The 144,179-nt window shown below is 35.2% G+C and overlaps 8 protein-coding genes across 11 annotated transcripts in view; 5 read left to right on the top strand and 3 right to left on the bottom strand.

The window, feature by feature from the left end:
* Nucleotides 1-32,615, top strand: part of LOC131953009 (neurogenic locus Notch protein) — a gene marked incomplete at its 5' end in the record, with an annotated part of 64,215 nt that extends 31,600 nt beyond the window's left edge. The window contains 33 exon segments of the mRNA XM_059315982.1: nucleotides 8,164-8,286; nucleotides 8,863-9,096; nucleotides 10,254-10,409; nucleotides 10,933-11,121; nucleotides 19,612-19,734; nucleotides 20,134-20,247; nucleotides 20,455-20,688; nucleotides 21,061-21,174; nucleotides 21,285-21,480; nucleotides 21,795-21,940; nucleotides 22,280-22,513; nucleotides 22,727-22,882; nucleotides 23,050-23,278; nucleotides 23,444-23,645; nucleotides 23,768-23,921; nucleotides 24,253-24,455; nucleotides 24,776-24,964; nucleotides 25,136-25,295; nucleotides 25,458-25,558; nucleotides 25,726-25,930; nucleotides 26,226-26,392; nucleotides 26,527-26,637; nucleotides 26,804-26,990; nucleotides 27,142-27,406; nucleotides 27,560-27,708; nucleotides 27,965-28,181; nucleotides 28,404-28,521; nucleotides 28,649-28,790; nucleotides 29,038-29,217; nucleotides 29,465-29,616; nucleotides 29,853-30,000; nucleotides 30,335-30,432; nucleotides 30,873-32,615. Of these exon segments, the coding sequence (XP_059171965.1) occupies nucleotides 8,164-8,286; nucleotides 8,863-9,096; nucleotides 10,254-10,409; nucleotides 10,933-11,121; nucleotides 19,612-19,734; nucleotides 20,134-20,247; nucleotides 20,455-20,688; nucleotides 21,061-21,174; nucleotides 21,285-21,480; nucleotides 21,795-21,940; nucleotides 22,280-22,513; nucleotides 22,727-22,882; nucleotides 23,050-23,278; nucleotides 23,444-23,645; nucleotides 23,768-23,921; nucleotides 24,253-24,455; nucleotides 24,776-24,964; nucleotides 25,136-25,295; nucleotides 25,458-25,558; nucleotides 25,726-25,930; nucleotides 26,226-26,392; nucleotides 26,527-26,637; nucleotides 26,804-26,990; nucleotides 27,142-27,406; nucleotides 27,560-27,708; nucleotides 27,965-28,181; nucleotides 28,404-28,521; nucleotides 28,649-28,790; nucleotides 29,038-29,217; nucleotides 29,465-29,616; nucleotides 29,853-30,000; nucleotides 30,335-30,432; nucleotides 30,873-32,249 (6,773 nt within the window).
* Nucleotides 32,616-55,969: 23,354 nt separating this feature from the next.
* Nucleotides 55,970-68,527, bottom strand: LOC131953014 (sec1 family domain-containing protein 2-like). Of its 2 annotated transcripts, XM_059315993.1 has the most exons (16): nucleotides 68,371-68,527; nucleotides 65,549-65,748; nucleotides 64,972-65,190; nucleotides 63,643-63,789; nucleotides 62,978-63,052; nucleotides 62,545-62,676; nucleotides 61,992-62,164; nucleotides 61,265-61,367; nucleotides 60,775-60,902; nucleotides 60,241-60,465; nucleotides 58,999-59,095; nucleotides 58,713-58,776; nucleotides 58,349-58,451; nucleotides 57,365-57,520; nucleotides 56,944-57,076; nucleotides 55,970-56,530 (listed from the first exon to the last, which is right to left on the bottom strand). In XM_059315993.1, the coding sequence occupies exons 2-16, from the start codon at nucleotides 65,723-65,725 to the stop codon at nucleotides 56,444-56,446; spliced, it is 2,019 nt and encodes a 672-aa protein (XP_059171976.1). In that variant the 5' UTR covers nucleotides 65,726-65,748; nucleotides 68,371-68,527; the 3' UTR covers nucleotides 55,970-56,443. The 2 variants fall into 2 exon arrangements, with proteins under 2 accessions (XP_059171976.1, XP_059171977.1); XM_059315994.1 differs by lacking the exons at nucleotides 64,972-65,190; nucleotides 65,549-65,748; nucleotides 68,371-68,527 and adding an exon at nucleotides 64,417-64,444.
* LOC131953016 (uncharacterized) lies at nucleotides 63,767-83,039 on the top strand. Its single transcript, XM_059315995.1, has 15 exons — nucleotides 63,767-63,858; nucleotides 69,203-69,339; nucleotides 70,160-70,334; nucleotides 70,498-70,615; nucleotides 72,271-72,465; nucleotides 73,413-73,600; nucleotides 73,872-74,045; nucleotides 74,863-75,137; nucleotides 77,143-77,279; nucleotides 78,205-78,366; nucleotides 78,696-78,822; nucleotides 79,107-79,372; nucleotides 79,503-79,723; nucleotides 80,978-81,074; nucleotides 81,857-83,039. The coding sequence occupies exons 2-15, from the start codon at nucleotides 69,204-69,206 to the stop codon at nucleotides 82,262-82,264; spliced, it is 2,679 nt and encodes an 892-aa protein (XP_059171978.1). The 5' UTR covers nucleotides 63,767-63,858; nucleotide 69,203; the 3' UTR covers nucleotides 82,265-83,039.
* Nucleotides 83,040-86,720: 3,681 nt separating this feature from the next.
* Nucleotides 86,721-104,837, top strand: LOC131953019 (uncharacterized). The gene is made up of 27 exons (XM_059315999.1): nucleotides 86,721-87,055; nucleotides 88,251-88,306; nucleotides 88,575-88,742; nucleotides 89,172-89,270; nucleotides 89,758-89,851; nucleotides 90,255-90,330; nucleotides 90,921-91,103; nucleotides 91,260-91,322; nucleotides 91,593-91,668; nucleotides 91,884-92,048; nucleotides 92,843-92,910; nucleotides 93,481-93,566; nucleotides 93,800-93,903; nucleotides 94,751-94,842; nucleotides 94,979-95,073; nucleotides 95,524-95,636; nucleotides 95,925-96,075; nucleotides 96,833-96,995; nucleotides 97,237-97,333; nucleotides 97,622-97,720; nucleotides 97,935-98,052; nucleotides 98,159-98,238; nucleotides 98,564-100,597; nucleotides 101,404-101,507; nucleotides 101,710-101,838; nucleotides 102,657-102,865; nucleotides 103,661-104,837. The coding sequence occupies exons 1-27, from the start codon at nucleotides 86,881-86,883 to the stop codon at nucleotides 104,032-104,034; spliced, it is 5,271 nt and encodes a 1,756-aa protein (XP_059171982.1). The 5' UTR covers nucleotides 86,721-86,880; the 3' UTR covers nucleotides 104,035-104,837.
* Nucleotides 104,838-105,791: 954 nt separating this feature from the next.
* LOC131953018 (uncharacterized) lies at nucleotides 105,792-111,842 on the bottom strand. The gene is made up of 7 exons (XM_059315997.1): nucleotides 111,644-111,842; nucleotides 109,424-109,543; nucleotides 108,307-108,417; nucleotides 107,646-107,798; nucleotides 107,285-107,493; nucleotides 106,451-106,609; nucleotides 105,792-106,010 (listed from the first exon to the last, which is right to left on the bottom strand). The coding sequence occupies exons 1-7, from the start codon at nucleotides 111,840-111,842 to the stop codon at nucleotides 105,837-105,839; spliced, it is 1,125 nt and encodes a 374-aa protein (XP_059171980.1). The 3' UTR covers nucleotides 105,792-105,836.
* A 12,441-nt stretch (nucleotides 111,843-124,283) lies between these two features.
* LOC131953021 (tubulin beta-4 chain) lies at nucleotides 124,284-130,250 on the top strand. The gene is made up of 8 exons (XM_059316003.1): nucleotides 124,284-124,461; nucleotides 127,142-127,250; nucleotides 127,526-127,753; nucleotides 127,932-128,059; nucleotides 128,174-128,496; nucleotides 128,683-128,923; nucleotides 129,086-129,158; nucleotides 129,339-130,250. Exons 1-8 carry the CDS (start codon nucleotides 124,405-124,407, stop codon nucleotides 129,521-129,523), a joined length of 1,344 nt encoding a protein of 447 aa, XP_059171986.1. The 5' UTR covers nucleotides 124,284-124,404; the 3' UTR covers nucleotides 129,524-130,250.
* Nucleotides 130,251-130,281: 31 nt separating this feature from the next.
* On the bottom strand, nucleotides 130,282-132,010 carry LOC131953022 (uncharacterized). The gene is made up of 4 exons (XM_059316004.1): nucleotides 131,784-132,010; nucleotides 131,157-131,223; nucleotides 130,699-130,896; nucleotides 130,282-130,421 (listed from the first exon to the last, which is right to left on the bottom strand). Exons 1-4 carry the CDS (start codon nucleotides 131,820-131,822, stop codon nucleotides 130,387-130,389), a joined length of 339 nt encoding a protein of 112 aa, XP_059171987.1. The 5' UTR covers nucleotides 131,823-132,010; the 3' UTR covers nucleotides 130,282-130,386.
* A 33-nt stretch (nucleotides 132,011-132,043) lies between these two features.
* LOC131953020 (glycerophosphocholine phosphodiesterase GPCPD1) lies at nucleotides 132,044-143,425 on the top strand. 3 transcript variants are annotated; one of them, XM_059316001.1, is made up of 17 exons: nucleotides 132,044-132,123; nucleotides 134,196-134,490; nucleotides 135,061-135,248; nucleotides 135,513-135,563; nucleotides 135,842-135,990; nucleotides 136,588-136,668; nucleotides 137,470-137,580; nucleotides 138,079-138,232; nucleotides 138,557-138,695; nucleotides 138,929-138,986; nucleotides 139,090-139,182; nucleotides 139,609-139,717; nucleotides 139,819-139,940; nucleotides 140,102-140,232; nucleotides 140,795-140,930; nucleotides 141,230-141,390; nucleotides 141,601-143,425. In XM_059316001.1, exons 2-17 carry the CDS (start codon nucleotides 134,348-134,350, stop codon nucleotides 141,857-141,859), a joined length of 2,085 nt encoding a protein of 694 aa, XP_059171984.1. In that variant the 5' UTR covers nucleotides 132,044-132,123; nucleotides 134,196-134,347; the 3' UTR covers nucleotides 141,860-143,425. The 3 variants fall into 3 exon arrangements, with proteins under 3 accessions (XP_059171984.1, XP_059171985.1, XP_059171983.1); XM_059316002.1 differs by lacking the exon at nucleotides 132,044-132,123 and adding an exon at nucleotides 132,407-132,495; XM_059316000.1 differs by lacking the exon at nucleotides 132,044-132,123 and adding an exon at nucleotides 133,733-134,030.
* The last annotated feature ends 754 nt before the right edge of the window (nucleotides 143,426-144,179 follow it).

Genomic DNA, 144,179 nt, shown 5'->3' with positions numbered 1-144,179 from the left:
GAAGAGTCTCGAGTTCGAACCCCCTGGCACGCGAGGCTCGATAGCTGTTGACAGTAACCCATCTAGCAGAGAAAACTACAAAATCAACAACTGCTGTCTTGTAATCTGTTCTTGGATGGACAAAGGTTACGGAAGCAAATAAAATAAAAATAAAATCAGGCTGTAATTTGAAGTCAACTGTCTAAATGGCGATAACTTGATGCATAGCACTTCATTATGTTGGAGAAAATTTCTTTCATCTTAACAATTAAAAACGAAGAAGATAAAGAAAACACGGTAGCTAACTAATTTGCTCATGCAGTTAAAACAATTTTTTTGTCAGAAGATCTTCATCAAACACACAAAAAGTTACATCAGTCATATGGCTAAATGTTATGATACATGCGCACCGGTGCTAGAGGGTGCGGAATGCACGAGATGATACGTCTGCAAGCTGCGATAAGATGTCCAGAAAACACAGGACAATGTCCTGTTTGTTAAAAAGTGTCCTCCACCATCAACTTCTGCCCGGCGTGGCGCGAACGTGCGTACAGCCAGTCCTGTCAGTCAAAAGATTGCCGTCTGTTTATTTTTCTTTTCGCCTGCTCGCCATCACAATTTGGCGCGCGTCCGTCCGTCACAAGCAGACGTGAGCGGACAAACTCTTAAAAAAACTTTATCCACTCAGATTTTTACTTTTCTTTTACTTTTGGCTTAGCAGCAAGCTGTTTTGGTAATTTAGACTGCTTTTGGCCTTCGTCGAAAAATAGTAGTTTTTAAAGTTTTCGTTTGATAAAACATAATGTTTCGTAATTTAGAAATACCATTCTAATAAAAGTTAACTAGGGGATCTATAAAAAATTTTTTTTAAAGAAATCAACGTGATGTTTCGTAATTTGAAAAAAAAAGGTTTCTGATTAAATGCAACATAATTAGTTTCTTTGGGAGAAGATTATGAAGATTGTGTCTAATTGTCCTAGAAAAAAATGAGAAAATAATAAAAGAAAAAAAATAAACGGAATTTATATTTTAAAATCGAATGTTAACATTTGTTTTTTATCCTATTTTATTCGAAATCAATGTGATTCTAAGGAGAATTGCAGTATATTTTCCTTATATATAGTAGGCCTGATTCTCCATAATTTCTGACCTTTTTTTTAAGAACATTCATTTTGCTTATAAAATTGACCGGGAAAATATAATGTAGTCTTTATTCAAGGTCCCAGATTTTTAAAGAGCAAATGTTTGTCTCTGGTGCATGTTGAGGTTGGGCTACCGGCACGTGCAGTAGCCAGGTGTCGCTACTACCTTCAACGGTGCCATCAAAGCTACCGTAGCACCGTATGTTTATCTACCACCAGATGGCGTAGGTGTTCATTAGAGGCGCCAGCGCGGGGTACCACAGCCCCATCTGTCCGCTGTGACTAGTCCGCCACCAACAAGTACCCACGCTGGTATTCCGGTGATGGTTTTTTAAAGTCCGCCGCACCGGGAGAGTGTGGAAGTGAACGTAGCTCATAAATCGGGAAAACCCGACTTGAGCATGTGGTGCGCATGTGATGAGTAGGATAAATCACATGTTTTAATCTGTTTCTTTAAAAGTAAAACATACTTTCCAGACATGACTTTCGACGGAGTAGTTAAAGTAAGAAACCACATGTTACTATAGGCGCGTGTTATGGATAGTGGGGGGGGGGGTTATAGCACAATGTAGCATATACATTCTAGCATGTATATATATATTATATTATAGCTTATATATATATATATATATATATATATATATATATATATATATATATATATATATATATATATATATATATATATATATATATATATATATATATATATATATATATATTGTAAGTATGGCGAAGTTTTTTTTTTTAATAGAAGGCTTCATTATAAGGATTCGAACTCGGGACTTTTTAAAGTTTTTATTCTACGTTTTTTTAATACAACTGTGAAAAAAAAAAAGACAGTGTTAAATTTAATGTTAGATTTTCCCATATCACACGCACGCGTCTGCTTGCAATTCTTTTAAAATTAATAAACACGAAAAACAGGAAGACAAAGTGCTAGTGTTGGGACATGCGCACTGCGCACCCTACCACGACAATAGTCGAATGTTGGAGCAGTTATCCCCCGTGTTGGTTCAGACACTGCAAGCAAGCCAGATCTCAAACAGAGGCTCGCGATGATGAAAATACATTCATACTCTCGTGTTTGCTGACAAAATCCTGGCGCATGAGCCCGGCTCCGCTCTCGTCTGCTGGCTCTTGGAGCACGTTCTGACATGTGGCTCAATGAGCCGGAGATTTAGGGCCTGCATGAGTTATGTTTTCCTTGTTCTTCTCACACCCTTGCGGAGTTTTTACAACTGAAATTGGTGCTTGTTCGAATTTAGATATCAACTCTCATTCATTGTCATTGTGCTATAAATAGCACCAACCTCGTTCATGAAAAAAATATAGATTATTATACAACTTATAAAATATCATTACGATCAGGACACATTATCTGTACAATAATAAAAGTACTATTATTTCATCAATTTCGCCGAAATCGACACAAAAGTTGACTAATATATTATTTATTGATCATTATATATTGTCTCAACAAATGTTTACTAGAAAACATTATTCTAAAATGGCAATTAAAAAAAATCCTTAGTAGGCCTAATAAGTTTCAAGTAAGGCCTCGGCAATGTATTTTAGGGTAATTTTAAATGTGAAAGTAAAGATCCCTTTCGAACTTTTGAAGGTCAATTAGGCAAGCGAGGTGGAGTTCACCTGTTTATATTTGTGGACTAATTATCATTATTTCCCTAATTGGGACTGGAATAAAAATACCATAAATGCCTCCAGCCATCTAACAATTGCTCTACATGAACTTTATTTAAAAAAAAATTCTCATCACAAATCAAGTAAATAATATTGAAGAAAAAAGGGAAAAAAGTATATTACTGTAAGCAGTTGAACACACAGACCCTACACCCCCCCCCCCTCCGTCATTTCCCGTAGCCCGCGGTCACACCACAGATTAAAGTTTGACATTTGAAAAAGTGCTAAACTCCCTCGGTCCGGGCGGTCAGCACACAAGGGATCTACATTCGCGTTTAATCGAAGCGACCTTTGGCTCATTGTGCCACACGGCAACCACTTTTCCCCCAAGAGCGCCATCTTTATCTAGCTGATCAGGTCAGCAAAAACTGACGTCAATAGCTTTAATTTGGCTTAATTCGCGATGTGTGCCTTATATATATATATATATATATATATATATATATATATATATATATATATATATATATATATATATATATATATATATATATATATATATATATATATATATATATATATATATATATATATATATATATGTAATGACTCTGTAATACATATCAAACTAAATAATCACTTGGCTATTATATTTTAGATGGTGTTTGTGAATTACATGTTTCCGTGGGATTTAGTTAACCCTCTCCTCACACGTCGCTACCAGTGGTAATGAAGCCACGGTGTTAAACAAATGTTTACACACCCGAAAAAAAATCGCCAAAATATAATCAGAGACGGCACCGTACCATTTGATGAAATAAGCCGCGCAGCTTTGTGGACTAACCCGAAATACCAGGCTAACAAGATGTGATAAAGATTAGTTTAATCTAGTGATTGGTGGGGAACAAAAGGGAGACAACTCCAAACAAATCCACCCGTCGTCTAATTATGTCCCTTGTCAATGGCCGCGCGTTTGTTTTCCCACAAGAGTTGTCGTTTCGATTAAAAGCAGAGTGACACCGACCTCTGGCTGTGTGACATGACCTACTGGGTGTGTGGGCCCACACATTGTGTGTGACCTGCTCAGTGTGTGGCCCACACATTGTGTGTGACCTGCTCAGTGTGTGGCCCACACATTGTGTGTGACCTGCTCAGTGTGTGGCCCACACATTGTGTATGACCTGCTCAGTGTGTGACCCACACATTGTAACTGCTCACTGTATGACCTGCTCAGTGTGTGGCCCATACATTGTAACTGCTCACTGTATGACCTGCTCAGTGTGTGGCCCATACATTGTATATAACCTGCTCAGTGTGTGGCCCACACATTGTGTGTGACCTGCTCAGTGTGTGGCCCACACATTGTGTATGACCTGCTCAGTGTGTGGCCCACACATTGTGTGTGACCTGCTCAGTGTGTGGCCCACACATTGTGTATGACCTGCTCAGTGTGTGACCCACACATTGTAACTGCTCACTGTATGACCTGCTCAGTGTGTGGCCCATACATTGTAACTGCTCACTGTATGACCTGCTCAGTGTGTGGCCCATACATTGTATATAACCTGCTCACTCATGTGTGTGACCTGCTCACCGTGTGGGACCTACTCATTGTATATGACCTTCTTACTGAGTGTGTGGCCCACACATTGTAAATGACCTACTCACTGAGTGTGTGTGACCTGTTCATTGTGTGTGACCTACTCATTACATAACCTGCTCAGTGTAAATGGACCTGATCAAAGCACGACCTTCTCAGTCTAGCCTTCTCACTTTGACCAATCGTCTCTCCTGTTATGTTTAATATCTATACATCTCAAGTACACAACATACACAACAATAGCTTTCATTGGTTGGGTTACAAACTATGATATTAGTATTATTAGTCTATGGTGCAGTAAGGTTCTTGAATTTTATCGGCGTTGATTAATTCACTACTTTAAACCACTGTTTTATCTACATCTCAGCCTAGTAATTACCACGAAAGCATCACTATGGTTTTTACATCATTATGCTCGTGTAAAAAAAAAAAAATAACCCGGTCTAAAAATAGCCTGTCACAGTTTCTACCAGTCACGTGATCCGATATGAAAGTTCTTGTCACAAGAATGTCCACACAGAGACCTTGTTGTTGGTTTTGGCCATGTTTGCACACCGGCAGGTCACATTTTCTACCCCCATCCCCCCCCCCCCCCCCACCCTCTTCCATGTCCCTCCCAGAGTGAGGAGAGGAGGGGTGTTTCCTTCCTCCCAAATTCCCAACCGAGAGGTTTTTTTGTTTACTTAGCAGGATGAGAATATCCTCATATGACTTAACAATATCGCCTCGAGTTCCCTCCCCTAGCCGCTGGTTCGTGAAGGGGAGGTAAACATGCTTTTAAAAAAAAAACTTGCGGTGACCGGAAGTGGTGCTTAGATTAAAAACCAGGACCCAGGAACCGTTGCTTGACTTGAAGGTCATGTTTGTATTAACGCTGGTATGAAATGAGACGCCTGGCTCGACTCTAGTACAAATGGTTTTTAACAATACGTGATCAGAGTTGCTAAAGTTTTACTGTAATGACGTCCCTTTGATTAATGACACATTACTGATTTTAAGTCACTAATTTATTTTTTAAATTGTATTATTATTATTATTATTATTATTATTATTATTATTATTATTATTATTATTATTATTATTATTGTTTACCTTTTTTTATTCAAAATTTTTATTTCTAATTTATTTTGTTCAAAATTATTGCAATTATTGGTTATTTTCAACGTTAAAGTAAAAAAAAATTAATCTCGCTCTCACCATCTCTTGGAATATATTCTTTAAAAAAAAATTCATAAAAAACGTTTTAATAACAAGCTTTTATGTAATGATGCACTAAAAAGTAGAAAATAAATTATAGACTACTATTTAAATAACTATAAAGAAAAGCGTGGGTCACTTTAGTATCTATTGGATACCTTTACTAATGTTAAGGAAGACACCCACGCTTTTCTTTATAGTTATTTAAATAGTAGTCTATAATTTATTTTCTACTTTTTAGTGCATCATTACATAAAAGCTTGTTATTAAAACGTTTTTTATGAATTTTTTTTTCAGTACTTTACATGTTTTATTTACAATAGAGTTACATGACTAAAAACCATTGCGCGCCTACTGAACATCACGTTCAGTAGGCGCACAATGGTTTTTGAACGCAGCCATTACGTGATGGCGCAGCTATTGAAGGTGATGACGCGTGTGGTGTGGTTGGCTAGACATGCCTACTAATTCGGTCCAAATTTTAATTAATTCATAAAAAATTAATTAGGCATCCAATTAAGTCAAATTTAGTTTCAGATTGCATTGTCTTCATGTCTTGACCCACGTGCCAAGTGTGAATCGTATCGGTCAAGTAGAACTGTCCGAATTTTCACTCCTGCGTTTCCGTCTAGACTGACGACTGACGACTGTCGACAGAGGAAGTGAGTTAAATAAAAGCTTGTAAAAAAATGTGTACATTGTAAGGAGGTCAACGTAAAGAAACAAAGAAACATACGTCAGCAAAAACCTCTCTAACTTTTTAAAAAACCCTATATTGATACCCCCCTCCCTTGATAACCCCCATCCCCTTCCCTCCATTCACACACACCCCCTACCTTACACCCTCCATTGATACCCCCCTCCCCCCCCCCCCTTCCTTACACCCTCCATACGATATCACAATCTACCAGAACTCGATGAACTCTGAAGAGGTCACGTGGTCTTTTTATTTTTCCATTGAATAATTGGCCCAAAGAATTTAACATAACTTAAACAATATTTTTCCTCTATTATCCACCGAGCTTCACCCCTCCTCCCCCCACCACCACCCTTACCGTACCTCCAGTGTTCTAAGGTCCGTTATTATATGAAAGCATATTTTTAAAATATCATAATTCAAGTGTTATAGTATGCCTGTATTGTCACTCTATCCCCCTCCCCACACACGCCACCGACTTCTTGAGTTATCCTGTATTGCAAGATCCGTTGTACGTTTTCAACAAAGGCTGTTCTTTGTTATGTATAGGCTATATTAAACATGCTTTTCAAAACTCTACTAACATCCTCCCCCCCCCCCTGTATACCCACTTTCTGTGGTATCACATGGGTCTGTATACTAATTTTTTTTTTACAGTTGCACTAATGATTAGCACCTAATTACGAGGGTGGTTAATTAACACATCGCTACAATTAGTTTAAAATATGTAATAACTACTGGCTGAATAATATTTGATAAAACTTTCCACGGCTGATACTGTTCTTATTTGACACTGGTCTGCTCTTATTTGACACTGGTCTGCTTATATTTGAGACTACCCTGCTCTTATTTGACACTGGCCTGCTCTTATTTGACACTGGTCTGCTCTTATTTGACACTGGCCTGCTCTTATCTGACACTGGCCTGCTCTTATATGACACTGGCCTGCTCTTATTTGACACTAGCCTGCTCTTATTTAGAACAGTCCTGATTGTATATAGGTCAGTCCTATCCCTATTTAGTGCATTCCCGCTCTTGTTTTATTTCAATCCTGCTCTATTCCGGGCAGAACTAAGGACCCCCCCCCCCCCTGATCACCAAAACAACTTAATGTACAGTCCCCAGGCGACCGCTTTACACAACACATTTCATTCAAGGCAAATACAAGTCGTGTTTAACACAAGTCAAATACAAGTCGTGTATAACACAAGGCAAATACAAGTCGTGTTTAACACAAGTCAAATACAAGTCGTGTATAACACAAGTCAAATACAAGTCGTGTATAACACAAGTCAAATACAAGTCGTGTATAACACAAGTCAAATACAAGTCGTGTTTAACACAAGTCAAATACAAGTCATGTAAAACACAAGTCAAATACAAGTCATGTAAAACACAAGACAAATACAAGTCATGTAAAACACAAGTAAATACAAGTCGTGTTTAACACAAGTCAAATACAAGTCATGTAAAACACAAGTTAAATACAAGTCGTGTACAACACAAGTCAAATACAAGTCATGTATAACGCAAGTCAAATACAAGTCGTGTTTAACACAAGTCAAATACAAGTCGTGTATAACACAAGTCAAATACAAGTCGTGTAAAACACAAGTTAAATACAAGTCGTGTATAACACAAGTCAAATACAAGTCGTGTAAAACACAAGTTAAATACAAGTCGTGTATAACACAAAAACAACTCAAATTATTTTGTTTGTTTGTTCTCTTTATCCCTGATATTAAATTAAAAATAACATTCACCCAATTAAACCAACTCATCAACGAGCAACCGTGTCAATTAAAAACAAAAATTCTATAACATTGTTTTAATCGTTACCTTTGTGAATTTAAAAAAAAAAGTGTAACTAAAACTATAACAATTTTTTTTTATCGTTCAAACAGGATTCAGGGGCCGTAACTGTGAAGTGAACATTGACGACTGCCAGCATAACCGCTGCAACAATGGATCAACGTGTGTCGACAAAATCAACGGCTATGAATGTGTCTGCCCCAGTTCGTACACAGGTACGGAGATTTGTGTTCGATATAGGAGCCTTGCGAGGCGGCCAGGCTAATTATGCCAGGAGAATAGTCAAGTTTATTTACTTTTGGTTTAAAAAAGAAAACATGAATATTATATTTAATGTGGTTATTCACGTTGCAATGGGGGGGGGGGGGGGGGGAATAAAAAGAGAAGGGTAAAGAATAATGTTATTTATAGAACAGCTATTTTCGAATTAGGGTGTAAAAAATGAACTTAAAATATGTATATATATATATATATATGTATTAAGAGTGTATATGTAATGTAAATAACATTGAAGTAACGTTTGTTATAAAGTGACTCCGTTTATTATACGTTTCGAGTTTTTAATCAGTTTGAACTCCCATCAACATTGCAAAATACACGGTATTCTAGCTCGTAAAAGGCATTAAATGTTGATTACTCTATAACAAGTTAGATCACTTCTACTTTGTCAGCAATGACTTTTCTTTACCTTGATATTATTATTTATTTATTTTTTTAATTTTAACCCTTTAAAACCTGGATATTATAACTTTTTTTTTACTTTAACCCTTTAAAATCTGGATTCCCCTCAGGGCGCTACTGTGACGAGGACATCGACGAGTGCGCACTCAACCCGCGCATGTGCCTGAACGGCGGCACCTGCATGAACAGCCCGGGCACCTACATGTGCGTGTGCGTCAACGGCTGGGCGGGGGTGCACTGCGGGCACAACGAGGACGATTGCTACAACAACCCCTGCTACAATGGCGGCACCTGCCACGACAGGGTCGGATACTTCGAGTGTGAATGTCCGCTGGGCAAGACCGGTAAGGGCAAATACTCAGTTCAAATCTGGGGTTATCTCGCTAGGTCTGACAACTCTTCCATCAACCCCAATATGAAATTTACTGAAAAGATTATCCTTTAGCATAAGGGTACCTCGCATTTTATTTTTTAGCAGAAAATACCAAAAAAAAAAAAAAAAAAAAAAAACGCAGTTTTTAATTTTTGAAATTGTCACAGCCTGGACAATGCTGGGTATTGTAGAAAGTAACCTAAAAATATATCCAATACGTAATCTTATAAATTTAATTCTAAACAATTAAATTGTCCACTTTAATATTCCTTAACAGCTATTCTGTTTTTAGGTTCCTAAGCTAAATCTGTTAAAACCTAGTACTAGATATTCTAACCCTTTATCTATTTCTAAGTCTTCCAATACACCTGAAACTCGATCTACTTCCTTAAACGTTATTTTCCTGAAGGGATACGAAGCCATCTTGATGTAGCATATATAAGCTGCCACTCTGTTTTTAACTTTAAAAAAAATACTCCGGGCAGCAGTGGGTACTTCATCTAGTAACCCTATATAGCCTTGTAAGTCTTCTTGTGTATCTAAAGCTAATTTCCCGAAAGTTAAGCTTTTCAAGAGCCGCGATATCACCTTAGCCATAGCTCGGTCAGCAATGGGTACTTCCGCTAGTAATCCTATATATTTTGTAAGTCTTCTCATGAATCTAAAGCTAATTGCCCGACCGTTAATCTCCTATAGAGCTAAGATGTAGCTCGGTCAGCTAGTAACCCTATACAACCTTGTAAGTCTTCTAATGAATCTAAAGCTAATTTATTGAACGTTACTACCTGCAAGGGCTACGATATCAACATAGCAATATCCCGGGCGACGAAGGGTACTTACAGCTAGTAATCCTATATATAATCCTATATATTTTGTAAGTCTTCTCATGAATCTAAATTCCCCGACCATTACTCCCCGATAGGGCTACGATATAGCTCGGTCAGCTAGTAACCCTATACAACCTTGTAAGGCTTCTCATGAATCTAAAGCTAATTTCCCGACCGTTACTCTACCCACTAGGGCTACGATGTCACCTTAGCCATAGCTCGGTCAGCTAGTAACCCTATACAACCTTGTAAGTCTTCCAATGCATCTAAAGCTAATTCCCCGACCGTTACTCCTCCAAAGGGCTTCGATGTCACCTGGAGGACGCCTGTCAGAGCAACCCCTGCCACTCGGGCGCCAACTGTGAGACCTCGCCCATCGACGGGGAGCCGATCTGTGACTGCAAGAAGGGCTGGAGGGGGCTGGACTGCTCGCTTGACGTGGATGAATGCAAGGAGAGTGAGTACTCATTGTGGCACGTTTTATGTATTACAAGGTACACTAGGGCATTGTGTACATGGTCCCATTCACTGTTCACATTACCAGTTACAAGGAATCATCTCCATTAATTCCTTCAATGAAAATAAGAGGAAAATAAGTGGACATTCTGGAGATTATGTAATTTACGAGTTTAGTTTTGACCTGGACTAATTCATCCACATGTGCGCTAATCCATCCACGTGTGGACTAATACATGCACATGTGGACTAATACATCCATATGTGGACTAATACATCCATCAAGCACACTCAATTGAAATTACGAGTTTAGTCTTTACATGGACTAATTCATCCACACAGCGGACTAATACAAAAATCTAGCACACTCAACTGATTCTTTCATACACTGATAGGTATTTAGGTATTTAGCATACATGTATGATTGCGCACACAACACATATGATTGAGCACACACCACATATGATGTATACACGTATATACCACCATATCATTACTGTAACAATATGTGCCTGACCCCACAGCCGAGGACAGCCCGTGTGAGCATGGAGGGACCTGCATCAACACGAACGGATCCTTTCACTGCCAATGCCCCATGGGATTTACAGGAAGCTTCTGCGAGAGGAACATCAACGAGTGTAACAGCAACCCGTGCCAGAACGACGGGACCTGTTTGGATGAAACTGGGAAATACAGCTGTCTCTGTATGCCAGGTAAGAGTTGAGATGTGTTGTAAAAGCAGTTGACAGTTTAGTGTTGAAATGTTTAAATGCATATAGGCCAGGTAACAGTTGTAAAGTGTGGTCAAAATGAATAATTGTTAGAAAAAAGGTGTTAAAATGTGGTTATTGCCTGATTTTATTTGAAAGGAATAACTTCTTCAGCATATACCTTTTTAAATGTGTTCTTAAATGGATTTTACAATGACCCGGCTAAATTTTTCCTTGTGTTTTTAACTCGTTATTTAGTAAGATTTGGTTCCCTCGTTATTTGAACTAATTCTAGTAACATACATATTTATTCAAACATATTTAAACTACAAAATGTGATGAGCAAATGTAGCCCTAGCGTCAGATTACATTTTAAAATTGCTTTATCTTTGTTGTTGTCCTAATATAAACACAAAACAAATGTACAGCTCCTAATTACCATACAGATGAGCAAAAGTAGCCTTAGCGTCGGATTACATTTTAAAAATTGCTTTATCTTTGCTGTTGTCCTAATATAAACACAAAACAAATGTACAGCTCTTAATTACCATCTACACAGCGAAATTCTTCTTTAATTGCCGGCTAATGGGGTTTTCCCAAGCAAGGAGAGTAACCCAGTCACTTAAGTTGTCGTCTCCTTGCACGGATCCCATCCTTAATGTTGCATTAAAATCGCGAAGAGGGAAAAAAAACCCACTGGTTTTAATTGCGTCGGCTGTCCCTGTCAGCAAGCAGAATCATTGAGGATATCATGTACGGGAGTCCCGGGCCCACACTAGCCCCTACCCCCCCCCCCCTCCCTACGTCCTGGCTCTTTAGCCTAGCGCCTCACCCACTCCCCTGACATAGCGCCCCACGCTTGTGCATGATACCTCCCCTGGCCAGTCTACCCCTTTCCCTGGGGCCAGGCAACCCCCAGCCTAGCACCCCCACCTTTATCTCCCACCCCTGGCCAGGCTACCCTACCCCCCCCCCCCCCAGCCTAGCACCCCACTCTTGTCTGACACTCCCACTGGCACCCCCTCTACCCTGGTCTGACTCCCCTAACTGCGTCTATCTGACCTGACAGCGTGTGTGAGTCGGGCCGTGTTATCTTTTACATGTGTCCTTGAGTTTAACTCTTTCGGGTTAAAATCTCTCACACACGTCCCTCTTTGGAGTTAGTTAATTTGTTGTACCCCAACCAAAGTTGTAACTCTACCAGGATCACTTGCCCCCTCCCCCATCCCTGTTACCATCCCCTCCCCCCTTCGTTGAAATGTTGTTTTTCTCTTTCTGGATAATCTCACAAATTTAACCCCCAACTCACCACACTCAACATGTGATTGGTTTGAGAACGTATGAGCTTGTGTCTAAACGTCTAGGTCTTTCTAGAACTCAAGGGGTTAAATGATCCGAGAGGTGGCCTCGTTAGGGAGGTCATGCTGTCAAGCGTGCCTGAGAGTTCCACGTGAGTGCCTGGCCTCAGGATGCTTCATCGATCTAAGAGAATGGGGAGGGGGGGGGTGTTTTTAGGGGGGGGGGGGGGGGCTTCAAAACGAGCAGTTTTCTATAGACTTCGTTGACGACCTTTTAACATTTATACTCATTAAATCCCTCTCCTCTACCTCTCCATTATTACCTCCCCTGTTTTCATCCAATTTTTCCTCTCCCTATTCTATCATTACCTCCCCTGTTACAAAGGCCCGCAATCTTTCCGTTCCCACCATCTGCAACAAAGAGTAAATCTTACATTTAAAAAAAAAAAAAAACAACCTCACGAGTGGGGCATAAAAAAAAACGATAGGCGGGTTTTTTTTTTTTTTAACCCTCCAAACGTCCAGTGCTCGTCTGAATAAATGATCATACATGACGGTACGGTTGAGATAGGTACTCTCAGGTACCGGTAGGTGAGTTGTGGGTGGAAAAAAACTACCGTACAGGTAAGTCTGACATATCACGGCAGCTCCACCCGTACCCCACCTCCGATACATCACCTTTACTCCATACCTCCCACTCCCAACTCCCCTCTTCCATTTCCTACACTCCACAGCACCCCCCCCCTTCACTTCTATACTCCCCATCACGATCACCAACTTCACACCTCCTCCCTTATTTCACACCCTTTTCTTCTATTCTACACCTACCCCACCCATACGTGAATAGATCTTTATTTTAAAAATATATATATGTATAAAATTCAAATAAAGTAATATCTATAAACAGGTAGATATGTGTGTATAGGAGGGGGGGAGTGATCCTGCACTGAAATGCTACAAAGTGCATTAAATAGTGGTTTGTTCGTAACATTTTCTGTGGGAAAATCCTGTCCTTTATCTATTATAGAAAAAGATATTCTATAACCAGGTTAGCTTAGTAATTGCTCTTGATGGCTGATCGACTGATACAATATATAAACGGAATTGTTCCCTGTAGTGTTATGTCCACACTATGTAGCTTGTAACATAAGCCTAACTTGTGCGGTAGTATAGTACTTACTACAGTGGTACTGAAATTACTGAGAGTACTTACCCAGGAGCTATTTCGCCCAAATATGTGACATTAAGAAGCTGATAAATGTTGACACTGTTACGGTTGAATGATTTTTATGTGTGCACATTACCTATGTGTGCAGTCTGATATTTAAAGGGGATGGAGTTTGGGGGGGGGGGGTATTGCGTTTTAAATGTTTATAGACTGACTGGATGCGGTTGAGTGAAGGGGTAATGTGGTACGTGAGATCATATGGGTAGATTTACACGGTTTAGTGGCTGACTCATCCGAGGGTGTTGGAGATAGGTGCATGATGTGGGTGATGGTGGTGGTCAGTGTGGTGGTCAGTGAAGTGTGGTGGTCATTGTGGGGTGTGGTGGTCGGTGTGGTGGTCAGTGAAGTGTGTGGTGGTCATTGTGGTGTTTTGGTTGTTAGTGTGGTCTGTTGTTATGGGGCGCTCTGTGTGGTGGCGACTGTGGTGTGTAGAGTTGTGTGTGGTTGTTAAAGTATGGTGGGTATGTAGTGGTCAGTATGGTGTGTGTGGAAGGGGGGGTCAGTTGGTATGGTGTGGTGTGTGGGGGTTGGTGTTCATGTAGTGGTCAGCGTTGTATATGTTGGTTAGAGTGGTATGTAGGTGATCTGTGGGTATGTTGTAGGTGTGTGGTGGTCAGTTGGTGTACGCTCGGTGTGTGTACACTAATAGGTGCTCTGGAATTGTGTACATGAGTGTAGTGCCATTCGATATCAAAGAAGTCTCTAACTAAACTGAGATGTGTACATGGATGTGTACACGTCTGTCGTGTAGCCGTGTACAGGCAGTCTGAGATGTGTACATGAACGTCAAGATGTGTGTACATGTAACCTGAGATGTGTACATAACATGCCTTGGGATCTGTACACGGTATCTGTACAACAAGACTAAACCACCTCCAACAGTAAACAAGATACAAGAATACACACGTAATGGGAGGAGGAGAAAAAAAACACGAGCGTTAGAGTGAGGAGGGAGGGAGGGAGGGGTATGGCATAACTCTCTTTTAATAATCACTGCTCGGGCTAGCACCTGTTTAGAGAGTAGACCCATGCTCCACTAGGCTCTGTAAAAAGTTCCCAGTTTCCCACAGTCGCCTGACGCCCTCTGGCGCTCGTGTGTAAGGGCGGAGATACATCAAGTGGGAGGGGGTATGGTGGGGGGGAGGGGGGGAGAGAAAGGAGGTGAGTCCTCCCGACTCACCTTTTTTTTTAAACCCTCGCTAACTTATGACCTCTTTATCATTGTTGTGTGTTATGTAATAACACGCTGTTTATTTTTTTTTTCGTTTTAAGTGATTAAAGTTTTAAAGTTTCTGTCGCTATATCTTAACAGATATTAAAGCGAGTTTATGCCTAGCTTTCAAATTCTACCCAGGTTGCCGTCTACACAGACATAATAACATTCTTAAGTTTACTTCGTGTTTCGTTTTTTTTTTCTGGCTGTAGTTGTTAAATCCCCCATTAAAACCCATCGAAGCGGAACAGAATTTTGTATTGAATTCGTATCGAGGAAGGAAAGGGTGACAACATAGATGTAAAGTTGGGGAAAGTTTAAAATTATTTACATTTTTAAAGTGTTGTGGGGGGGGGGGGGGAGAAAATATATCGTTATTTTTAAAAACATATTTTTTAAATATTTATACATCATGAAAAAAAAATACCATGATTACACGAATATGTTGGGTGAAGTCGATTGTTTACATAAAAGGCTCTTGCGCACTAATGTTACACCGTACTGCACCGTTCAGAACATGCGAGGTGCGCAAAGCCCGAGAACGCCTGGACGGTTAGTATCCATGAACTGACTACGCGCGCATCTGGCTATGAGTCACCTGCTTGTATAGGTATTTGTCTGACCTGGGACCGGTTACTTCCCCTGGCCATAGAGCTCTCTTTTTTTTAGTATTATTATTACGGTTTTGGTGCCAAGCTTAGGTAAAGTTACTTGAAATGGTTTTTTTTTTTTTAAATTGCTGCTTTAAAGGTAGATGAATTTTTATCGATGTGCAATGAGTTGCTCATACTTTGAAATTCGTCTTCGAAAGTTTTTTATCTGTCTACATGGAATGGTTAGTTTTTGAAAACTATTCAAATAACATTGGCCCTAAAACTATAACATTTTTTTTTTGCTTATTACATTTTTTTAACATTGAAATATGTGTGTAAATAAATTTGTATGCAAACAAAGATATATGCACTAGTTTTGACTAAATATACCAAATGAGAAGTAGTGATTTTTACATTGATTTTTCATCTTTATTCATCTTTATTTGTAGAGTGAGGGGGGGAGGGCGAGAGTTCGATTGGATTTTGTAGGGGGTGGATAATATGTTGTGGGGGAGGGTGGATTAGGCGTTATGCATACATTCCGAGCCAACCAAATTGTTGAAATTTTAATTTAGAGTGTGAGTAAAAAAAAAAGTCACAAAGATGGCTGGGCATGCGCAATCAACATCATGACCAGTACTCCCAGACGGCCCACCTGCCGTGTCCTCTGTCAAGTGCACAACGCGGCACCCCACGTCTCAACCCCCCCCCCCCCCTCCCCTCCTTTTATTCGATGCACACATCAGGTACACACGGCATGCTGCGATGTGTTGTGCTTTTTTATTTTTAGTTTAAAAATAAAGTGCACACGTTTAAAATAATTGGTATATTTTTTTTTACCTGGAATTTTTGAAACGACACTTAGGCTATTCCAACAGTTACATCAACTCCCCTGTACATTTTTAAATTCTTTCAGCTTCTACTCTTTCCAATACCGAGCCTCTAAAATGCTGTTTTTTTATTATCTCCCCTGTGTTGAGCTGCTTCCCCTATTTTATAATTGCTTTGTAACCACCGATTAAGATTTAAACCCCGTACTTTCATATTTAAAAAAAAATAACTGCAGTCCTTACCATGGGAATTCTCAAATAACCCAAATGATGCAGATCCCGAAATTCTTTCTATTTATACACTGCATTCACGTACAGAAAGAATGGGATAAAAGAAAAAAGCGGAGAATAGAGTTTAACGAAACTATTTAAGCTTTATTCATCTCAGTAGGTTTCCATTGGGCGAAGATATTTATTTAATTATAGGGCAGATCCAGAGTAACGAGTGAATGTACGTATTACGAAAAGGATTTTTTTTAAAGTTAAGTTTATTCATTTTAATAACTGTTTGGGTTGTGTGTGTTCCCATGGCTGGTTGGTGTGGGAAGCGTCATTTTGAACATGGCGGAAGGGAAAGTAGGATGACATTATGGAGATAGTACGAGAGGGGGGGGGGTCAACTAATGGTATATTGAGTTACATTGCTTGTTTATTTTAATAGCCTGTGTAAAATGTGTATAATGGCCGATTTTATTTTGTAAGATTTTTTAAAATGTCACAATGGTGGAGCTTATAATCGAAAACATACGTCATGGATATATAGGCCCAGTGTAGATCTAATATTTTCTTACGTATGGTGTAAATAGTCCGACGAATGCATGCAAAGTATGCACATTGGCTACATACAAATTTCACAAACTGTCGTCGTGGCTACACACAAACTGTCATGGCTACTCATTGTCATCATGGTTAAACGCAAACGGTCATGGCTTTACAACCTGCCCTCAGGACACCAGGCACTTAGTTCGTTCCTACAAGTATTATGGGGAGGGATGGGTTCAACGTTGAAAGCGCAAGAATAAATGGCAAGACACCATTTGTAGTCAGCTGTATTTATTTATACCTAAAATGTTACACGATTCGTCTTTTGCTGTTAATAATAAATTATTAATAATAATTATTATTTTTTTTTAGTAAAAATAATAAAACAATAATGGGCGGCCACCTGTTACTGCTTATCGAGTGCTTTCCCTTTGCCGAAATTGTATACAAGTGTTTCCGGTGTAATGCGCATTTATGGCCCATTAAAAGATAGCAACAACAAAACAGTCAATCGAAATACACAAATCACCTGTAACTGCACACGCTACAAGTTAGGCTTCGTCCAGTCTTCACCGAGGTCATAACCGTGGCAGATGGTCATTCGGGCACCGTCAATTCAACGCGAAGGCGGGTCACTGCTGGTCAGCTTCCTCCGCCCTGTAATCAAAATGTCATCTTGCTTTCTAGGGCGATCGGAGAGCCGCGTCACCTCAGTAGGCAGGACCTCGCCCTTCTTCTTTATGGAAAGGAATGTTTGGACGACGTCAAAATATGGAAATTTTTTGAAAAGCTACTCGCGTATTTGGATTCTAGAATCTAAATCTGCCCGTTACTTAACAAATCTAAATTATACAGTAGTGAGATTACTTTGCATTTTTAATTCATACTCCAACCCCTTAAAAAAATTACCTTTAAACTGTGATGTTGTCGCATTAAAAAGTTATTATGATTTTGGAATGTTGCCGTCTGCTAACTAATCTACGTGCATGACACACGTTACAGCAGACGTGGGAAAGACGTAATTATGAGATGGGCATAAGTGGACCACTCGGACCAACATGTTCCCCCTCTCAAACAATAACTAGTCTATCCAAGTGATCTAATCGACAGCGGTATCCTGTTTCAGTTAGATCAGATTACCACAAACCACGCATCGGATCCCACGACTTGCGGGCTACCAACAGAGCCAGATAATATAAAATATCTACAGCAGGAGACGTGGGGGGAGGGGGGGATAGGCTGATTCTTTTTCTTTTAATGTTATTTCTAAATTATAAATATTAATATAGGTATAATCTTTGTAACACTTTACAGCAGTGTCATACAACCAAATATCAACACATTATCTTTATGCCCACCACCCAAACATAATTTACAAATCTATTTTATTAGGCCCTAATAGAAAATAGTTTCTTCTTATACTAATTAATACTATAATTAACCCTCTATCTAACCATCCCACTTTACCTTTAATTAACCAAAAGATTATTTATGTTTTCAATTCTGTTTTGCGTTACATTTTAATATAATAAGAAAATCAAGTACTTTGTGGAGTTGTATAGTAATTATAAGTGGTATCCTATTAGATAAGATCAATATGTTAGTAGTAATTTTGGCCGGACTAAACTGACAGTAAAATTCTGGATGACAACAGGAAATAAGGATGGCATCCACTTAAAACTATCTAATGAAGGCAAGCTCAGGTCCAATCCGACTCACTTGTTTTTAAAAAAAACACTTAATATATTGTTCGGATAATGACAATGTTTTGTTAACTGACCAGTCAAAAATCCAAATAAGAAACAAATCTGTTGCTTTTTTTTTCTAGATGACGCATGTTTTATTAGCAACTAAGCGTGCAAAAAAGTTAGCCTACCATTTTAAGTTAAACTTAACTAAACTATCCTCAGTTGTAACTCATCCATCGGTGAATCTTGTCTTACAAAAAATTATTTAGATATAATGTGACCTTTGAACTATAGAGCCTTGCCTTCAATTGTTGTAATGTAGAGGATTAACATCAAGTTGTATGAGGAAGTTCTTGGATTTCTGAAATGTTTTGGTTGTGGTTTACATGTTTTTTCTTTGGACTATGTGAGTTGTGTGTTATAAATCTAGGCTAAGCTTTACTATAAAAATCGTCATTGCTGTTTCTGTAAAGAAATAAATCTATTTATTATGGACTGCTTATGTTCAAAGATGTATTTGAAATTTATGTGAGCTAACAGTCAATGCAAACAGACAGTACAAACACTAACGCCATCTAATACCCACCAAAATGTCCATTTTCACCAGAACAACACGCCCCACCAAAAACCCACTTTTCACACTTTCCATTTTCCACCAATAAGCTATTTGCCACCAGTAGCTCTTTTAACAAACAAAAGAAACAAAATCTTTTCACTGATATAAAACGAAAACCATCCAACATGCATCCTGTTAGAGTCACATTGTTTTGGGTCACTTTTTTTAACCTAATAAATTTTTACCTAAGTCACCTTTAAGCTAACCGGTACATCTAACCTAACCTCCACGCTTAACCTAACTGGTACATCATCTTCCCTCGCAGGCTACACCGGCACCAACTGTGAGACAGAGGTAGACGAGTGCAACACAAAGACAGGCAACCCTTGCTTCAATGGAGGAGTGTGTCAGGACCACATCAACAGATACAGTTGTACCTGTCCAGCAGGTTAGTCTATTCACACATTTTTGTTTTAATCTTGATTAGAACATCTTGAAGTGGGCAAGTCTATTCATACATTTTTTTAATCCTGGGTAAAATGTCTATTTACATATTTTGTTTTTTACATTATTAGTTAATCTTGAATTTGAATAATCTATTAGCAGAATTTGTTTTTTAACAAATTAGAACAACTTGAATTAGTAAAGTCTATTCACGCATTTTGTATTTAAATAAATCTGTATATATTTAATTTTGTAAAATCTATTTGCACGTTTTGTTTCTCAACATCAGAACATTTTGAATTGGGAATTTCTAGTATGCTCCTTCCTATACTACCAGAAAAACCTCATAGTTTTAAAACCTGAACTTGCATACCTACATAAAATACTGCTTATGTTATCTCAGGTTTTGAAGGACCACGTTGTGAGGTAGACATCAATGAATGTGACAGCTCTCCTTGTCGTAATGGTGGCACATGTGTTGACAGCATCAACAGCTACAAGTGTATGTGCAAGATAGGTAAATCTCTTTTTCTTTACCAAATTAGTTTAATTACCTATAATTAAATTAGAGTATTTAAAAATTTATCTTTCTGTGTTCATTTAAAAAAAATAATTATTTTTACAAATATTTTAAAGTATTTTCAACATAAATTCTGAAAATAGATTTTAGCTTAGAAATTGTTGCGAAAAATTTTTTATTTAACAACTGTTTGGTTTGTTACAGGCTACAGTGGTATCAACTGCACTGTAAACAAGAATGACTGTGAAGGTGTCAACTGTCGCCATGGTGACTGTGTTGATGGCTTGGACACATACACCTGTGTGTGTAAACCTGGCTACACAGGTGGCCTCTGTGATGTGGCCATCAATGAGTGCGCATCCAATCCCTGCAAGTATGGCGGCACCTGCATGGACCTGGAAAATGGATACGAATGCAGGTGTCTTTTGGGAACCTCAGGTAATTTTTGCTAAGTGTTACCTACGTTGTCACTGTCACTCCACATTTTAGAAGTCATTTATGCATGTTGTGAGTAATCTTGAAGAGTCTAAATAAAGTATTTATTATTTCTGATATGTTAGAAGCTTCAAAAACTTAAATACCTCTAAATGTGACTTGGAAGTATTTTGGTGTGATGAAAATGGTTTTTATTATATTTCAAAAGACAATTAAAGTTTTTAAACTATCTTACTTTAATATTTTTCATTATTTTAAATTGCTTTATGGAACATTGAAATGTAAGAAATACAAAGAATTTTGTGAATAGGCCTCTATACATCTGTTTTGATTTTGTTTTTAATATAACTTGTATTTTTACTTGCGATGACCTAGGTCATGACTGCAGCATCAATTTCGACGACTGTGCCTCAAATCCCTGCAGAAACGGAGCCTCATGCCAGGATGGCATTGATAGTTTTAGTTGCCTCTGTAAGGCAGGATTCACAGGTATGCAAAGGCTTTCACCTGGTCACTTTCATAGAAATATATATTTCTTTATCAAAATATTCAACCAAACTTAATTTCATATTTAATGTTTGTGAATTTTTGTCTCCCAGGTCCTATATGTAGTATTGACATTGACGACTGTAAATCAAATCCTTGTCAAAATGGTGGTGTTTGCACAGACCTTGAAAATGATTTTAAATGCACCTGCCCACCTGGATATAAGGACAAAATCTGCGTCTCAACTACAAATTCCTGTGAATCTAATCCTTGCACAAACGGAGGCCGATGTATCAATGGCTTCAACAGGTCAAAATTTATTTCAATTTATATTAAACAGTATGTTTGATTGAAAAATATATTTAAAAATAATTACTTATATGTATTTTATTTACATTTTTATATTTTTAGTTGTGGAAGAATGTTATAATTGTATGAAAATAACATGATGTTATGTTTTAGTGGTGACATAAAAACTATTTAAAATAATTTTGTATCTGTAGGTTTGGTGGTGAAAAAACCATTAAAAATAATTTTGTACCTATAGGTTTGGTGGTAAAATAAAATCTATTAAAAGTAATTTTGTATCTGTAGGTTTTTTAAAAATAATTTTGTATCTGCAGGTTTGATTGTGAGTGTCCCCAAGGCTACACTGGCAATCGGTGCCAGAACCAGATAAATGAGTGCCTGTCAAACCCATGTCAGCATGAAGGCATCTGCCAGGATTTCCTCAACTATTACACATGCACATGTAAAGAAGGCTTCACAGGTACTCCACCTTTATTCCAGGATATAGTTTAATTAGTTAAAAATAGTTGTACTAGCATTTTTTTTATATTAGTGCATAGATATTTTTTTTTAATTTACTATACCTTTCTCTAATTTTAAAATTTGCCATAAGTTTTTTTTTCAATCTTTTAAATTTTTAAAATTATATTCCTACAGTTTTAGTTATTCAATTTTTTTTCCTCTGCATATTTTCCATTTTTTCCTCAAAATGGATCAATGTTTTCACAAATTACTAAGTCAGATGAATATCACAGTAAAGTTTACTAAAATAGCAACCCAGAGCTACATTAGACTAATTAAAAAATTGTTCTGCCAACAGGCAAGAACTGTGAGACCAACATCAACGAGTGTGCCAGCAACCCATGCCAGAATGGCTACTGCATTGATCTGGTCAATGACTACCAGTGCCACTGCAATGCCCCCTACTCTGGGAGAAACTGTGAGCTCAAGATGGACCCATGTAGCAGTAACCCATGCCAGAACAATGCCCAGTGTATGCCCCAGAACAGCTTTCAGTCATTGTATAAGTGCATATGCCCCAATGGATATACAGGTCAGTAGACTAATCTGTATCAAATTCAAACAAAAATTTTAATTGAAAAACAAAAATTTATTATTGATAAATTCTAATTTGTTTTTTTTTTTTCTGCATTTCTTTGAGATTTATTCTCTATTAAATTATTCATGTTTTTTTTTTATTCAGAAATTTTATTTTTCCATTTTAAACTTCTTTTTCATAGCGTTATAAAATACCCCCTTTTTTCAGGAAACTTGTGTCAACAGGATATTGATGAATGTTCTCACTCCAACCCATGCCGCAATGGTGGAACTTGTGGCAACACTCTAGGCTCCTACAGCTGTTCCTGTGCGCCTGGCTATGAGGGACGCCAGTGTGAAATCAACCATGATGACTGTGAACCAAGTAATGAGTCTAAATTTACCTAAAGCCTTTCATAAATTAAATTTTAACATCTTTTTTTTTCTATTGGAGTTTAAAATCACAAGTTTTTTTTAAATAATTTTACCTGAATTCATATTCATTTATAAAAAAATATAACCTTTTTTGCACATTTTTTATTTGTTCCTCAGATCCTTGCTTCAACGGAGGCACATGTCTAGATGGAGTGAATACCTACACATGTAACTGTGTCAGTGGTTTTGGTGGCAAGCACTGCCAGAATGACATTGATGAGTGCGCCTCTAACCCATGCGTCAACAATGGCACATGCAGAGATTATGTGGACTCTTATACTTGCACCTGTAAGCCAGGTTTCAGTGGAGTCCACTGCCAAATTAATGACAATGATTGTACAAGAAGGTAATTAATTCAACTTACTATATTAGGGTATGGAATATAAAAAATAATTAAACTTAAATTTATTTTTTTTAAATAAATTCAGTTGTCTAAATGAAATTTTAAAAAGAAATTTAGGAAAAACAATAAAAAAATTAGATATCATTACAAAAATTTTTTTTTTTCCAGCTCATGTTTGAATCAGGGTACATGCATTGATTTAGTCAGTGGCTACAATTGTTTATGTGCTCCTGGATACACCGGCAGCAATTGCCAGAACCACATCAACCCTTGCGACTCCAACCCATGTATCAACGGGGCCTCGTGTTTTAACCAAGGGAGCAGCTACCACTGTGTTTGTCCTTATGGGTTCACAGGTGCTAGGTGTGAGGTCAGTATTTTAGGGGGTTTTTTGTGGGTTTTTGTTTTTAAAATAATAAATCTCAATAGCATTTTTCAAATAATAATAATTTCTGCCGGATTAAAATTTTAAATTAATTTTTGTTTTTGTAGAGCTTCACTGACTGGTGCAGCCAAACGCCCTGTCAGAACAACGGTACCTGCAATCAGTATGCCAACAACTTCCAGTGTGATTGCCGTGCAGGATGGACGGGCAAGCTGTGTGACGTCCAGTTTGTCAACTGTGAGACCGCAGCCAAAATTAAAGGTCAGAAAATTAAAACTTCATTATGTACACGTTGTTTTGTTTTGTTTTTTGCATTAAAAGTATAGCTTAATTATAATTTAGGGTACTATTCTGTTACAATGCAATTTATTTTTTACTTATTGTATTTAAGCAAGTATTAGGCCTGAATTAGACTTTTAGATCGAACGAGTATTTTGTCTATTCAACAAAAAAATACCTAAATGAAATAAAAACCTAAATCAGAGTATATGTTACAATAGTTTTCTGTATCTGCATTTTATATTGTAGTAATACTTTATTTTATCTTTCTTTATATATTGCAAATAAATATAGAATACTTGTATATCAACAGGTGTGAAGGTGTCAGATCTCTGCCAAAATGGTGGCACTTGCAGCAACACCTCCAACTCACACACCTGCACATGCAGGAAGGGATACGAGGGGTCCTACTGTGAGACTGACACCAACGAGTGTCTGTCAGCCCCATGTCAGAACGGTGCCACATGCACTGACCAGATTGGCAAATATTCCTGCCAGTGCGAGAGAGGTTTCCAGGTCAGTAAAGACATATTTTTTTTTTTGCAATAGACATTTTTTTTTTAATTATAACACTGCTATTGCACAGTTAAAAAACTTTCTGCAATAGGCAACTAAATTTTTTACTTCAACACAGTGCTATTGTAGTCACAGCTATTTTATATTATCCCTTAAAATTGTTCTTGAAATATTTTTCTATATATTTAACTCTACCCTCAAATTTTTACCCCTTTATCGTTTAATACTCTACATTATTGTCTTTCATACCACTTTAAAAACCAAATTTTGAAGTATAACCTACACTTTTGGTAACAATGTGTATTTTGCTATCCCTCTAGGGCCAAAACTGTGAACTGAATGTGGACGACTGCGCCAACCAGCCTTGTTCCAATGGTGGCATCTGTCATGATCTTATCAACAACTTCCAATGCTCCTGCCCACCAGGAACTGCAGGGTACCTGTGTGAAGTTAATGACAATGACTGTGTGATAGGATTATGCCATAACGGAGGGACATGTGTTGATAAGGTTTGTTGCTTCTATTGTCGAAATTTTCATGATGTTTAATTTATAGTGAAGTAATTTTTAAAATAAAAGCTTGAATGCTGTGTATAATTATGTTTGCCTAATTAATCTACAATTAATTAAAATAATGTAATACCATTTGGTTAAGAAGTTTAATCGGTAATTCCTGTTTAGGTTGGTGGCTATGAGTGTGTGTGTCCACCCGGATTTGTGGGAAATCGCTGTGAGGGAGATGTCAATGAATGCCTGTCCAACCCGTGTGACCCGTATGGGACCCAAGACTGCATCCAACTCAACAACAGCTACAGGTGTGACTGCAAAGCAGGCTGGATAGGTAAAAAAAAAATTTAACTTTTAACCTATTTTTAACTACATTAACATCCCATTATTTTTGTGTGACTGAGAAGAGTATTTATAAAGCTTGTGTTTGAATGTTTACGTAGAAAATTGTACTTGTTGAAAAATGTAATTTTAAAACTGTTGTGTGTTTTAACAGGTCGTACATGCAACATGAGAGTAATGTGTGACAAAAGCCCTTGTGAAAATGGAGGGATTTGCAGGGATTCCAACTTTGGGGCTATTTGCACCTGCAAAGGGGTAAGAAACAAATGTTTTTAACTTGCCAAAATGTCATAATAATAAATGTAACACTATTAAAATTATTACTTAACTTTCAATAATAGTTATTTTTAAAAAATTCTTTTTGAAACAGACACTTTCTTAGTGTAACATTTGATTTGAACAAACTTTTCTTCTAATTGAAGGGTTATTCTGGAGAGTTCTGTCAAATCAAGCCATCAGACTGTGATCCAAATCCATGCAAGAACAACGGCAAGTGTGCTGTTACAGCCTCTGGTTACACGTGCACTTGTCAGACTGGCACCATGGGAGTCAACTGTGAGAAAGACAATTATGATGCCTGCCAGGCTAAGCCTTGTAGAAACGGAGGCACTTGTCAGGATAATATCGGTTAGATATTTTTTAATAAAATTCTTGATTCATTTTCTAATTATATACAAGCCTTGTAGAAATAGGGGCACTTGTAAAAAGATATTATCAGTTAGATATTTTCAATTTCAATTCTTAAATAATTTTTTAATTATATACAAATCTTTAGAAATAGAGTAATTTGTCAAGATACCATCGGTTATACATTTTTTTAATGAAATTCGTATTTGAATAAAGTTTTCAAGCAAATAATTTAATTTGACTATCATTGTGTCAAAAATAAGCCTCATTTTAATATTTTTTTACAACCATACAGATGGGTATGAATGTTATTGCCCCCGAACATGGAATGGCCTCAAGTGTGATAAGTATGATCAGAACTTCCCTGGTGGTGTTGGGACTACTGCCCCTCCCATGGACACTTTATCCAAAATTTGTGTTGACAACAACTGCAAAGACAAGGCAAACAATGGAGTTTGTGATGTAAGCAAACTAATTCAGTTGAGCATTTACATATAAACTGTTCCTTTTGCTAGTTAAAATTGATTTCTTTTTATTTTTGAGAACTTTTGTAGATGAAGTGAATTCTTAAAAAAATAATTCCATTTTTTTTCCAGCTTGAATGTAACACTTTTGACTGTGGTTACGACAACACTGAATGCTCTTACGGCACTAAGCCATTTGAAAACTGTACTCAGAAAACAGCAAGCGGCAGATATTGTTATCAAGTAAGTTGTTTTTAATTTTCAGTGAAATCCTCTCTTATTTTTTAAAATAAAATTTTAAGAAATAAATTTCTAATAATTTGTTTAATAATTAGTTATTCACACACTAATATTTTTCCAGGAGTTAGTAAATTTTTATTTTTATTTACACACTTAATTTTTTTCCCAGGTGTTCAAGAATGGTAACTGTGATCCTGAATGCGCTAACGAGCAGTGCTTGTATGATGGGTTTGACTGCAAGCCAATTGCAGGATGCCTGCATGAGAAATATTGTAAGGAGAGGTACAAGAACAACATCTGTGATGAAGGCTGCAATACTGAAGAATGCAACTGGGATGGTCTTGACTGTGACAAAGGTTGGTCATGGTCTTACTAATAACCAGAACTCATGTTTATTGTTCAAAAACGTTTTCTTTTCAGATGTTATTATTATTGAGTACTACTTTTTGAAATTAAAAAACTTGATTTAAATTATTCAGTTTGAAAAAAAACTTTTTCTGTTTGCAGGTGTTGAGCAGCTTGTCCATGGTACGTTGTACATCATTGTGCTCATCAAACCTGAAGAGTTCTCTGATATCAAGCAGGACTTCCTACTCAAACTCAGCCTCCTCTTGCGTGCCATGGTCAAAATAAAAAAGAGCAGCTCAGGTGTGGAAATGATTTTTCCCTGGTCTGAAGAAATGCCTGAAGTCCAAAATCAAAGACGTAAAAGATGGACATCCTCTGTTCTGGACTTTAATGGCTTCAGAAATAAAAGATCAGTAATAACTGGGTAAGATATAAAAAAATTTTTTAGGAGAAATAAAAAAAAAAAATAAAAATAAGTATTACATTTTTTCTTGAATTTTTTTGTATGTGACAACATTGTGTTTGTTCATTTTTATGACATTAGGGTTTCTCATAATGCATTCCTTTTTTCTATCAGCACAAAGATATTCCTGGAAATAGACAACAGAGCTTGCACCAAGTTTGAAAACATGGGATGCTTCAACAGCACCGAGATCATTGCTCAGTTCATAGCAGAGAATGTACGATGCTGCGTAGACATGGGTGTAGCTATTCAGCAGATTGGCAGTGAGTTGACCTTTTAAACTTTTAAATAATTTTGTCTTAGTATAAATTATAATATATCCTTTTCTCCTCTGCATAAAAAAAAGTTCAGTTCTGCATAAAAAAAGTTCAGTTCTGCATAAAAAAAGTTTTTGTCTCAGTATAAATTATAATATATCCTTGTCTCCTACTGCATGAAAAAAGTTCAGTTCTGCATAAAAAAAGTTCAGATCTGCATAAAAAAAGTTCAGTTCTGCATAAAATGTACTTTTTATTTCAGCTCAAACTGACCAACAAGTGGATGGTAGCTCAAATACAAACATTATAATTGCCATCGTTTTGGTTGCTGTTGGAGTCGCAGTTCTCGTCATTATCATTTTTGGTGTGGTCAAAAGGAAGCGTATAGTTCGTGGAACCACTTGGTTTCCTCATGGGTTCCACACCACAGATGTCAAGCCTGGACGCAACAGGAAAGGTCCAGATGGGGAAGAGATGCAGTAAGTTCTCCGTGGATTTTATTACATTTTTTATCAGTATTTTCTAAATATCTGTTTCCTAGTTTAGATTTAGTTCTTAATTTTTAATTAGTGCAAAATAAAGAATTAATATTAACATATAATGAAAACTCTAGAAAAAAAATCAGATTTGAATATAACAAGGTTTAAGATAATTTTAAGTAGATTATACTCATTGTTCTAATATTTGATTTCTTGTTTCAGTGATAAACTTGATAAAGATAAAATTGATGCCAATGACAACCACACCTCCCCACCCCCAAGCATTGAGTACTGGACTGATGATATTGATGATGATCGACCACAGGTTAAGAGACCAAGGGTAAGGACTCACTGTCTATGTATCCCAAAACTTAACCTCTAAACTCTGAACCCTCATTCTCTGAATCCAGCTTCCAAAACATTTAATGAACACATTAAAACATAAATTTCAAAAATTTATTTTTTAGATTGAATATGGAGTCACTTCAGACACACGTCAATGGACAGTGAAACACCTGGATGCTGCCAATGTTTCTCGCTTTGCCCTGACCTTGACCCCACCTCAAGGAGAAGAACCTCCCCAACCAGATGTCAATGTCAGAGGCCCAGGTAAGAAACCTGTCTTGTTATTTAAATCCAGATATTGTAATTTAAGTAAAAACTCTACAAAATACATCCTTTGTTACCATTTGTTAGATATAGTATATTTTTTTTATACTTTAGTCAAGCATCTAAAGTATACTCAACAAAAAAAAACGTTTTCATTTATACTGTAGTAGTTTGTTTATATTTAAGTACAGTACGGAATCTAAATTTGAAAAGTAATACTCAACAAAATTTGTTTATATTTGCACAGATGGCTACACACCTCTCATGTTGGCCTCTATACGAGGTGGAGGACTAGGTGACGATGATGAAAGCAACTCCGGCTCAGTGTCCACTGAAGGTGGAGACAGCGACAACAACACCTCTGTTGATGTCATTTCCAGTCTTCTCCTCCAAGGGGCGGCTATTAATGCCCAAACAGACCGAACAGGTAAACTATTTTTTTATTTTTTAACCACGTGTATTGAATTAACCTCAGTATTTTTTTTTATTGTGACACATTCACTTTTATGTATATGTTAATCTTTGCTACATTATTAACCTCATTATTTTTGTTGTAAAATATATACTTTTTAAGCATCAAAGAGTTATTGCCCAATATTTTAACAGCAGTATTTTCATCGAGATACATTCAGTTTCAAGCAGCTGTGAGTTATTCAAACATGGTTGTCTTTCAGGTGAGACTTCACTTCACCTGGCAGCACGTTATGCCAGAGCTGATGCGGCTAAAGTCCTCCTGGATGCTGGAGCTGACCCTAATGCAGAAGACAACACAGGTAGAACACCCCTTCACACGGCGGTTGCTGCTGATGCTCAAGGTGTTTTCCAGGTGAATACATTATCATCAGTATTTCTATATTACTGGTCTATTATTTTTGTTTTGTTATGTTTTTATTTTTCTTCACAAATTTTTTTAAAAAGGAAACATTCAAGGCATCCATACTTTTTATAGCTTCACAAAATTTAAAGTGTCTTGTCTTTTTATGTAGAGTTAACTAAATTGAAATTACACTTTTAAGTGCACCTGTATTGGTTTATAAAAAAAATTGTTTTGGAATATTTCAGATTCTACTAAGAAATAGATCGACCAATTTAAATGCTCGCATGCAGTGCGGAACAACCCCTCTGATCCTTGCTTGTAGATTAGCCATAGAAGACACAGTAGAGGAATTAATTGCAGCAGATGCTGATATTGAGGCTGTGGACAATCAAGGTATAAACCCACAAAATCTAAACTTTTTTTTTCCTTCCACCTTGTTGGTACAATAAGGGGCGGTGTGGCTGAGCGGTAGAGCGCTAAATTGGTAAACCGAAAGATTCGAGGTTGGGCCCTGCGTACACCCAGCTTTGATGAGTACCTTAAGGGTAACTAAAGTGGTTGGACATGGTGCTGACCACATTATCCCCTTGTATGCCGAGAAAATTGAACTCTACTACACCTGCCCCCTGTGTCTTGAACAGGAACAGGAAAAGATGATGTCAGTACAACAATAAAATAACCTCTTCTTTTATCAGTGACTAATCATTGCAATAATGTTCTTCTTTAGGTCGTACTGCACTACACTGGGCAGCAGCTGTCAACAATGTTGATGCTGTCATGATTTTACTGAAGAATAATGCCAATAGGGATGTTCAGGATGCCAAGGTTTGTTTCTTGTTTTTTTTTTTTTTGTATCATTTTACATTTATTTTAGTTAAATTTAATAGGGTATGATTTGATTTTCATTAGTTATTATTTACATTTTTTTTAAAATAAATTTCCATTTGTTTTAGTTCCTAAATTTTTAATATAGTTGGGTATGATTTAATTTTCTTTAATTATAAATTAAAATATCTATCAATTAACGTTTGATGAATTTTTAGTTTAATTTAGTAAGATTATTCAATTTTCATTAATTGTTATCAAAAATTTTTATCGATTTACACTTGCTTTAATTTTTAGCTTAATTTAGTAGGGTATGATTTAGTTTTCATTAATTGACGACTTTAAATTTTCATCAATTTACATTTATTTTAATTTTCAATTTGATTTAGAAGGTATAATTTAATTCCATTAATTACTATTTCATTACATGTGTACTTTAGGAGGAAACCCCACTATTTCTGGCATCAAGAGAGGGAGGGCATGAGACCGTCAAAGTCCTGTTGGACCATTTCGCCAACCGCGACATGACAGACCACATGGACAGGCTACCTCGAGACATTGCCCTAGAGCGTCGTCACATGGACATCGTAGAGCTGCTGGACAACTACAAACTTGGCCCTAACGCCATCAACCACATGCAGGGGGGCATGACCTCCCCCAACAACCACCCAGGTGGGGGCTACATCCACCCAACCAAACAAACTAAATCCAAAAGCAGGAAGAAAAACACAGCAGTCAAATACCCCAACTCAATCTCCCCGCCCAGCGGGGGAGTCGGGGTGCCCATCACAAATGGGAAAACCCCCAAGCCAAGGAAGAAAAAGGGTGATGGGGAGAGCGCAGCAAATAAAAAGAACCAGCAGCAGCAGCTTTCTTCATCGTCATCCCCATCATCAATCCAAACACAGGCGAGGCATCAGTCCAATAGCGAATCATCCCCCATGAGTACTATCTCCCCCGCCAGTGTTTCATTGGAGTCGCACCTCTCCCCCCCTGGGTACGAGACGTCTCCGTACGACCACTCCACCCTAGTGTTGCCTAGTGACATTGGCAGGCATGCTATGGATGACTTCCAGGCAATGGCTGGCCACTACAACTCCCAGAATCTACTAGACCAAGGCGTCTTGGACTCTCTAATCAATAACTGGAACCTGCCTCCATACAAGCAGCAGATGCCACAGCAACACATGCAGCAAAACACCTGTGGCACTACCATACAGAACGGGCATCTAAGCTCGTCTGGCGGCGGCAACTCCCCCGGCCTACAAAACGGGGCCGTTGTTGGCAAGAATGCTGAGGTCATTGGGTCAGTCGGTCACTTACCGAGACCAACAGTCAAGTCTAGCAAGTCGTCTAAAAATCTACCCATGTCTCCGACGCACATGCAGGCGATGCAGCAGCATGCCCAGCAGAGGGCCTCGCACGTGAGCCCCCACCACAGGGCGGACTACCCCACGTCATTCCACCCAGATGGGATTAAACAGCAGCCTGCGCAACAGACTGTATTCTCCACAGGTCTCCAGCAGCACAAGATGGCCCACCAACAGCTACAGCAGCAGACGCTCCAGCAGGTCCCCCAGCAGACGGCAGGGTACGCTCTGACTTTTGAACAGTACCCCACCCCACCTTCCCACAACAGCCAGCACATCACAGACTCCCCTCCACACCAGCACAATCTAAGCTCATTCCGACCGGACCATCTTCTAACACCGTCACCAGACTCCCCTGGACACTGGTCAAGCTCATCGCCCCACTCTGCTCATTCGGACTGGTCTGAGGGCATCACCAGCCCAGTAACGGGACATTTCTATGTTTAGTAGACCTGGAGAATTGTTTCCATCACACCTTTTAAGTGTTTCGTTTTTGTTTCAAGGTGTCATGGATTTGCCTGTGGTTGTATTAACTGAACTAAAAGTGCTGCATCTGAGGCTAACAATTATGACTGCAACAAATCTGTGTTAGTGACACAATGTGTATATTGATAGTTTTCATTCATTGCGTTTCACAACTTGAATTAATACAAGCTAAAGAAGTATTTACAGTGGTATCTATCAACACAAGGTATACGTTATTTTATATTCCTTCATATGTTAAATACATAAAGGTAAAAAAAAAATGTTAAGTTAAAGCTTACTTCATCATTGAAATGATTTGTTTTTTCTTCTTTCAATCATAGAGGTAATTTTTTTCCTACCTGCATACTAATTTTTTTTTTCCAAATTTGTATAAAAAAAATCATCTGCAATATATATATTGAATGTTGTAAATATTTTTTAATAAAAGGACCAAATTGCATGTTGCTTAAAAGAAGAACAACCTCCCTACTACTTAAGATCATCAAATATTGTCTTGCATGCATTCTTATTTTCATGTCAAAATGTATACCAGCCGAGGAAAACCCACAGTTAAAATATTAAAATATCTATTTGAAAGTTTTTCGTTGTAAGGGCTAGTCTTTGTCACAAAGTTAAGTATCACAAAGTATGATAGTTTACAAAGGGTGATAATTTAAAAGTGGTTACATTAACGTGTCTAAAATCACTTATTAAATATTATTTTGATGGTTCATTACACAGTTATTCCCCCAACCTGTTTCTCCCTCCAATACTAGTGGATCTGATAAGTTGTTGAACTTTATAATGTGTAGAATAGATGAGAAAACAGTATACAAATATTTGTCTCAAAAGCTTAATATAATATTTTTTAAAGATTTTTGTTTACTTTGTTGGTAAGTTGCAGTGAAAGGAAACTTTTTCGTTCAAAGGAAACCTGTCCTTTGGTGAAAACTCCTTCAATGAAAACTTATCCTTCGATGGAAATTTGTTTCTTATTGATAACTTGTTAAATTTGCTTCTCAAAGGAAATTTTTCCCCAATGGAAAATTATTCTTTGACGGGGAAACTCCCTCAATAGAAACTTTTTCATCGAAGAAACTTGTTTTAGTTTTGTGAGCATGTGTTACCTGATTCTTCTATCAGGTATGCAGGTGGCCTTCTTGTCAGGTGTCTTACCTGCTGTTTCAGAACAGCTGTTTACCTGCTGTTTCAGGACAGCTGTTTACCTGCTGTCAGATCCTGCCTGACAGACCAGGTTTTCAGTAGCTATTCCTCCTGCAGTGATACTCATGTTATTTTTTTTTTGTTTCTTTTATGTTAATGATGTCCGCTGTTTTTTGTTATTTTATTTTAATTTTTTTGGCATTAAAAATCTTTAAATTGTAACAAGTAATGGGCTCATTTGTAAGGAGTACCACATAACGAGTCTGTTTCAGTGAGACAGATGATTACTTGTGATGACTTTACTAACAGTGTGATTGGTTAACTTGAGAGGTAACCTAGGAGACAGCTACTTTAAAAAAAATCTGGGGGGAAGGGGACATCACTGTTGTTTTTAAAATCCTGCTAAAATATTTACTAAACATTAAATTAACCATTATCAGTTTTATGTTTAAGTTGTAAAAAAACCTGTATTAAATAAAAAATGCTGGTCATTTAAAGGTTAAACAAGGTATCTAATCATGTGGTTATAAATCCACTATGACCTCCCCTTTCCTCAAACTGTACCCTCTAGTTTTCCACTGAAGAAATGTGTTACTACTATCAGATCAAAAATATTTTTTGCAGAATTTAGAATTTTCTCCCTCCACTTCTACAAATATTGTTTATGATTGTAATGTACAAATTAAATTTAGGATTAAAATTATTCAGACGTGTTCAAAATTTTTGGAATCGAAACATTTGTTTCTGTGTTTATTTCATCTTTCTTTTGTCTTTTTTTAAACCAGTATAATTGTCTTTCCTTCTCTTTTTAATTCCAAATTTAGTGGCCATACAAAGTATTCATTTTTAATTTAATCTCTTACATTTTATTTTCTTCCTCAAACACAACACCTTGGAGTATAACCGTTATGTTTTTACTTTCAAAATTTAACAGTTTCGGAAAGTAAAATATTTTTAAATTTTGCATCAGGATTTGAATTGTTAACATTTTTGCAACTGTATAAATAGTTCTAATTTTTAATCTTTAAATGGAGTTTAAGAGATCTGTATCATTCCTAACATGAGCTAGAATTACAGTATTCTATTTTGTTTTACCTGACATTCATATTACTAAATGCCTTAGTATCCTCAAACATATAGTAATCATTAATTATTATCATTTGAAAGTACATTACTTTGTTATTTGAATTCATTTTGACATACATGTATAATATTGTATAGCTAAAATTGCAGTCTGTTCTTTAGCACAAATTTATAATGTTGGTCAATTTAATATGTACGATGTTTTCTTTTTTTAACAAAATATTCTTTGTTGTATTTCCAATTAGGCCAATAGTTACGGATAGCTTACTTAACGCTTGAGAGTGGTACAATAAGAATTAAGCTTAAAGCAGGTGTAATAGAAAACTAATTTTGTGAAAGATTTGTGAAACATTGTTTTTACAGTTTTAATCTCCATGAAAAGATGAATGTACAAAAATTTTGATAAACAGAAATGGCACTCACAAGTTTAAAGTTTGTGGTTGCTATGGTTGCTCGTGCATATTTGTTTATAATTGTACTTAAAATTAGTAATTTATTTTTATTTATTAGTCTGTGTTTAGTTCATGTCTTGGTTTTTTTTTTTACATATTTTTTCTTTCTGTTTTCTGTGACATTAGAAAGAAACCATTAACCAGATTTAGACTTTTATTTACATCTATTTCTGTATTGTTTATTTTACATTAAAGTTAAATAGCATACCAATTCAATTGTACTTAAAATTAAGAATAGTTTCACCTTTTTAATTTCAGTTTTTTTTCTGGCTATATTATTTGTTTTTTATATTTAATTTAATTTGGGTTAAAAATGCAAATTATATTTTTACTAGAAAAAAATGTATAACTACTTAAAAACTTCTTTAAAATCCAAAATGCTATGCTGTAATATTCTATCTATTTTGAAGTTACTTTTTTCTTTCATTGTTGCCAGGATGCCCTGATAAATACATATTTGCTGTAAATCACATCCAATTTTTTGTTTTGTTTCAACATAAATGTATGACAAACTGCACTGCCTTATCTTGTAGTATAGAAACTATTACATCACAGAGATCAAATGTGTTGTTTGTTTGGTTTTGTTAAAAAAAAAATAAAACAATAAACACCACTTTTCATCCTGTGATCCACCTTGTACATAACTCCTACATTTCTCTATAAGGTCGCAATCTGATTTTTGAATGTGTAACTTTATCCTCATGTTCCATTATGCAAATATTTCATCCTTTTGCTATGTCCATGACGCCTGTTAACCATCAAATTTAAAAAGTTTTCTAATTAACTGTGTAATTAAATTGATTCCCTTTTAAGGAATTTGTCAGTTTCTTTTGTTTAGTTTACATGAAAAATTTTTGTTTGTCAGTTATAAGTGCTGTTACAAAGTGCAGCATTGTTATAAAATGTCAATGTATTAAGATTAGTAAAAATAGTTTTATATAAACAATTCTTTGTTTTGTTCTTCTTTATTATGATATATATGTACAAAAAAATTAATAAAATGTAGATTTTACTTTAAAATTTTGAAAGTGAGTTATTTATCAATTTTATTTTTCGTTTTGTCTATTGATTGAAAATATTCTATCATATGGCATTGTTTAAGCCTATAAGTAGCACACATGTTAAAGTCATATATTAAATCAAAAGTCATGTTGTGAAAAATTCAAATAACACAGAGTAGAAAAGGAAAAAATATTACAAGGCCCACTAGGTGTTTTTTTACAATTGTTAAAAAATGAATCCTGAACAAGTTACTTATATGCAGCTGAGTTGTTGAAAATGTAATGCACCACGCTATAGGGCTGGTAAGTAGGTCACCAACCAGTTATATGGCTCATGCATGTATGGTTTTATTGAGCCGTAGAACTGGTTGGTGACCTACTTACCAGCCCTATATCTATGTGGGTAAGAAGGTACGTTACGGGACCTGATGTAGCATACCTTGCTGCCCACCTAATTCTTTCATGTGCTCTACTGTAGACCAAGAGACACAACATGTCTACTGACTAGTTTTTAAGCAATGAAATCAAAGGAAAATATCATTAAATTAAATAATTAACACTTAGTTTAGCCTACCGACTTCTATACATACATACCTAAAGGCCGGGTAATAAAATAAAAAACAGCCTAACAATGTACCGGTTATCTCCCCTCCTCATGTTTCCATTCCTAGCTTCGTCTAGTGATCTAAAGACCTATATGTTTGTAACTAAAGATCTAACTATTATACGACGTCAGATCTAATTAGTATTAGACATCAGATTCAAATTCAATGTGTCTATATATGAAGTTAAAGGTGAGTTGTCGAAGTCTTGTCATTACTTGTTAGTCCTGTTGTAATGTCTATATCATTTTAAAGGTCAGTTATCAATGTCTTGTTAGTCCTGTTGTAGATCAAGTTAAAAGTTATTTGTGATGGTGGAGCCAACGGGTCAACAACATCCAAGATGTTGCCGTTTATCGTGATGTTGGGTGCAGCTGCTTCTTGAGCCGTAATGTTAGTCTTCTTTATTTTAACTGTTCGGCCTTAATTATTGCAGGATTCGGAGAAGCAGTCCATGAAATATTGGAGTTACTCTATTTAGTCTCTGATTAAGTCTCTGATTTTTGCTTTACGGCTAACGCCTAGCTCACTGAATTGATAAGGGGAAGTAACTTAATATTTACCAAGGCGCTATCTTTTTTAGGGTTATTTCCCTTGTACTGTCGTTTTAAGAATAAGAATAATATTTTTAATTAGTAAGACAATGTTGATTGGATCATAATTTGTTGGCCGTGAAGTTAAAACTGGTTTAATTAGTAACAAAAGAAGCCAGAAGGTAGTCTATGTAGATTCTAGAATCAAAATGGGTCTGCTGTTACGAGCAGAATCGATGTTCATTAGCGCATAACGGTGTTCGAAAGTAATGTTGGCATTAACAGATATTTTTAATGGAATGGAATGGAATGGAATGGAATGGAATGGAATGGAATGGAATGGAATGGAATGGAATAGAAAAGAATGGAATAGAATAGAATAGAATAGAATAGAATAGAATAGAATAGAATAGAATAGAATGGAATGGAATGGAATGGAATGGAATGGAATGGAATGGAATGGAATGGAATGGAATGGAATGGAATGGAATGGAATGGAATGGAATGGAATGGAATGGAATGGAATGGAATGGAATGGAATGGAATGGAATGGAATGGAATGGAATGGAATGGAATGGAATGGAATGGAATGGAATGGAATGGAATGGAATAGAATGGAATAGAATGGAATAGAATAGAATAGAATAGAATAGAATAGAATAGAATAGAATAGAATAGAATAGAATAGAATAGAATAGAATAGAATAGAATAGAATAGAATAGTTTTGCAATTTTATCCGTATGCCTGTGTGTGTATGTGTGTGTGTCTTTGAAACACAGTTTTACGACTCGATAATTGATAACGCATAAAACGCCAAAATTTTTATATATCTGCATTTATAATTTTGCCCGATTAAAATAAGTCCTCTATACTCCGGATGTGATGAAGGACTGAGGTTGTAAAACGGTGAAAACTGTCAAAATTTCATGTGGTTTTTGTGCACGATTACAATACTTTCTCTATTTTCTGTGTAAGAGAAAGTAAAAAGGAAAAAAAACCAAAGGGCAGGGTTGGCAACCTGCAGCTCTTTTGATGCCAAGATGCGGCTCTTCAGCTCCATGCACAAATATCAATAATTATTTTATTTTCAAAACTCATAAAAATATTGTTCTGCAACACACGGTAATGAACGATACAATAATAAATATAAACAATAAACACTCGCTATCCTTTTAGAATATTTAGTTACTCCCTATTTCAATGTAGCCCTGCTTCCTTGTTTTCTAAAACCGAGTTATTTAAATGTAAACAATGCCTGTGCTTGGATCATAATCATCAGGGCAGGTTCACCTACACTACCATCCAGAACACTGCGGGGCGTGCTATATGAAAGCCTTGAGTGTAAGTTATTCACTCACTGTAACATCACCGTTAATCACTCACCGCCTAAGTGTCAGGGACGGAAAGTGGCGCTCTCGTGAACCCCGTTACACTATCCCAAAGACGCCGTGTACGGTCACTAGCTCGGTTTAATTATCGAATGCCGCATTATCAATATTGTAGGGTGCTCCTTAAAACTAACGTAGGCGCGTAATGTTCGGGGGGTAGCAGAGACTACGGAGGACGCATCTGATTCAATTTAGTAAGCGACTATAGCAACTAATTTTATCCATAGCCTATCCTACTGTTTAAAATGAACATAAGCACCATGGTGCTCATGGTTCAGCCCGGGGCGCCAAATCACCCCCCCCCCTGCTGGAGCGCCGGAGGGCGCGCCTGATTAGATTAATTCAACAATTATTGTTGCCCATCGTCTTTACTGTATAGCCTTTTTTTTAACTAACTTATGCGCCATAGTGCATGTGAACCTGGGGCGCTTCGGGTCGCGCAATCGACGAGGCGCCAGCGGTTGCGCCTGTTAAAGCTTTACCGCCGAATATAGTAGTATCCCTTACCCGCTATGCGGGACGCCCGTTAAGGATGCCAAGTGCTAGCATAGCCGCTCTGGAACTCTGGGCGCTAAACCGTGCATTGACGAAAATCGCACCCTCTCGGGCGCCGCTCATAAGAAATCTTTTTTTCCGCAGAAATCTTCTCGGGAGTATTCTCATCTACTCTCCAGAGTTCCATGGCACTCGGGTGAACGGTGTCAAACCCTTACACAAAAATTTTTAAAATTGATTTTTTCCTGATTTTTGAACGGTGTCAATCCGTAATTGACTTTTATGTTTATATACCCTATTTAGAGAAGAATTGAAGCGCGTCCTACCGGAGCGCCACCCCTGTGAATGTGACTTTTTTTCCGCAGATACCTCCCCAGGCGTGTTCTCAGCAACTTCCTTAAGTTTCATGGCGATCGGATGAAAGGTGTAGTAATGATTAACAGGCAAACAGACTCAACATACATACATACATATATATATATATATATGTATATATATATATATATATATATATATATATATATATATATATATATATATATATATATATATATATATATATATATATATATATATATATATATATATATATATACATATAGATACATTTATATATATATATATATATATATATATATATATATATATATATATATATATATATATATATATATATATATATATATATATATATATATATATATATATATATATATATATATATGTATGTATATATATATATATGTATATATATATATATATGATGTATATGTATGTATGTATGTATATATATATGTTATGTATGTATGTATATATATATATATATATATATATATATATATATATATATATATATATATATATATATATATATATATATATATATATATATATATATATATATATATATATATAATTGTGTGTGTGTAAGTGACTTTAAAACCTGGGAAATTTTGTAAATTGTAACTTTTGGCTCCTCCTTCTTAAAAGGTTGCCGACATCTGCAAAGGGGGGCCGGTGGGGGGGGTGAGAATTAAATTTACTTTCTCTATACTTTGTACGGGAAAGCAATAGGAAAAAAAATTCATAAAAAACGTTTTAATAACAAGCTTTTATGCACTAAAAAGTAGAAAATAAATTATAGACTACTATTTAAATAACTATAAAGAAAAGCGTGGGTAACTTTAGTATCTATTGGATACCTTTACTAATGTTAAGGAAGACACCCACGTTTTTCTTTATAGTTATTTAAATAGTAGTCTATAATTTATTTTCTACTTTTTAGTGCATTGTTACATAAAAGCTTGTTATTAAAACGTTTTTTTATGAATTTTTTAGCGCAATTTCCATTCTGGAGAATTGCGTTTATTAACTCGTCATTTCTGGGAATGGATGGATGAATGTATGGATGTGTGTCCGGGCTTTAAGTCGTATCTCCTCCTCAACGAAGCAATATCGATGACTAGTTACAAAAGCAATTATGTTAAGCAAGTTACGAGGATGAACATAGGCTATAAAAATTCCGGGTTTCTTTCATGGATTTCCCGAAAAAGCCAAAAAACCTCGAGAAAACGCAGTTTTTTGCCCATATCTCGGCAACCAGACCACTTAGCGACTTGAAACATGTACCAATCGATTCCTGCCATAATTTAGAAAAATATTGCCGAAGAAAGTTTTCAAAAATATCCTTTCGTTCGGTCACAAAAAAATTTTTGAATTAATTAAAATTTGGACCGAATTAGTAGGCATGTTTTTCCAACCACACCACACGCGTCATCACGTTCAATAGCTGCGCCATCACGTTCAATGGCTGCGACATCACGTTTGGTAGCTAGGCGCGCAATGGTTTTTAGTCATGTTACTCTATTGTAAATAAAACATGTAAAATACTGGAATTTTTTTTAAATAAAAAACGTTTTAATAACTAACCAATGGTTTTACTAACCCTGCTCTTGATATACGCTACGACAGAGCTATTTTTAGATAACATAAGGAAATTGCGCTAAAATTGTCACTAGACTTTTTTTAATTACTTGTTTTCAGTACTTTACATGTTTTATTTACAATAGAGTTACCTGACTAAAAACCATTGCGCGCCTACTGAACATCACGTTCAGTAGGCGCGCAATGGTTTTTGAACGCAGCCATTACGTGATGGCGCAGCTATTGAAGGTGATGACGCGTGTGGTGTGGTTGGCTAGATATGCCTACTAATTCGGTCCAAATTTTAATTAATTCATTAAAAATCAATTAGGCATCCAATTAAGTAAAATATAGTTTCAGATTGCATTGTCTTCATGTCTTGACCCACGTGCCAAATGTGAATCGTATCGGTCAAGTAGAAGTTTCCGAATTTTCACTCCTGCGTTTCTGTCTAGACCAGGGGTCGGCAACCTGCGGCTCGCGAGCCGCATGCGGCTCTTTTGATATCAAGATGCGGCTCTCCAGCTCCTTGCACAAATACTAATGATCTTAATAAAAAAAAAAATATTTGAAATAAAAAAAATGCTTGTGGCTCTTTAAAACCAGGGAAATTTTGAAAATTGTAACTTTTGGCTCTTCCGCTTCAAAAGGTTGCCGACCCCTGGTCTAGACTTACGACTGGCGACTGACGACAGACAGAGGAAGTGAGTTAAATAAAAGCTTGTAATAAAAACAAAAGAGACTCAAAAATCTCTCGGTCTTATTGAAATAAGTTTAATAAGCTTTCCAATATCAATACATTTCGTATTTAATAAGATATTACTTTTCTTTTTCAACTATAAACTATTTATAATTTTAGAAGAACAAACAAATTAGACAAACAAGCTATTTTATTCCAATTGTATTATTAATGTTTTGAAAAAGAAATCAAACAGTTTATTTGTTGTTGTTATTGTTTAATTTTTTTTGTTATTTAAAATAATTTTAAAACATTGTGGGTTTTTTCCCCTAGTTGGTATCTCTTTACTTACTCGGATACAAATTATTGTGTACGAGCCGCCCCTCGGCGTAACATACGCCGCTATTTAGTTGTTTTTTTTTTTACTTTTCAGTAATTCATAATTTTTTATTCGACACTATTCGACATTATATATATATATATATATATATATATATATATATATATATATATATATACATATATATATATATATATATATATATATATATATATATAGAGAGAGAGAGAGAGAGAGAGAGAGAGAGAGATAAATATATATATATATATATATATATATATATATATATATATATATATATATATATATATATATATATATATATATATATATATATATATATATATATATATATATATGTGTGTGTGTGTGTGTGTGTGTGTGTGTATGTGTGTGTGTAAAGCCACGTTTTACACCTTCCTGGGTCGGAAAACCCCTGTTTTCAATCTTGTCTGTATGTCTGTCTGTACCGTTTCAGTTAGACGAAATTTCAAATAAAAGTATTAGATCTATTTGTAATTTTCTATCAACTTTTGAGCAATTACCGGTAAGCGAAAGTAGTACTTAACTATTTGCGGTTTCTCATAAACCGATAACTTGGGGGGGGGGGGGGGGGGAGGGCAGTTGGTCAAAGTCGGGAAAATAAAAGTAGTGCAATATTTATCGATTGTAGCTTTTATCACAGTTCGGTGATTGTAAAGACGTTTGATTGTGATTTTTCTTCTGTGTCTATAGATGGTACTGTGAGAAGATTCGCCTGCAGAATGTAAAACTCCCTTATAAAACACTGTGTCTATAGATGGCACTGTGAGAAGATTGGCCTGCAGAATGTAAAACTCATGACTTATAAAACACAGTGTTTATAGATGGCACTGTGAGAAGATTGGCCTGCAGAATGTAAAACTCACTTATAAAACACAGTGTCTATAGCTGGCACTGTGAGAAGATTCGCCTGCAGAATGTAAAACTCATGACTTATAAAACACAGTGTCTATAGATGGCACTGTGGGAAGATTCGCCTGCAGAATGTAAAACTCCCTTCTAAAACACTGTGTCTATAGATGGCACTGTGAGAAGATTCGCCTGCAGAATGTAAAACTCATGACTTATAAAACACAGTGTCTATAGATGGCACTGTGAGAAGATTCGCCTGCAGAATGTAAAACTCATGACTTATAAAACACAGTGTCTATAGATGGCACTGTGGGAAGATTCGCCTGCAGAATGTAAAACTCCCTTCTAAAACACTGTGTCTATAGATGGCACTGTGAGAAGATTCGCCTGCAGAATGTAAAACTCACTTCTAAAACACTGTGTCTATAGATGGCACTGTGAGAAGATTCGCCTGCAGAATGTAAAACTCATGACTTATAAAACACAGTGTCTATAGATGGCACTGTGAGAAGATTGGCCTGCAGAATGTAAAACTCACTTATAAAACACAGTGTCTATAGCTGGCACTGTGAGAAGATTCGCCTGCAGAATGTAAAACTCATGACTTATAAAACACAGTGTTTATAGATGGCACTGTGATAAGATTGGCCTGCAGAATGTAAAACTCATATCTAAAACACAGTTCTTTGAGAACCCCATGTTCTGTTCCCAGCTGGTAGAAGGCGCCCCCCCCCCCCCCCCCCCAATGTTCGTCACAACAGAAAGACGCTTTGTGTATCACCGCGTTCTCCGTCAACTTTTGTTGCACGGATGTGTAGGTTATCTCCAAGTTTCGCTTTTGAGAATTCAGCATCTGATACTATTTAGAATCTTGGCACTTCGAGTTTGCAAACTAGCTTGAGATGCTGACAGAGTTTATTCCCCCGCAGAAAGTCTACCATCGCCACCCCCTCCCCCCCCCCCCCCCCCGAACGAAATATAATTTATATAAAATATATTTATTTTCATCAGTCTCACCCCCCCCCCCCCCGGAGAAAAAAGTCTGAAAGAAGCACTGGCTGCTGACCTTTTGTTCCTGATTTCTTGTTTATTATGACATAGTCTGCTTCGACTTCGAATCCGGGTTTAAGTCAGTGGAAACGTCCCTGAGTCCACCCAGCTCTGATGGGTACCTAACTCACGTTAGGAAAAGTAATGGCGGCTGGGCATAGTGCTGACCACTTTATCCCTTCATAAGCCGAGGTCAAGAAACATATTATAATTAACTCTACTTCATATGTCCAATGGATTGGCTAGGTCTAAATAGGACTAATTTTTTATGACATAGTCTATACGTAATTTTCTCTGAGTACCCATGTAGGTATTACCTACCCCTCTTTGATGAAAACTTACGCAACTGTGCTTGATTAAACGGAAATCAAAAGTTGACTTCGGCTGGGTTTGAAGGAAGGGAAATGGTAAAATGGGGACGTACGCACGGAAGACTGTAAGGATTAACAAAAGTTTTTTTTTTAATCACAGCACCTACCCCGCACCCCACTCAACGGATGACTTTGGCTTTGGCTGTTTGACTATCTTCTTCCATTCAGATTTATATCTGCTCTCTTTACTCGGAGCTGTCTGAGGTCCTCCATTATCTTCTATCCGTCTGGCCTTTCCTACTTTTTACAAGCTTTTATTTAACTCACTTACTCTGTCTGTCTAGATCGAAATGGCCGAGGGAAATTGCAGGCACTTCTAACTGACAGATACGGTTTGCAATTGGTACGTGGGTCAAGACATGAAGACAATGCATCGTGACATTCAATTTGACTTAATTGGTCGCCTTAGTATTAATCATTTTGATTTGCTGTGTCGAATATAATATTCTACCGAAACGTTTGTAATTATTAGCATAACAAAAAACCCCTCTCCCCTCCCTCCCCCCCTCCCCCACGCCCCGAGGAGCGAACAATCCGTGATTAGGCAACTTTGAAATAAATAAAGGAATTTAAAATTTAAAATGTTACATACGCTGCTCAAATCTCATTTTAAACTGTGTCGTCGTGGATTGAACACTAGTTTTATGATATCGAGTTTTTAAATAGAGTATAGTCAATGAATGCCTGCTTATAAAAAATAGATTACACATTTCCGATAAACTTTTTAGCCCTTCTCCTGAAAAATTCCTGATTTAGACCAAACTAAAAAGTACTTACATGCATCTCTATACACACACAGGGTACGATGTTGTTCGGGGAAATTAAAAAAAATAAATAAACGTGTCTTCGTATTCCTACTTCGTGTAGACCTTCCACCAGTAAAGTTGAGGGTAAGAAATAGATCCAGTATACGTTTGACAGCCAGTCTCTTTCAAGAATCTCTTCGGCCCCCGCCTCCCTAAGTACGTCTACCACTCCCACCCATTGAACGAAATAGAAATTTATATTTAAAAATAGGGCCTATATATTTTTACTAGTGTCCGCCTGTCCGTTCCCCCCCCCCCTAAAAAGTTTCAAGTGCTACAACAAGAGCTAGTTTGCTTTAAATTAGAAACCTAATATTATGTTCTGGGGTCGTTGTATAGCGACACCCACCTCGCCAATGTAAGTCCAGCAATCAGTGACGGTCACACTTACACTTTGAATACTTTGATTTTTTTTTCTTTTACGCCAGCAATTCGTCTGTCTCGTCTAGACCAACTATGACGTAATGTGTCGTAGTGGCAGCAGTAGTATCCGCGCGTGACGTCACGTGGGATATCGGTCAAGCCCCGCCGGCAAGACGACCCAGACGCGTTAATTGTTTGACAGCTTTCTCTGCCTCGTTATTTGGTCGTCTGCTGATGGTGGATTGGCTGGAGGGGGGGGGGGGGGGGGAAGAATCGATGACTTTGGCCCTGCGTGGACAATGGCTAATCACAGCAGTGATTACACGGTCAACCAATCATATGGGTTGGCTCCACCCACCCTGGACTATTTAGACTTTCTGATGTCGGTTGCTGTTTCAGACCGTGTTGGGGTTTTTTTTATAGTGAGCATCAGTGGCATTTTCTCTGTACCGTATGTAGTAAACAGTGAAAGTGAAAGTATCTTTCTAAAGGGACAGTACAAGTGTTGAGGAAATTTGTGTCGAGCTATTTTAACAAAAAAAAATTTAAAATTTGATTTCTAAACTAGGGACCTACTTGGAAGAGAAAAAAAAACATGTGAGTATAATATTAATTATTGTGTTGTTGTTGATTTAATTATGATGTTACACAAGAATGTAGTTAAAAATTGTGCTGGGGTTAATGTTTGTGGTGGGTTGGGGGTCATAAAAAAGTACCATGTTAAATTAAACATATAATTAATGTGGTAGCTATTTTAACTAAAAAAGATAATTAATGAGATGCTACTGTTAAAAAGATAATTAATGGGAAGCCAAATTTAACTTCAAAAGATAATTGATATGGTGCTAAAGTTAACTTTAAAAGATAATTAATGTGTTGACACTATTAATTTAAAAATATAATTAATGTAATGCGACTGTTAAACAGATAATTAATTGTGGTACCAATGTTAAACTAAAAAAAGATAATTAATGAGGTGCCACTGTTAAATTTACATATAATTAATATGGTGCTACTGTTTAATTCAAAAGATTATTAATATGGTGACACTGTTAATTAAAAAAGATATTTAATGTAGTGCCACTGTGAAATTAAAAAGATAATTAATTTGGTGCCACTGTGAAATTAAAAAGATAATTAATTTGGTGCCACTGTGAAATTAAAAAGATAATTATGTGATGACACTGTTAAAAGGGTAATTAATATGGTACTAATGTTAAATTAAGATGATAATTAATGTGGTGCCTTAAAAGATACTAATTATTGCCTCCACTTACCATCACCAGAAACTGCCGGACGCCGTATGTCAGACATGTTGACAGACGGAGACTACATGACCAGCTCGTCCTGCACAGAGCCACAGCCGTCTGACACGACAGATGTTGGATACAACACCAGTTCACACGCTGCTGGTATGTGTTAGCACGTCAACTTCTGTGGTATCTGTATGTACACTTTATGTACAATTTATGTACACTTTATGTACAATTCATGTACACTTTATGTACCCTTGTATGTACCCTTGTATGTACATTGTACGTACACTTGTATGTACACTTTACGTACACTTGTATGTAAGATTCAACACTTCTACTGTGTAAAACATATGTGTTTGGTGATGTCAGCTATGGATGTCAACTAAAGAGGATAGCTTTGTGTGTTTATTTGTTTGCTTAAAAAGATAAACGTTCTTCTTCTTCGTTCTTAATTGTAAAGTTAAAAGTTATTTCCTTCAACACAATTAAGTATTACATGTGAACTTGTTATGCGCAATATAGGCCGTTGACTCTGATTTCTGCCTGCTTTTCTTTCTTGATTTGCTTCCATAGTCTTTGTCGAACCAAGAACAAACTATAAGGCAGCAGATGTTTGACTTAGGAGTTTTCTCTCCTAGATGGGTCCCCAGAAATCGAGCCTCATCTGCCCGGGGTTCGAACTCCGCTTGAGCAGCCCATGAGCTTCACTAACCCGACCCACGTCGACCCTTAAAACGTTCTAAAACCACCTTCCTTGCAAAAACGTATCTCGTACATTAATTACTAACACAAATCGTCATACAATTATAACATAAAACTAATTAATAAAACCATATGATGTGTATTCTAACTAGTTCTTTTTTTAATTACCAAGTAACTCAATAAAACGCATGTTAGTTCTATAAAACCGTCCTAAGTTTTGTTTGTTTTAAAGCGAAGTTTTTAGTTTAAAGTTATTTTCAGCTAATTCAAAAAAAAAATAACTGTGTGTGTCGGGCAAGTACACAGTTTACACATTTGGCTTTCAGGCTTTCCTTAAGATCCAAACTTTGATTGACAGCTTACTATTTCACCTATGTGTGTTCAATGTATAAATACCCATTTTATGTCAAGCATAGAACACTGTATATATTGTATGTCATGTATGTCATGTCCACTCCACGGCCCAAGACTCCATCATATGTCATGTATGTCATGTATCTCATGTATGTCATGTCCACTCCACGGCCCAAGACTCCATCATATGTCATGTATGTCATGACCACTCCACAGCCAAGACTCCATCATATGCTGTGTATGTCATGTATGTCATGTATGTCATGTCCACCCCACAGCTCAAGACTCCATCATATGTTGTGAGTGCTCACGGCCAATCTGTGACGAGTTCATCCTCCAAGTTCAAGGTCAAATGTTTCACTCCCGCTGCCTGAACTGCCACGTCTGCAAGGCCAGTCTGGAGTACACGTGCTACAGGGTCAACTCCCATTTTTACTGTCAGGGGGATTTCTTCAGGTAGTTTAGCTATTGTCAGGGGGATTTCTTCAGGTAGGTTAGCTATTGTCAGGGGGATTTCTTCAGGTAGTTTAGCTATTGTCAGGGGTATTTCTTCAGGTAGGTTAGCTATTGTCAGGGGGATTTCTTCAGGTAGGTTAGCTATTGTCAGGGGGATTCTTCAGGTAGGTTAGCTATTGTCAGGGGGATTTCTTCAGGTAGTTTAGCTATTGTCAGGGGGATTTCTTCAGGTAGTTTAGCTATTGTCAGGGGGATTTCATAAGGTAGGTTAGCTATTGTCAGGGGGATTTCATAAGGTAGGTTAGCTATTGTCAGGGGGATTTCTTCAGGTAGTTTAGCTATTGTCAGGGGGATTTCTTCAGGTAGTTTAGCTATTGTCAGGGGGATTTCTTCAGGTAGTTTAGCTATTGTCAGGGGGATTTCTTCAGGTAGTTTAGCTATTGTCAGGGGGATTTCTTCAGGTAGTTTAGCTATTGTCAGGGGGATTTCATAAGGTAGGTTAGCTATTGTCAGGGGGATTTCTTCAGGTAGTTTAGCTATTGTCAGGGGGATTTCATAAGGTAGGTTAGCTATTGTCAGGGGGATTTCATAAGGTAGGTTAGCTATTGTCAGGGGGATTTCTTCAGGTAGTTTAGCTATTGTCAGGGGGATTTCTTCAGGTAGTTTAGCTATTGTCAGGGGGATTTCTTCAGGTAGGTTAGCTTATGTCAGGGGGATTTCTTCAGGTAGGTTAGCTATTGTCAGGGGGATTTCTTCAGGTAGGTTAGCTATTGTCAGGGGGATTTCTTCAGGTAGGTTAGCTATTGTCAGGGGGATTTCTTCAGGCAGGTTAGCTATTGTCAGGGGCATTTATTCAGGTAGGTTAGCTATTGTCAGGGGCATTTCTTCAGGTAGGTTAGCTATTGTCAGGGGGATTTCTTCAGGCAGGTTAGCTATTGTCAGGGGGATTTCTTCAGGTAGGTTCTAGAAGAGGACCTTCAGCAATTGTCCAGGGACATTTTAGGGAGGGCCTCCTGTAAAAATGGCTAGTGTACTTAATCCTTTGTAGCCACTTAAAAGCAGCTACACCTCTCCATCAGACTCTTTTTGGATATTTCTCTTTAGCCGAGCCCTTGCTTCTCCTTCCACAGTCCTTCTTCACAAAAAACCCCTGGGGTATACTTTGAGAATTCTTCTCAAATTTACCTCACGTTTGTCTAATTAGCATGAGTCAGTATTAACTGTACATCTTTCCATCTGAATAGGACTTGCATTTTCTTCTTTTCTATAACTATTAATTAAGGATGATTCTCCATGCGCGGAAATGAAAGATGGTAAAATATGTATCCGAAATTGTTTTGAAATTGAACTATTTGTGGCTTTTACTTTAATATCTTATATATAGATGTAAATTAGTTGTCCCGATTTGCATTACATCTTATGATTACCTCGGAAATGTTTATTCATTTTCAGTCTCTTCGGGACCAAATGTTCAGCGTGTGACGGAAGTATCGACCCAACAGAAGCCGTGCGTCGTGCGCATGACAACATCTACCACGTCCATTGCTTCCGGTGTCACCAGTGCAGGGGTGAACTGTGTACGGGGGATGAGTTTTACCTGAGTTTAGACGCTCACCTTTACTGTAAGGCAGATTACATGGCGTTAAAGTCACAGGAGCACGGTCAAGGTAAAAAAAACTTGCTATATTTAGATCTGTTTAATGGCGCCCAGATCCGGTTAAAAAAATTAGTTTACGCACTTTGATTTAAATATAGACTATATAATTTAAATTTATATTTTCTTTGTTTATTTTGAAATTCATTTAAATTGTGTTATTTCCTTAACTATTATGATGGGATTAAGTTCTCTTGTCTATATATATATATATATATATATATATATATATATATATATATATATATATATATATATATATATATATATATATATATATATATGTACTTATATGTATATAGTGAAGGAAAAAGGCAAGCATCCAGTTTTAGTGGCGCTAATACAGCGGCGTATAAAGGGGTTTAAGGAGTTACCCCCTCCCATGCACCCCAAAATGACAGCTGTCTTAGAATAAGCTGTCAATATTACTGACATGTCAGTTGTCTGACAAAGTTGTTTGTCTTGTGACAAGAGAACTTGCCCTGACTTCTGGCGTCAAGCTAAGGAACGTTCGGTCACTCTTGGAGTAAAGGGTAGATAACCTCCATTTGTGTTGGTCTCGCTTGGCCGGTGTTTTTAACAAAACACGGTCATTAGGATTTCACTTCTGACTTGCCAGGTTGAGTAACGTGTGTACACATGTCATTAAAGCTGGCAAACAGCGGACCGTTGCGTGGGAATAAAAATAACAAGGGGGCGGAGTGGCCTAGCGGTAGGGCGCTAGACTGCTAACCCGAAAGTTTCGAGTTCGAATACGGTTTCCATCATTAACCCCTCGTATGCCAAGTTCAATTAAACAAATGAACTCTACATCATCTGCCCCATGTGTCTTGGGCACAAACGGGAAAAGATGATGATGTAAATAACAAGAGGTGGTGGCAGTCGCCTTTCTAGAGGGCGCTAGGGTGCTATCTCGATTTACCCTACCGATGAAGCACGTAACGAACTAATAGAAGACTCTAGAAACTCTTACGGTCAAGATCTTTTAAAGAACGTATGAGTTATTCATATCACGGGACTCAAGGTGAGTCCATCTACACTATCTCTTCACACGCCGAGTTCACAGAAACAGGTGAACTCTACTTCATCTACCCCGTGGATCGTCAGGTCCGAAAGCGTAAAATATACTTTATATTCTCTGTACATATAATCCACCTCACATAAATCGTATTTAGACTACAACAAAAGCCGACATCACTTTGTCTTCAATTAAAACTCAACTGTTTAAAACACGTTGAGAGAAAAATTGTACATGCCCCTGAGAGGACTTGATCCTAAAGCCGAAGCCCAAATATCTCCCTACATAGTGAGAAATGGCAATAGATATAGTGATATATTGAATACTGGCAAACTCATTAATATTAGTTTTAATTTTAAGCAAATTTATGGTTAGCTAGGGAAATATATTCATTTTGAAAAATGTAGGCCTAAAAAATAATCAAAATTTTTGCTGATTTAAGCCTATAATATTGTATAATATAGCTTAATTAAATGCACTGTTCTTAATGTTGCGTAATGTATGTTTGTATAGCTATGGGCGGATCTCTAGAGGGAGATTCTAGCTCACTTTATAGCCATGCCCTTTAAGATATGCTTATATGTCAACTCAACGAACCCCTCCCTACGTTAAAAAATAATTAAACAACTTAATAATTTCTTTAGTAATAACAGTAAGTCAATTAGTTGTCTAAACTGCTTAATTAACTTAACAATACTTCGTAAAAAACGTGAACATAAACAGTATTTCTTCCAGACTTTTTTCTCCGGGGGGGGGGGGGGGGCACGTGAAATTATCGGGGGGGGGGGGCGGTCACTGTTAAAAATAAATATTTTATATATAAATTAATTACATTTCGTTCGGGGGGGGGGGGGGGCAGGCGGGGGCGGTAGTCTTTCTTTGGGGGGGGGGGGGCTTTATGGAATAAAAATTTATAATACGTATACTTAAAAATAACACTTAAAGCAAAATCAAAAAGATAAATGAAAGTTGATTGAATGCACTTAACGGGCTAGTTTAAACTTCAGTAACGGAGATCTCTTTAATGTTGACACTGTTCGAAGGTCGTGTTGACCTAATGTAAGACCACGAAGGTGGAGGGAATTGACCGCCAGCTGCCACATTGCGTGGGAAATGTTGACCACTCGGGGTACAGACCGAGGAATTGTAATTCGATGACCGCTCACCTGACCGCGAGGCCCGTGGAAGCAATTGGGCCGTCTGCTGGGCAGACGCGAAGAATTTCTTTTGTGGTCAATCATTTGGTTTAGGGAATAGGCGCGAGAATTAGTTTCTGGTTGACAAATTAAGCCATTGGATTAGCGAGACGGGAAAACGGTAAAGTAGCGAATGGTAAAATGCAACCGAAATTTGCTGATGCAGATTGGAAAGATTTTATAAGGGAATTCGTCAGTTTACAAGTTATATTGGTTTCTTTTATTTAGCTGGTATAACATAACTATGTTATACCAGTTTTTTATGGAGATTGTGCTGAAGTTTTAGGACATTTGGTTGTGGTGACGATTTAGGACATTTGGGTTGTGGTGACAATTTTGGACATGGGTTGTGGTGAGGTGTTAGGACATTTGGTTGTGGTGAGGTTTTAGGACATTTGGTTGTGGTGAGGTTTTAGGACATTTGGTTGTGGTGAGGTTTTAGGACATTTGGTTGTGGGGACGATTTAGGACATTTTGGGTGTGGTGACGATTTAGGACATTTGGTTGTGGTGACGATTTAGGACATTTGGGTTGTGGTGACAATTTTGGACATGGGTTGTGGTGAGGTGTTAGGACATTTGGTTGTGGTGAGGTTTTAGGACATTTGGGTCGTGGTGAGGTTTTAGGACATTTGGGTCGTGGTGAGGTTTTAGGACATTTGGGTCGCGGTGAGGTTTTAGGACGTTTGGGTCGTGGTGACGATTTAGGAATCACCTGTCTGGGAGTTGTGGGGAGAGAATCTCAACCACTTTCCACGATCATCCCCCTGTCTCAGTTTCTTACCTCCCCTTGTCAGACTATCAGCTTCTCACTTCTCTGCCCTTGCGAGTCTGGTCATGCTTATTTTTTTCAATTCCCCCTGATCAGGTGGACAGGTTCTAATCCAGGTTTTTTACTATCTACCCCCTCCCCCTCCCCCAGCCCTGTATCTAACCCCCTCCCCTCCTCCCTCACCCCAGCCCTCTATGAAGGCAAAGACCATAAAGCGCAGCTACACACTGTCTCATTGGGAAACTCATAACACGGGATTAGCGGAAAATCCCGGACCGTTTTCCCAATTAGGTTGACCGCGAGCTCAATTGACCCGGCCCCTCGCGTCGGAATAATTAAACCATTAGGTGGGTTACGCCGTTACCTTTCAAGTGTCTTGTCATAGATAGGCTAGACTATGGGCGGTGGTGTGGAGGTGGGGGAGGGGCAACAACACAAATTCTGTTATCTGATCAAGGACATGCCAAGACCGTAAGTGGAGAAACGAATGTCGTGTTTTCTTAAATATTCACGTTGATACCAGCAGACGATAGATGGTGGTTATCACGTGACGTGACTTATACGTACTTGATATTCGCGTTAAGGGGTCATCCATTTAAGACGTCCACAAATATTTTTGAATTTTGGACCCCCCCCCCCTCACAAAAATCCACTTAATTCCCCTATAACAGTAAAAGTCAATTTTTTCGCCCCCCCCCCCCCCCCCTCCGTGTGGATGTCATAAATGGATGACCCCTAAGAATAGGTTACTAAATTTTGTTTAGTCAGGGAAGTCAGGGAAAGGGGTTGACAGGATATAGGGTGAAACACAATTTATACAAACATTTAGTCGTTTTTCGTTTTAAACAGGTATAATGTAGGGTAGTTAACATCGGACTTAAGGAAATGATTTGTCGATTTGCCACACCTGTGTATTCGTATTGCTAGTGGTGCCTATAAAGATACTTAAATCCCAAGTCTAACCTTACTGTCAATGTGAAGCTTAATGAAGCGTAACCTTAAAAGAAACTCCAAGTTGCCCCCTGCCCCCCCCCCCCCTCCCCAACTAACTCCAAAAGTAGAAATTTTTTCGTGATGGTGTCACCCCTTTGGATGATGTCTACCGGTGCAGTCCGTCCGCCCCTTACCCTGTCTCCTCTCCCCCCCCCCCCCCCCCCCCCAATTGCGACACTACTTTAGCAAAAAGTGGCAATATTTCATTCCATTATTTAACTTGGTATTAAGTTGAATAAACCAATCAGCTAAACATACGCTACTGTTTTAAAATTAAAGTCAAACAAAAGGGAGCGTCTGCTCCCTTCGCTCCCCCACTGTCTACGCCACTGATAACAGCCTATTCTAAAGTAACTTTTTTTTTTCGTTTTCCAGATCTACCATCTGATGTATTGGAAGCTAACGAAACATTGGATAAACTGTTATCGAACCCAGAGCACTTATTGAAAGAATGTTACAGACAGGGAGAGAGCCCGCCGAATGATGTTGTAGAGAAAATTGCCCACGAGATGGGAGTTTCGCCGCCGGATCTTCGCCTCTGGTTTAAACAACAAAAGTCGAAGCAGAATAGGGGAGGCTACTCTGAAAATACAGAAGATGGAAATTTAACGATTAGAGTTAACTCCCCTATTGGTGGTTATCCTCTACCAATAGTGAATCCTGGTGGGTAAAAAAAAAATTATTCTAGCTTCAGATTATAATTTAATTTTAAAATTATTTTTGGCATTTTTCAAACTTATTGATGGGACTAAGATGCAACTTACTTAACAAAAATTTGGCACGAAATAGCCTAAAACTAAAACTTACCCAATAGACTAGTGTGGTTGAATATAGGACGTCGTTGACCAGACTATCGATTCATATGTCGAAGTTACAGATACTGAGTAGCTTGATTTATATTCTGTCTATTGTGCATTTTCGGTTTGGTGTCATCCCACTCCCTAAGTAATGAATTATTTTAACTGGATTTTAAAAATTCTTTAATATTTTTTTGACGGTAAATTTAACGATTTTTTTTTAATTTTGATATCTCTCTCAAAATGTTGTCACCCAGTGCGTAACGCAACCCCCCCCCCCCCCCCACCTTTGGCCATTAAGGCACTACACTTTTAAATTTAGATTTTTTTTCCTGGTTTTCTACAGCACTCTCACCGGAAAAGCCATCTGGGCACCTCCCAGCATCCGTCCACCAGTTCATTAACCAGCTGCTGACCAACAACCCCCTGCCACCCCAGACATGTGATATCAAAGCCTGGGGGGAGCTGTGGTCAAACGATTTCATACCCCCCAACGTCAACCTTCAGCCAGACCACATCAAAGATGGCGAGGTGGTTCACGAACTGTATCATCAACAGTGAAGGGAAGCAACTCACACAGAGAAACTTTAATTAATTTACCTCCCTTGGTAAATACAGACCCATTACAAAATAAAAGTGTTTCTGACTTGGGATGCCATTTATGGGTGAAGAACTGGGTTAGTGCACTAGCTGCAAATAGAGGAATTGGATTAGTAGTGCGTATTATGTGAAAGTATCACTTAGGGAAAGGAATATTATCAGTATATTTTAAAAAATGATGGTTGACCATTGCATAATAGTCTACATCATTAGCACGTTTTTGTATGGCTTCATGTATCATGGCTTGATATGGACTTGCTCAAGAGAAGTGTTTGTAAAGAAGGTTGCTGTATAAGTTATTCTATGATCAACTTGAAGCAAATCTTTGGGAAATGAACCTACAGCAGTTTCCATGCTGGTTATGTCAGGAATGAAAACTTAGCTGTTCATTGAGTCATTCAGATTGAAGCTTAGTATGCCCTCTTTATAAGGATGATTTGTCCCATCCCACTATATCCTACTTGGATAAAACTTATTAAAAAATGTGTACATATTTGTAATTTATCTTGTAAATATTTTGAAAATTGTACATTTTGTTCTCCATTTTGCAATTGTTTCATCCATGTTTTAAATTAAGTGAATACATTACAATAACTGGCTTTTATCTTGCTATTTGCCTATCAGATTATATATATAAATTTGCTGTTAAGACCTTGAGAAGAAACTTTTTGCCTTCTATCAATTGGGGTCCAGTTAGTACATTTCTGATTGATAAACAAGCCATTAGTAATATTAATTTCAAAAATAAGTTTAATGCAAGATGAAATATTTTAATTGATGTAATTTTAAAGCCTACTTGAAAAAAAAGTAACAGGAACAATAACCCAACATATTTTATATTTTAAAAACATTCAGGAGTTGTCTGCACTTGTCTTCCTTACAATTACTTACAAAAACAGTTTTTCTTACCTACACCAGTTCCCACAACCACACATTAATCAAACACCATAATTCATAAGCCATGCTAATGCAACAACCATCCAACACATCAGTTAGAAACTGAGTTGTAACAACCATTTAAAATCAATGACACTAAGTTAAGTAATTTAGCAACAAGTAATATCACAAGTCAAATGCTAATGAAAAATGTTATTATCTGTCCAGCTTCAAGTAAAATATATTTAAATATACATAATATCTATATCACACATATTAGTTATCTCAATTTAAATTTGTTACACACAAAAATAACAATAATTTCACATTAAACTAAGAAAGAGAAAAAAAAAATGAGCTAGGAATTAAAGTTGATATTATCTGCAACAAACAGGGATTCTAGAGTAGTGTCTTTATTTGACAGTCTAGTGGCGCCTACAAGAACCTGAAAAATATATGAACAAATTGGAACAACAGACCCTAATATTTCAGTTATTCTTGATAATTTTAATATATGAATCTGCACTGTTTCAGTAATTATCAAGCATATCTAAATTCCTGTATAATAAAAATGTACACATATTTCTAATACACTAACTGTATAGTAAAAATGTACACATATCCCTACTACACTAACTGTATAGTAAAAGTGTACATATATTTCTACTACATTAACTGTATAGTAAAAATGTACACATATTCCTACTACACTAACTAATTAGTAAAAATGTACATATTCCTACTACACTAACTAATTAGTAAAAATGTACACATATTTCTACAACACTAACCGTATAGTAAAAATGTACACATATTCCTACCACACTAAGTGCAAATAACCATGTATCTATCCCATACCTCAAACTGTGGTTTCGCCTTGTCCACCACCTCTTTGATCTGCTTCACCTCCCCTGCTGTGACACCCCCAATGAAGAACAGCAACAGTAGAGGTGTGTCCCCAGGTCGGGGCTTACCTGAGCCTTTAAAAAATCTGGAGAAGATCATTTTTGAATTAAAACACTTTCACAGTTAGGTGGTATCCAATAACATGAAATTTGTATATAAACCCATAGGAATAATGGATTATTTTCATTCATGAACAAAATGTTACAACCTACCCAAAACCCTGACTTCAGAAGATTTTTACACTACAACCTACCCAAACCCTGACTTTAGTAGATCTTTACACTACAACCAACCCAAAGCCTGACTTCAGTAGATCTTTACACTACAACCTACCCAAAGCCTGACTTCAGTAGATCTTTACACTACAACCTACCCAAACCCTGACTTCAGTAGATCCTTCAGCCCTCCAGATTTGCACTCAATATCTGACAGATCAGGCTTGCTGGGGTCCACGATCTTCTCCAAAATTTGACGTGCCAAAGACTTGACACTGGTGGGTGTCATATCATCCCCTGGGTCCAACACTGATCTAAAATAGCAAAAAAAATATTTGTTGCATGACAAGTTCAATGGAACGTCCCTATTCTACCCAGCTCTGATGTGTAACTAACTCACGTTAAAAAAATTTAAGCAGCTGGGCATAGTTCCGACCACATTATCCCTTCCTATGCCAAGGTCAAGAAACATATGAACCTTACTTCATCTGCCCAATGGATCGCAAGGTCTAAAGAGGAATTGTTTTTTTTTAAGTTTACAATTACCTAACCTCAAATTGTATAAGTGAGCCAAATTTGAGATGTCTATCACTAGCCCAGGTTGCAGGTTATATGTTTGTAAAAATAAATTCATGAACCCAAACCGCGGAATCCATATTGGTTAGATCAAACATTTTCAGAAAAACATTAATTTTAATAGCTATTTTCATTTTTTTAAATGTATGGAGTAGCACTTGTTTTGGTTCTTGAAACTAGAAACTCCTCTAAAAGAAATATGTCAAAAAACTGATCATTAGATTAAAAGTCCCAGACCATTTTCCAAATTTACTTAAAGCAATTTCCTTAAAGAAAAAAGAAGATGGTGTTGGATGGGCCATGTACTGAGATTGAAGTCAAATGAGACTCCAGCAATGGCGCTAAACAGGACTACACACTGGAAAAAGAAACAAGGGAGGCCTAGAGAGATGTGGAGACACACAACTGACAAACAAACTGGCAAGAACCGGAAACAAAAACTTTCGGAGAATGGCCACAGGTGTGTTGGGTTTTGACGGGAAAAGACAGATAAAACTAGATCAAACAGTATGGATCTTGATAAGATTAGAACATTACTATATAATATCTCTGTAAAAAAAAAATACCTAAATTGTTGTAAGTCGCTCCTTGCAGTTGCAACTGCATCCAGTTTTTCCCAAAGCCTCTCTATAAGATCAGCTAAAATGCTGGAGTTTACTGTGTCTCCAACTGGATAAAATACAAGTAACAAAAATGAAAAAAAAATACTGGAATATGTTCAGAATAATGTTTCAGTATAGACATATTTGCTGCTTATTAAGCCTTTTAAATAAAATTTTTGAGGTAATGTATCAGTTATTTAGACTATTTAAAAGTGAGATTATTCAAAGGTAGTTTTTTATTTTTTATTTCATGAGTTACACAATTTATTTATGGTTAGGTGATTTCCTTAAAAATAGAGTATAAAAATATTTATATAAAGTAAGTTACCAATCTGTCTAACCAGTGGAGGCAGATTATCTGTGTCATCTAATATCCATTTAACAAACTGTTCCTGTTTAGATAAACAAAAAGATTCTTTATTTTAAAAATCACAGTGAAAACAACAATGGCTGTGTAAATAAAAGTTCTCATTTATTATTTATTTAATCAATTACAATGTCAATCTTTTGTAAATCATTCCATTTCTTAAATTAGAAATTAATTTTATAAAATTTTATATTTTTCATCATCACACAACAGAGAAATTAATTGAACGACTGACACAAAAACTTACCCTCAATGTTTTTTCCTCCTCTTCATCCCCACATTCCCCATCAGATACAGCGTACATGTAGGTGATCAAACACAAGACATCATCTAGTGTCAAGTTTCTGTGGACATCAAGCTGTTAGTTAAGGTTTAACAAAATGTGTGGGTGAATATTGTCAAAGTAGAGGCATAAATTGAAATGGAGTGACTCATTTAAAAACAGAATAGGTATAAATCTTACTGTAATCTTGAAAGTATAGGTACAGTTATAAAACATGGATGTGATTCTAAAAGTATAGGTATGATTCTAAAGATAGTCAAATCAAATTTTAAAAGATATATACATTTTTATTTGTATAACAATATATGTGTATTAAAATGTACGAGCCGGCCCGCTGCATAACATACGCCGCTATTTAGTTGTTTCTAATTTTCAATAATTCATAATTTGTGAATTCGACAGTACCAACGCTGACACTGAAAATATTTCTTTAAAACACTATAAGTAGCTTGTTAAGGACCATAACCCCCCCCCCTTCCTTCCCCCCCCCCCCTACGTTTAAAATCGTTGGCTCTGCTTGTAAACATTTAGAGTGAACACAGCTCACTAAAACCATGTAGGGGTGGGGAGGTAGGGAGAGCGTTTGCAGCTTGTTTTCTAACGGCTCGAAGAAGAGAATTATATATATAGATAGCTATCTATATATATAATTCTCTTCTTCGAGCCGTTAGAAAACAAGCTGCAAACGCTCTCCCTACCTCCCCACCCCTACATGGTTTTAGTGAGCTGTGTTCACTCTAAATGTTTACAAGCAGAGCCAACGATTTTAAACGTAGGGGGGGGGGGGGGGAGAGGAGGGGGGGGGGGGGTTATGGTCCTTAACGAGCTACTTATAGTGTTTTAAAGAAATATTTTCAGTGTCAGCGTTGGTACTGTCGAATTCACAAATTATGAATTATTGAAAATTAGAAACAACTAAATAGCGGCGTATGTTATGCCGCGGGCCGGCTCGTAGTTCTTAAAGAATAAGTAAAGTATTAAAAGTATTGGTATATAGAATAATAAAGGTTCAATAACAAAAGAAGAGATATTGTTTCAGAAGCATAAATTAAGCAGAATTTCAACTTTAAAATTACAAGGCAAATTTATATGAAGTAAACAAAATCTTTGTATAATTTTTACATGTGTGAAAGTATAAAACAGAAATTGAGCTTTGCCTAATGTTTAAATTTTATTTAATACAAGTTTTTCAAGTATAAAAATCACCTTTCATTAGCTGGTTTAGTCATTTCCTTCAAGATCAGCTTAGATAACAAGGCTATTGCACTGGGTGTTGTATCATCCACATAGTCTGCGATGGTTTGGGTCAGGTTTTTTTCTATCAGTACAGCTGTGTCGTTTTTACTAGAAGATGGATGCTTCAGAGCTTGGCTGGTTGCCATGGAAACTTGAAGCAAATCCAGGTGCTTCATGATGAGTGGATATTTACCTCTGAATGACAAAAGTAAATTAAACAATAAAACACTTTACTTAAGTTAAACTAAACAGAGTTGATGTTTTGCAATATACTATAATTAACTAAGATATACTCATAAAAAAAAAGAATAAAGCCAAACCACAGTTTCATTTCTCATTAAACAAAATGTTAAAACAGGTTTTAATTTTACTTCTTAATTATAAATATTTATTTATAAATAATGTAGTATATAAAACACATTTTTGATAGCTATCATTTAATTTTTTTAAAACTCGGTTAATATTTTACTAACATCCGTAAAAACAAAAGTGGACACAACTCACTTAAACAGAGAGGCTGTAGATTCTAATTGATCTGCAGTGACCCTGCCTGGCCTGCCAGATAAATTTATTGGAAGTTTTTCAGCAGAAGCTGCCTCAACAAGCTTGCGGTTCACATCTAATATCGCCTCCTGTTATTGAAAAATTGTTCTGGCTAATTACAATATTTACATGGCAATATAAGAAGTAGTTTTAAAGACTAGAAAAACTTGTCTTATAGACTAGTGTAAGTGTGTATGATGTACTGTGTTAAGCATGTATTGTGTGCAGCATTATGGTGTGTAGTGTTAAGTGTGTGTATGATGTGCAGTGTTAAGTGTGCAGTGTTAAGTGTATATGGTGTGTAGTGTTAAGTGTGTATGGTGTGCAGTGTTAAGTGTGTATGGTGTGCAGTGTTAAGTGTGTATGGTGTGCAGTATTAAGTGTATATGGTGTGCAGTGTTAAGTGTATATGGTGTGCAGTGGTGTGTAGGTTGTGCAATGCTCTACTTACCTTGAGCTTCTTGTGAACAAGTGGCAAGAGGTGAGTGGGTTGACTAGAGCAAGAGGTGGGGGACAAACTTCCAGGGAGGATAACTCTAGCGAACTGGTTCGTGCTACACAAAAGACAAAATGTTCATCTATTTATTTATCATACGAAATATTAACAATAAAAATGGCTGTTACTACATAAAAGACAAAATGTTCATCTATTTATTTATCATACGAAATATTAACAATAAAAATGGCTGTTACTACATAAAAGACAAAATGTTCATCTATTTATTTTAAATTTATCATACGAAATATTAACAATAAAAATGGCTGTTACTACATAAAAGACAAAAATTTTCATCTATTTTTTTATATGAAATATTTGCTGGAAAATGGTAGTTGTTAGGTATAAGACAATACAATCTATTAAGATAAAACATTGATTTATTCAGTTTTTAAATGACATTAAATTGTTGAGCTAAGTGAAGGCTACAGTTTATCTGAAGATCTAAAAATCACATCATTATCAAACAGAATATCTCATCTAACCCTCTGGATTGAGGGAGGACCTAAATGAACTACATAAAGAAGCCCTGAGTTATTTTCTTATAAATAAAGGCAAATTTCATTCTCATCCACTTTTTTCTAGCCTAATTATATAACATTCACCTGATGACCTTAGTGCGGGAATGCAAGTCAAGTAGACTCTAAGTAAGTAATGCACGTCAACTAGTCTCTGTACCTACCAGATGACATTGGTGAGGGAATGCACGTCAACTAGTCTGTCTGTCTGGTGCCCAGGTAGCGCAGGTAGAGTGTTGAGCAGCTTGTCCAGCAGTGTGTCCAGCTGGTGAGTGACGCAGGTCGCCAGGTCCAGGCTACGGTCTATCAGCACAAGGGACGCCCTGTTCTGGACAGTCTGAGGGAAGGACATTAAGGATCCGAATTGTAATTGTTATAATCTTGTATGTTAGAAGAAAACAAAAGTCAAAACTGTTTAAAACAATTTTAAACCATGATATATAACTTAAGTCAGACTGAGTTTGATGTTTTAGCCAACCAAACTAAAAGTGTTTAGCTGACCTAAGTGTTTTAGCTGACCTAAGTGGTTTAGTTGACCTACGTGTTTTAGCTGACCTAAGTGTTTTAGCTGACCTAACTGAAAGTGTTTTAGTTGACCTAAGTGTTTTAGCTGACCTAAGTGTTTTAGCTGACCCAACTGAAAGTGTTTTAAATTACCTAAGTGTTTTAGCTGACCAAAGTGTTTTAGCTGACCTATCAAAAAATGTTCTGACTAACCTTTCTCCGAGCTCTCGCAGGAGGATAAACATCCAACTCTGTAGCAACAAGTCTGCTTGTATTGCCAATAAAATAGACATCTTCCCTTACATCTATACACTGGAGGAGAGCATGGAGTCCACTTGCTAAAGACTGAAACAAGAAAATGACGCTACACCAAATGTTATTCTTAAATTAACTTAAAATCTCCATATGAACAGGATAAATTACTGATACACAAAGCACCTTCTTTAAAATAGTTTCAATTATCAGAATTATCTAGACTACTAGGAGGAAGTCCTGGAATACCATATGTTTCTTTTAAACAATTTAAAATAAATATCATATATATATATATATATATATATATATATATATATATATATATATATATATATATATATATATATATATATATATATATATACATATATATCCTTAAGCACACAACTACCTTTAATTCAAACTGCAGTTTCTCCGGTAAATGATGCATCTCAACATCTTTCAATTCCTCTAGAGGTTTAGAATCCTGCATGAAAAATTTTTTATATGATTAAACTAGAATAATAGTTTTGTATAAATAGATGAGACTTTTTATTTGACTCATCATATTTTAGTTTGTATTTAAATACATGTCTAAAATACTTTCAACCAGGTTTTTTTACAACCTTTTATATTGTTTTGACAAGGTTGCCAACGAGTAATAATGTTTATGTTTAATGTGCTGCACATAAACATCATGGGACATGGTGGTCAGACAGTAGAGCGCATGACTGCTACACCAAAAGTCTCTATTCCCAGACTTGAGTCCATAGAATGTCCCTGAATCCAACGCAGCTAAAAATGAACTGACCACACTTTCCCTTCAAATGCCAATGTTATAAAAACATTAACTCTACTTCATCAGGCTTATTGATTTCCAGGTCTGAAATTTTAACATTATTTAAGCTAACATTTCTTTAACTTTAATAATATTATTCCTTGGATATATATTAATTTATACCTACCGACAAAGTTATTTTTTTTTTAGTTTTATTATAAAAGTTATTTATATCGAGCAAATATCTTTTTTGAAAATGTTTTATGATAGCTGTCAGATGAATAAAGTATGTGACTAACTTTAGTAGCACTCCTGTACTGATAAGCTATCTGATTCAGATCTGTAGACAATAGGGGGAAGAGGTGGGAGAAGGCAGGGGAGATAAACAAACCCGGACACACTTCAGCACCAAATAAGGGAATATGAGTTATCTCAGCTGTATAATTCTGAGGATTGGAAAAGTTATTATTTAGTCAGACAAACAAAATTATTTAAACAACACCAGCAACAGTAAAGTAAGAGGTGATTTTTTTCTAAGTGTTTTAGTTTACCTTTTTCTTTTGTTAATTAAAACTTCACTACTTAAAGAATTAACATGAATACCAAATAGGGTCAATGTGGTTGTATGGTAGAGATTTCGACTACTAAACCAAAAGTCTAGAGTTCGAATCCCAAGTTCATGTCTTTAGAATGTCTCTGAGTCCACCCCACTCTGGTGGGTACCTAACTCATGTTAGAGAAAGTAAAAAAATAGTGCTTCCCACGATGTGACACTATCTCTTCATATATGTAGGTCATTGAAACAGATGAACTCTACTTCATCTGCCCCATGTGTCTTGGGCACAAACAGGAAAAGATAATGATGATGATAAATTAAAAATTAACAACATAAGAATTAACATAAAACTTAACTAGTCAAACAACAATTACCACATTTCCCATCCATTCAAGTACTTGTTCTTCCATAAAAATGAACATAAAACTTAAATAACTAGTGAAACAACAATACCATATTCCTCATCCATTCAAGAACTTGTTCTTCCTTAAGAATTAGCTAGTCAAACAACAATTACCATATTCCCCATCCATTCAAGAACTTGTTCTTCCATAAAAATGAACATAAAACTTAAATAACTAGTGAAACAACCATACCGTATTCCCCATCCATTCAAGAACTTGTTCTTCCATAAGAATTAACATAATAACTTAAACGAGCCGACCCGCTGCGTATCATACGCCGCTATTTAGTTGTTTTTTTTTCTACTTTTCAGTAATTTATAATTTGTGAATTCGACAGTACCAATGCTGCCATTGAAAATATTTGCTTAAAAACACTACCCCCCCCCCCCCCATGTGAAAGCAGCCTCCTCTTAATTACCTCCTCTAAGTTTAAAATCGTTTCAAACTAAATTATCTGCCCCTAATAGCCGTCACCAAACCCGTCTCTGTGATTGTAAAATGTAAACAGAGTGAACACCGCTCACCAGATCATGTGGGGGTGGGGTGGGGGTGGTAGTGATAGTGATAGAGAGGAAGAGAGGGGACTGCAAAGGCGCGCTTGCAGCTTGTTTTCTAACTGATCCCAGAAGAGAATTATATATATAGATAGCTAGTCAAACAACAATTACCATATTCCCCATCCATTCAAGAACTTGTTCCTCCAGCTCCTCCAGGGCCTTATCACTGCTTGATTGAGCTGAGGTATACAGCTGTGGACTAACTGTTGTCATGACGATAACATACTGAAAGTGGCTCTGTGTGACCACATCTCTAATGATGTCTAGTGTGACTCCTGATAATGGGGAACTTGTCATAAAAACTCCTTTCTTCTGAGACCCTTGTGCACTCTTTTGTGATAAAAAATAAAGCAATGACTATTCAAAGTAGTAGATAGACTAAATTATTTTTTAAAAATATAATTTAAAATTGTGTAAATATTATCATGAACTTACAAAATAATAATTAAAATTAAAGTAAAACACTAAATACAGGTAAAAAAACATATTGCCAATATTATAGTGTTTAACTTAAGCCTAGTTTATGAATACAATCCAGAAAAAGTTCTCTGCAAAACAATACCTTAGTGCACTTTATTACAAATTACATTAATTGTTATAACTCTAGTAGCAATTGAATATTATATTATGTACACCACTGACAGTGGAACAACAGATTATACAATACATAATAATAAGAAAAAAATACCTCAAAGGAAGAAAATTCTCGCACATCAACGGCACCTGAAGAAAGTAAAATATCCACACCACCACTCCAGTGAAGTAGCTCCGCCATGCTGGAGTCCATATACACAACACCATGGTTGACCTTTAACCTCACTTCATTCCACCATTCACTGGTTAATTCCCACACAGACTTCTGCATTTTTATACCAGTATCCACGACATCTAATTTTGTTTTTTAGAAAACAAAGATTTATTCATTTGGTAAAAACATAAATGTAATTTTGAATTAGCCAGACTTGAACAAGCTTAATCTAGTTCTGGCCTTAGAAGGGATTATGATAATGTATTGTGATCTGCAAGTTATACAATGAGTCAAAGGGTCGACTTGAAATATGGTCCAAAATCCCATTGATACAGAGTGGGAAAAAAAAACAAAGAGAAAATATTTATCCGACTGATTTAATATTGTTAATAATAGTCTAGTAATTAACTATTAGAGATCTATATATAATGAGGAGATTATCAATCTACTTGATCTATAATGTGTCACCAAACTGTAAAATAACATAACAATCAATTAACTTTAACTTTGTTAGGGTGTCGCATGGGATTTTCAACTTCATTATTGTTTAAGAAGACTTAAACTTAAACAAAAACTGCATATAAAAGTAACGGATGATTTTATATTAGAAACCGATGTCTGATAATAATAGACTCTTCCAAAAATAGGTGTGTTAGGTTGTTAGTAGTATTGTGATCTCGACTGGTTTTATGGTTAGAAATTAGGGTTAGGCGTATTGTACTAGATTGTAGGAAAAAAAGTCACAGGAAAAAAAAAACACAGGGAAAAAAAACACAAAAAAAAGTCACAGGAAAAAAAGTCACGGGAAAAAATTCACAAATATATATTTGCATGTAATGTGTTAATACTTTTATGTATTAAATATTCAGAGAGTGTAAATTAACTTAGGATTAATTAAATGTAATGTAATGTGTGTAGCTTGTATACGCATGGTAATTTTTATAATTCATCTAAAAATATTTAGTATCAAGTATGTAGATTGTAATTATGTTAAACATAATATTAATAGCATTTAATAGAATTAAGGCCGATGCTAGCCGGAATAAGATACGCATGCGCAATGGAGAGATACTACGATTTGCCATTGCGGCGATGTTTTTGATGGTACTGCGCATGCGTGTGTTTACAACCGCAGAACCCTAACACCAACCCTAATCCTATCCCTAACCCTAGCCCTAATCCTATCCCTAACCCTAGCACTAGCCCTAATCCTATCCCTAACCCTCATTCTATGATTCTAGCCCTAACCCTAGGTCACTGCGCATGCGCAGAGCTATCTTTTGCTGACTAAGTGGAGACGTTGGGGAGAAAAAGCTTCTTCCGAGTAGTCACTTCGTAGAATTAATGTTCCAACGTCCTCGGTTTTCATCGTGTTTTTTTAAAATACTAACATTAAATTACAGTGAAATGGTAAGTTCATCTGACTTGCTGCTCAACTCATCGAAACAATAGTTATGATTAGTTCAACCACCTTTACAGCCCACATTTATCAAACTCATTACATAACAAAGCATGAGATCAAAACAGAAAGCAGACAAGGTTCAAAGGCTGATATTGACACAAAATGCCAACCTAATTTATTATTAAAATAGCAAGCCATGTTGTGTGTAATAGACAGTGTACAGTGTAATGTAATGAAATGTGTATTTTAGTTAGATCTAGTATCATCTAGATCTAGATCTGCCTACTGGCCTACTATAACTTATAACTATCAAACAATATTTTATAATATCATCTAGATTTCTAAATCTAACTAACAAACTACCAACTTCAACTACCAAAAAAATTGGTAGGTAGTGACTAGTAGTACTAGTAGTGTAGTAATACCTAAGATCTAGATCTAGATCTAGTAGTAATAGTATTATATTATATATAGTACTACAGTACTAGATCTAGGTAGTAGGTATCCGTCCCGTCCAGTAACCTAGCCTAACAGTCACCCCTTTTTACTTTCTCGTATATACGAAGTATAGAGAAAGTCTTGTAATCGTGCAAATAAAAAAAATCGAGATTTTTACAAATCTCGACGTTTTACATCTCACTGATATGGAAAAACATAATTTTGCAATCTTGTCCGTATGTCTGTGTGTCTGTCTGTGTGTCTGTCTGTGTGTGTGTGTGTAAACACGATTACTTGAGTACCGTTACAGCTAGGTTGATGAAATTTCATATATAAGTAAAAAAAAAAAAAGTATTTTATCAAAATCGTAGATCCGTATCAACTTTTGAGCGATTTCCGATAACCAGAAGTGGTACTTTTCCTACTTTGAAATTTTCAAAAGCCTATAACTTGAGTACTATTTCAGATAGATAAACGAAATTTCACATGTAAGTAAAAGATCTAATTCTCTACCTTCTGTTAAATTTTGAGTCATTTCTGTTGAAAGGAAGTAGACTAGTAAATTACGCTACTTCCGATTTCTCAAAAAACTAATGTAAATTTTTAAAGTGCTAATAATATCGCGCACTATTATGCACTTTTTTTATTTAGCGTTCACTTGGTGTGCAATTCTTTTGTCTACGAGATTTTATTCTATTTTTAAAACTTTAAGTTTTAAGTATTTAAAATGGATTAAAAATCATGTCTATAGCCCGAGTTTCCATCCCCTGTTATTTTATATAAAAATATTCGAGAAAGCTTAGGGGAGATCACTCCCGGTTTATTATTTTAAAGAAGATTCTCTACGACACTGGTAAAAAAATTCCCCCAAAATAACTTACCAATACTGACACCACGGCAATAGTCACGCAATAGGTCTTACTTTTAGTGAATTAGTCTTAGGAAGTAAAATCTATAGACTCTACTTTTATTACATCTAGAATCTAGATTTAGATATCGAGTCCAAGTCTAGTCTAGATCTCTAGAGTAGAAGTCTAGATCTACTTAGTAGGATTTTGTCAACGTAGTACTAGATCTCTAGATCTAGATCTAGTTCTAGATCTACTGAACTAGAAATATATTTGAGTGGCTTCCCTTGAAAAACCATGGAAGGGAGATAAATATTATTAAATAACCATTTGTAGATAAATAAAAAAAAACAGTGGCCTAACAACAACAGAATATAGAATTCTACTATATACTATATAGGCTATAGTGAAGTATAGTGAATAGCAATGATGGCAATAAAATGAATAAATACTGATTTTTAAGAAAAAGTTATTGATCTAGATCTGAATGAAAATTGCTGTTAAAAACTATATCTAGATCTAGATCCAGGCACTATTAATAATATTATTTTATGTTTTAAGGCAGTTACTACAGGTAATGCTGTGTCCAGAATCCAGCTCCAATCAAAAAAAGTATTGAAGAGAAGTGTTCAAAAAGGCACTTATTGTTGGGGTGGTTAGAAACACCTCTCCCCCCCCTTTTCCATAGACCCCCCCCCCCCCCCCCCCCCAGAATTATTTGTTTCACTGTAAATTAAAACTTTTGGTGATGACATCATTTTTACAAATCTAAAATTTCTAAAATGACAATTTGATGTTATCCATTATGGAGTAGATTCATTTTTTTAAACTTTTTTCTTTTAGACTACTAAAATAATTGTTCTTTTATTTATAACTTTATTAAAACATAGATCTAAATGTTTTCAGGATGGCGCTAACTGAGAAAGATAAAATAGTGTTGTCAACTCCTTTTGGAACAAGAGAAATACAAGTTCTCATAGGAGACATCACTAAATTAAGTGTAGAAGAGAAAGTTGACCTTGTATTTACTTCTGCATTTTGTTGTAAGTTAAATTTTTTTCTTCAAAGGTTAATTTTCAAAATGTTTTTAAAATAGATGTGTTTACAACAAAGTCCAAAATGTTGTGTTACTCAGGAGCACAAAAGTCAAATTTAAATTTTAAAATTAATATTCTTGATTTAAGTTTTGAACACAATGCTATCAATTAAATTGTGTATACATATTTATTACATAAATAATATATATATGAAGTGTCTTATATTTTACTGTCAGGAATACAATCTATATATATAATTCTCTTCTGGGATCAGTTAGAAAACAAGCTGCAAGCGCCTCCTTGCAGTCCCCTCTCTTTCTCTCTATCACTATTACTACCACCCCCACCCCACCCCCACATTATCTGGTGAGCGGTGTTCACTCTAAATGTTTACAAAGCTAAATGTTTACAAATCGTAGAGCCCTAGAGCCGGGTTTCTATTAGGTGCAGATAATTTAGTTCGATTTTAAACTTACAGGAGGTAACTAAGAAATAACTAAGAGGAGGCTGCTTTCACGGGGGAGGGGGGGGGTGTAGGGTCGGGGTTAGGGGAAAGGGGGGGGGGGGGGTTAGTGTTTAGTGTTTTAAAGCAAATATTTTCAGTGTCAGCATTGGTACTGTTGAATTCACAAATTATGAATTACTGAAAAGTAGAAAATAAAACAACTAAATAGCGGCGTATGATACGCTGCGGGTCGGCTCGTAATATTAAAATCCTCTATATACATTCTGAATCAGAATATTTTTATTAATAGGTAAAATATATTATTGTCTTTCTGCAGAGTATTTTTTTTTAATTAATTTTTAATGTTCTGTATTTTTATAGGTGACTATAATCCAGTTCCAGGAACACTAATTGGAAGCTTAAAACAGAATCTTAACATTTCAGTGAAACATCTCGCCTCATCTAAGGAACTAGATTTACGAACACATTTCTCATGCTGGGTTTCACAAAAACTGGAGTCATATTTACCCTTTAATCGCTTGGCCTGCTTTGAATAGTTGGTTACTTTTTCAATTCTCTTTAACTAAATTATATCAAGAATCACAGGTTTTTTTTTAAAATTTAATGCTGACAAAAACATTCTCATAATGTTTTTTGTATATTTTTTTTTGTAATTTTCAATCCAAATTTTATTGTTGTAATCATTTTTTGATCCATAGTGACAGAGGTTCTGGCAAGCTAACAGAACAGCTTTCCCAAATGTTTCGGGCCATGATGCCTATCTTCAACAGTAAAGAGTCCAGTGTGATAACTCCCCTTTTGGCTACAGGAAATCAGGTGACTTATTCAAGACAGTTATGAATTTTACAGCAATAATGTATTGATATTATAAACTACGAGCTGATCTGCGACATAGTATATGCCGCCATCTAGTTGTTTTATTTTCTGCTTATCAGCAATTCATAATGTGTGAATTCAACACTACCCCCTCCCGCCCTCCCCCTCCCTCCCCCTCCCTCCCCCTCCTGCCCAGTGAAAGCAGCCGTTTACAGACAAAGAAAAGATCAATCAGAAATTGTTACTTCCCCTTTGTTTCAAATAGTTTAATACTAAATTATCTGCCCCTAATAGCCATCACTAACCCGGCTCTACGATTGTAAACATTCGGGGTGAACCACAGCTCACCTGACAGATGGGGATGAGGGTGGTGGCTAAGCTGCGTGGTGTTTTCTATGGTCTCCATGAAGAGAATTATATATATAGATTAACAATACCAAGTACAATGTAGAGGATGCTCCACAAGGAATGAAGATGAAACTATTAACAATTTATTTCATTTAATTATAATACGCAAATAAAAAAATAGGAATTATTTAATGTAAAATTTATTATAATAACCAGTACAAAGTTTATATATGATAAGTTTTATAAAAAAATGTTAAAACTGTATAGATGGCCCACCAGATGTTGCCAATGATCTAATCAGGTCCTGGATCTAGGATTCACCTTGTCTAGGACTGGTGTGTGTGTTCTGATCGGACCCATGGTTGATTATATGCCTAGATGCCTATGTCCTAACCATGGACTAGTAGCATTCAGGCCTGTAAGCATTTTTTTTAAAAAGAAAAATATGTAAACCCGCACAACCAGAGGCAGTGCGACCATACACATAATGTTAGCCTTTGGTTGGGTTTAAATAGCCCTGGTTAGCTGTGTAGTACATGATGCCATTCTCACCGATACATCCACAGTCAAATTTAACATTGTTCACCACAAAGGGAGATAATAGATAGGGAAAGATGGGACTAGGGTTAATCAGACATGGAACCATGTTTTACCATGCACAATGTCATCACACATTTAAACATACCTCATTTAAACATTTGCAAATATGGCAGTTTTAACATGCTTTTTACAGTGCTGAGAGAAGTCAATTTTTATGATTTAAAAATATTTCAATTGTTTAAGTAGTATGAAAATCTCCAAACATGACATTTTGATTATTATTGACTAGCCTTACATACATAATTGTTAATTGTATATCTGATATAGCATGTATTATTATTAACTCTTAGGTTTAGTACTAGGTTTTAATTATTTAAATTATCTTTAATATAATTCTAACTACACAAACATGTGGGTCCGATTAAATGTGAAATTCTGTAAATAGTCACCTAAAATATATATATATATATATATATATATATATATATATATATATATATATATATATATATATATATATATATATATATATATATATATATATATATATATATACACTTATTACTTATGAATAGTAATCTTTTGGGTCCATCAGCTGTATGGAGAGAGTTGACCTGATGCATGGGCAACATCTGGCCTTTCTCAACTTGCTGCCTAGGACTTTGCTTGGACTTCCATGGCATTAGCCTATAAATTCACATCAGCAGTATAATGCAATATTTAACAATCTACTCTCTTGTTTTGATTGAAATATTTATATATTACAGGCCCAGTCTTATACAACAGTAATGGCAGGAATGGTGAATGCTGCATGTGAATGGATCAGGGCTGGGCTACCTCTCCAGTGTTTGAAGATAGTTTTGTACTCAACCAATCCGCTAAAGCTGTCAGAACGAGATGCAAATTGCTTGAAGCTTTTCAGTGAGCTGAAGCTTAAGTGGAATGAATTGGAGAATATGACGGTAATTAACCCTACCATATAGCTGTACTGAATTTTCTGTCATTTCCAAATTTACCCTCTATAATGCTGTACTTCCTTTTTTTTATCATCTGAAAAAATGTAAAATTCTATTCTGGAAAATAAAATTAATCCAATCATGGATTTTTTTTTCTCTTCAATGAGTTCATGTGTAAGGGAAATTTGAGTGCATCAAGTACAGTAGCAAAGGATATTAGTGTTATTTTGAAGAGAGAGAATCTGCACCAATAACTTCTATTAATAATTTTTTACTCATATTTAATTCTTAGTAGATTAGTAATTTAAAGCATGATATGGAATGTCATAGTGGAAAAGAAGGAGTCCCTGGCAGGGGGTAATATATCATGGGGGGGGGGGGGTAGATTCTTATTTAGCACCTTCATCTTCCTTTGGGCCAGTGCTTTTATAGCCTTGCCTTATTTCCTCAGATGTGTAGCACATCAGGCTTTATCAAAGCAAGTTCTCTGGTCCCTAAGTTGATATTTTGTCATGCTTGCTGAGATCTTTGATGGCAGGTACATGATCAGTTGGTGATGGGTTTTATAGAAAACATACAGCAGTCTTCATTTCACTGTACCCAACCATGTAGCTTTTGTTCTTTCAGCTTGTAAAAACTAGATTTACTCAATTGCACTAGGATTATTCACTGCTTTCTTTTGAATCCTTTTGTTATTCTGATGAATCATTGAAACATCATTTGTTGTTTTTTTTTAGTAACTTCATTTTATCATACCGATTTGTATGATTTATAATTTAAAGTTTAAAAATATCAGCATTTTTGTTAATATTAGTTTTAATGCCTTATAAAAGCTGAAATTAATTTTTATTCTAGAGGCCAGTATTACTAAGTCAAGGCTAAGGTTAAAGTTAGGATAAAATAAAAGCTTCAATATGCCTTACCTGCAATCAATAAGTGACATATTTTTTCAGGAAATGGACAGTAAGTTGTGTGATGTTTGTTTATCTTATGCACCTGAAGACGAACATCTCGCCAAGAATGTTGAAAAAAATCTGCTGAAGCACAGCTCAGATATTAGCATCCATTCCGACATCTTTGAGTTCAACCACAATGATGTTTGGCAGAGGCAGATCTACAATGTTATGAAAAGTTCTAAAAAGCAAGTACTTTATGTAAATTTTGTTAAATGCTACCTTAAAATTATAAGCTATACATTTACCTAATGTTTTGAGATTACTGTCTTGTAATATTTCATCTGGTATATTTTATTATACTTATTTTGTTTTGCTACCAGTCGTAATTTTCAGATTTCAATAAATTTAACGAAACAGTGTATTTGTTTTACATACAAGCAAAGCTAAAAATAATTACCACAGCTGATTTAAAACAAAATATAATTTGTTGTTCAAAATTATCTTATTTGTTGCCAGAATTATTGTGATATTAACTCCAGCCTACATCGCATCAAAAGAATGTCTAGAGCAATTTAACATTGCCCTCTGCTGCAATAGGCTGAGAAAAGAGGAACTTGTTTTACCTTTCTACATGCAAACTATATCATCCATTCCAAGCTACATGAGCATTGTGCAGTACTTAGACTGTAGGTGCGTATACATGTTTTCTACATTCTAGTCTCCGAAAGCACACTAAATTTATAAATTAAATTCTTCCTGTTATTTAATGTCATTTGACATACATTTCTTTCACATTTTATCGCCAATAAGCATATTTTAATTAAAGCATTTTTTTATTTTAAAAAATTAATTATTCAGTTTCAAGCCAAGCACCATTTCTGTTCTATTCTGTGTCAATTTAACAAGTGGCAGATTTTTCAATTAAATCCTTTTTTTTAAATTAGTTGTTCTTTTTATAATTTATGGTCTTAAAGATTTTAAAATTTTAAGCCAAATTATATTTTTAAAGTTGTACCAATATCTGCCAAATAAATCACCATGAAGAATATTTATAAACTGGTCTGAAAACAAAATACTTGTGAATATAGAGAAGACATCACTGAATGGTAGAGCTTTTGATTGCTTATTCAAAAGCTTCAATTTGTACATGAGAGGCATTAGCAACTGGACATAGTGCTGTCCACACAATTCTCTTCATATGCCAGTGTAAAAATGAAATAGATGAACTCTACTTTATCTGCCCAATGATTGACTTTGTTAACTTAAAAAACATCACCAGATAGTAATTGTGGCTATTTTACTAATCATGGTTGTTTTCCTGAGCTTAGCCCTAATTCTAGCCTTAATCATATTCCTAACAGAGATACTAGCAGAACTAAGAAACGAAGTAAATGCATTTTGTATTTTCATGTTGTAACCAGACAGAATAAATGTTAAAATTTCAACGGGCTTTATTACAATAGCCTATTTTACTTGTTTATTTTTAAACCTTTTTTTTTACCCTCAGATGTCTCAAACCAGGAGAGAATGTTGAACAAGTTTTAAACAAAGCCTGTGCTGATGTGATAGACTCAGTGAAGCATCAGCACATTGACACTGGCGTAGATTCCAATATTGATGACACAGACAAAGCTAAGCTAGCCAAGAACAAGAATATTGTTTACGATATTTTCATTTCCTACTCGCATCGGCATGTTAAAGAGCCCAAAGAATTGGCTCAAATATTACAAAAGAAAAATCCTGAATTGAATATATTTTTTGATGTGAATGAATTGAAAGCAGGTGGGCAAATTTACTTTTAATGCCTTTAGCTTTTCTTGGTCAATGTTATTCATTTTATTAGATATATATGTTACGGTCAAAGCCCGAAGTCGGCCAATGCTAGGATTGGCCGGCCAATCCGCGCATTGGCCAATATCGCCTCCCATAGGTCGGCCAATGTCCGAAACTTTGCTTGTTTTCGGCATTTGGCCGGCCAATCCACAGACTGGCCATGATGGACCGGCCAAAGTCTGAAATAGCTCTTGATTTCGGCCTTTGGCCGGCCAGTCCGCGGACTGGCCATGGTGGACCGGCCAAAGTCTTAATTAGAAGATCATCTGGCTAGGGACGACCGGCCAAAGTCCGAATTAGAAGATCATGAGCAGATTTTGGTGTTTTTTTTAATGCCGTAAGGATCTTGAAATTAAGTCTTTATCGATTATTAATTAAAGTAAATGACAGAAACATTTTTTATTGTACTATAGTCTCAATCAATCAATATCATCATTTGTTACAACAAGTTGAACTTTTATGGCATTTAGAATTACATAGCAGCTTATTATTTTTACACTTGCAGCGATTTGTTGTGCACTTAGTTGTGCAATTGCAGTGAGTGTAGCCTTGGCCCCCAGTCAATGATTGTGAAGATGCAATGGTTCGTAGTGATTTTTCCTCAGTGCCAACTGACGACAATAAGAGCAGTTTTTCGTGAAGAATTGAAAACTCACTTCTAGCATACAGTTGTTTTAGAACACCATGTTCAGTTCCTAATTTGTAGAAACCGCCCTCGACGCTCATGACAACTGCAATCACGCTTCGGGGATCACCGTGACCTCTGTCAACATCTGGAAAACGGATGCGTACATTGTCACCCACTTCACCATCTTTAAATTTTGTATTTGATGTTTTAAGCATCTTAGCACCTTGAGTTTGCAAGCCAGTATGAGCTGCTGATCTGTGTTCCATGATGTCTTTTTTGTTGTGACACAATCAGCAGGTAATGTTCCCTACGTACCCTTCGTCTGCTTCATTGGGTATTCCACAAATAGCATGGACATCGTTGCCACAGGATCCAAAAGAATGAGCTGCACTACAATGTTTTTCACAAACTATACAGAATCTGTTGGCCACATAATTGTCACGCAACTGGTCTGGACGTTCCGCCACGGCAGTAGATGTGTTAGCTGAGGATGTCGTTGCATTTATGGCAACCTCCATTTCTTGTTCAATGTTCTCAAGATCTTCCTCAGTATATATTTTATCGAGAGCCCATATATGGAAACTACACATGGATTTACATTTTTTTCTTTTGACAGCCATCTGCTAAAGTCTGTCTCATGGTCTGACGGCCCTTTTGATCAATGTCGCCTTGCATATAGAATGCTATATAAACAAGAGCTAAACAATACGTTACTCTCAATGAAACGCACCCAGAATAATGAAAATGCGATCACAACTTAGTCTAGATAGAACATTGGCCAGGACATACCGGCCAGTGCGCACATTGGCCGGCCAATGTACGCAATACGATCTTAGTGCTAAGTTCTTCGGGCTTTGGCCAAGAGAGCCGGCCAATGCGCGGATTGGCCAATCCTAGCATTGGCCGCACTTCGGGCTTTGACCGTAACATATATATATATAAAAAACAAATGTCATGTTTTACAAGACAATACAGGCAATGCTGGTTAAACAGTCAAATAAATAAGAAAAAGGTTTATTCAAAATTAAAAATAAAAACAAATGATGTTTATATTTTTGGTTTTTCAGAAGAAAAGTAACAAAAAAAACAAATCAAAATTTCTTAATAAATTGGGTACAATTTTTCATTAGCTAAAACATTTATATTTTTTATATTATATTTGCATGTAAATAGTAAGGTTCACATTGAACATCAAAATATGTGAGTTTTTTTTAAGAAACAAATGTTGTTTCACACGTGGACAATAAGGCTTATATTAAATATCAAAACACATGAGTTTAGCAGAGAAAAAAAGGTTGGTTTACTGTTTCTATTTATAACCACCAGGCAATCTGTGGCAGGAAGCCCTGTATGAAGCTGTGGACAAGTCTCATTGTGTGGTCACATTTTTATCTTCACCCTACATACAGTCTTCTACATGCAATGAAGAGTTCAACATAGCTCTGGCCAGACAATTAGCAAGGGTATGTTAACATTACAGCTGTTGGTACGACTTTTTTATCTTCTCCTTACACACAATGAAGAGTTCACTTTGGCCAGACAGTTTGCAAGGGTATGTTAACATTACAGCTGTTGGTACCACTTTTTTTATCTTCTCCTTGCACACAATGAAGAGTTCATCATAACTCTGGCCAGACTGTTTGCAAGGGTATGTTAACATTACAGCTGTTGGTACCACTTTTTTTATCTTCTCCTTGCACACAATGAAGAGTTCATCATAGCTCTGGCCAGACTGTTTGCAAGGGTATGTTAACATTACAGCTGTTGGTACCACTTTTTTATCTTCTCCTTACACACAATGAAGAGTTTACATAACTTTTGCCAGACAGTTTGCAGTAAGAGTAATACTTCAGCTGCATTTATTGTAAAATTATTTGCCTCATTAAGAGCTACATTGCTCCAAGGGAGTTGTTGTAGAGCTTCAGAAACTATTGTTTGACTTTCATTATTTGCCTATTTAGGATAGGTGCTATCCATTATAAAGAGTAGTTTATCATCAGAATGTAAGCTACACTTCAAATACTTGAAACTGATCACTGTCATGCTGGTTTTTCCTTTCAACTAAAATGTCTGAATAGCTTTGACCTATACCATTTTAGAACAAAAAATATTCCAAAATAATATTAACTTTTTATCTTTGCAGGAATCTTTATCTAGTGCTTGTCCTAACTGAAAAATTAAAGACAATCCGTAGAAAAGGATTTACATCATATTTTTAAAAACAAAAAATATTCCAATTTATTATTAGTTTATTTTTGCAGGAATGTTTATCTAGTGCTTGTCCTCAGTGAAGAATTAAAATCGATCCCTAGAAGAAGATTTACATCAAATTTTTTTAAATGAAAAAAAATATTCTAAAATATTTTTAAAAACTTTTTATCTTTTCAGGACTCTGTATATCTGGTGCCTGTCCTCAGTGAAGAATTAAAGACAATCCCCAGAAGATTCACCTCACTGCCGTGTATTAGTGTAACACAGGAAAATGGCAACCTTGACCTTCTGGCAGATGAACTTGTTCACCTGGCCTTGAAAGCTAAAGAGAAGCCACGTGTAAATTTATTTTTTTCTTGCATAAGCCACGTGTTAAATTTTGAACATGTTTGTTCAGCTAGAAAAGTTGGTGTCAGGCTGAATCATTTTTTTATAAGGATTTTAATTGCTGCTTTCTTAACCGCTTGCCTTTTGTTTTACAATTTTTTCTATTAACTTTCTTAGCACTCAGAAAACTAATATCAGAAATTTTAAAAATGTTCTAGTAACTTAAGTTGAAAAGTATAGAATTACTATTTAAAACAACAGAGTAGATTTTTTATAAAAATGCCTAAATAAGTAACCACGTTGTCCTATGAATAAAAGTTTTGACATTTTATTTATTTTAGAGCCCAGATGTAAAAATATTGAAGAATAAACTGCAAGTCAGACGAGGAATGGAGTTTAAAGAGAAATTTCAGTTAGATGGAGGCCATGTTGTCAGAAAAGTTATGGCAGCCAAGGACAGCTTAAAAGGTTTGAAACATTAAAGGATGTTTAGCTAATGCTGTAGAGTTTTGTTGTTTTTTTTTACAACACTCTAAATTATAGTTCTCAAATTATTTGAAAATTTTTGTCAGATATTTGATTTTCATTGTGGAGTTCATTACTTAAGTACAAATAGAGCTGATATTTTATTTTCTAATTAAAGCTTACTATTTTACTAATCATAGCTTACTATTTTACTAATTAGAGCTTACTTAATTACTGATTAAAGATTACTAGTCTAACGACAACATTATTTTGGTTATATTTTATAGGAGAGGTTGTATTCAGCTATGAAACAGGTCACTTAAATCTGGCAGCAATAACAGCTGCTATCATGAAGAAAGAATGCCCAGGATTGGTCTGTCACCTGCAGTCTACCAACCAATCAGAGCGAAGAATGCATTTAGACACAGCTGATTTAGTTGTCTTTTTTATCTCAGACCAGTTTATAACTTCCCATCTTTTAGTTGAAGAGTTACACACAGTGTTATGCAGACAAAAGACTGTGAAAGACAGAACTATAATATATCTTATACAGGTTAGTCTTTGAATTTTATACTTAGCATTTCCTAGAATTAAAATTTAAAAGAGAGATTATCAACAGTATTTAAGGGTCATTGTATTTTTTTGTAATGTTTCAATACCATGCCCTTTTATTTTATTTTCAGTGTGATCACAAGGCTCCTGTCCCATTCTACTTTCACATGCTGCCTTTCTCTGTGAGCCTTGATGACATCATGTGGCGCCAGTTAGAACGAGCAAGCAGCAACAAGAATCCTCAGTATAAAGTTGACATTGATGGGATGGCTGGCACATATCGTTGTCTGGCCTCTCAAAATCTGGCACTGACGGCTGCTGCGCATGATGCAGTTTATGTACTGGCACAAAGGTAACTTACACAATAGAAGTAAAAATAGAAGTCTTTTTTTCACGCCAAGTGTTTCTTAACCCTGAAAGCGCACCAAGCCACTATCGTGGCTTTGCTGTTACATAACTTATAACACGTAAGGCCAAGTGGCGCACGCTTAAAGGGTTAATTTACTGAGTGCTGTTTGGGAAGTTCTTGCAAGTATTTCTTGCTTTGTTCCCTCATAAGATACGATGGCGCTAAGGTACTTGAATGCGTGAACTTCCTTCAATCTTTGGCCATTATGCCATTTGGGTTGTTGGTTATGATCATTGTCTTGTCGACATTGATTTCCATGCCATATGTTGTTGATATTCTGTCCAATGGGTGTGCTAATTCAATCACTAGCCTTCACTACCTGCTATGGCATCTCTGTCATCAGCATAGGTTTGTAATAATCTGTCTGCTGATGCTGACTGAGCCAATTTGGTCTTCTAAGGCATCAGTCCAGATCCTTTCTAGGTAGATATTGAAAAGGATGAGAGAGAGCAAGCAGCCTAGCCTGACGCCTATTGTTGTTCTATAGAAATGTTGAAAACTACTCTACTGGTTGCTCTCTCGTGGAAAATTGTAAATAATTTTTTGGAGGTTTGCGCATGTTGTACCATGGTTACTTGTATTAAATTAAAGCAGTTTCTATGACCCTGTAGATCTGTGACTTCCTGCTAATGAAAGGATTTTGTGGTCAGCACAAGTCACAGCTACATAAGCTTCCATAAACTATGAGCTGGGTACCCATCAGTGTGGGATGGCGTGGCCTAGCGGTAGAGCCCTAGACTGCTAAACCTAAAGTCTCAAGTTTGAATATGGGTTCGAGTCAGTAAAATGTCCCTGAGTTCACTCAGCTCTGATGGGTACCGAACTCACATAAGGGAAAGTAAAGGTGGCTGGGCATAGGGCTGACCACACTGTCCCTTCATATGCAGAGTGAATCAGGTGAACTCTACTTCACTTGACCCATGGACTGTCAGGTTTTAAAAGGAAACTTTACATTACTCAGTGAACTGGATTAGTTTTGTGATATTTTTTTCAGCGTTGGTTTGAGGTCTACTCTAAAAATATTTCCCACTAAGTTTTAATGTGTTTCTTACCTTACAACTTGAGCAAAAAAAAAATTTTATCTCAGAAAAAAACTGATATAATAAAAAAATATGCATGTGAAACAATGAAGTATAAATTTGTTCTATTTAAAATTACAGGGCTATTGTGTTAATTGAATTATTTTAAACTTTCTAGTGGTGTAGATGCAGCTCTTCCATGTAGTTTGGACAACATAGTTAAACTGGACAATGATATTTCTGGGTTACAAGATGACCAGCTAGTGGTACACGAGGTTCGTCAGTGTTGAGAAAACAAGTTTTATGATTGTTAATCCTTTTTTTTATAAATTATAAGAGTTTACCTAATTACATTTTTATTTTACTCAATATGAATATTATTTTATAAAGTTTTCATTTATTTGAAAAAAAATTATATTTATTCTAAAAATAATTTTTAAAAAAAAATAAAGTTTAAAGTCTAAAAATAGTTTTGTAACATTTAAAATAATAGTGATTTATTATTTAAATAATGAGATTGCATGGTTGAATGGTATTGCATATAACTGTTAACCTGAAGTCTGAGTTACAACCTGGTGTCAAGTCCATAGAACATTCATGAGTCCACCCAGCTTCCATGGGTATCTAACTCACGTTAAGTAAAGTAAAATGGTGCTAACCACATTATCCCTTTATATGCAATGGTCACTTGTCACAAGAACAGACATATTAGTCAAAAACATTACAGTTACCATGGAAATAAAGTAAGTAAAATGCCCTTTCAGATGAGATGGTCTATTATAAAGCTCACTTGTAACACTGACTTAGGAATATGAAGCAATTGAGTGTTCACTAGTATGCTCAATTTTCTTAAGTTTCCCCAACTTGAGTTATTCACTCTTCAGAGCTGGATGGACTCTCAGAGACATTAAAAAATTATCTCAAATTTTCTCGTGAAGTCATTGAGTGCTCTCCCCTTAACCACACTTTCACAAATAAACTGTGTTATAAACTACATTTTCTGGTGCAACAATTCTACAGTGTATTTTGTGTATTTCATTTATGCTCCTGCTTTCAGATTGCCGTCAAGCTTACCCCCCAGTATCATGTGACCAGAATAGAAAACCCTCTGCTAGACACAAAACAAAATGGAGACTCAGCAGCCACTCCTCTAAACACAAGAGATAACAAGAAGGATAACTCTTCACAACACCTGAAAAATAATAGGACTAAACAGGAAACAGATCTGCAACCACATGATGCCATTGGAAAAGATTTCCCTGAGAACCAAGGAACTGTTATTTTAGGTGTATTTACAAAAGATGAAACAAATAATCAATCAGTAAATAAAAAAGCTGAAACAAATACTAAATTAGTAGACATAAATACCAAAGACGAAACAACTAGGTCTACTAAAACATACACTACTGCAGAACCAAAGTCACAAAGTGAGAAAAAATCAACAAAGTTTTGCTCTGTTCTGTAACCATACAAATAGATATTCAACTTTGTTCTTTAATCCTCAGGAACTTTAATCAACAAAGTTTTGCTCTGTTCTGAAATCATAAAAATAGATATTCAACTTTGTTCTTTAATGCTCAGGAACTTTGTTGCCCTGTAATCCTCAGGATATTTTTTCTGTTCTTTAATTCCATAAAATAGATTTAGATTTATATGCTAGAAAACACATTTTGTGGTAATTTTATGTTTATTTAAGATTTTTGAAAAAAGTAACAAAATTCACTTGTACTACAGAAGAAGTGTTTCAGGTGTTGAAAAGTAAAATAGGTAGGCCTAATAGTAATAGTAATAACAGCTGCTCATTGATATTAGCTATTTTACACTAGAAATTCTGAGCTATCCAGCAAAAAATTCAATTAAATCATTTCATTTATGCTTTAGCACGATCACAAAGTACCTATTAGACCTCAAACCCTTTATCTTAGGTCAATTTAGTCATATCTCTGACTAAACACAACAAGATAAAGGGGAAAAAATGTGGGGTTTTTTTCATTATGAAGCCACATGCAAGTTACATTTTATAAAAATAAATGTTATAAAATAAAAACATTTGCATATCATATATAGGCTACTCAATTATACTGTTAATATGATAAAATTATTTATAACCTGTTTTGGTTTTTACTTATGCCAAATTCCTGGATATTTAACTGTGTTTATTAACTTTATTAACTTTTAAACTTATTATATTGTCTTTCAATTGTTTTCTATTTACTACAGATAATGTACTATAAAAGGATAGGACCCAGAGGCGTAGCGACCCTTCCCGGCGCCCGGGGACATACTTTCAATTTGGCGCCCCCTTGGGAGCAAACTTTCGATTTGCACCCCCCCCCTCGAACTTTTCATTTGCACCCCCCCCCCCTCAAACTTCCGATTTGCACCCCCCCTCGAACTTTTCATTTGCACCCCCCCCCCCCCCCCTCAAACTTTCAATTTTGCGCCCCCCCCTAAGGTCGGCGCCCGGGGACATATGTCCCCCCCCCCCCCCCGCCCCCCCCCTCGCTACGCTACTGATAGGACCTGTAAAAAGTTAATGATAATCTTGCTGTATGGGGCTATTTTTATTTTTACATTCCATTAACAAAATGTTTTTTATTTTAGTATGTAGGTCTTATAATGTCGTTCTTTATTTTCCAGTCTGTTGACAAAAAATTTACTTTTTATTATACATACTGTAATATATAAATATATGACATTTAAAAAGAGAATTTTGATATATTCATGTTGCATTAGATCAATTTTATTGTTTTTCACACATTTCATTTTCTATGGATTTTTCCCTTTTTTTTCTACTAGTTTCACCCAATGTTGATTTTTCTGTGATATAAAAATGTTTTAAACTTTTTTTTAATCTACATATCATTTTGTGTATATCATCATCATCTTTTCCAATTTGTGTCCAACTGGCAGGTGAAGTAGAATTCATCTGTTTCAATTACCTCTGCGGCAGTGGCGTAGCGAGGTCGGGTGTCACCCGGTGCGGGACTTAATGGTGTCACCCCCCAGAGGCGTAGCGACCCTTCCCGGGAACAAACTTTCGAATTTTCGATTTGCACCCCCCTCCCTCAAACTTTCGATTTGCACCCCCCCCCCCCTCAAACTTTCGATTTGCACCCTCCCTCCCCCCCCCCTCAAGTTTTTCTCTATATATTAACCTATTTTTTGCCTTGGTATCACCCCCCTAAATGGTGTCACCCGGTATGGTCCGCACCCCCGCCCCCCCCCTCGCTATGCCCCTGCTCTGCGGACAAGGGTGTAGTGTGACCAGCACTGTGTCCAGCTGCATTAATTTCCCTAACGTGAGTCAGGTACCCATCACAGTTTGGACAGCCTACAGACTCAAGGAAGTGTTAATATATTTTTTTTCAATCTGGTTGATCTTATCTCAATAAAAGTATTTTTTTAATATATGTATATATTATATTTTTTTTTGTAGCAGTTATTTCTTATGTACAAGTCATGACACTTTTAATAAATAAAGATAAACCATAAACTGTCATCCAAAACTTGTATCGTCATAGTTTTTTTAATTAAACAGCAGGAACAGGTGCCTGATTTACCCATTTGTTTTAAATAAACTCATTTGAAAAATGAATATTGAGAAAAGAACATAGGAGTCATCCATCACTGATGTCACACGGCAAAACGGTCCCGTCAAAACAACCCCGACAATCTGCCCCGACATAAGAGCCCCGTCAAATAAACCCTGTCAAAAGGGCCAGCGACATATGGACCCCGACATACAGGCTCCCGTCATTTAATTTCTCTACAAAACGGCCCCCGTCATTATGACACCAGACAAATAGGCTCCCATCATTTTGGCTCACAACAAATAGGCTCCTGTCAATTTGGCTCCCGACTAAAGGACCACTGACAATATGGTTTCTGTAGTCTCCCGGCAAAACAATCTCATTTAATATGATACCAGCCAGTGGGCCCCCTTCATCAATATTCTTTAGAGTTAGCTCGTTTTTAAGCAACAGATCTTTATTGTTGTAAGTTAAACATTATCAAAATTTTAGAATTGGTGGAATTTAGCTGTTAAGGGCTTGATTTGTTTGTGAATTGATGTTGGTTCATAAAAAACTATTTCATTCAGGCATTTAAAAGACGTTATAGTGGTAGTGAGGGTAGGAGAAAATGGTTACTTTTATGCCAATAGTGGTCATACGATTCATTTGTCTGGAGCCAATATTTCGGGAGTCATTTTGTCGGAAGCCAATACGTCGAGAGCCCAATTTTCGGAAGCTAATATGTCGGGAGCCATTTGTCGGTAGCCAATAAGTTGTGAGCCCATTTTTCATAAGCCCATTTGTCGGGAGCCAATATGTCCTGAGCCTATCTGTTTGGAGCCAATATGTCGGGAGTCCATTTGTCGGGAGCCGATATGTAGCGAGACAAGACAATTTGACGGGAGCCAATAAGTCGGGGCCCTTTTGACGGGGCTTTTTTTGACTGGGTCGTTTTGTCGGGGGGTCGATTTGACGGGGTCTTATTAACGGGGCCGATTTGTCCCAGGCCGTTTTGACAGTGCACCCACACTTTCTAGTGGGGGGGGGGGTGGGTTTGGATGTTGGATGGTTGTGATGATGTATGACAAAGGGGTTGGGCTCAGAAAGTTGCACTTTTAATTTTTTTTTAATTGCTGGTTTTTTATAATAGTAGTTATTGGTGTTGGTGAAAGTCCCCCCCCTCCCCCCCCCCCCCCCCACTAGTTGAAAAGGTTATTTGGTGTTTTTTATCGGTCACTATCCTGTAACAGTTTTTATTTTGATGCTAGACTGCCTGGTGTAGAATTTAGAAAACAGTTAAATCAATGTACAAAGTCTTGTGGCCATTAATTTTCTTAACTTTGACTGGCTGTAATTCTACCTGCAAATTTCCTGGCCTAAAACTATCAGAAATTAGGTATTATGGCAATGGACAAATCAGTAGCGTAGCCAGGATTGTCTCATGGGGGGGGGGGGGGTCAAATTTTTACCCGGGGACAAACTTTCGATTTGCACCCCACCCCCCTCAAACTTTTGATTTGCACCCCCCCTCAAACTTTCGATTAGCACCCCCCCTCAAACTTTTGATTTACACCCCCCTCATACTATATATATATACCGAGGGGTCTATGGGGTGGGTTATGACCCCCCCCTAACCCCCCCCCCCCTTCCTACGCCACTGGGACAAATCAACTAGCAGCTGAAGAAGAGATCCTCCAGAGAAAATGGAAATGGATTAGCCACACACTCAGGAAGCCTGTATCCAGCATAACAAGACAGGCCCTCACCTGGAATCCACAGGGCAGGAGGAGGAGAGGCAGACCAAGAAAGATCTGGAAACGTGACCTGGAAGAAGACACCAAGAAGATTAGATACACCTGGGGACAGTTGAAGAGACTAGCCCAGGACAGAGATGCCTGGAAAGCTCTTGTCAGTTGCCTATGTCCCAGGAGGGGCGAACCTAACCTAACCTTTTGGTGCCCCTGACAATGTGATGTCAATTAAGTGAGGGGCGGTCTGATTTTCTGTCATAATGGTAGGGGGTGTAAACCCCCGACAAAATAGTGTGACATTTTTAAAAGTAGGCAACCATTTTCTTATTCTAGTCATTTCCCTAAAGGAATATCTACAGAGCATTGCTTTCCTTTGTAATAAGGTATTTTGCACACTTTACATGTTTATTCTAGAGCATAATAAAAAAATTTTTTTATAAATTCTTTGTATCTAATAGAGTAACTTATTCTATTTTAGAACATAATAATATAATAACAATGAACATAATAATTTGTTAATAAAGTATTATAAAATAAGAAAGAAAATAAGGTAAAAGATGTAGCTAGAATTAACTAAAATGCAAAAAAATGCTCTGGCAGCCGGTGTAAGAAAGGTAACTCTTATAATGTAATTTAGGCTAGATCTTCTATATTTCGTTTCTGAAACGAACCAAGTGAGAAGTCGATGAAAAGGCTGTCTTATTTTTGCGAGTCTGCTGTACGCAGATCCAAGTCTAGATTACAAAATAACATCCCTACTTTTTTGTATATTTTTTGTGTAAGATGCTGCAATTGAAATAAACTAAATTATTAAAATGGATCAAAGTAATTATATTGTCAATGATGAAAGAAGCAAACTTCTTGAAGATGAAGAAAAACTTCGAGAAGAGCTTCATCTTTACTGGGATTATGACTCTGAAGAAGAAGAAGCAGAAGAAGCAGGGGAACAGTTGTTGATTGATTTAGAAAACGATGCATCTGATCGAACACGTAAGTTGTTTTGTCTTCATGAAAGCACTTAAGACATGGGCCTAATGGAATGCTTACTGTAAACTCAAAACTGTAATCAAGTCATCAGTAAAAAAAAAAAGGGTAATCTATCGTTTTGGGTACGTAAAATCGCCCGCGGCTATTTATGTACGAAAACGTTACCTCATTGTCAAGGTTTTAATAGAATTATATTGTCATATGTTTGTGTCAAATATTATAGATAAATGAATAATAAACCTAAATCAATGGCTAAATATATCGATATAGGCCAGAAATTAACTTTAAACAGCAGTGTCTGAGAGCAAGATTTGCTATATAAACAGCAGCCATTTGTAAAATAGAGTGGCTTCCCCCTGAATCTGGCGCTAAAAGCTTATGAAAATAAAACTTAGACAAGATGGCTGCTGTAGTAAATGAGCATGGTTGCATCTGTTGGAAACATCGCTAGTCTTCATTAATTACGGAAAAGTTTTAATTCAATTGTTTAAAAACAGGTACTTAAATGAATCAAGGAAACATTTTTGAATTTTTTAAAACATAAATCCTCCTCAAAATGTGAAATAATTATTAAAATTTAAGGAGTCACCTGTTTTTCACATTACAAATCGCGGGCGATTTTACGTACCCAAAACGATAGATTACCAAAAAAAGTATTCAGTTACTCATATCAGGATAGTAGTGAGTTTGTAGTAGACGTTTAGTAGCAGTTTAGTGTCAGTACTGTAGTTTGTGTAATCTCAGTATAGCTGCATAAATTATCCGGGTAATGTTTGTTGAGTTTTGTAAACATTCGTTACTGCAATACATTGTTTATTTGACTGTTGAAATTTTAATGTAAATGTAGTCGAGTGTTACCGCACCTTGGTATATAAAATATAAATTATTAAAGGTGTTAATTTACTCAAAATCTTGTCATATTTGTTAAAAAATTTGTTTCATGTTTGCTTATTTTCCAATCAGGGCTTAACAATGAAGTCATCTGTGTATGGAAAACATTTGTGTTGTGTCATTAGTAGTAAAGTAATATCAGCATGGAGGCTAGTTCAATGCTGACATGTATTTTACTACTTACAATGTAACACCTCTTTTTTGGACGTCTGTTGTTGAGCTCTGTAATGAAAAATACTCCAGTACTAACTAGTGATTATACTATTAATTTAAATTTGAAAAGTGTCAATTTTTGCTCCCTATTTAGTTACTGCTAGATCAGTGTCTTCAAGCTATGCGTCACAGAGCTATAGTAACACAGCGGTGAGTATATGTGTGGCGGTAGCATTAGTTTGATTTAGTAAAGGTTATAAGTTAGTTGTTTTTTTTAATTACTTAGAAACAGTAATAATATATTATTATAACAGGAAAGAAAAACATTGATTTTGTAATTGAATAATTAATTATTGGTCTTTATCATCAATTATATTCCTTGATCTTATTGATCAATTGCTGATATAAGCTGTCTCTAATTAGAATTAGTTAATTTCATTAATTGTTTAAAATACTGTATTGCACTGAATTGATCCAGGATGATGATGAATCAAAGCCAGTTTTTGGTCTCCCGCCACATGTAAATTATGCTGAAGGAGAGTCATGTCCACAAAAAACTCTGCTTTTAAATAAAGCTCTGCAAGAACAGCTTATCCGTTACATTGAAAACATTGAAGAGGCCTTAGAAAGAAATAAAGAAAAATTGGTAAGCAGAAAGAAATATTATTTTTAATTAACTCGCTAAAACTTGTAAAAATCACTATAGTATCCACCAAAACACGATTTGGAATTTGTGTATTTTGATATAATAAAATTCCTGTTAAATTTTTTTTTGTCAGATGATTAAAAATGCTTGTGGTATTCAAAGAGTAACACTTCTGTTGCCATACAATTATATGTTTTTACCAATGAACTTCATTTTTCTTTAACTCTTAAAAATCATGGTCATAATTTCTGGGATGTGTAGCAATAAAAAATAAATGTCTTGTGTAATTCAATTATTTTCTGGGTTTTTAAAAAAATAAAATTAACAATTCTGTTATTAAAAGGAAGTATTGTACCTCATTTTAGCCAATTTTTTCTTTTGTCTGTGTAGTTTGTGCTGTAGTTTATTTTTTAAGAACTCTATTTACAGGAACAACTAGATGCAGATACCTCTGATACTTCAAAGACAGCTGCCAAAGGAACTTCCTTTTCAACTTTCAGAGCTCCGTACTTTAGAGACCTTGTGTCAGTAAGTAAAATTACTTATCAAATAAGGGATTTTAACTTGATTGCTATTCTAATAAGTTAACAATTACTCCTTATAAATGGTCAGTGTGGTCGGCTTGGAAACCAAAAAGACCAGAGTTTGAACCCCCGGGCAGGTGAGGCTCGATATCTGGAGACAGCAACCAATCTAGGAGAGAAAACTTCTAAATTAAACAACTATTAACTTGTAGTTATTTCTTGGATGGACAAAGCCAATGGAAGCAAATCCAGAAAGAAAAGAAGGCTAAAATCAGAGTCAACAGGTTGACTTGTAATACTTAATTGTGTTGGAGGAAATCCCGTCCATCATTATAATTAAGATCAAAGAAGAAGAAGCTCCTTATTAAAATCCAAACTTATTTTTTATCGTGAACCAGCAAACTTTACTGAAATTTTTCCCAAACTATAATCCATCATTTAGGCTATTTACTGTCATAAAAACTTTCTTACAATACTGATTTGTATTTAAGTACCCTCCTGCTAATGAAGATGTCATTGAAAAGAAACAGAACATGGGTTATGATACAGCATTGATTGAAGCTTTGAGAGACACCAGGCCACTATGTAAGTTCTTGTTGTAGTGGTTTATTTAAAGACTTGAATCCTTACAACACTATTTTATTATTTTAATTCTTTCTTTCCAATATTTTTATAACATCTTTTAGAAACTAGTGCTTAGAGACAGTCTTCACAGAGTTTTAGTCTCAATACCTACCTGCAGCAGTTATTTTTTAATTTGATCATACTTTGGAGATTTTGTCATTTATATAATTCTGGAATATAATTAAATGACATTTGAAATTATCATCAGTTGAATGTAAAGTGTTTAAAGTTAAAGCCATTCTTGAATGTATAATGTTGGTGTTTAAGGCTTAAATTATCCTTCATTTGATTATATGTTTACACACAATATTTTCTCGTTATAATAGCTCAAAATAAATATTCTGAACTATCAAATTTTTTCTAGTCAGAAAAACATCTGTCCTTCGTAAAGCTGTCATTGAAAATTGTCGTGAACTTCTGCTAAAACCTCTAATGTTAAGGTAACTACATTTGTTTTTTTACTAATATTGTATCATTAATTAAACATTTGTTTTTTAAATCTTTCATTTTGTAAGTCTCAAATAAAAAATATTAATACTGATTAAAAGCTTGAAAATCTACCTCATGTTTACTCTAAATTTAATACACTTAAAAACACTAAAATTAAATGAGATAAACTATACTACAATCAAACGGAAATAAGGTAAATCCAAACTAAAAGAGGATGTTATATTTCTAAGCGAATGCCAGTTTTTTTATATTAGGCTTTCAGAGATGTAACATAATACACAGGGGTGTCTGCACTGGGTGACACCATTTAGAGGGTGACATCAATAGAAAAATTGTAAAATTTACTTCACAAAGTTTTTTCTAGCTCAAATAATAAAAGCCTACTTAAAGGGGTGACACAAATAATAAAATCCAACATTGTGGATGGGGGTGGGTTGACACCCTAAGTGATCGCACTGCACCTATGACACCCAAACTAGTGAAGCCACTGGTTTATAATACATTATAATTTTTTATCTAAGTCTTACATTTTAATACTTTCCTTTTTTTAAAATTTGCTATTTATTTAATCATTGTTCAGAATGGAAGCAACAATAACAAAACGTGATAGCTGCACTTCAAAGCTGGAGGACATAAGGAGAGAGATGGCAATAGAAAAATCAAATGAGAACAGTATGTCTGAATCAGGGGAAGTCACTCTAAAGATGTTGAAAAAAATACATGCAAAGATTAGACAACTGGAGGAGTCTGCACAAGAAAAAGAGTAAGTTTATGAACTGTATTGTTTTATTAGTTTTTATTAGTTATCTAATGTTATTGTTTATTACACTGAGAGCATAGATTTTGTATTAAATATTTGAAATACTGTAAACATATTCAGAATAAATTTAATGTAAATGATTTGCTTATTTACTCTTAGAAAAGAATTGAAAGAATGTCAAGAAGAAATCATTCGGCTGGAGCAAGACATGAAAGAAAGACAGTAAGTAGATTTTTGATCATATTTGTTTATATGTTGTCTTAAAAGTTCTTGGGTATCCATAGTACCTAATGCTGAGGTTAAGTCTTTAGTTGTTTTATTGACTTACGTATTCTAGACGGACTTATTTCACGGAAATTCTTGGATACTTTTTTGTTGTTGTGCCGTTGTTTAATTATATTTTTTCTAAATTGCTATTTTTTTTTTAAAAAAGGTATCGTTTTATAAGATTTTTTTATCATACGAATAATATCATTGATTTACAAATTCTAGGAATATTTCTGAGGATGAAGTGCTGCTCAATGTAGATTCTGAAAAGATAGACTGGATGAAAATTTCTAAACAGAATGTAAGTGAAAATAGCTTACAGTTGAATTTTTATATCTTTAGGTAATGTATAATGTATATTATGTCAAAAGAAGTGAGATATTTTTTGTGTGAATAATTAAAACATACTTTGTATTATTATATGATATCCATTTTCTAACAATAGTTAATGCCATTACTTAATCAAATGGTGTAAATTTTGTAAGATAACCAACGAAATACTGTTTCTAAATATAGTTTGGTGCTGATACCACTTGGATCAACTGTCAGAAGGCCTGGGATCACCAGCTAAGCTCAAAGGTCAACAGGTTGCCATGGAAAAGAGATGAGGAAGCAAGGCTTAAAAAACTTGTCGCGAAATCTAAAGGCGGAGATTGGGATAAAATAGCTTCAGATCTTGGGGTAATGTACTGCCATGTTTATGCATAAATTTTCTGTTTTAATTAATTTTTTTGTTATTTCTTCAACATTTATCTAAAAAGTGCAATGTATAAATGTTTTTTAAAACAAGGTATGATATAGAAAATTGGAAATTAAATGCATAGTTAGTAACTGTTGTATGCTTATCTTTGGTTTCTTACAAACATACAGTTATATTGAAGTTGATGGCCTGTAATTACTTAACCTATCAGCCCGTAATAAAATAAACTATAAGCCTGTAATAAAATAACTATAAGTTAAGTATCGTTTTAGATCTGACATAAGGGCATCAAAAGTAGGGTTCATCTATAGTATATTTGGCCATTCCATAAAGAGATTGTCTCATTATCTCACACAATCTATAATGAGTCAGGTAACCATTCAGGCTTGGGTGGCCTAAAGACTTAGAGCAAGAGCATGAGAGATGCCAATGACATGCTTGACCACGCTGTGATAAGAAAAAAAATAACCCTTTCCCAACTTTGTGGTCCATGGAGCAGATGAAATAATTTGCCTATTTCTGTGACCTCTGAAATATGAGTGGTTGTTGTGACCAGCACTATGCCCGTCCACCTTTACTTTCCCTAATGTGAGTCAGGTACTCATCAGATCTTGTTGGACCAGGATATGAACTCAAGACATTTGGATTAGCAGCTGTGAGCTGTACTGTATGACCATGCTGTCCCATTCACTGATTAAAGATGTTTTTAACTCCATAATTTGATGACACATCAGTGTACACAAGTTGTAGTCTTAAAAATGTTCTCTCTTTACAGACGGATAGAACACCATTCCAATGCTTTAATCACTATCAGTCTAATTTGAACCCTCAGCTAAAATCAAGGTGAGTTTTCAGGTTATAAAATTTGTCTTTATTAGTTGACCTTGAATAGGAGTAAACGAAAAGGGCGTTACCGGGGACAACTAAGGCTAATTATACACATTGAGGAAGTCCTTTCATAATTATGTAGGGTGTTACAACTAAAACTATAGTTTTCTTGAACTGAGTCTACATCTCCTTGCATGTCCATGTTTAGTTTGTGATATTATATTGTTTGTGCATGGATATTTAGAGAAATATGTGTTAGTAATAATAGTAAAATGACCCGGATAGCAATTTTTTAAATTACTGTTTGGTTCAATAGTGCCTGACATTACAAATTAGCATAAATTTTTTTTCCAAATTTAAAAACAACAATATACCTTAAATTCAGTGTCATCATGATGAGAGAAAATCTGCTCAAATAATTTAGGGGTTAAATGTAAATTTATTAAGTTATTTATACAGTGTGGAGGTGTACTTTTTCTGCATATAAAAGTATTTTGTAAAAAGATTTGTATGTGAATGTTTGTGTTGTGTGTGCAACAGTTTGATTTTGAGAGCACATAATTGATTGATGTTGTGTACCTTTAGACCGTGGACTGAGGAAGAAGATGCCAAACTTCTCACTGTTTGTAACCACGTTAAAGACGTCCTTGGATTCTTCAGTTGGCGTCAAGGTCTGTTTATTTTTTCCAGAATAAATTTCGTAAAAAATTTCATTTTTTGCTCTTACTTTGAAAGAGTTGTCAAATAACTGATAATGATTTAAAATTGTCAATATACTCATTTTCTTAACAATAAAAAAATATATAAAAAAAAATTTCTGCTTATTCCAAATGAATACCACAAGATTGAGTTGATGATCTTCATCTTTTGATCTTTACATTTTTATTTTATGTTTGCTTATCAGCTGCATCTTTAATGGATTCAAGAAGTCCTAAAGAGTGCAGCTACAGGTACATTAAGATTGACCCTAAACAGAATCATGGACGCTGGACTCAGGAAGAGGATGGTGTAAGTAGTTTCAGCTGTGGTTCAATGTAAGAATGTAATGAGCTCCAGAGGATGGTGTAAGTAGTTTCAGCTGTGGTTCAATGTAAGAATGTAATGAGCTCCAGAGGATGGTGTAAGTAGTTTCAGCTGTGGTTCAATGTAAGAATGTAATGAGCTCCAGAGGATGGTGTAAGTAGTTTCAGCTGTGGTTCAATGTAAGAATGTAATGAGCTCCAGAGGATGGTGTAAGTAGTTTCAGCTGTGGTTCAATGTAAGAATGTAATGAGCTCCAGAGGATGGTGTAAGTAGTTTCAGCTGTGGTTCAATGTAAGAATGTAATGTGTAAGTAGTTTCAGCTGTGGTTCAATCTAAGAATGTAATGAGCTCCAGAGGATGGTGTAAGTAGTTTCAGATGTGGTTCAATGTAAGAATGAGTGCCGGCCAAAGTGGCTTTTAACCGGTGGTTTATGGCAAGGTTTTTTTAACCTAAGCAAAATCATGGGTAGTGGACTTATAAAAAAACATGTCAACCCTGTTTTGTTTAGTGTAAGAATGTATTGTAAATGGAGAAGGCCAAAATGGCAATCACTGTGTAGTTTCAGTGGTATTATGAAAACAAAGTTGCAGATGATTTGAATAGGGAATGTTATTAAATTTCACTTGGTTATTCAAAATGTTCTTGCTATGATATTTTAGAGATGTTATTTTATCCTATTAGTTTTTAAATAACTGCCTTAGATGTAAACAGTCACTATAACATTGCTAGAAAAATCGGTAGCTGAAACAGCTCTACTTGTATATCTAACAGTATATATCTCTAAATCAGGGCAACATTCTTAAAAATCTACGTTAACATTTCTTTTTCCAGAAACTTCTCGCAGGTTTGGAAGTGTTTGGACCATCTTGGTCTAGAATCGCAAAATTTATTGGAACTCGCAACATGCTGCAGTGTAGAGATAGGTAATACTGCTTTAATTCAACATGAGATTTCCTATACTTGTACAAATTCTTAATTTTTTAATTTCACCCCTGCAATAGCTATCCCTTTTTTTAACAAAATATTTCTTTTTAAAAAGACTATTGATTGTTATTTTAGGTATATCAATTGTCTAGCTCCAAACATCAATTTTAGTAACTTTACATATGACGAGGATGCAAAACTCCTGCGTTTGCACAAAGAGCATGGCTCAGGTATTTTATTGTTTCTACTAAAGATGTTTTATATCTACATGAATGCTTTTTTAAAAATTCTTTGTTTTTAAATCTTAAGAAATAGCTGGTTTAAAATCTACAGCTGTGTCAGTAAAAAAAAAGTAATGTAGCAATATGAATATATTTCACTATATTAACACAAAAGTCAGGTGTAAGAATCTCTTAGTATGATCCAGTATTTTATTTGTTTGTCAATACCAATATTTTAATTTGTTTTAAAATTGTGTGCTAAAAAGTGTACAAAAATTAAATTTTTTAAATCACTCAGCATATGAATATATTTCACTATATTAACACAAAAGTCAGATGTAAGAATCTCTTAGTACGATCCAGTATTTTTTTTTGTTGTTTGTCAATACCAATATTTTAATTTGTTTTAAAATTATGTGCTAAAAAGTATACAAAAATTATATTTTTTAAATCACCCAGCATGGTGCAAGATGGCTCCCCATTTCCAGGGACGGACAGACAGCATGCTGCTCAGCAGGTATCGCACCCTGCAAAAATGGAAAAGCCAAACGCAGTGGTTTGATAATCTTTCAGTGCGTAACTTTCCCACTCGATTTGTCATTTTTTTTTTGTATTGTCATTGGCTTTTTATGAAATTTAAAACATTAATGTTTTTATTTACGTTATTGCACATTTTTTATCTAAAGTTTACCATTTCAAATGGATAATAACCATCTAACTTGAATTTGATTGTTCAAACTAGAAATATTAATACATAATTACTGTTTCAGTAGTTAAATTATGGTTTTAAAAATGAAATCGGTATTCACATTCATCTTTTAATTAAAGTAGCATTAATTCATTTTGTTTTGTCTTTTTAGACCCAAGCTAAAATGTTGCTTTTAGGGAAATCCCTTTCTGTGGCAGAAAGGAAGCAACAAGAATTGAAGGCCAAGGAATACTTGTCCATGCAGCTAGGAGTTAGCTCAGAGGATTATAAAAGACAGGAGCAGGATAGAAGGAATCGTGTTGGTTAGTGTTCAGCTTGATTTCAGATTCTATCTTTCTTCGTGTAAAGGTCGGTTGATTTCCCAGAAAAATATGCCATTGGAAAACTGCGCAAACTGAAAAATGCGCAAATGCAAAATAGTTATATTAATACTTTTAATTTTGTCATATATCGTGGAAATATGTTTTATTATGCTACATGGTACAAGTAGTTATTCTTTGTCAATGTCTATAAATGCTCGATTTTTGGGAAAAAATGCCCATGCGCCCTATTTTTGTGCGCTTTTAGTTGCGCGGCTTTAGGTCACCAGATTTCATAAATGAGTGTAAACCTGTATTTGTTTTTTGTTTTGATAACAAAAATCAAACTTTTAAATAAAGATACTTGATGATATGAGTTAGATTCAGGTGATACTGTATTGTCTGCATTATCTAGAGAATTTTGATCTCATTATCAATCATTTTGAACATGTAAACAACCATTTTAATGCAATTACTAATCTTTTGAGGTTGTTATCAATCTTTCTTTTATGTCATTATGTTTTTTTGATACTGTTAGGAATAATTTTTTAAGCATTTGTAAATATTATGATCTCACCCATCATTATGAAAGTGCTATAAATTATTTTGATAATGTTACCAAACATTTTGATAATTAACTATCAATTAGAAGATTTACCAAACATATGGTCTCAATCATTACAATCCTGTTACAAATCATTTGGCAGTTATAAATCTTTTTTTTTCTGTTTAGCATAATTTCGGTTTCAAATATCTCCAGATCCTGAATTCATCCCCCCTCGGCCACCATTCCAGCTGAATTGTTTTAATGCAAGCAGATGTACCAAGCCCAAGGGTTTAGCTCACTGGGCAAAGAAAATCACTTTTCACAGAATGCTGACAGAGAACCTGTACAAGCTGTTAGCCAAAGATAATCAAAAAAAGTTTGTTTTGTTTATTTACCCTTGAAAGTTTTTAGAAATATAGGAAAAGAAAATGTGTTAGCTTTTTAATGCAAGTATTTTCACTAGCCTTGACAAAACTATAATTTAATCACCAACTCTTTTATGTGATGTTATTAAAGAATAATTTTTTACACACATACGCCCCTTTCCAATGGAAAATTGTCCATAATCATAATGATTGCAACGTAATTTTTGTTTTACTGACATTGTTTTTTGCTAGTGGAAAGATGACACCGGAGACAACACAAAAACTAATGCAACTGGCTGTCAACGAAACAGTTGAAGAAAACAAGCAAGACATTTACCCATCCAATGTGGTAATTATCTCATAAAATTCATTTTTTTACTTTATTTACCAAATACAAGTAACTTTTTACAAGTTTGTAGATTTTTATATTAATGTTTTGGCTTGTTTACTTTTGTAATTGGATTTTTTTTTAATAGTTGGTTGAAACATTTTAACTAGAAATCCTTTTCGGTAGTATAAATTGTATAACTTTAAGTAAAAAGCTATAATGAATTGAATCTCCATATCATTGATTGTATAACGTCACTTAAGAAATAAAAGTGAAAAAAAAAGTAATATTTTTGTATATTTTCTCCAGGTTTTATCAAAGCGTGTTGAAACGGCCTTAAATAAAGCATTTTTAAAAGATAAACATTTCAATGTTCAAGAACTCCTCTCTTCAGCATATTTCAAAGAAGTAAGTTTAAGTGATCATTCTTAATTTTTTACATTGAAAGAGATTAAATACCTTTTATTCAGCCTGAGGCAGAAGCAGTTCGATACAGTAGTTATCTCTCCTAGAAGAGTTACATTCCCTGGTTATCAAAAATATCCTATTATCATAAAAATATTAGTTTATTGTCAAACTGGAGTCCTAGTCTTTTATTAATGGTTTTTTTTTTTGGTTCAAGGATCTTGAAAAGAAAAGAGTACAAGTGCAAACTGCCGCGGTGGAAAATGAAATTAAAAGTATCATTTTTGTTAACGACAAAAAGAGAGCAAGGTTTGGACGTATACGCAGGCTATTCAGTAAGCGATAATTATGTCTCTGTCGTTCATGATGGTAATTATCCTGAAAATATCATTAAGTGCTTAAGTTTTGTCAACATTTGTGTTTAAATTTATCTTCCAACAGAAGCTGATAAGAGATCTGCACCGACAATTGAAAAAGAAGCAAGTGAGCTGAACATTTCTGTGCCGCTAATGCTTATGAAGGTAGTAACCCATTGATTTATTTGTGTTGGGTTAATAGCAAGAAATATTGTGTGGCTGTGTATTTCATCTGAAACACTATCAGAACTGTAAATTAATTAATACATTTTTTATGCCTCAAAGCATACAGATCATCTACTTATGATATTCATACAGATGGCATAAGGGTTCTAACTCAAAATTATTTTTTTAGATGTTATAAATAGATTATTCCTTAAAAATGTTTTTAAAATGTTGCATTTTAAATAAACTGCTGATTTAGATTAGCTTTCCTTGCCAGATAAATATGTAAAAATAAGAACCAACTTATTTTTTTTTTTTTTTGCAGAGCCTTGGCGTTGATATTGTAAACATGTATCACTCAGTCCACCTACAGGCTATTGAATGCCAAGAACAGCTGTTAAAATTTCCAGCGTATGAGGATGATGCTGAGTTTCAGAAGAAAGAGAAAGAAGTTGATGCTTATATCCAAAGAGAGTCTGAAAAAACTGAAGTGTTTGAGGAGGATAGAGTAAAAAACATTGCTGATTTGAAGAGACGCCGGCTGCTGTTGAGTCTGGCTTTTAAGAAAAGATATATGGAGAACAAGCGTGTTCTGCAAAATAAGCTGAGAGTCTTACAACAAAATGAGGATCGGCTGAAGACACTAATTGATGGTAAAAAAGATGATTTGATTGATATGAACCTCTCCTTAATGCGATCTGATCCTAGTTTTGAAAAATTTGAAGATTTTGATGACAGCTTTTCTGCCGGTGAGGATTCTGGTGAAACGGTTGAGGAGAAACCAGAGGAGAACGAGGAAGAGGGTTCGGAGAGTGTACTGAAAAAATTAAGAAACAAGCGCCCGGCCAGGCAAACGAACCTTGAGTGTGAACCTCCCAGTAAGAAAACAAAAACGTTAACACTGCAAGAACTGGCTGAGGAAAGAAGCAAAGTAACTGTGGAAGGGAAGAAAATATTTTCTGACCTACCCTTACTGCCACCTAACACTGGATCGCTTCGATTTTTGAGAGCATTGCTTCTGAGGAAAAGGCTGCTCATCAAAAGAGCTGGCGATCTCTACTTCTACGAATCGGTGCAGGACAAGAAGGCCCCAGATTCTGCAGAAAAAACAACGGAATCTGTAGTAGAAGTGGATGATGTCTTATCTTCGGTGTCATGGTTACGCCCTTCAACAGAGGAGCAGCTGCAGCACGAAGCCAGCATGTTTGAAGGCTTCAAATCAAACAGGTGCAAGCTGTACCATCCCTATTTTGATGCGGTTATCCCTCCTACTGCCCACGGCAGGATGAGTAAGAAGAAGAACATTGGGAAAGTTGGGGAAGATTTTAAAAAGAAAAATGTATCCCCCCCTCCGGTTTCTTGGTGTCCAAAGTACCAGGCCAAACCTCTGGAATCTCAACCACCAGTTTCGACTTTACCACAGTTTCCTTCAAGTGCATTTGGAAATAAGTACTGTATAGTTTCCGCTCCGCTTGGCTGTCAGAAAATCTACGCTTTTGCAAAACCACCTCCAAAACTGATGACTGTGAAAAAACCTACATACACATACAGTAAAATGAATCCGAAGGTAAATCCTGACGCTACTGATGCAGAATCTAATAATCAAATTGAGGTAAGTCTTGAGAGTACTGATAAATCTACAAAACCAGCCAACCCAAATACGGCCGCTACTGATAAATCTACAAAACCAGCCAACCCTAATACGGCCGCTACTGATGAATCTACAAAACCAGCCAACCCAAATACGGCCGCTACTGATGAATCTACAAAACCAGCCAACCCAAATACGGCCGCTACTGATAAATCTACAAAACCAACCAACCCGAATATGGTCGCTACTGATAAATCTACAAAACCAGCCAACCCAACTATGGACGCATCCACAATGCAAGCCACAGTCATTGCAATGAAAAAAATGCCTCCATCTGCCAGTGTCGACAAAGATCCCAGTAAAATTACTTCCACAATCCCCTCAGCTGATCAGAAAACCAGTGACAACTCTAAGGATACAGGTACCCCAAGCTGCACTAAGACAGCTTGTGCTGAGACTGTAGCAAACTCTCAGTCTAGTGGTCCAGATGCCCCATCCACCAACAGCTGCAGCTCTGGTGTAGCCAGCATCAACACCACCAATCAGCAGAGCCTATTTAAAGCTCCAGAGAACGTCAAGAGCGGCTCAGTGAAGGCCTCTGTGAACACTGCCAGTCAGCGCAGCCTTGGTAGGAAAGTTTCCAATAAAGTAGTTGTGGTTATCGAAGATGACCAGAATGATTCAAACAATGGCGTCATAGTTGGTAAAGGTACGCAGGCATCAGAAAAAGTCAACTCCAAACAAAATAAGGGTGAAAAAATATGTGAGGTTAGAGAAACTTGATTTTTTAATTCTTTTTTTTTTTTTATGTTTTGGCTAAAGCTGGTCATATATTATTGTAAAACTGGTCAGTCAAGAATATTACTTGCCAGATTTTTATCTTGTGGAATTTTGATGTAGAATAACCTCAACAGTTTATACAACTAGCTGCTAATTATGTATTTCCATGTAGTTTTTCTGTAGACACTATATGAATGCTATACAAGCCTTTGTGTTTATCTTATCTGGCAATGTTTATCCATAACATGATTGGTTAATAGTAAATAGAAAGCCAATAACTCATGAGTTGTGGATGAATAGGATCGTTACCATAAATATTGTCCCCTCTACACTTGCAGTGTTAAAACTAGTTTTACCACTAATTTGTTTACCATAAATAATGTCCACTCTACATATGTAGTGTTACCACTAACATGTTCACCATGAATAGTGTCCACTCTACACATGTAGTGTTACCACTAACTTGTTCACCATAAATATTGTCCAATCTACACATGTAGTGTTACTACTAACTTGTTCACCATAAATATGGTCCACTCTACACATGTAGTGTTATCACTAACTTGTTCACCATAAATATTGTCCACTCTACACATGTTGTGTTACCACTAACTTGTTCACCATAAATAATGTCCACTCTACACATGTAGTGTTACCACTAACTTGTCTACCATAAATATTGTCCACTCTACACATGTAGTGTTAACACTAACTTGTTCCCCATAAATATTGTCCACTCTACACATGCAGTGTTAAAACTAACTTGTTCACCATAAACATTGTCCACTCAATAGGTCAGACCAACCACAGGGGCTGCAGGGCCTTCTCAGAAGGAAAACAGTTTCAATAATTTGGCAGCCATCAGACAGAGCAATGAGTATAAGCTTTTATATGCCAGGTAATATTTTTTTTGACATGTATGTGTTTGCAAGGGCTCTATGACATAGCTCAGTCACTCTCATGATGAGTAGCATATATCAGTTTAACTTGGTGTAGGGGGGATGTGTTCTTAGTCATATGAGCATTATAAAATCATACTCAGTTTATACATCAAAAATTGTATTTTTGTATTATTGGTTGATTTTGTTTTTTATCCACAGGATGAAAGCTATTTTAATGTGGCCTATTTTAATCTCCACTGTGGAACCTACTAAAGTGCTGGGGCCAGTAGAACCTATTCCAAGGCCAGCTATAGACAGAAGTGACCAAAGCGGAGCAGTTAGAAGAATGTATGTATTTTTTTCTTGAAAGCATTTTAATGAGCTTTTATTTAACTTGATTTCTCGTCTTCATTGCTAAGTGCTTTTGTCTTTTTACTTACTTTGTCTTGGGTGGAATCTTGATAGAGACGAGAAGTTTCAACAACTTGTACCTAACTGATTTGTTTCAAACTTGATTTGATTTTAATTTTTAAAAATTAGAAGTATTGAAAAAGATATTTTTTAATTAGTTATAAAATATTTATGTTTTTGTTTAGTATGTTTAGGTGATACTGATATTTAAACCCCTAAGTTATTAAGTATTGTTATCACTTATTCTGGTTGAACAAATAACTTACTATTAAGGACAAAGAAAGTATTTTTTTATTTAGGAAACCCACAAATTTCAAATAGTAGTTAAGTATGAAACCTTAAGCAAGGGCATGTCACTATCTTGCCTGAAAAGAAGCTGTGAAAGTTATCTCTCCTATGTAGGGCATGAGCTGTAACAAGGGTGAGAGAAATGATCAATTCTTAACCCTTTCCAGTCTGGCTAATGAGCAAAAGCTTGATCCTGTAATGGGAGTCTAGGAGAGAGCTCTCCTACAGTGTGTTCAATCTCGGCATTAAGTAGATGCTGACGTTAATGCAAGCTCCTTTAAAAGAAATAATTTCTAATATCCTTTTGTTTTTAATGTTCACCATAATAGAGTTATAGGCCTTCCTGTTTTAATTATTATAAAATTTAAATGTTAAAAGAACAGAGCTTTGAATTATATAAAATCTAATTGTTGAAAGATCAGAGGTTTAAATTGTATTAAAAAACTTTTCTTTAAATCTTTAAACAGAAGGAGGAAAACTAAAAAACAGCATTGCAAAGAGCACATGGAAAAAATGAGACTAGCTGCAAGGGCAAAAAAACTTGGTGTTGCTATCTCAAAAACCGATACAGCTTCAGAAGTTTTGAAGCCACCTGCCCCCACTGAGCCTTCTTCGTCTGTAGAACCCATGTCATCTGAAGAAGGGAAACCACCTCAGATAGATGCATCTCCAACAGGTATAGATAACACTTTTTATCTGATTTAAATATTTTTAGGTTGCCACATAACTTTCTATTATATTCTTATATAACAGTAAAGAGACTATAAAAAAGCTATAAAAAAGGTTTTTTAATAACTCAATTTTTTTTAAAAATAGAATAGAATCGAACTTTTAAAAAAAAAGAATTGCGCACCAAATGAACACAATGTGCATATAATAATGCGGAAAATTAGTACTTTGCGTTGTCTGAACCTACGGGAAAAGTTTGAAAGAAATTGGTCAGGTAGAATTTAATTTATTTGAGAAATCTGATATAGCATAAACTTCTGGTCACCAGAAATCCCTCAGTTTGATAGAATTTAGAAAATAAGATCTTATACATATGTATAAAATTTTGTCCACTAATGTACTCAAATTATTAGTATTTTAGAAAACAAATAAAGTTCCACTTCTGGTTATCAGAGTTTCTCAAAAATTGAAAATTAACCTGTGCATTCAACGTAATACATAACCTAATTTCACTGTGCTTAGTTATTAGGTTAGGTACCTCTTCCAGAAATCGCTCATAAGCTGATAAAAAACTACAAATTTTATCAATCCTGTCTAGGGTCTTATAATTTCTTTGAAATTATTTTAAAGAAGCATTTGTAAAGCACATAAAACAAAATACAGAATGAAATTTAAAATAAGGCAACACATTACAAAACAGCTATGTAGATGTGAATGAATTCTTTGAATATGAAGCTTAAAAAAAAATACAACTATTAAACCTTAGTCAAATATATTTAAGAAATTTTTTATTTGTACGCAGAAACCCCTCAGAGAAAGGGTAGGGGTCGACCTAAAGGGGCCAAGAACAGAGCCAAAGCACAACAGGGACCTGTTGAAAGACCCAAAAGAAGCGTTACCAAAGTCTCTGAGCAAGAATCCCTTGAGTATAAGATGGAACCAAAGGCTCGGGAAGTGGTAAAAAATGTCCCTCAGTGGTGGAAGGATGCTATGGTTGCTGCTATGCTGAAGAAGCAAGCAATGGACGAAGATGGAGAAGAAGATGAGAATGTCGATATTAAGGAAGATGAAGATTTTATCGATAAGGGAAACTACTCTGATGATGAATGGGCACAGGAAATGAAAATGGTTATCAGCGACCAAACAGTAATAAAACCAGATGTAAGTGATTTTTAAATAAACAAAACAAAAAAATCTTGTTGACACATATAATGAACATAAACTGCAAACTTTATGTACAATTCAAATCTGTCTACTTAGAGAAGAGATGACTATTCCTGTTTTGCAGAAATTCAATCTTTCAAAGAGTCATTAAATGACAAAAAATTCATAGCATTATGATCAAAGCCCAAGACTTATCAGTCTTCACACTAATTACCTTTCGTTGTATTACTTTTATTGTGATCTCTTAACTTCCTGTACTATCAGCCTGTGAGCTAATAATTTCCTTATTTTGCAAAATATTTTATTGATTCACCGTTGTCAGAAACAATGCCATAAATCAAAAGATTAACATTAATCAGTGAGACAAAATTGTTGTCTAGTAGGTGATCTTACCTTACTTCTTTTTTCTTTAATGAATATCCATTTAAATCAGATTCTTGTACAACTTGTACAATTTTACTAAGCTTAAGTGATAATAAGTAATTTGTTAGAACAAATTTTTAAATTAGTTTTTAAAATACTGATTTGTTGTTATTTCAGTCACCATTGTTATTGCAAAAGCCATTACATTTTTGTTTTGATTCAGACATAACTGTCTTGAGTAGACTTGCCTTTGTAAAAAAAATTTGTTTTAAATTTGTGTTAATTTAACATTTTTCTTTTGTTTTGTTAATTGTTATGATTAAGTTTTTAATATAATGTACATTACAGAACTTTCAGTTATCACCTTTGAAATGTTGTTTCATTTTTATTTTTGCATTTTTTTTAATGTTCTAAATTGTTTTTGCTTGTCAATAAAGTTATAACAAAAATAATCAGCTTGTCATTCTTCCTCTGTGTATTTTCTTTACATAAATCTAAATCTCACTAACTAGAGAGAGTAGAAGAAAGAATCAAACATGATTTAATTTTTTAAAATATAAGACCTGGTGTTTACATCACAGTAAAACATACACCCCGACCCATTCGCCAGTACATAGACAACTTCAGTCCAGCAAGATGTCACACTGACTTTCTGTTAATGAATAAACAGAATATTTTATTTTAATCCTATCCTAAGAAAATATGCAAAACAATTTAAAAGTGTTTTTAAATAGTGATAGAAGCTAGCATTTTAAAAACCTTCTTACTGATATATGGCTACTGTAGTTAACAAGATTGAAAATCTCATTATGAAAAAAGTTTTTGTACCTTTACCATATTATGCTGAATAGCACTTTTTTTTTCTAAAGGTATGTAACATACCATGGGTTACCAGTAAGGGAGGAATAATTTAAACTTTATTTGGTTGTGACCCCTGTGGGAACGCAACTTTATGTTTTATGCTCTTAGGTGAGCAATGTTTCTCATGTCATGTGACCTAGTTGCCCCAGGCTGCGGATAACCAGGACAGTTCAGTTGCTGACATGGGCATAGGTTAACTTGGTTGTAGATAGACCTAATGAAGGGCTTTATGGACTTGTCATAGAACTTGACGTCATTGGTTGTTTTAGTATTTGAAATTACACATGGTATGCAATAAAAAAGGATCCAAAAGCAAGAAGGTCGTTGGTTGTGTTATCTCTCAGGGTCAAGATAACATCTGGAGTTGATGGAAATGAAAACATTTTTAGCTGCTGAGCTCCATTCCTGACTTAACTCTAGCCAGGTGTGATACTAACTGGATCTCTTTTCCTCTGATATAATGCATCACTCTGCTAATGAGAAAACAGGACAATCTTATTACTTTTACAACAATAAAAACACATTTTTATTTTATTTGTTTTAATCATCATTCACAGCTAATACTGAACAGAAATCATAAGAAGTTTTAGTTAAATATTGTTTCGTATAAACTCTCTGAATAGTTCAACAATGGCCTTGACATCATCAAAGTCATTGTACACTTGAATTGAATAACGCAAGTAGATGTCCCCGTCAATTAACACCAAGATCCCAAACACATTGGACCCTGCAAACATTGCTTTCATCAGAGCTGTAAAGCCTTCCTGTGTGGAAATAAAAATTGAAAATGTTTAACCAGCTGTCTTAAAAAGTGGGATTGGGATAAAAGCTGTGGTGGAAGAAGCTTAACATTTGCTTATAAATCAAGTGAGGAACTTCTTAGATCAAATTAAAACAATGCTTTTGTCCACCTACTCATGTCCTAAACCCATCAACATGTATGAAAAATATTACTTGAAAAAAACTTCCATAGATTTTAAATTAATACTGTGGTTTTTACATATTTTAGTTACTTCAACAAAAATTATTAGCTAAAATAAAATGTTATAACTTACTATTGTGGTTTCGAGATATTTTGAATATATTGTAAAGTTTTAATAAGATACAAATTTTTCATCTTGCCCTACTAAGCACAATTAACTCATTCCTAACAAATTCACTACAATATCTACATCATTCACTATAGTTGTAGAGAAACACTTACCTCAGTGCATGGGTAATTCTTAAATTTAGGCAACTTTATAAGTTTTAGATTTGGTGACTCAAGAGATGGTGGGATTGCCAAAGGTTTCAGGTCAAGCTCTTTGATAAAATATTCTTTTGCTTGTTCAGCCAGATCTGATGTGTATTTCACTATTTTTTCCTGGAAGGTGTTCAAATTTTAAAAAGTTAAACATTTTTTGCTTTCATATTTAAACAAAATATTCAAACTTTTCACTAGAATGATGATTAAATTAAATTAATTTTATACACACCATATATCTGTAGGAGACAAAAGCTTTTTAATTTAAAAAAAGAAGGTATTGATTTTAAAGGTAAGTTGTGATGTACTAAATGTAAACCAAACATAGAGATAAAAATACAACTCAGTTTTATGTGCAATTGTTTTGTCATTGCTGAAATAACTACAGTTAAACTTTGTTGTGTTTGTTTCTTATATTAACATTTTATCATTTTTTTTTTACCTTAAACTATTTGGTAAATATATTATCTAAAACATGGGTCATTAAACTTGTACAGAGACATTTTATAATAATATAGTTAATTTTACAACAACAAAAAACTGGGAGCTATGCTAAAAGAAATATTCTAATTTTGATACTTTAAACTGTATAAACTATCATCCAGAAAATAATTGGTGTATATTTTTCCAGTACACTTCCCAAATTAAAAAGTTGAACACAATATATTGAATATAAAGAGTCACAGTTATTTATCCAAATGGCTTCAATATGGCTTTGGAACAGTAAGTGATCATCCACATGTCAAAATCTAACAATGGCATATGGCCATCTGTGAATAACATAAGCTTACATACCATGCCACCAATGGCTTTGATAAACTCAAGCCCATGTAGAGCCGCAATGCTTGGTACGTGATCTCGAGTTCCCTGGTCAATGAACTGAAGATCCAGGGACTTTCCTATTTCCCAGGAAGTGTTTGGTGGACGTACCCAGTCGGCATGGTCACTACCAAACCACAAGAAAGCTGCTCCTCTAGGCGCAAAGGCCCATTTGTGAAGATTTGCTGAAAAAGGTTGATTCCAATCTTACAACCAAAATAATTTGCATTTAAATCCTAATTTAATTTAAATACCTAATTTATTAACAATTATTTTATACAAAAAAGTAAATATTCAATTACATAACATTAAACAAAAATACATTAAAATTACATACATGTATAAATATCAGCTTTTAACTCCTTCATGTTTAGTGGGAGTTGCCCTATAGCATGAGCTCCATCTATGATGGCTAGGGCTCCATTTTTATGGCATAGCTCTGTCAGTCTTTTGATGGGCATTAGAATAGCACTGGGACTAGTGATGTGATCTAAGGACATAGGCAAAATAGTGATAGGTTATCTTTTTATTGACATATATTATTAATAGTGTTATAGGGTACACTACTTGATAAGTATCAATGATGACACCATTTCAGACCTTTTTTTTAATATGGCAACTGATACATTTCTGTGGGGTTTTTTAAAAATATTTTCTAAAAAACTTAAATAAAAGTAAATGAATTCAATTTTAACTTTTGTTACTATGCAACATATTAATTTCCTTATATATATATATATATATATATATATATATATATATATATATATATATATATATATATATATATATATATATATATATATATATATATATATATATATATATATATATATATATATATATATATGTGTGTGTGTGTGTGTGTGTGTATATATATGTATATATATATGTATATATATATATATATATATATATATATATATATATATATATATATATATATAAGACTACAAGAAAGTGAGTGGGTTAAGATGTAGACTTGTGAAATATCTCACCAATAACTGCCACTTTAATGTTTGGATGTTTCTGGAAAACTTCTTCATATTTCTTTATTATAGTTTCTTCATCAAGAGGAAAATATAGTTCCAATTTTACCCTCTCAACATCTTTAAGAAAATCATAAGGAGCAGTAAGAAATATATTAATTTGTCATTCATTTTTATGTTTTAACAATTCAGTAATAGAATATTAAAGGTAGCCAAATTGTGTAATGAAGTAAATGTACAATTTAGTATAAAGATATAAAAAATGAAAGTAAGATAAGTGCTGGTATTATCATAATATCTTGGTTTGTAACTGAGGGAAATCTGTCATTGGTTAGAATTATTGGATTAATAATTGTATATCTATTATTAGTATGTAGCATTTGATACATCAAATATTTGAAATATTCAATAACTTAGACAGTACTCTTAAATGTCGTTTATTACAAATTGATGTATTGTAAAATTAAAAACTTCTAGATATCTAGAAGTCTAGTAGCCCATGTAAATAGCCATGCACTAAGGTGAAAAAAAAACAGCTAAATTTCAATTAAATTATACATCAGTGGTTTTATCAGATATGTTTAACCGTTTATTTTTTTGTATTACATCATTGATTACTTCCCTTGGAAGGTGACGATATGGCCTAATAAATTATTAAGGGGTCATCCATAAATGACGTCACGCTTTTTTTGGACGATTTTTACCTTCCCCCCCCCCTCCCCTCCGTCACACGTCGTCGCAAAAAGCCAGACCCCCCCCTAAAATGACGTCACACCTCAGCCTACACCCCCCCCCCCCTCAAAATTGCAGTCGAATTTTTTTTTAAACATCGATATTTTTCCAAAATCTGGTCTGAACTCTGTCAAAATAGAGTATTTTAATCAATTCCTATAACAATTTATTAAAACTGTTTTCTAAAACGCAAAATAACGTCTAAAATTCGTTTTCTAACATTTCTTTTCTATAAAGCAAAAGTGTGACGTCGCACCATCTGAACTCCCCCCCCCCCCCCGCCTCATCACACATCGTCACAAAATTACCGACCCCCCTCCCACTACGAGTGTGACGTCATGTATGGACGACCCCTAACTCAATAATCTCATTAAAAAATTAAAATGTTTTAAACCTGATCGAAGTCTGGAAGTAAAATCCCCACATAACCTATGTATTGAACCATAGGTCAAGGTTGTGTCCAATATAGCATCACCCGACTTGAAGGGATATGATTTAATCACTGCGTTAATTGCTGGAGAAAAAGAAGAACAGTCTTTAAGTGACAACCAAAAAGATTGTAAAACATTTAAAATTGGATGGCTCTTCCTGCCTAACACTAATAATAGACTCTTCCAAAAAATAGGGATGTTCAGATTTTGGTAGATCTCATTTATCAATTTGAATACTTTGAAGTGTTATAACTTACTAAGGTTAAGGTTACGTTCAGTGTTGACATTAATAAAAGAATACTAAATGGTTTACCACTGCAACCTAACACCCGATTTTACACCTGTTGTGTTGTTATTTTCTATAGCACTGGTGTGAAACAGCTTAGGGCAGTGGCGGAACTAGAAAAAAAGGGCCACCCCGCAAAAAAATGTATTAGGCCCCCCATATATATATATATATATATATATATACAGTGGCGTAGCGAGGTCGGGTGTCACCCGGTGCGGCACTTAATGGTGTCACCCCCCCCCATAGGCATAGAGACTTTTCCCAGGGACAAACTTTCAAATTTTCGACTTGCACCCCCCCCTCAAACTTTCGATTTGCACCCCCCCCCCCCCTCAAGTTTTCGATTTGCACACCCCCCCCCCCCTCAAACTTTCGATTTGCACCCCCCCCCCCCTCGAGTTTTTCTCTATATATTTTGCTATTTTTTGCCTTGGTGTCACCCCCCTAAATGGTGTCACCCGGTGCGGTCCGCACCCCCCGCCCCCCCCCTCGCTACGCCCCTGTATATATATATATATATATATATATATATATATATATATATATATATATATATATATATATATATATATATATATATATATATGTGCATTCACATAATACGAACATAGGATACTCATTGCTGTCCTGTTCGGGATTTGAAAAGCATCATTAAAAAAAAATTTCAACATCATGTCATGTGTGTAAGTGCATTAGCGTGTTTTGTGAAAATCAGTTTTAATTAATTTTTGATAGAGGCCCTTTTATCATCCTGTCGGTCAAAATAATATAAAATATGAAAGCTTTGTATAAGTAATGGTGTCTCGTGTTATGTTTATTTTTATGTTTTTTCTCGTAATTATATTTTTAATGTTTAAAATATTATTGATTTAATACATTTCAATACATTTCCCTTTTATACAATATCATTCTTTAGTAATTACTTATAAAACAATAATAATTAAGAGAAGTAATTGCTTTTTAATTTGTTTAGTACAAATCTATTAAAAGGAGCTTATGATTACCCCTATTTGACTATTTTTTAAAAAAGGGAAATAAGTCATGGAAGTGGTTTGAACATTTGCTTATCTTTGATAAGTTTAATTGTAGGAGAAATACTCGGCTTTCAAAGTTGTTTAAAAACAAAGGGAAAAAGATGAAACAAGAGCGTGGGGTGGTGTCTATAGAATAAAGATAATCCAACCGCAGCTACGGTAATTTTTTACAAAACAACCATCAAGTCAAAAATGAAAGAAAATTTACTTTTTTTTTAACTATAAAAAAAATTATTATGGTCGGCTCTGGGCCCCTAAATGGCGTGGGCCCCCCCCCGCATTGCGGGGTCTGGCGGCACTGTAGTTCCGCCCCTGGCTTAGGGATGTATTTAGTTTGTATTTATTGCACTGTGCACTCTTTTCAGACACTCGTAGGGGGGAGGGGGGGGGGTCCGTAATTTTGTGACGATGTGTGATGAGGGGGAGGGGGGGGGGGGTTCAGATGTTACTCCGTCACATTTTTGCATTATAAAAAAGCAAGGTTAGAAAACGAATTTTATACGTTATTTCGCGTTTTAGATAACTGTTACAAAATTGTAATAGTTTAGACAAGATTTTGGAAAAATATCGATGTTTTAAAAAAAAATCAACTGCAATTTTGAGGGGAGTTGTAGGTTGAGGTGTGACGTCATTTTAGGGGGTCTGGCTTTTTGTGACGACGTGTGATGGAGGGGAGGGGGGAGGTAAAAATCGTCAAAAAAAAAAGCGTGACGTCATTTATGGATGACCCCCTTACTGCCCCTATATTCTGCCTATCCACTCTGGAGGAAAACCGAGAGTGCTTAGGCAATGATGAACTAGTATCATTTGGTTAAATAGCTAGTTTACTTTAATATCTTACTAGTTAGAGTTTGGCTTACCAGTGGTTGCATTGTCCACGATGACGATATTGTCCAGCTCTGCCCCAATAAAATCGGCCACCGCTTGTCTTGTTCTATCAACATAATTTTTGCAGTTCAGACGAAACCAGAAATCCGGATGTCTCTCTCTTTCAAGGTTATACCTGTGAGTGTAATATATAGTGAAGTAGTAGGTTAGGTCCGATAGTAAGAGAAGCATAAAGGTGATAAACAGATGCGTGACAAGCAGTGTTTCCAGTGGCGTAGCGAGGTCGGGTGTCACCCGGTGCGGCACTTAATGGTGTCACCCCCAGAGGCGTAGCAACCCTTCCCGGGGACAAACTTTCAAATTTTCGATTGGCACACCCCCCCCCTAAACTTTTGATTTGCACCCCCCCCCCCTCAAGTTTTTCTTTATATATTTTGCTATTTTTTGCCTTGGTGTCACCCCCCCCCCCTAAATGGTGTCACCCGGTGCGGTCCGCACCCCCGCCCCCTGCCTCGCTACGCCTCTGAGTGTTTTTATCAGACAGATTTCTCCCGGGAGGGGGGGGCACTAAAACTTTTCGACGGGGGAGACGCACTTAAATTTCCGGAGGGGAGAGTGTGCGGACACTGGTTTAAGTTAAAATACATATTTTCCAGGAGTGTTGCTTTTCCGGGATATCCCGGAATTCCGGATTCTAATAGTTCTACTTTTTTCCACTTTCCGGATTCGCTAAATATGATTTTTGAAATTTCAGGGTTTGCAGTTTTAAAAAATCAAGACCGTTTAAACTTTAGGCGTTTGAAAAATCAAGACTCCAGAGAGATTTTACTTTTACCGCTTACCGCCCTTTCCGCGTATGCGTAGATGGTGCTGATGTGCAAACCTATCTATATATTTTTTCACTTTCACTTTTGTTTTCTTAGCTAACAGTAACATCGATACTAGAAAAAAGAATCAGATGGATATACAATTTAAAGTTCGAATGCAGTATTCTCTATCCAATAGACAGTAATTTTTATCAGACTACCGTTTTGTGGTAGTTTTTTTTATAAAAACGCCTCTGACCACGACATGCCTTGTCTATGCAACGTAACGTGGACACCTGGATGACTGGGTCACTGCGACCTGTGATTTTTTGAACTATTTGAACTAACAGTAACACACAGTGACCTCGCTTTGTAACGTGTAGATCTAAATGAAGAAAATCAAATAACACTTGGATAGTGCGTGAGCACAGTCTAGTTTACTATCTATCTCGCGCTCATAGTAATCATATATAGATCTAGTAGCTTGTAACTTTAAACTTTGCAAATAACCCAGAAAAAAAAAACATGGAATTTCTTGCGTCCGTGAAGAAAATCAAATGCGCTGTAGACCAACTACAAACATAACTAGGCCTATATTACTAAATAAAAGCTTGGGTGTTTCTGAAACGAGTTTAGTAAACTAACACGTTTCAGAATTTCCGCAAAATTAATTTCCACATTTCTTTTGCTTCATCGGGTATCTTAAGAATAAGTTAAGATAGTATTGCTTTATGTCTCGGAGACCTCGAGGTTTACCAAGGCAATACAGACAGGCTACAGTGCTCACAAATATATGTTTACGATAGATCCTCAAAATAAGATGGCCTAACAAAATATCAAATAAAGACATGTGGCAACACACTAAACAATAGCCAATAGACATGGATATTAAAGTTAACAAAATAGGGATGTATGGGGCACACTTTGAGAAGGGACCGAAGAGGTCAACATCGCTGAACAATAACTGGACTGGAACCCCCACTGAAAGAAAAGTAGGCCGGCCTAAGCAATCCTGGAGAAGGACAGTGGAAGGAGAAGCAAGGGATGCGGGATTTACATGGGCTCAACTAAAGAGAATCCGGTGGAGATGTGTAGCTGCAGCCCTTAGCTCCTCATGGGCCTCAAATAATTAATCGAGAAGTTGTCGAGATAAATGAAGTGTCATTAACAGCTAGTTCAATGTTAGGCGATACTGCACATATTTTAACAAGTGAACGTTCATTTAGTCATATCGTGTTAAATGGTGTATGGGTCGTTATAAGCAATGTAATATAAACCTAACGCGGTTTTTTATTTTCTATATTCTTGGTGGGTTGTTTGTTTGTTTTTTCGGAAAATTTTGGTATAGAGTGGTTGAATAAATAAGCTGACACAACCTATTAAAACATTTTATTTTTCAACAATAAAAATCTTTTAAATCAAGATGTGGCAAGCCATTTTCTTCAACAAGTAGGCCAAGGTCTAAATATCATGCCACAATTACAATTCGAAAAGTAGACTTAAGTCTTATCTTTTTTCACCTTTGTGTACGGTAAAGGCTAATAAGGAGAACCAGATACAGTAAAGCTTATCAAGTAGCCTACTAGATTTATACAGTACGCAGGTTAGTAGAACGTTCCCAATGTAGGGCATGAATTTCCTATTTTATTGTAAAAAAAAATAATGTTTCACTTACTCTATCCAAATATCGGAACTTACGCCGGCAGTATACTAACTCGTTTATAGGGGGGGGGGGGTGAGAGCTTGAACAATTATGGGTTTACGAAATAAAAGTTGATGTCTCAAAGTCTCAACTTATTATATTGAAGACTTAAGAGGATGCAACTAGATACTGACAATTCACATATCAATTTTACCAAACATAAATATACATTATAGCATATATATATATATATATATATATATATATATATATATATATATATATATATATATATATATATATTATATATATATATATATATATATATATTTATTTATTTATATATATATATATAGGCCTATAGGCCTATATATATATACAAAACTAAAGAACACTCCTAATTTTACAAAAAAATCTCCCCCGAAGATACATGTAGGGCGCTCTTTAGAACGAATAAAGATCCCATATAGTGTTCGCGGGTAGCCCGGGGCCTCGGATCACACGACCGCGGGTGTCCCTGGTACAGTTTGTCAGCTGATTCAAGTAGTACCCCCCTGACCCTCCTATGTAGGTCGCCCGGCATGCATATATATATATATATATATATATATATATATATATATATATATATATATATATATATATGGTGACAGGACAAATGATCTCAGACAAAATATCTCAGACAAAATATCTCACGGACAAATGATCTCAGGACAAATGATCTCAAGGACAAATGATCTCACGGACAAAAGATACCAGGACAAAATATATCAAGACAAATGATACCATGGACAAATGATCTCAGACAAATGATCTCAGACAAAATATCTCACAGCAAAATTTTAAAAGTGTATTGGATAATTTTAGTTGATCTGGACATTTTTTTTATTGATTGTCATATGGTTTTGTTTACTATGTTTAATATTGTTTATAGGTCTATATAATAATTGTAAGAAATGTTTGCCGTATAAATTTGCCATATTGTACTAAGCATTTTAAAATTAAGCTTACTAATATAGTATGCGAAGATTAAAGAATTTGTTTAGATAGACAGCGTAGGTGTGCGTGACAAAAATGAAACAATCCTACCACGTCAGGTGGACGAAACTAGATAAAAGGGAATGAAATAACAATAAAGACACACCTTCGAATCAAGGTAGCCGCCCGCTTTGATGGCAGAGACATGCCTTATTGGAAAGATATCCGCCCTCCATGGACAATACATCTAGCATCTAAAGTCAATTGTTATGCGTCGGTCACACCTTAGTGATCAGGTGACAAATGCTTATTTAAACGACAGCGGTCATCGCGAAGCGAAGTTTGTCGTAGCGTACATGCAAACAAAGCAGTATTAGATGTGATTACTCAGCTAAGCCCTCTTTCGTTACCTCGCAGATAGGGTATAGGGCATTAGTTTCTAATGAATTTCTGTTTATAAAAGCCATAAGTAGAGCAGCAGGCAAAGAGATTAGGAAATGTCAAGTAAGAACATGTAGACTACAGCGGAAGCTCACACAATACACGTTCACATAGTATTGGAAATGTGTGACCATAACGATGTACCTGATAGCAATGAAACGTACACTTTATTTTTGTGTTGATGATGCAGTAAAAACAACAGTTTTAAGTTACCAACCTGAAGACCCATTCACATTTGTTTGTTAAGTTTAACAAATTCATTTTATAACAATCATTTTGCGTAAAAAGAGTAAACAAAACCATATTGACAGTAAATTTTAAAAAAGTTCAAATCAACTAAAATCATCGTACACAGTGGCGTAGCGAGGTCGGGTGTCACCCGGTGCGGCACTTAATGGTGTCACCCCCCCAGAGGCATAGAGACCCTTCCCAGGGACAAACTTTCAAGTTTTCGATTTGCACCCCCCCCTCAAACTTTCGATTTGCACCCCCCCTCAAACTTTCGATTTGCACCCCCCCCCCCTCAAGTTTTCGATTTGCACCCCCCCCCCCCAAACTTTCGATTTGCACCCCCCCTCGAGTTTTTCTCTATATATTTTGCTATTTTTTGCCTTGGTGTCACCCCCTAAATGGTGTCACCCGGTGCGGTCCGCACCCCCCGCCCCCCCCCCCCCCCCCCTCGCTACGCCCCTGATCGTACATACTAATAAAATTTTGCTGTGAGATATTTTGTCTGAGATCATTTGTCCATGATATCATTTGTCCTGATATATTTTGTCCTGGTATCTTTTGTCCGTGAGATCATTTGTCCTTGAGATCATTTGTCCTGAGATCATTTGTCTTGAGATCATTTGTCCGTGAGATATTTTGTCTGAGATATTTTGTCTGAGATCATTTGTCCTGAGATCATTTGTCATGGAACCATATATATATATATGTATATATATATATATATATATATATATATATATATATATATATATATATATTATATATATATATGGTGCTAAACCACGGACGCCGAAGGGATCAGTGACTCCACTACAGCCTTTAATTTCTATAGTCAGAGAGAATACGGTGCTACTCCAACACCACAACAAAAGCCGGGTAGCAACAAATGAACGAACACATTTAACCTACACAACAGCACACTATGGGTATACTATAGGCCTACTCACTGTGTTTGTAAGTCTAACACACGGCGAGGTACCGTCCCGTAACTCCCGTGATTTAGGAAGGATACTTTCGGATCCAATAAAAATTCCTTCTCGCGAATCTCTCTCCCGAATTTGACGTCTGCTAATCCAGTCGTGTCGAGCGTCCGTTCCGATGGTTGGTTGCCTGGATCTTAAAAATTAGAATTAATAAATAACGTCTGCAAGTTTATATAAGATTATTACAATACACCGCAACAAATTAATGAATTGGGAAAAAATAAATCGAACACAGCACTGAACTCCTAATTAGGGAGGAAAATAAAATAAACCAACTAATATTTAAATAGCTCCCAACTCTCAATTAATCCGGCGTCTAGACTACATACATGCATCCATTCTTGGTGTGTAAATAGCAGTGTTGCGAGTTTGAAGCAATACAAACTGGGTCAAAGTTTTTAAGTGAAGTTAGTTTTTGTCTTGAGGGCCGAACCGCCAGCCAACTGCATCGTCGCGCGCGACGGTCAACAGATGCAGATCAGTTTATCATAGGCGTATCTGAGAAAATCGTCAGGTTCATTTTTTACAGATCTTTTATGAGTCTTTAATGGAATTGGTGTTGTGGTTATAATATTTATGATTTAAATGCAAAGGAAATGGGGAGAGAGATGTGTGTTGGCCTACAGATTTATGTAATCTTATAGGCCTACTCAAGTATACTGCTTGTCTTGATGTGAATTTTAACAACTTTAAATTATAAACACACCATTAACATATTCACATATTATTTTAGCTTTTTTTTTGTGTTTGTGGGGAGGGATGTAGAAATGAGGGCCTTCATGAATACTCATGATCTGAGCATTTCGCTGTATCGACCTTTTTGTAAGCACAAATGTAGCCTATTTATTGGTGTCACTGCTCTTGATGATTGTAAGCTTCCCCCCCCCCCCCAATACCTGCTTTTTCTGGATAACTGTGCTAAGTTACTAAATCTTATAACCCCTCCCTCCATCATCTCTCGTCATCATCTTGATCATTCCATTGTACCCCTTGTGCAGCATAGGGACACAACCACATCTGTCCATTGTACTCGGCTCTGGGCTGTTCCTCCAATTTAGACCCACGTCATTCCGGCTTCTTCTGCTTCACTGACAGCTGGCCTTTTCCTTGTTTGTCCTGGTCTATCTACTTTCTTCTTTCCTTGGGGATTCCAATCTAGTGCCTGTCTGGTGATGTTGCAAGTTGATTTACGCAAGGTGTATCCAATCCATCCCCATTTGCGCCTTTGTATTTCTTTGCCAATAGTTTTTCCTCCACAGTTCAGCATTGGTAATTTTTGTGTGACCATATGTCAAGATTGGTGAAAGATATATGCGTTGCACCAGAATTAAGTAACACTAACCTAATTCCTAAGATTGAACCTAACAACCTTATACATCAAGCCAACGATTAATCAAATTAAACCACAGGCTGATAAGATGTGTAACGCTTTACTTACTGTCTAGTCATGCTGAGGTCATTGTTTTAGGTCTTATCTTCCAGTTCCACGACAAGGTTGCCCATCCCGCTACGTCTCATGGTCGAATTTATAGTAAGTCAATTAAAGTCAATTAAAGTGGCCTGCAAACACATGCACACACACATACATACATACATCATTTCCCGTGCGCACACATACATACATACATACATACATACATACATACATACATACATACATACATACATACATACATACATACATACATACATACATACACCCATATATATATATATATATATATATATATATATATATATATATATATATATATATATATATATATGCGCTATATTCACCCATTAACGCACTCGCAAATAAATGTTACGCATCCCCACACGCAAGACGCAAAGAAAACAAAAACTTCGTTACATGAAAGACACACATCTGCCTCTACACGAGGAAGACACACCTTTACGTCCAAGTTTTACATACGGAAGCCAGAAAACACAAACTTCCTTACAAGGAAGAAGCAAGCTTGCTTACAAGTGAAAGGAAGAAACAAACTTACCTACCAAGTGGACACGCCTTTGCTTCCAAACTAGATTTAGTACACCTCTTCCCGTCGATAATATCACGCGAGTGCATGTAGGTAATCCGGGTCGATAAAATTTAAAAAAAAAAAGACAAATATTTACTAAATAGATTTTGTAGATAAAAATTGTTGGTGAACCAAACTTAAAGTGGCGTAGACAACTCAGGCCAAAAAGATGGCATTTAGTGGACCCTCACTAAACAGATGGAGGACATAGATTTTGAGGATAACATCAGCCTCCTCTCACACTCATAACGACAACAACATGCCCAGTCCAAGCTAAGAGAAGAAGCACTTTAAGGCAGGCATGAAGATCAACTGAAAAAAAAAAAAAAACAACAGGTGATGAGATATAAAAATAAACATGATTTCTTACTTAAGATACAAGAAATGACTATTTCATAGGTGGATTTCTTCACATCTTTAGGAAATGTAGTGAGCAAGGATGGAGTAGACGAGGACGCGGGCGGGGCCTTATTAAAGGACAACCCAGTTCTGCTGTACTAGCTATATTTAAATACAGGAGCGGTAACTCTCGTTTACTATAGTCCTATACTAAACCATGTAAATTTTTGTAATGTACTTTTGACAGTCCTGTTTCAAGAACAAGCAATATAGTTCAGTGACATGCCTCCACAAATCTATATAATGATTTTTTTTAAAAATAGCTAATAACGGCAACATGTTTTTTACTCTAGTGTGCGTTACGTATACATTCTTTTAATATGTATCACTAGCAACAAAATCAGCTGACGGTTATTTACGACACATGGAGTATAGTTTGAACAAGAAAAGTGCAATGGTAAAAGGCAACGTTAAGCTTTCTTGTACTTGTTACCTGAAAATGTTGACCAATTATGTCCCATGGTACCAATATTAACCCCTTTTGTCCCATGTTACCAGAAAATGTTGACCCCTTCAATTTTAGTCCAATGGTACCAGAAAATGTTAACCCCTTTAGTCCCATGTTACCTGAAAATGTTAACCCCTTTAGTTTTAGTCCTGTGTTACCTGAAAATGTTAACCCCTTTTGTCCCATGGTACCAGAAAAATGTTACTTCCCATGGAAACAGAAAAGTTTATCCCCATGTTAGGCCTGTGAAAACTACTTTCCCCCATGGTACCCCCCCCCCTCCCACCCCAAACACATAAAAAATATTACCGTCCTCCTCCCTAACACCAAGTCATTTAAAAAAAACATTACATTGGTTTTATTAAATACATTTTTGGTTGCCTCTTTGTTTGGTGTAAGCTCAATCAGAGGCGTAGCGAAGGGGGCGGGGGGTGCGGACCGCACCGGGTGACACCATTTAGGGGGGGGGGGTGACACCAAGGCAAAAAATAGTAAAATATATAGAGAAAAACTTGAGGGGGGAGGGGTGCAAATCGAAAGTTCGAGGGGGGTGTGCTAATCGAAAGTTTGAGGGGGGGGGTGTGCAAATCGAAAATTTGAGGGGGGGGGGGATGCAAATCGAAAATTTGAAAGTTTGTCCCCAGAAAGGGTCGCTACGCCTCTGGGGGGTGACACCATTAAGTGCCGCACCGGGTGACACCCGACCTTGCTACGCCACTGAGCTCAATACACTTCAGCACTTTTACTAATTTTACACCAGTCATTTTGTGAAGGGATGCCCTGGTTTGTTGGTTGATGCCTGACGTCTTTTTAGGGTAAAGTCGTTTTGGCTTTTTTGTGACAATGAGTGATGGTGGAGAGGGGAGGTAAAAAAAAAATCGCCCCAAAAAAGCGTGACGTCATTTATGGATAATCCCTGAGCATGTTCAGTGTAGAACAGAATAAACACTCCAAGCAGTGTTTGATAATTCAACACCATTTCACTATACATCTAATTCATCACCTTTTCCTTTTTCTTGCCCAAGATGCATGGGGCAGATGAAGTAGAGTTTATCTATTTAGATGACATTGACATTCAAAAGATCTGTTTAAATGACGTTGGCATTCAACGATAGGGAGCTCAGTCAACGTAGAATATAAAATGTATGAATTTCTTTTCACGTTTAAATGACATCTTTCTAAAACGCGAAATAGCGGCTAACATTTCAGTTTCTTACATTATTATTTTTTTAAATGAAAAAAAATGTGACTTCACATAATCTGAACACACCCACTCCTCCTAGGATTGTGACGTCATTTATGGACGACCCCCCCCCCCCCCCTCATGGTAGCAGTTGCGTCTTGAGGTTGGGTAACAATGGTCGAATCAACTCTAGAGTGTCACCCCCTCCCCTATCATTGTGACGTTCGTTTACTGCATAGTAGTTGTGGCCAAGGAGAGTTACACTAATACACAAGGCGGATAACTACTATAATGAAGCTCATAGAAGTCTTAACTGCATTACGCGCCCTTGATAGTTTAGAAAGTTTTACGTAGCAATTATTTTGATTGTAGTAAGGACATAAATTATACAAACGTGTTACTTTTCTTTAGAATGTGTAGACGGGGGTGGGGGTGGTGAAGGAGAACTTTTTGACCTTATTATCGAGAGGGGGGGGGTCTTTTTGTGACGACCTATGGCGATATAGGGGCGACGTGTGACGTCATTTATCGAACACCACTTAAACATTTACATAACACTGAAACAGAAAACAAATGACTTTTAGCTCTTGTCTATAGTATTAGCTGTAGGCTATCCGCAACATCGAATAGCCGTAATTCACCCCCGCGAAATACATTTCCTTATCGAGTCATTTGCATGTGGACAATAGGTAGGCTACCTAAATATTATGTCGGTCTGGCTAATATACATTGTACATTTGTATGTAGGCTTCTAGCAGTTTGAACTTTTTAAAACAATCAGTAAGATTTCGCTTCACCGATTTCATTTTTATAGTAACAGGCTTAAATTTATACATTTCTCAAGGACAGATTTGTGATTTAATTCTTACTACAAATACTAAAAATAAACAATCATTATAACCTCTATAGTAATCTGATATATTCGCATGTTTATTACAATTAGTTTGTAGGCCTGCATCTCTTTTATTTATCTTTAAAGCGCACGATTCTAGGCCCCTATATGCCTATATTTTAAATGCCGAGAGAAGTGTAAACCTTCTCCGCCTATACTAGGCCTATATTGCGTAGTTATCTAAAAAGGCGCTCCTTTTAAATGCCAGTATGAGACCTAGATCTAAAAGCCTATTAAAATTTAAAAGGCCCCAAAGACGCGCGGTTCAATCGTGCCGCGGGAAATATAACGACAACCTAAGAACCAATAAAAAACGTTCTTTTCAGCAACAATGGATGCAGAGGCGGAGACAATTTATCGATTTTTTAAAATAGTAATATATTATTAAGCACAGTGTCGGCATACTTGGTCAATATTTTAAGAACTAAATTAGATCTATGTATGAAATATAATCTAGGTCTACGACTAATTTAACTCTCTCTTAAACGTTAGTAACTTTGACAAGATACAAAATAGTTTATTAGCATAGGCACAACAACCATATTTGTTCATAATTGTAGGTCTATATAAATGAAAGCTTATGGTCTTTTTCCTAATAATATTTACAATTAATTTTTTAAAATCGTAATGCCTCAGTGCAAAATTAACTTTGTATGATTTTTCAATTTACTTAAAATTTCTCCGTGAATAGATCTAGTAATTAATTCTTGCGACACTGTGGTTTTATTGGGGTTCAAATATACCAGTGTTTCTTTCAGACTTTTTTCTCCGGGGGGGGGGATGCCCTTGAAACTTTTGAGTAGGGGGTGGACACGTATAAAAAAGTATAAATATTTCCTATATTAATTTATAATTCGGACAGGGGAGGGGGTGGTACTGGTAGACCTGAGCCACGACCCCCCCCCTCCGAAGAGATACCTGAAAGAAACACTGAGATGTACTATATAGCCCAGTAATAGGTCTATAGAAGATCCTTTCATTTTTTTATCATCTGGAAAAAAAAATAGAACTACAGATCTATGTCTACCGGGGGTTGATTGTGGTCTTTGGCATATGAAGGAGTTAAAGTAATTTAATTTTTGATGCAGTCTAACAATGTCAATTTTTTTAACAGTCATATAATTAAATATAGATTCTAAGTCTGAGTGGCTAGACTTGTGCGTGATGAATATATTATAATATAAGCTGATTTAATATAATTAAATCAGGTGGACTTTTGTTCATCTGCCATATTTTGACATCAGGTCCCAATTGGGCGGTTTTCTATTTGCACAACATATTTTAGACTTAGGCTTTCAACATTTTATCAATTGAAAAACAGAGTTAATTCTACGTCACATTTTCTTACCCCCATCCCCGAACCTCACAATTCAGCGATAAACTTAATTCTAAATAAAGAAGAAAAAATCGCGAAAATAAGAATATGCCTAATAAAAATTGAAGGCAGTGTTGTGTAACATTGTCCTATTCGGATTATTCCTATAGCATACCATTACCAACACCACCCCTTAAAATACAGTAGGTCTAGGCTATATATGATAAACCACCCATACCCTCTTAGTGTCACTTGACCAGAATTTGAATTTCTAGCCCTGAGCTGATCTAGGCCTAGCCCTGACAACCCAATTATAATCCTGATTCTCACAGCGATACCGAAAGAAAGTTTGTCTTACTTGCCAAAGTATTTAAAAAGAAATAACCATTGATGGTTTGGTCGATGTGCAACTGATTTAATGGACACCAGCGAGAAAAGTCTCAAAGGTATTTGAGAGGTGTATAAATTCATTAAAAAATCATGCACAGCGTATTTACAATTAATATGGTTATAAAATCCTGCCTGTCTGGTTTTTTTCGGACTTTACTAAAGATTGGATGTATTTGATGTTTATAATATTCTCGGTAACTAAATAAAAATTAAAAAAAAAGCAAAAACAATTTGGTTTTCACGTGTAATGGCGACATAAACATGGCATCCTGCTATTGGATAGGCTGCCATAGATTTTATTGTACACATTGTAAGCTAAAAATAGAAAACTAGGTCATGGGGTTTTAAATTTGCATTGTAATTTAAAAACTTGATCTGCAAAGTTTTGTAAACAAATAGTTATCGATTACTAAGTTACTGTACAGCCAATCAATATTTGTCTTACGAAAGTGAAACATCCGGTTATAACTTAGGCTTGATGAAAATAAATAGAAATGTAGCCTTAAACTCAACAAATTATTTTCAAGTTCTCTGGATTTGCAACTTTTATAGCATTTATTCTAAGAATATAAAATTTCTAAATTAATTTTAGGCTTAAGTTTTTATTTTTTATTTTTTTTTACGGTCTAAATCTAAAAAGCACGTTTTTATTCCATGACAACAACATTATGGAAGGAATCTCGTCAACTCGCTCGCCTCCATTTAACAGTGTTAAGGCTTATTAAATATAGGCCTAGAGAATATAAATATATTCAATTATTTTTCTTTCTGAATAGACTATCCTTAAAAAATAATATTGTGTAGATCTAAATCTAATTATGCCAAGGTTCTGCGGCTAAACTGTTTATTTTTAGGAACAAATCCGTCTTTGCTGCAGAGAGCCTACCCTCTTCCATCTCTCTCAACGCCTTTGCATCGTTCATGAACTGCTTGCAACGCTTTCTCGCGCGCGGTGACGTAGCTAGATTGACGCGCTTAGCCATTATTTAAATACCCAGCTAGTTCTAGGCCTTGTCTACTTGTGGAGCTTTTTGGCTGCTGTTGCAAGTAAACACTATTTCAAAATGCGTGAAATTGTTCATCTTCAAGCAGGACAGTGTGGAAATCAGATCGGAGCAAAGGTAATGACGGCCCATTAATTAATAACATCCAAAATTTACATAATCGATCTCTAGACAAGATCTATCTAGATCTAGATCTAGATTGATTCTAGATCTAGAATCTAGATTTAGATCTAGATCTAGGTCTAGGACAGTCTAGGTAGATCTAGATATCGACAGCTGATCTACCAATAACTTAAATATATCTTGTCTTATCTAGATCTAGAGTCTAGATCTTGATCGATCTACATCTTAGTCTAGATCTATTCTATAGATTAGATCTATTCTATAGAGTCCTTTCACATGACGTCACGTCCGTTCGTGATACCTACGCCCGCCGCCACAGTGGTGTACATCAGACGTAAACACAATCAGCTGTTCGCCAGCGCTGGACATGTTCACTGTATGTAAAGAACCGCACCCGCGGAAAAGGAAAAATACGTTAAAAAACTTGAACTCTTAGGAATTGAAGATCCTTATACTGTTATTGACAGTTTCGTATAAATAAATATGTGGACAAAATTTCTAAATAAAAATACTGTTAGTAATACTGTTTGCGTTTAGAGTTAAAGTAGCCGAATCTGATCAAATGCAGTTCTCGATACTTTGTTTCAGGTAAGGACAGTAAAATAATAAACTTCATTTTAATTATAAAAGATAACTATTAATAATTAATAAAACAAATATGCTCGACCTTCACAAATACTAATATGTAGTAAAAGACAAAGTCAAAAGTAATAGGCTAATAAGAATAATAAGATCTAATAGTAGGCCTAATACCTGGCTCCGCTGGGTAGACATAGAATCTAGAATCTACTTCTTTACTTAAATTTAATTACTTTAGATCTACATTCGATTCAAAATACACCCATAATAAATCAAAAGTAGTCATAATAGGCCTAATAAAGCATTTAATTGTCTCTAATATCTAAAATCTCGCTCTATTAGTATTATCTAATCATTTTTTTAGCAAACGAAATTTTCTGAAATTGAAATAGATTTTATGACTAGACTTAGATCTAGAATCTGCTACTTAAATTAAATTGTAAAAACTTTATACAAGCATGTAGTTGATATTATTGTAGTAGAAGGCTTTAATAAATTACTAAGGCCTAACTACTTTGTTGTCTTTTTACAGCAATATGTATCTGATACTGGACTGAGTTTAATTAAATTCAAATTCATATCTAGTAATTGGTCTACTAAGTTTTTGTAGCCTAGTAGTACAATCTAGATCATACCAGCCAACAACAAATAACCACATTATTATTATTTGGTTAATGATTAGGCTAATTTTTTTTTTAAATCCACTGTTTATAAAAGAAACAAATCAAGCTAGAAACATTATAAGTGAGATGGTTTAGAATAATAACAATGGACCCAGTCTACAATTGATACAATTGCAGGTCTACATAGGGCCTACAGTCTAATAGTTTACAGTTGGCACCTAGTGTGTAGCTAGTATACTAGTGTGTAGCTGTCCAGAGTTAAGATTCTTAATGCCTTAATGCTTTCCCCTGATAAGCCGTGTGTGCTATAAATGACATAACATGACACCGAGGTGAGAAGCGTTGAGGGGAGAGCAGTGGGACTTTCCCTTTTGTTCTCCCTGCTGGGCCCTGAGGGTCAAAATTATATAAGAAATACTATCTCTGTGGGGCTGGGTATCACGGAGGTGAGACATTTTCAGGGGAGGGCAGGGCAGACTCCTCTTTGGTTTTATTGTGGGCTAGATACAGGTGGGGGCAGCCATCGTGAGGGTTGAACGTCAGTATTAATGTGTCTGATCACTTCCCTGCTGGATTATAAGGTCTTAAATTGTATAACATGCTACCCAGATTGGTTATTCCATGGATTATATTAGCCGTTGTAGTGTGGGTTTTGTAGGAGTTAAGTGGTCTCACGTTTGCTACAGTAGATAACCTCTAATATATTACTGCATTTGATCAGATTCGTCTACTTAAACTCTAAACGCAAACGGTATTACTAACAGTATTTTTATTTAGAAATTTCGGCCACATATTTATATTATCCACGAAACTGTCAATAACTGTATAAGGATCTTCAATTCCTAAGAGTTCAAGTTTTTTAACGTATTTTTCCTTTTCCGCGGTCGCGATTCTTTACATGCGGTGAACACGTCCAGCGCTGGTGAACACGTCCAGCGCTGGCGAACAGCTGATTGTGTTTACGTCTGATGTACACCACTGTGGCGGCGGGCGTAGGTATCACGTGATTTAGGTCACGTGTTTGCAAGGACTCTATAGATGCGACCCCCTCCCCGTTGGTCTAGGGTGGTCCCTGATGCCTGAGTTGAAAGAACTAGAATCTGCCTTAACCCTCTCTGCTTCCCTTGTTGCCAGCAGTGTTTCTTCCAGAGGGGGGGGGGGGGGACGACGACACTGTTTAATGTTTAAAAAAGTATATAGATCTAGATCTAATCTATTTATTTTCTAGATCTCAAGTATATAGATTCTAGATCTAAATTCCATTTCGATCCCCCCCCCCCCCTGAAGAGATGCCTGGAAGAAACTCTGGTTGCTAGCATTCTCTATGAACTTATGAATGATTGAATTACAAGATGACCTCTTACTTAAATTTGCGTCATGTACTGTGTTAAATGAAAAACTGCTCAAATTTTGGTGTATTAAGAATATTTCTAGATTCTAGATGTCTATATTTTTATAATTTTTTGTTTCAGTTTTGGGAAGTAATATCTGATGAACATGGAATTGATCCAACTGGAACATATCATGGAGATAGTGATCTACAACTAGAGAGAATAAATGTTTATTACAATGAAGCCACAGGTGATATTTTAAATTTAGATTAAAATGTATAGGCTATCTGATATATTCTAGTTAAACCAGAGCTTCTGTAGCTGATATAATAATAATTAATAAATTAAAATATAGGCCTAATCATTAGCAGATTAAGTAATGTAGTAAATTAGTAGGCACAGGCTTGTATCTAGTTGTTTTTTTTTCCTGTTAGTATTCTAGCAAATAGATCTAGAATCTAGTATCATTTTTTTTCAATACCCACTTGAAATTAAAACTAATTTGGAAAATTCATTCCTCTCTAGGTGGCAAGTATGTCCCCAGGGCTGTTCTGGTGGATCTTGAACCAGGTACAATGGACAGTGTTAGATCTGGTCCTTTTGGGCAGATTTTTAGACCAGACAACTTTGTTTTTGGTCAGTCAGGAGCTGGTAACAACTGGGCTAAAGGTCATTACACAGAGGGAGCAGAGTTGGTAGATGCTGTGCTTGATGTGGTTCGGAAAGAAGCAGAAGGATGTGATTGTTTACAAGGTAATTTAATAATGAATGTCTTGTATTTGTATGCCTAATGTGTGAAAATTTAGTAGTTAAATTTAAAAAAAATTAGGGAACTACCTAGTTTATAATATGTTTTGTGTGTTGGTAGAATTTATATATGATAACATTATAAAAGTTAATGCCTTTTTTTATTGTGCTTCCTTAAAATCAGGTTTTCAGTTGACACACTCACTTGGAGGAGGAACTGGTTCTGGAATGGGAACTCTCCTTATAAGCAAGATTAGAGAGGAATATCCTGATAGAATAATGAACACTTTTTCAGTTGTTCCTTCTCCTAAGGTCAGTTTTAAAAATAAAGACCCTTATTTAAATAGTGTAAGCCTACATACAGTTGCTGAGTATTTAAACATTTTTTTTTTACTGTTGAGTTTTGAATATATATTGTTTTTCTAGGTTTCAGATACAGTTGTGGAGCCCTACAATGCAACCCTATCAGTTCACCAATTAGTTGAAAATACAGATGAAACTTACTGCATTGATAATGAAGCCCTCTATGACATTTGCTTTAGAACCCTAAAATTAACAACGCCAACATATGGGGATCTTAACCATTTAGTCAGTGCAACTATGTCAGGTGTTACCACATGCCTTAGATTCCCTGGTCAACTCAATGCTGATTTGAGAAAATTGGCAGTCAATATGGTTCCTTTCCCTCGTCTTCACTTCTTCATGCCTGGGTTTGCCCCTCTCACCTCTAGAGGTAGCCAGCAGTACAGGTAAGATTATATTCAACTCATTTATTCTCAAACATTGGGTACTAAAAAGTTTTTTAAATATATATATTTTTTTTATATATAACTTGCACAAAAATATGCATGTACAATTTTTACAAAAGGTATATTACAAAAATAATATTGCAAAATGTGGTTAAAATTTTAAAATATTTTTGTTGCTGGTTCCAGAGCTTTGACTGTGCCTGAGCTCACCCAACAGATGTTTGACGCGAAAAATATGATGGCTGCCTGTGACCCACGACACGGACGCTACTTGACAGTGGCTGCTATGTTCCGTGGTCGTATGTCCATGAAGGAGGTCGATGAGCAAATGTTGAATGTCCAAAACAAGAACTCTTCTTACTTTGTGGAATGGATTCCCAATAATGTTAAAACTGCAGTTTGTGATATCCCACCACGTGGTTTGAAGGTAACATTTTAACCATGCTAGTTTAGCAATAACTCTTAGTGTCCATGAATATATCGACATAAATTATTTTTATAGTTCTCATTGTTTCTTACATAATTATAGAATATAACATTACAAATTTCAAACTTTTAAATTTAACTTCCTTTTTGAACTGCTTTTCAGATGTCTGCCACTTTTATTGGTAATAGTACTGCCATTCAAGAGCTATTCAAGCGTGTTTCTGAACAATTTACTGGTAAGGTCTTAGTCAATGTAGCTAGTTATGTGTGTCTAAGATTATTATAGCTTATGTGGTCAATAAATACCCACTTCTGTTCACTAATTATGCCATGCCTTTATACTTATCTATTCTTTTTCAGTTGATTTATATGCATGTTGTTGAATTTTTCTTACAATATTTCTTTTTCTTTGTTAGCTATGTTTCGGCGTAAAGCTTTCCTTCATTGGTATACTGGTGAAGGTATGGATGAAATGGAATTCACCGAAGCAGAATCCAATATGAATGATTTAGTTTCTGAATATCAGCAGTACCAGGATGCAACAGCTGAAGATGAGGGAGAATTTGAGGAGGGAGAGGAAGAAGAGGGACAGATGAATTAATTAAACAAAAGTGGTATTTTTTTTCTACCATGTCATTTGTATCTGTAGTTGTGAACTACTGAAACAATTTGTGACATTCTACTTCAAAATCAGTTTTTTTTTTGTAAAAAAATAAATAAAAAATAGGTTTACATGTCTTGCAGGTAGCAATGCATTGTTTTTTGTTGCAGAATGTGGATATTTTTTTTAACAAAAATCAGATTTGTAATTTTAAAATTGCCAATTTGTCATGAACCATCTATTGATGGTATTTTTAAAAACAATTTGACAATGTGCTGATTCACTACAAAAAGTTAATTTTAACTTTGCTGCATTTTTTATATTTTGATAAAAATGTTGTGCTTGTATTTCTTAGGATATTAACAGATCTTCATTTGAACTGGAAATTTGGCAGAAGTATTACAATATGTGATGTTGATCACATACTTTTATGTCTAAAAGATGTGATACATTTTAGTACTGGTATTTTATGTGTATTTGTTACTTTTGTAAGGCTTTTAGTGACTGCAACTAACATACATATTCCAATGTTAATGCATCCATTGTAATTTTTTTAACATGGTGTTCATTAAGTGTGCATAATTCCATTTTTAGTTTCTGATACATTTTTATCAAAAACTTGTAACACTAGGGATTTGCTTTTGCTGTCCTATTTTGTTTTTTGAGTTTCCACTTTTTGTATTAATATATGCTATTAAATATTTTTAAAGAAAATCCTTTTTCATTTGTGTTTTTAAATTAAGTTGTCAAGTGTAAAAACAAGTTAAATGGTAGATTTTAATACTAGCTTACAATCATAGCCAAATTAATATTCTGTTGAACTTTTGCATTGGTGGTTTGTAGGAAGCTGTGTCAAGATTTCTTTAGTTTGCAGTTTTCATTCTGGACTGTAATCTCTCTAAAGAGGAAATAAAGATGGATTGGAGTTATTGATGAATAGTAGTAATGTCTGCACAGAGAGCAGAACATTATATATATTAAGAGAATATATCAGCTCCAACAATTATTTATGCTTACTGGACAATTTTGAACTGTTACTAATTTAAAAAAATTTTACACCTAAAGAACTAGTTACTATGTATGTTGTACTTTGTGAAACACTTAATGAACCTCATAATTTATAATTTTACATCACTTTAGAGAACAATATCTTCAGCACTGGTTATATTACAAACCTTGAGCAGGTGTTAAAACTGAATGTCTTTCTTCCATAGCCATCCACATATTTTGACACTGAGTTGTTTTTCTCATAGTAATAACATAAGCTGATCCCACTCCAACTAAAAATGGTAGACTCATTAGCCAGTTTTTGCTAATATTTGGTTTGTATTTCTTAAACAGTTGCTCCATGAGAAGATAGGTACATGCAGCAGCTTAAAAAAGTGACATTTTAATTGAAAAATATTAATTTACAATAAAGTCTGAAAAATTATCAATACAATTACATTGAATAACTGTTGATGTTATAGTAGCTACAAAAAATGATAAGCCAAACCCTTATACACTTTACTCTCCAAATCTAACCCTTTAACTTTATTAACCTAATATATGAACATTGTCTACCTTAGCAAGAAAGTACACTTTAAAAAAAAAAACTACTAGATTTATAACCAGGGTGTTCTGATTTTCTTACCTCCTAATAATGTAATGGACCCAGTTATGAAAGCTTTAGATTGGCAAGCTTTGTATGTTTTGTAGTGCTGAAATTGAATATATAATTTGTTATATTCACAAAATTTGAAATCAGCATTCATCTCTACATAAATGAAAGTATGTTTATGGGTTAGTTTATCCTATATGAGCATTACTTAGGTCCCAATTAACTTAATATAATTATAATAATACTTAACTAACTTATTCTTAAACATAGTACACACAATTATTTACTATTACAACACTCACTAGGGCTTACATAACATAACATAGATCTCTACTTAAACATAGCATAATGATAGTGTGAGATAGTCATACTCATACATACTATGTATGAGTATGACTATGTACTATGTATTACATAGTAAATAAAATAATGAAAATAAAATATTAAAATTGATTAATAATTAGTTATTAATTAGGCCTATTAATACTATTAAGTTATATTTAATATTATTAATAAAATAAATTAATAGTAATTTAATAGGGAATATTAAATTTCACTTGGCCTAATCTAATCCTAATAATAATAATATATACAATAAATAATTATTAATTAATAAAAATAATTAAATAGTTTAATATTTTTAATTTTTTTTATCATTACTGGGAAAATCTCCGTGATTCCATCATCTGCACCACTCATATTATTATTGTTCACAATAGAGATAAAGATATAGTTTTTATATTATTATAATAGATATAGATTCTAGATTTATTATGGGCCTAGATCTAGATCTAGACCTAGATCAGATTTCTGTATATTTTCAGAATGACAATAAAGTCTAGGTTACATAATATGTTGTTTATTTATGTAAATTCCGGTAATAGTTTTTAAGTTTTTAACCTAATTCATCTTCCAGGCCTTTAAAATTGAAGAGCTACGGAGGGGGAGTACTACACATATTTATTTATAATATTAAAGAATACAGATAAAACCTTTAATAGTAAGTTTTAATTCTTTAGCATACTAAAATAATTAGAAAGAACATAGATCTAGATCTAGAATCTACTTAGTTTTTATATTTACTATAATATTCGCATCAGAGCAAAAAAAGGGTTAATTTGCTGGGCAAAATATTTTACAGGGGAGATAACTAGATCTAGTAAAATACAGATATCTTAACCTTTTGGTCTAAGTTCAGTTAGGTTATGTTATAAAGTCGACAGAGCTTTGCCAAACTAGACTATGCTAGATCTGGAAGTAGATAATCTAGAGTCTAGAATTAGATCTAGATTCTAGATCTAGTTCTTATTCTTAATGATTGTTCTGGATCTTGTTTCAACTTGTAATTGTGTTTTTTAACGTAAATTCCAGAGTAAGAACAACAAATGCATTATAAAATAATAAAATAACCAAAATAAGATTTGATTACTTGATTAGCCTAGTAGTTGCTAGATTCTAGATCTAGATCTAGTAGGTGATTAGTGACTAGGCCTATGCATGAAAATAAAAATAAAAAACTAGGCCTAGGCCCTTTGGCTGGTCAAAATTGGCTGAGGCTTGTTATGTGAAAAGAAGGTGCCTCATTAAATTTTAGTAATTATTTCACATTTAAAGGAAGATTTATGTTTTGAAATTTACAAAAATGTTTCAGTTTCATTCTCATTCATGTCTCGATCTAGATTCTAGGCCTACCTGTTTTTAAAATCAATTGTATTAAAAATTTTCAGTAATAAATATTAGGCACCTAAATGAAGACTATTGATGTTTTCATCAGATGCCACACAGCTCATTTACTTCAACAGCCATCTTGTTTAAGTTTTTTTTTTGGTAAACCTATAGCGGAAGATTCAGGGGAAGCCACTCTATTTTACAAATAGCGGCTGTTTATATAGCAAATATTGTTCGCAAACACTGCTGTTTAAAGTTAATTTCTGGCCTATATTGATATATATAGCCATTGATTTTGGTTTATTATTCAATTATCTATAATATGTGACACAAATATATCACAATATACTTCTTTTAAAGCCTTAACAATGAGGCAACTTTGTCGCACATTACTAGCCTCGACCGATTTTACATACCTAAAATGATAGATTACCAGCCCTAACCAAGTGCTTGCTAGCTAGATCTAGATTTAGTTAGACCTAGAATATAGACCTTTTTTAAATATTATAATTAGCCACTAGCTAGGCCTATTAAATAAAGTTTATATATAAACTTAAAATACTAATAGAAAATCTATAGTTTAGCACCTAAAGTCTAATAAATGAATGAATTAGACTCTAATTAATTACTAACCCTGAAAATTATATCTAAAAAAAACAGCTTAAAACTGAAATAATTTTTTTTAAACCCCTATTTTTTTTAGAACTTTTCATACGCATGTCTGATTCTGATAATACTACAAAGTACTCTTCTTTAAAAAAAAAAACCCATTAGTTCTACCATTTTCCAATATTCTACCATTTTCCAATATTCTATGTTAAGACAAATTTTCCCATGCAACTAACTGTACTAACAATCTTTGATTGGAAAATACTCCCACTGCTCCATACAACTGAGATATTGATGTTAGCTCACTATATCCCCATATTTGGAATAGTTCATTGTCAGACAGTGGTAGGAAATATCAAGTACTCCTTTATACTCATACTGCCTTTCTATAGATTTCTTATAACTTGTGAACTTGTATGTTACTATTCTTTTAAACAATTGCAAAACAACAGTTTATTTTCTTAATTATCATTCCACTAACACAATAAGTTGATAAATTGACCCTGGACTAGAAGTAGGCCAAGTTGCCTATCCTAGTTTTTGTTTTTATTTTTTTAGATTAGGTGCAAAGTTCATTAACAGTTACTACTGACTCTTAATAGTGCTACGGCACTTATCTTGTGATATACAGTAATATATTTTAATATTTATTTTTATCAATTGTATTGATTATTCACTTTTAGTTTAGGCTTATTGGAAGGATAGTGTATGAGTCTGAAAATAATTACAAAGGCGCATATTAATAATGATTTTGTTTTTAATAGAGGCATAATCAAATACATTTTTACCCCACAGAAACCACTTTCAACTGACATGTGAAATTTTTGAAAATTGACTTTTTTAGTTCAGTATGAGGCAAATAAGAGTCAAGATTCCATTTTTTAAGCTGAAGATTTAAAATCGATCTGTATACCTTTACCAAGCTTGTGAGAACCTTAACTTAGAAAATGAGCATCAACGTTATGTTTAGAGTAAATGTGGAGACATTTAAAGGCCAGGTTGTATGTGTTGTTGGGGATGATCCCCTCCTTGGTGTATGGGATCCATTAAAAGCTGTTGTCATGGAAAGGGACTTCACTGGACAAAACTGGTACATTTGCATGTTTTTTTAATTTTAAGTAGTTGCTGTATTGTTAGCAATTTAATAAACAATTTTTAAATTACATTTAGGTTAAAATTACTCAATTTTATTTGATTTTGCATAGGCCTATCTAATTTACTAAATTGAAAATAACTAAAATGATATAAAAAAATTACATGTTAAATATATGAATAAACGGTTTATATGAGTCTATTTTCAAAAATATGAGCTTTAACTTTAACCATTTTTTTAGACATAGCTAATACTCTTTAAACTGTTTTTGATCTCATAAAATACTTCAAAAATGATTTTTAAAGCAATCTGCTAATTTCTGATTAAAAAACAGTAAACTTAGTTTCACATTCAAAAAGTATTCAAATCAGATATGTAGGATATTTTAGCTATCCATTCATTACCCTTTAAACCTTACGATCCATGGGGGAAGTGGAGTGACCTGTTTCAGTGACCCCAGCATATTAATTAGCTCGGGATCTGAACTGGAGACTTTAGGGTTAGCAGTCGAATGCCAGACCATCATGATATAAAAAAATATTTTTTCCATTCTCCCTTTCTTCTCAGGAAACAATGGAAGTGCTCAATAGCTCTGCAAGTGAATACTACCTATCACTATCGCTTCTTTGTGTGTAAGCAGCAACAAATCAGTAAGAAAAAGAGTGAATGCAGCCACGATCCAAAGACGGCTAGAGCTCCTGGGTTGACAGTGTATAAATGGGAAACAAACATCAAGCCTCGGCACTTTACAACAGGTTAGATCTCCCATTACATAAGATATTAAAAAAAAATTCTACTTGTGTGTTTGTCAATGGCATATGGAAGATATTTTTTTGCTAGTATCACCACCCTGGCACCAACCCTAGCTTTGATTGTAACAGAGATACAATAAAAAAAATTCCGCTGTAATGTATAAACAATCTTTTAACCATAGATTTACCCAAAAGTGTAATTTTGTTGTTGTTAAAAACTTGCGCTTTAAATTTCATAAGTACTGTAATTATATTTATCACTTTTAGGGGGAAACTGTGACCTGCTTGAATTACCAGAATCAGTATTTGGAAAATATGGTAAAAACTTTAAATTGTATATGTTATTTTATTCTAGTTATTGCAGTTTAAAATTTTATCTTTCCCCCCTCTCTCTCTATCAGTGTGTGTTACATATTATACATCTAGATAAAACATAAAAATATTTTTATGCCAAAACTATTTTGTAATAAAGTCAAAAGTGGGTAGAAAAAAAAATTAAAATTTGAAGCAGAAATATGTACAATTATTAAAACCACATAACACATTTTAATAGGCCTATATATTTTTCAACCAATGAATGGGGAACTATTTTTCAGATGATGAGTTTAATGTTGGGAAAGGATGGCTGATCAATCAATCAGAAGTTCAGATACGTCTTCATTCCAATCCAATATACATGTGGAAAGCCAGACACAGAGAGCAGACTTACAGCATCAAATGTATTGCAATGGACTACTCATCCCAGGTTGGTCTAGCCCACTATCTCCACACGCTGGCTGGTTACATACAACATCAGCAGCTGCTGAGATAGGAATAGGAACATCAGATTTGCATTTAAACACAACATCAGTAGTTTCTGAGATAGGATTAGGAACATCAGATTTACATTTAAACACAACATCAGTTCTAAAGATTTATGATTAAGAAATGTAGTTATTCTGTGAAATAGATCATTTTTCCCGTTTGTGCCTAAGACACATGGGGCAGATGAAGTAGAGTTCATCTGTTTCAGGGACCTCGGCATATGAGGGGATAGTGTGGTCAGCACTATGCCAGGCGCCTTTGCTTACCCTAACATGAGTTAGGTACCTATAAGAGTTGTGTGGACTCAGGGGCGTTCCCCTGAACCCAAATTCATACTTGTGACTTTTGAGTTGGCAGTATTGCTCTCTACCGCTAAGCCCCCCTAACCTCTTTTTGAAGTATTAAAACTCTGTAATTTAATTTGTAGTTTGTTCACTTTTGCTCTTGTACTCAAGTACACGCTAAAGAACTTTTTTAGGCTTACAACAGTCATTAAAAAATTAGTTGAAAATTTAATAAGAAGTACTTTTCACCACAGAATGATCCATCAGTAAATGATGATAACGATGATTCTCAAGATGGTCCAGTCCCTTGTAGTGTGGATGATGTTTTAGCATGTGTAAGTTGATAGAATGTAATTTGTAAAATTACCTTCAAACATAACCCAAAAAAAAGTTTAACAAACTGCAAGCCCTGTTATAATCTTTGCCCATTTGTGTCCAAGACAGATTGGGCAGATGAAGTAGAGTTCATCTGTTACAATAGGACAGTGTGGTCAGCTCTATGCTTAGCTGTCTTTGTTTCCCTAACATGTGTTTGGTATAAATCAGAGCTGGGTGGACTCAGGAACATACTACTGACTTGAGCTCTTGGGTTTGCAGTCTAGTGCTCTACCGCTAGGCCACTGCATCCCCCAAGCCCTCTTATAAGAAGATAACACTCACTTAATACAACTATAGATTTTAAATGCATTTATAACATTGTTATATAGTTAGTTGCTTCTATAGATTTTTGTTAATTATTTTATAGTGCCATTTGTGCTAGGATTTTTTACACACACTACAATTTTCAGGCTTTTAAACAATACAACAGTACAATTTAAAATTATACAACTTAATTAATCCAGTGTCGATTCCTTAATTAATAATCTGAAGGGTAATTAACTTTTCAGCGTCATTATTTTGAGGTGCCTTGAGTTGGACGTGATCGTACGTATTTCCCCTCCTCTGTTCTCATTTCTTGCTCATCACTAACCAAGCTCTGCAGCCTCTAAACATGAAAGGAAATCCATAAATATGAAGAAAACCGCACCTGCTAAATTCCTTTAAAAAAAACAAATCCTCCCATCCTACCGAGATGTCACTTTTTACACAGCGAGATGAAAAAAAAAATCTCCAGTCAAACCTTGCTTCATCTTCAGAATCTTGCTGATGAGGACAGCCAACCAGAGATCCAAGGTCCAGCTGGTATGCTCTATAATAAGGATAGCTATGTGGTGTTTCGTAAACAATTGCAAGACACGCAACTTGAGGTTTGTACTACACTACACTTTGTATCTGTAGTTTAAATTTGTTTTTCTCTAAACAGCAGTTATTCAATTAAAAAGTTGATTTTTTTCATTTTCATTATTATGTTAATTAAAATTACTTTTTAGAATTATTAGATTTTAAAATTAAATGTCAAATCACTTATGTATGTTTAATTAGACTGTAGATTTAAAAAATTGATTAAGTTAACAGATTTATTTTAGATTTATCATTTGCAAGTTTTTCATTTTTAAATTATGAAAGTTTTTATTTTAAAATAGTTAAACCTCTACTGCTTAGAAATTTATTTTGAGAAAATGTAGGCATTATTTCTATCTGTTGAGATGATAAAAATTTAGTCAAATTTGCTTTAATGTTAATGTGTGAAAAATAATTTGGGAACCAAAGTTATTCCTGGCTGAAGTTATATTTCAGGTCCTATGTTTCTAAAGAATGTATTTTTATAAAATGTATCTTCTGATTGCTCTTTGTCCAAACCTCAGGGATTTCAGCTAGACTTTTTTGTATGTGAACAAAACAGAGCTCCCAAGTTTGTTGGCTCTGCCCACCTCCTGCCATTCAAACAGAAAGAGTCCCAGTACTCCAGGAAATTCCCTATTATTGGTTGCAATCACAAACCTATTGGTGAAATAATGGGTAAGCAATTTACTGTAAAACATTTATTAAAGTAGCTGTGAAATGAAGCTATAGAAAAAATAATTGAAAATGTATGTTCAAATTGGATGTTGTGTTTTATGAGTAAAGATCAGTGTGTATTGTTTAAAGTGAAGGGCTAATTATCATCAAAGAATATACTTTTATAATTTTTAAATTACTTTTTAACAATAAAATTTTACAAGTGGTTAACTGTGTACAACATTGACTTATTCTGTGTATGTATTTACTTTTAGCAGTTTAAATTTTAAAAATCTGTTATTAGACAGTGTAAATGTGGCCAGTCCTTGTCTTTTCTATGTCCAGTTGACATCCTGATTGGAAGGCCTGTACCTGGGCTAGTGATGACCATGGAAACAACTTTTCAGACGCGCTGGAAGTGGAGAAAGGCAGGGGATAAGCCATTGGACATTGGCCACAGGGGGATGGGCGTTTCCTACTCTCAGTATGTGACTTTCCCACACACTTGATTAGACTGTTTCTGTAGTTCACACCAGTTTGTACTACCTAAATATATAATACATTTTTAACCTCTAGCCTATACACTTGTAGTCTTGTAGACTTATTTTTCCCTATATAGATATTTAAAAATGTAAATAGTTTCGCCATTAAAAAATGAAATTTTTTTTTACACTCAATGATTTTTACTAAAGTTTAGTAACTGTGTATCTTGTACAGAGTTGTCAACCCTTTGAAAGAGAATACATTAGCATCTTTTGCAGCAGCAGCTGGCCATGTAAGTTTAGATGGTTTTTAAAAAAAAAATTAGAAGTACTAGTTTGAAGAATATTCTGTGTTTATATCTCATCTTTACTAAAAATGTGTGTTTTGGTGTACAGGGAGCTGACTTTGTAGAGTTTGATGTTCTACTGAGCAGAGATAAAAAGCCTGTGATATACCATGATTTTTCTGTCAAAGCTCTGTATTCTAACGTAAGTTTTTATTAATTTATGTTTTTAAGATATCTTATGACTGACAAACTTGTTTATGTTAATAATTTTTTTTCTATTCGTAAAGATGAAGTTACTGTGCATTCAAATTTAACATCCATTAGATGTTTTATGTTATTGTATAACAATTTTACATTGTTTATCAGTACTGTAATAAACTGTGTTCCGGGATTCTCGTTTACTTTGCAGGAATTTCATTAGAGTCTATATAGAAATAGCTTTTTATATATTACAAAAAATAAAGAGAGATTTATTTTATTCTAGGTCTTTTCCAAAGCTAATTCTAAGTAAATTATAATTTTAACTTAATGAATTGATTTCACCATTAAACTAACTTAACAGATTTTGATTTGATTTTTACCATTTCTTTAAAAAGCTTAATTTTTTACAAATTTTGTTTTTGTACAGAGAACAAAACACAATGTTCCATCAGAGTTGTTTGAGATCCCTGTAAAAAGTTTAACCCTAGCTCAACTGCAGTCGATGAAACTTTTTTCTTCAGATCATTCACATATTGGTCAGTACATGCATCTGGTTGATAAGATTTAAGTTAGTGCCTTTTTATTAGTATACATTATATATTGTATTTTTTTTTTAAATATATAATTTCCCTATCAGAAATAAATGAGGAAACAGATGAAGAAAGCAAAGAGCCATTCCCTACATTGGAAAAAGTTTTGAAAGTCGTTGATGAAAATACTGGATTTGATATTGAAATTAAATACCCGCAGCTAGATATTGTAAGTAAATAGATGTTTTTAAAAATTTCATGCACTGTAAAGCTATATGCTATAATTTATGTCCTTATGCAATGTGAAGTGTACAATTTAGGAGATAAAATACCCAGTGGCTGTTTGACTTGGCCACAGCTTGTTATAATTCTGTGTATTTGTCTTCCCAGAATGAAGTCTGGGAGATGGAGAACTACTTTGATGTGAATGAAAACCTGGACCACATCCTGCAGGTTGTGTTTGCTCACGCTGGTTCCAGGAAGATTGTTTTCTCCAGCTTTGATCCTGATACTTGTATACTGTAAGCTTTTAATTAGCACCATTGCTTATGTGGCCGTACATGGCAAATTTTTTAAATCACCCTAAACTGGTGCAATGGAGAGGTGTGGTTGTGTCCTTACACTCCCCTAAGAGATCTCTTATAATGTACTATTTCATGTTCAGTAACTAAAAAAAACACTATTTTCTGTTACTTCAATATTTAACATATGTTTATGCATACACACAAAATTTTAGGTTCTTTAATATTTTAAAAATTTAGCTAGGTTAAATTTTTAGTATTTTTAAAATTTAGCTAGGTTAAATTTTGAACTGTTGCATAGAACTGACGAACTTGGATTAATCCTTACCTAAATAATATAAAAATAAAATTAACTGCGTTAAAACTTTTTCCACCTCACCTGGTAATTCCCAATAGCTGTATAACAACTGATCTGTCCAAAAAAATTTTTATCTGTATTAAGCTTATACATGAAAAAAGGTATAACCTTTCAATTTGAACTTGATTTTATGTTAAAATGAAAATAAATATTTGAAATTTTTTTTTACAAAGTAATTTAAAGCATTCTTTTTCCCCCAACCAGGCTGCAATTAAAACAAAATAAATACCCTGTGTTGTTTCTACACCAAGGACAGACCAAAATCTATACACCTTATAAAGACTACCGAGCTTATTCTTTCAAAAATGGCATTGGTTTTGCTGTTTCTGAAAACTTTCTGGTAGGTTCTATTTGGATTTAAATAAAAAAAATGTATGACCTTACGATATACTTTGGTTATCAATGAAATTACAACAATTATTTATTTTTTATCTTGCTCTTGCATAAAATTTTTTGTAAAATTTAAAATATTTTCACATGTGCAACTCACTAACATTGATTGTTTTTTTTTTGGTGTCTTTTAAAATATGTAATATACTTTTTTTTAATAATTTTTAAATTTACTTTTTTTCTATGTAAATAAACAATGTTAACATGCTGCTATAAAAGGGTCATATCTATATTGTGTCTATCTTACAGGGCCTAGCACTACATTCAGAAGTTTTACTCCAAGACATGAGCCTCATCAACCGAGTGTTAAATAAAAAGCTGGTCTTGTTTGTCTGGGGGAGTGACAACAACAACCCTAAGATGATTCGAATGCTGCGAGACCACAAGGTTGATGGGATTATCTATGACAGGTCAGAGATCTCTTCACTTTTTACCCGTCAGCTTTTTTCAATTGTCTAAATTAAATAATTTAATTCCAAATGCTCTTAGGACAAATTGTAATACTTTTTTTCCTCAATAAATTCATAAAATAAATAAACAATTCAACTTTTAAACATCACTGTATGCTGTGTTTAATAGCATTTTATATTGCATGCCTTCTGCTGTTTCTGTGTGCACAGAATTGACTGTCACAAGCCAGAATACCATCCAGAGTTTGAGCTGGTCTCAGAAACGGCAGCTCAGTCTTTTATGAATGTGGTCCAGATGGATGATAGAGCCACTGTCCACTACGCCAGCTCCCCTGACCAGAACGGCGCCATCAGTGAGTTCACCCTAGACCAGCCCACGCTGGCTGAGGCTGTCGCAGCCAAGACTGATTTGGTTGAGAGTATAAACAAACAGTTGACGTGTGCTCTTGTAGACACTGAGTCTGCGTAGTTCATGTTTATATTGTTTTTACGAAACTATTCCTGTCCATAAACATAAAATTAAATTATTGGAAATTTTGATGTATTTATCTTATTCACAAACTCTCTTGTTGCCATATAAATTAAATTATTTCTTTTTTAACAAGTCAACTTGTTTTTTTTTTCTTTAATATATTTTAAAGATATATTTTGTGATAGTTTTTTGTTTGTATATTTCAGTTGTAATAATATTTAAGACAATCCATGCTATAATGGATTTCAGATAAAAGAAATTAAACTAAAATGGATCTAATATTATTTTATTATTTGTTAAAAAAAACCTGTTTTCCTAATCTTAAATTTTTTTACAGTGCTTAAAATTTACCAATAGAATAGAAACCAGCGCAACCAATAGATTAGAAACCCTCGCAATTGTATTGATATTTATTTTTCTAACGCTCTTTCAATGTGATAGAAGTATTTGCTGTGCAAGTAATCTGAACCAATGTACTTACAGCTTTGATCTCTATTTATTAACTTACTGCTTTTGACTTGCCAGTTGGGATTAAAGTCTTTTTAGCTTCTCTAGATATTTCGTTGATGTACATTCTAAAGATTCAATCAGTTTAATGCTAAACCACAGTAGCCTCAAAGATTTAAAATAAACTTGGTGTCATTTTAAAATTTACCCTTGATCACTAATTAACTTATAATTTCTAAAATTGTCCTTAAGGAGTTATGTTTGGAATATTTTGCTGAAAATGTACCTCGGTGATTACTTCAAACTAAATACTTACCCTAACAGATCTCATATTATTTCATCTCTTTAGACAGGGTAAAACACCAGTCTCTAAAAAAAAGTTCTATTATATAGAAAGTTATTTTTTAAGTGAGCTGATCATAAAATTAACTTTTTTTTCTAAACTTTGTTGGTATGCTGTTAACACTTTTTTGAGTTTTATTGTACATTGTGACCTTGCTCTGTAAATTAAAACAAAAATTGTCAAATTAGAATAGCAGCTATATTATAGTCTGGTGCAAACCCATGCTTCACTACTTTTGTCGTTGCTTGTTTTTATATATTATTTTTTTTTTTTATTATTTATGTCTTTAATATGTCTATAATTTGTTTTAAGTTAAGAAGTGTTCAGTAACTATTTTTACATAATTCATGTTGTGAGATTATGAATGAAAACGATCATAATATTATTTATTTATCTACAGTTGCGTCAAGCAACCCTCTCTTCGTTTGATTAGTTTATCCCTAGCCGTGGTCCTATTGACAATGTTTCTTTTTTACTTTTGGTGTTTTAGCTCCTTTCTACATGAAATTTCGTTTTTCAACATGCAAGTTATCAATGCACTTCCTTTTCTTAATGATTTTAATATCTTTTGGAAATGGTTTAAAGCCTTTGAAATTGATATTGAAAACAAATAAATTATTAATTAATAATGTACTTTTTGTATACATAATACATGTAATTTATAATTTTAATGTGATTTAACTAATGTATTATGCAATATGTATTTTATCTACCCACATTTGATGACACCTCTTAACTCTTCAAACTTTTATTCTAACCAGTGAATAAAAAGTTGTTAATTTTTATTGTTCGTGTTTTTTCAACTTGGAAATTCTTCTGAATAAATAAATATTTAAATTAGTTTTTAAAAAGATATAAAGTTTTAATAATTGTTTTACAGGAACTTAGTTCCAAAATAACATCCAGACCAACATTTGATGTGTGATAATAAGCACATAAAAATAATGCTTAAGGCTGAAGATTAACTTACAAAAACAAATTTTAATCTGCTTCATGTAATCATATATTTAAATTATTCCAAAACAGTAAATAAAAGATATAAATCAAAGTATAAAGCTTATAATACAAATAAAGAGTTATGGTAATAACTTTGCTAAAATATCTTTAATTAAAAACCTAGCCAATTACCCATTTGTGTTGGTCAATAACCTAAAACAATCCTGTTTTTTTTATGTTAAGTAAATGGTGATGAACAATATTGTTAGTTTTAGTAGAGAAAAAGTGAGTAAAAATCACAACTATCATTACACTTCAACTTTTTAGTGCAAATTACAAGATATCTTGGTGTGCACTTAAAAAAACATTGCAATATTTTGCTTAATTAAAAATGTAGCTTTTGCATGTACATTTATTTAAAGATAATTATTGCACAATTAGTTTTTTAACAAAGCTATTCCTTAAATTAGCAAATGATATAAATCCAAGTATTTAAGCCTATACTATAGTGATATTTTGAGAAGCTCATTATCATTATCACCTGATAATTTATCCTTTTTAATATGACTGAATACTCTGATCATAAATTAT

The sequence above is a fragment of the Physella acuta genome, unplaced genomic scaffold (assembly GCF_028476545.2).
Source record: "Physella acuta isolate Inbredline_101_S28 unplaced genomic scaffold, ASM2847654v3 ptg000900l, whole genome shotgun sequence".
Taxonomy (NCBI): Eukaryota; Metazoa; Mollusca; class Gastropoda; family Physidae; genus Physella; species Physella acuta.
The sequence above is the reverse complement of the archived record's forward strand: the minus strand, read 5'-3'. Positions and strand labels throughout refer to the sequence as shown.

Bases quoted from the DNA above. Each gene is read 5' to 3' on its own strand.
- LOC131953014 (XM_059315993.1), bottom strand. From the start codon at position 65,725: ATGCAGAAGTCTGTGTGGGAATTAACCAGTGAATGGTGGAATGAAGTG. The intron at 65,191-65,548 runs GTATTTTTTTCT...TTATCACAAAAG, and splicing joins GAGAATTTTCTTCCTTTGAG to AGTGCACAAGGGTCTCAGAA. The intron at 56,531-56,943 runs GTATGGGATAGA...TATATTTTTCAG, and splicing joins AGGCGAAACCACAGTTTGAG to GTTCTTGTAGGCGCCACTAG.
- LOC131953016 (XM_059315995.1), top strand. From the start codon at position 69,204: ATGGCGCTAACTGAGAAAGATAAAATAGTGTTGTCAACTCCTTTTGGA. The intron at 74,046-74,862 runs GTGCGTATACAT...TTTTACCCTCAG, and splicing joins GTGCAGTACTTAGACTGTAG to ATGTCTCAAACCAGGAGAGA. The intron at 79,373-79,502 runs GTTAGTCTTTGA...TTTTATTTTCAG, and splicing joins CTATAATATATCTTATACAG to TGTGATCACAAGGCTCCTGT.
- LOC131953019 (XM_059315999.1), top strand. From the start codon at position 86,881: ATGGATCAAAGTAATTATATTGTCAATGATGAAAGAAGCAAACTTCTT. The intron at 90,331-90,920 runs GTAACTACATTT...ATCATTGTTCAG, and splicing joins CTAAAACCTCTAATGTTAAG to AATGGAAGCAACAATAACAA. The intron at 97,334-97,621 runs GTAATTATCTCA...TATTTTCTCCAG, and splicing joins ACATTTACCCATCCAATGTG to GTTTTATCAAAGCGTGTTGA.
- LOC131953018 (XM_059315997.1), bottom strand. From the start codon at position 111,842: ATGCTTCTCTTACTATCGGACCTAACCTACTACTTCACTATATATTAC. The intron at 108,418-109,423 runs GTTTAAAACATT...ATTTTCTTAAAG, and splicing joins TACTTCCAGACTTCGATCAG to ATGTTGAGAGGGTAAAATTG. The intron at 107,494-107,645 runs GTATGTAATTTT...AACCTTTTTCAG, and splicing joins AAAAGCTGATATTTATACAT to CAAATCTTCACAAATGGGCC.
- LOC131953021 (XM_059316003.1), top strand. From the start codon at position 124,405: ATGCGTGAAATTGTTCATCTTCAAGCAGGACAGTGTGGAAATCAGATC. The intron at 128,497-128,682 runs GTAAGATTATAT...TGCTGGTTCCAG, and splicing joins AGAGGTAGCCAGCAGTACAG to AGCTTTGACTGTGCCTGAGC. The intron at 129,159-129,338 runs GTAAGGTCTTAG...TTTCTTTGTTAG, and splicing joins TGTTTCTGAACAATTTACTG to CTATGTTTCGGCGTAAAGCT.
- LOC131953022 (XM_059316004.1), bottom strand. From the start codon at position 131,822: ATGAGTGGTGCAGATGATGGAATCACGGAGATTTTCCCA. The intron at 131,224-131,783 runs GTAATGATAAAA...ATTCAATTTCAG, and splicing joins GAATCACGGAGATTTTCCCA to CACTACAAAACATACAAAGC. The intron at 130,897-131,156 runs GTAAGAAAATCA...CACTTTTTTAAG, and splicing joins GTCCATTACATTATTAGGAG to CTGCTGCATGTACCTATCTT.
- LOC131953020 (XM_059316001.1), top strand. From the start codon at position 134,348: ATGAGCATCAACGTTATGTTTAGAGTAAATGTGGAGACATTTAAAGGC. The intron at 134,491-135,060 runs GTACATTTGCAT...CTTTCTTCTCAG, and splicing joins GACTTCACTGGACAAAACTG to GAAACAATGGAAGTGCTCAA. The intron at 139,183-139,608 runs GTAAGTTTTTAT...GTTTTTGTACAG, and splicing joins TCAAAGCTCTGTATTCTAAC to AGAACAAAACACAATGTTCC.